At 45.6% G+C, this 144,179-nt stretch overlaps 5 protein-coding genes across 11 annotated transcripts; all 5 read left to right on the forward strand.

Moving 5' to 3' along the window:
• The first annotated feature begins 18,564 nt into the window (after positions 1-18,564).
• STARD6 (StAR related lipid transfer domain containing 6) lies at positions 18,565-45,905 on the forward strand. Of its 7 annotated transcripts, none has more exons than XM_040421025.1 (8): positions 18,565-18,692; positions 31,508-31,580; positions 32,709-32,799; positions 33,894-33,943; positions 34,626-34,752; positions 35,082-35,199; positions 42,926-43,019; positions 45,566-45,905. In XM_040421025.1, the coding sequence occupies exons 3-8, from the start codon at positions 32,710-32,712 to the stop codon at positions 45,714-45,716; spliced, it is 630 nt and encodes a 209-aa protein (XP_040276959.1). In that variant the 5' UTR covers positions 18,565-18,692; positions 31,508-31,580; position 32,709; the 3' UTR covers positions 45,717-45,905. The 7 variants fall into 7 exon arrangements, with proteins under 7 accessions (XP_040276959.1, XP_040276960.1, XP_040276956.1 ...); XM_040421022.1 differs by having other exon boundaries at positions 18,566-18,692; positions 31,508-31,581; positions 32,704-32,799; XM_040421021.1 differs by having other exon boundaries at positions 18,566-18,692; positions 31,543-31,581; positions 32,704-32,799.
• A 3,940-nt stretch (positions 45,906-49,845) lies between these two features.
• Positions 49,846-52,468, forward strand: LOC120990702. Its single transcript, XM_040419607.1, has 3 exons — positions 49,846-49,974; positions 51,302-51,417; positions 51,817-52,468. The coding sequence occupies exons 1-3, from the start codon at positions 49,846-49,848 to the stop codon at positions 52,466-52,468; spliced, it is 897 nt and encodes a 298-aa protein (XP_040275541.1).
• Positions 52,469-70,175: 17,707 nt separating this feature from the next.
• Positions 70,176-94,770, forward strand: C2H18orf54 (chromosome 2 C18orf54 homolog). The gene is made up of 8 exons (XM_040421027.1): positions 70,176-70,317; positions 71,005-71,281; positions 72,476-73,156; positions 73,262-73,403; positions 74,852-74,963; positions 90,959-91,090; positions 92,378-92,451; positions 94,281-94,770. Exons 2-8 carry the CDS (start codon positions 71,014-71,016, stop codon positions 94,369-94,371), a joined length of 1,500 nt encoding a protein of 499 aa, XP_040276961.1. The 5' UTR covers positions 70,176-70,317; positions 71,005-71,013; the 3' UTR covers positions 94,372-94,770.
• Positions 75,611-78,881, forward strand: LOC120992212 (lamina-associated polypeptide 2, isoforms alpha/zeta-like). The gene is made up of 2 exons (XM_040421028.1): positions 75,611-75,744; positions 75,822-78,881. The coding sequence occupies exons 1-2, from the start codon at positions 75,688-75,690 to the stop codon at positions 77,103-77,105; spliced, it is 1,341 nt and encodes a 446-aa protein (XP_040276962.1). The 5' UTR covers positions 75,611-75,687; the 3' UTR covers positions 77,106-78,881.
• A 30,922-nt stretch (positions 94,771-125,692) lies between the features above and the next one.
• On the forward strand, positions 125,693-140,432 carry LOC120991308. Its single transcript, XM_040420145.1, has 9 exons — positions 125,693-125,966; positions 127,247-127,492; positions 128,804-129,010; positions 129,094-129,327; positions 130,129-130,282; positions 134,096-134,205; positions 135,823-135,936; positions 138,615-138,761; positions 138,847-140,432. The coding sequence occupies exons 1-9, from the start codon at positions 125,874-125,876 to the stop codon at positions 138,979-138,981; spliced, it is 1,440 nt and encodes a 479-aa protein (XP_040276079.1). The 5' UTR covers positions 125,693-125,873; the 3' UTR covers positions 138,982-140,432.
• The last annotated feature ends 3,747 nt before the right edge of the window (positions 140,433-144,179 follow it).

The following is a 144,179-nucleotide window of genomic DNA, read 5'->3' on the forward strand; positions in this document are numbered from 1 at the left end:
TGCCAAACTCTCTGCAAAATACTCCTGCATAGCTACTCTTTCGGGTTGAGAAAGATTATATAACTGAGATTTTGGCAATTTTGCTCCGGGGATAAGATTGACCGGACAATCATACTCTCGGTGAGGGGGCAACTCCTGAGCTCCACCCTCCGAGAATACGTCCGAAAAATCGGAAAGAAACTGAGGCAACACCTTAGTGGACACCCCCGAAATAGAGACACTAAGGGTACTTTCACACTAGCGTTTTTCTTTTCCGGCGCTGAGTTCCGTCCTAGGGGCTCAAATCCGGAAAAGAACTGATCAGTTTTATCCTAATGCATTCTGAATGGAGAGTAATCCGTTCAGGATGCATCAGGATGTCTTCAGTTCAGTCTTTTTGACTGATCAGGCTTTTCAGAAAAACGTAGCATGTTGCATTTTTACCTCCGGCCAAAAATCCTGAACACTTTGACTGAACGACGGATCCGGCCTTTTTCCCATTGACTTGCATTAACGCCGGATCTGGCGCTGTGTGTTCAGTCGAACCGGATCCGGCTTTTGCATGTTAAACCCGAAAAATGTGAAAAAAAAGTTAAAGTCCATAAATGGCGGATCCGTTTTTTCCAATGCACTTTTTCATTGTGATCAAAATCCTGATCAGGATTCAAATGTAATCCGTTTTCACACGTTTTTCCGGATCCGGCGGGCAGTTCCGGTGTCGGAATTGAACGCCGGATTCAAACAACGCTAGTGTGAAAGTAGCCTAAGACATACAAAATTCACTCCAATTACTTATTTGTTTTGTTTGCCAGTCAATGGTAGGGTTATGTTTTATCAGCCATGGTAAACCCAGAACCATCGGAGCAGGCAAACCTTTCATAACAAAACAAGAAATATACTCAACATGAGAATCACCCACCCTTAACCACTTCAGCCCCCAGTGCTTAAACACCCTGAAAGACCAGGCCACTTTTTACACTTCTGACCTACACTACTTTCACCATTTATTGCTCGGTCATGCAACTTACCACCCAAATGAATTTTACCTCCTTTTCTTCTCACTAATAGAGCTTTCATTTGGTGGTATTTCTTTGCTGCTGACATTTTTACTTTTTTTGTTATTAATCGAAATTTAACGATTTTTTTTGCAAAAAATGACATTTTTCACTTTCAGTTGTCAAATTTTGCAAAAAAAACTACATCCATATATAAATTTTGCTCTAAATTTATTGTTCTACATGTCTTTGATAAAAAAAAAATGTTTGGGTAAAAAAAAAATGGTTTGGGGTAAAAGTTATAGCGTTTACAAACTATGGTACAAAAATGTGAATTTCCGCTTTTTGAAGCAGCTCTGACTTTCTGAGCACCTGTCATGTTTCCTGAGGTTCTACAATGCCCAGACAGTACAAACACCCCACAAATGACCCCATTTCGGAAAGTACACACCCTAAAGTATTCGCTGATGGGCATAGTGAGTTCATAGAACTTTTTATTTTTTGTCACAAGTTAGCGGAAAATTATGATTTTTTTTTTTTTTTTTTTTTCTTACAAAGTCTCATATTCCACTAACTTGTGACAAAAAATAAAAAGTTCTATGAACTCACTATGCCCATCAGCGAATACCTTGGGGTCTCTTCTTTCCAAAATGGGGTCACTTGTGGGGTAGTTATACTGCCCTGGCATTCTAGGGGCCCAAATGTGTGGGTAAGGAGTTTGAAATCAAATTCTGTAAAAAATGACCTGTGAAATCCGAAAGGTGCTCTTTGGAATATGGGCCCCTTTGCCCACCTAGGCTGCAAAAAAGTGTCACACATCTGGTATCTCCGTACTCAGGAGAAGGTGGGGAATGTGTTTTGGGGTGTCTTTTTACATATACCCATGCTGGGTGAGAGAAATATCTTGGTCAAATGCCAACTTTGTATAAAAAAATGGGAAAAGTTGTCTTTTGCCAAGATATTTCTCTCACCCAACAGGGGTATATGTAAAATGACACCCCAAAACACATTCCCCACCTTCTCCTGAGTACGGAGATACCAGATGTGTGACACTTTTTTGCAGCCTAGGTGGGCAAAGGGGCCCATATTCCAAAGAGCACCTTTCGGATTTCACAGGTCATTTTTTACAGAATTTGATTTCAAACTCCTTACCACACATTTGGGCCCCTAGAATGCCAGGGCAGTATAACTACCCCACAAGTGACCCCATTTTGGAAAGAAGAGACCCCAAGGTATTCGCTGATGGGCATAGTGAGTTCATGGAAGTTTTTATTTTTTGTCACAAGTTAGTGGAATATGAGACTTTGTATGAAAAAAAAAAAAAAAAATCAGCATTTTCCACTAACTTGTGACAAAAAATAAAAAATTCTAGGAACTCGCCATGCCCCTCACGGAATACCTTGGGGTGTCTTCTTTCCAAAATGGGGTCACTTGTGGGGTAGTTATACTGCCCTGGCATTTTCCAGGGGCCCTAATGTGTGGTAAGTAGGTAAATGACCTGTGAAATCCTAAAGGTGCTCTTTGGAATATGGGCCCCTTTGCCCACCTAGGCTGCAAAAAAGTGTCACACATGTGGTATCGCCGTATTCAGGAGAAGTTGGGGAATGTGTTTTGGGGTGTCATTTTACATATACCCTTGCTGGGTGAGAGAAATATCTTGGCAAAAGACAACTTTTCCCATTTTTTTATACAAAGTTGGCATTTGACCAAGATATTTATCTCACCCAGCATGGGTATATGTAAAATGACACCCCAAAACACATTCCCCAACTTCTCCTGAGTACGGCGATACCAGATGTGTGACACTTTTTTGCAGCCTAGATGCGCAAAGGTGCCCAAATTCCTTTTAGGAGGGCATTTTTAGATATTTGGATACCAGACTTCTTCTCACGCTTTGGGGCCCCTAGAATGCCAGGGCAGTATAAATACCCCACATGTGACCCCATTTTGGAAAGAAGACACCCCAAGGTATTCAATGAGGGGCATGGCGAGTTCATAGAAATTTTTTTTTTTTGGCACAAGTTAGCGGAAATTGATATTTTTAATTTTTTTCTCACAAAGTCTCCCGTTCCGCTAACTTGGGACAAAAATTTCAATCTTTCATGGACTCAATATGCCCCTCACGGAATACCTGGGGGTGTCTTCTTTCCGAAATGGGGTCACATGTGGGGTATTTATACTGCCCTGGCATTCTAGGGGCCCTAAAGCGTGAGAAGAAGTCTGGAATATAAATGTCTAAAAATTTTTACGCATTTGGTTTCCGTGAGGGGTATGGTGAGTTCATGTGAGATTTTATTTTTTGACACAAGTTAGTGGAATATGAGACTTTGTAAGAAAAAAAAAAAATAATTCCGCTAACTTGGGCCAAAAAAATGTCTGAATGGAGCCTTACAGGGGGGTGATCAATGACAGGGGGGTGATCAATGACAGGGGGGTGATCAATGACAGGGGGGGTGATCAATGACAGGGGGTTGATCAATGACAGGGGGGGTGATCAATGACAGGGGGGTGATCAGGGAGTCTATATGGGGTGATCACCACAGTCATTGATCACGCCCCTGTAAGGCTTCATTCAGACGTCCGGATGCGTTTTGCGGATCCGATCCATCTATCAGTGGATCCGTAAAAATCATGCGGACGTCTGAATGGAGCTTTACAGGGGGGTAATCAATGACAGGGGGGTAATCAATGACAGGGGGGTGATCAGGGAGTCTATATGGGGTGATCACCACAGTCATTGATCACGCCCCTGTAAGGCTTCATTCAGACGTCCGGATGCGTTTTGCGGATCCGATCCATCTATCAGTGCATCCGTAAAAATCATGCGGACATCTGAATGGAGCTTTACAGGGGGGTAATCAATGACAGGGGGGTGATCAGGGAGTCTATATGGGGTGATCACCACAGTCATTGATCATGCCCCTGTAAGGCTTCATTCAGACGTCCGGATGCGTTTTGCGGATCGGATCCATCTATCAGTGCATCCGTAAAAATCATGCGGACATCTGAATGGAGCTTTACAGGGGGGTGATCAGGGAGTCTATATGGGGTGATCACCACAGTCATTGATCATGCCCCTGTAAGGCTTCATTCAGACGTCCGGATGCGTTTTGCGGATCGGATCCATCTATCAGTGCATCCGTAAAAATCATGCGGACATCTGAATGGAGCTTTACAGGGGGGTGATCAGGGAGTCTATATGGGGTGATCACCACAGTCATTGATCATGCCCCTGTAAGGCTTCATTCAGACGTCCGGATGCGTTTTGCGGATCGGATCCATCTATCAGTGCATCCGTAAAAATCATGCGGACATCTGAATGGAGCTTTACAGGGGGGTGATCAGGGAGTCTATATGGGGTGATCACCACAGTCATTGATCATGCCCCTGTAAGGCTTCATTCAGACGTCCGGATGCGTTTTGCGGATCCGATCCATCTATCAGTGGATCCGTAAAAATCATGCGGACGTCTGAATGGAGCTTTACAGGGGGTTGATCAATGACAGGGGTGTAATCAATGACAGGGGGGTAATCAATGACAGGGGGGTGATCAGGGAGTCTATATGGGGTGATTACCACAGTCATTGATCACGCCCCTGTAAGGCTTCATTCAGACGTCCGGATGCATTTTGCGGATCCGATCCATCTATCAGTGGATCCGTAAAAATCATGCGGACGTCTGAATGGAGCTTTACAGGGGGGTGATCAATGACAGGGGGGTGATCAGGGAGTCTATATGGGGTGATCAGGGGTGATCAGGGGCTAATAAGGGGTTAATAAGTGACGGGGGGGGGGGGTGTAGTGTAGTGTAGTGGTGCTTGGTGGGACTTTACTGAGCTACCTGTGTCCTCTGGTGGTCGATCCAAACAAATGGGACCACCAGAGGACCAGGTAGCAGGTATATTAGACGCTGTTATCAAAACAGCGTCTAATATACCTGTTAGGGGTTAAAAAAAACACATCTCCAGCCTGCCAGCGAACGATCGCCGCTGGCAGGCTGGAGATCAACTCTCTTACCTTCCGTTCCTGTGAGCGCGCGCGCCTGTGTGCGCGCGTTCACAGGAAATCTCGCCCATCGCGAGATGACGCATATATGCGTGACTCTGCGCAGGGCTGCCACCTCCGGAACGCGATCCTGCGTTAGGCGGTCCGGAGGTGGTTAAATGAATATCCTGAACCATATGAGTTAGATGTCTTTGCGAGAGGGGGGCAGAATCTATAGCAAATATCTCTTTGCTTAATGCGCTAGTTTTAAAACAATGACTCTGAAGAAATTGAAAATCAATAAGATTAACCCCTGCGCCACTGTAAACAAATACCTTTAACTCAAAATTTTCAGAGTCATGGCAGGGAGGAGGAGGAATCGGGTACTGCAGGTAGGATACGAATATGCCTGCTCTGACTCTCCATTCACACTACCAAGAATAAGGGAGTTTTTTTTTCCTTTGAAGGAATCCCCTATTTGTTTTTCATTACCACTTCGAGGTTTAATAAAAGGGCACACATTAACGAAATGACCTTCTTTACCACAGAAGTAACACAGTATATTCAGCTTCCTAAAATTCCTATTACCAGAGCAAGAAGTAACCTGACCCAAATTTTATTGGCTCTCTCCAGTCCCTGATTCAAGTGTCATAGTACCCCGAGGGACTGATTCCCACCAGACAGCACCCCCTGCCCGAGGAGAACCTGGCACCTTTCCCTAAGACGTCTATCAATCCGTACGGCCAAAGACATGGCCGCCTCCAAAGAAACAGGATTTTCATGAAATGCAAGGGCATCTTTTAATCTCTCAGATAGCCCCTGACAAAACTAACTACGGAGTGCAGGATCATTCCACTCCGAGTCAGTCGCCCATCTTCTAAATTCAGCACAATACGACTCTGCAGTACGTTCTCCCTGGCACAAGCTGCGCAACCTAGATTCAACCTTATAGACCCGGTCTGGGTCATCATAAATCAGGACCAGGGCTCTGAAAAATTCATCCACCGACTGGAGGGAGTGTGAACTGGTCGGCAGAGAAAAAGCCTAAGACTGAGCATCACCTTTTAGCAGAGAAATAATAATCCCTACTCTTTGGTTTTCGTCTCCAGATGAAATCGGACGCAGACGAAAATTCAATTTACAGGACTCCCTGAACCGAACAAAGTTATCACTTCCCCCGGAAAACCTATCAGGAAGAGCGACCTTCGGTTCCAGGCAGACCTGGTTTACCACAAGGGCGCCAGACGCCAAAGTACTCTGACACCGTGCAACCGAATTGCGGAGGTCAGCTACCTCCAAAGACAATCTCTGCATGCGATCAACCAAAGCATAGCTTACATTATGCAAACAGCAAGGAAAAAAATGACGGTATGGCAATAATGTCACGGTAGGTAAGATAAGGGAAAAAAACAAAACACAGCAAAGCAAACAAAATAACTGACTAGGCCCCAAAGGCTAGGGAACAAAGGGGTCACCTCCTAGCAATCCCTAAAACACTTTCCCTAAGCTGCTATGCCCATGTGCATATCTCGGTGGTAGACATGCACATGCCCACATACCTAAGACTAAAACACACTGAACCAAACCCTCAGCTGTAGGGAAGAGGGAAAGAGACACCCAGGTCCTTTAACAACCGAAGGAGCTTGCGTCTCCCTAGAGGTCTAGTTAAAACAGACACAGAGGGAAAAAGGGAAAAGGACTTATCTAAAGATGAGCTGGAGCAGACGATCCACCAAACTTCAGAGCTCACACAAGGCAGAACTATAACCCGCAAAGGCCATATGGAGAGAGAGGAATAAATTGCCTCACCAATTACACCTGGTAGGAGGTGGGATTCTGCTCAAATCCACAACAAAAAAACTGTCAGATCGAGTCACGTGCAGCAATTCTGACAGACAAAATATCAAGTGATTATGTGGCTAAAGGTATATTAGACGGTCATTGGATATCAATTTTACTGCAGGCCAGTGGAGTACAGGCCCCAAACATTATGCATTCACCGTACAGAAAACATCAAGTTATTATGTGGATGGAGGTATATTAGACAGTGAATGGATATCAATTTTACTGCAGGCCGGTGGACTACAGGCCCCAAAAATTATGCATTCACCATACAGAAAAGATCAAGTGATTATGTGGCTGGAGGTATGTTAGACGGTCAATGGATATCAATTTTACTGCAGGCCAGTGGACTACAGGCCCCAAAAATGATTCATTCACCGGACAGAAAACATCAAGTGATTATGTGGCTGGAGGTATATTAGACGGTCATTGGATATCCATTTTACAGCAGGCCAGTGGAGTACAGGGCCCAAACATTAGGAATTTACCGGACAGAAAACATCAAGTGATTATGTGGCTGGAGGTATATTAGACGGTCATTGGATATCAATTTTACTGTAAGCCAGTGGACTTCAGGCCCCAAAAATTATGCATTCACCAGACAGAAAACATCAAGTGATTATGCGGCTAGAGGTATATTAGACGGTCAATGAATATAAATTTTACTGCAGGCCAGTGGACTACAGGCACCAAACATTAGGCATTCACCGGACAGAAAACATCAAGTGATTATGTGGCTGGAGGTATAGAAACATAGAATGTGTCGGCAGAAAAGAACCATTTGGCCCATCTAGTCTGCCCAATATACTGAATACTATGAATAGCCCCTGGCCCTATCTTATATGAAGGATGGCCTTATGCCTATCCCATGCATGATTAAACTCTTTAACTGTATTTGCAGCTACCACTTCTGCAGGAAGGCTATTCCATGCATCCACTTCTCTCTCAGTAATAATAGATGGTCATTGATATCAACTTTACTGCAGGCCAGTGGAGTACAGGCCCCAAACATTAGGCATTCATCGGACAGAAAACATCAAGTGATTATGTGGCTGGAGGTATATTTTGATGGTCATTGGATATAAATTTTACTGCAGGGCAGTGAACTACAGGCCACAAAAATTATTCATTCACCGGACAGAAAACATCAAGTGATTATGTGGCTGGAGGTATATTAGACGGTCATTGGATATCAATTTTACTGTTGTCCAGTGGAGTACAGGCCCCAAATATTAGGCATTCACCGGGCAAAAAACATCAGGTGATTATGTGGCTGGAGGTATATTAGATGGTCAGTGGATATCAATTTTTACTGCAGGCCAGTGGACTACAGGCCCCAAAAATTATTAATTCACCGGACAGAAAACATCAAGTGATTATGTGGCTAGAGGTATATTTGACGGTCATTGGATATCAATTTTACTGCAGGCCAGTGGAGTACAGGCCCAAAACATTAGGCTTCACGGGACAGAAAACATCAAGTGATTATGTGGCTGGAGGTATATTAGACGGTCATTGGATATCAATTTTACTGCAGGCCAATGGACTACAGGCGCCAAAAATCATTCATTCACCGGACAGAAAACATCAAATGATTGTGTAGCTGAGGTACATTAGGCGGTCACCGTATAACAATTTTACTGTTCGCCAGTTAGATTACAGGCCCCAAAAATTATGCATTCAACGTACATAAAAGATCAAGTGATTGATTATGTGGCTGGAAGTATATTAGACGGTCATTGGATATCAATTTTACTGCAGGCCAGTACAAATACATGTCAAATACATATGTTTAAAAGAACTAAAAATATAAAATTGGATTAAAAACATGGCTAACGAAATCCCTCCTCTTGAAGTTTGGTCAAGACTCAGTGTAGGTGAAATAAATTCTGCTTTATTGAGCAACTGCACAAACTTATATACAGAAAGTGATCAGTTGAAACTGTAATCCCATCACATCCCCCTTCCCCTCCCCAGACATTCTGTCAGCACCACACCACAGGGGTCCACCTGCTAAAATAGCTCCAGACAGTCCTAGCAGGAGCCTGGCCAAAATCTCATTGTCCTGAGCTCTTTCAGAGTACAATGGGAGGTAACGAAGGGGGGGGGGGGGGGGGGGTGCTGACAGTCTTTTTATAACAAGTTACACAGTATAATATAATTACACATATCCAACACCAATACACATTTAACTCAAACTGATGACCATGTCGTCACATAGCTCTTTAAGTTAAGAGATGGCAGACCGGGTCCACTTGGGGATCTGCATGTTTTTTTAAATCAGATTATTTTTATTGAACACTTTTTCAACAAATAAAGAAGACAAACAGTCTCTCTCCCCCCCCCCCCCCCCCCCCCCCCCCCCCCCCCGCCCCCTCCCCATCCCAGGTCCCGAATGTCCCGAATCAAAGGAGAAGACATCCAAAAGTCTCTGGTAAGAAAAGTCACAACGTTGAGAATATAGGCAAATCCATCCGGCTCTTTTCCAGGCATAAATTCAGCACTAAACCAGAATGTACACACCCATCATCCATATTGTACATATAGCTGCATTGTTAGAAATATGCTACTAGAGTACATTATCACAATAGCCCATATGTTTGCAAGATCAAAGCGGAGTAATCACCCACCCGTTCACTGATCAACCTATTTTTTAAATCACAATATTATAATGTTGCGCCCATCTGCCCCATACCTTTTCAAACTTTTTGAGGTTATTTCTCTTCTGATACACAAATCTTTCTAGTTGCAGTAATATGAACCCTACTCACTAGTTCCCTAACTTTAGGAGGGTCTTGATCCACCCAGTGGTACGCAATCACCTTCCGTGCTTGATACAGTATGCGAGTAATGGCCAATTTTTGTTCAGCAGGTAATGATGGAATTTCAACACATCCCAGTACACATAACCTGGCGGTACCCTCAATCTGCGTCTCAAACACTGTTCGTAGTATAGCTACCACTCCCTCCCAATACCTCCTGCCTAGGGCAGTTCAACATGAGATGGATCAGCGTAGCATTGGGTGCACCACATTTGGAACATAGGTCTTCTAATCGGTATCCCATTTTTCTCAGAAGAGCTGGAGTTCTATAAACTCTATGCAACAACAATAGCTGTGACATTCTATGCACTTCACTCACCGCTACATCAGTGAACCCTCTTAACACTGTGTGCCACTGTTCTTCCGATAAGTCATTTATATCTGTCCGCCACTTGTCATACAATCGGAGAGGCTGCTTTTTAATTTGTGATTCCATAAGACTGTTATAGTGTAGCGATATGACACCGCTAGTGGAACCTTTTGAGCTTGCCAGATCTATGATCAGATGACTGGAGGCCAACTTAATCTCATTCACCCTTCCTTGGGAATTGATAGCATGTCGAAGCTGCAAGTACAAGTAAAATTGGGAATGTGGGAGTTGAAACTCTCGTTGTAAGTGAGCATACTCTTTCATAGTATCTCCATCATAGAGTTGGTGTATGTGTGTAAGCCCATAGCGTCCCCAGGTCTGAACATTAGATACTTTATGCAATTCTGCATACATGTGATTGGGCCAAATCAGGGTAAATTAAGTGTAGCCCTGTATCCCTGCCACCTTCCTCACTTTCTATCATACCCTATGAATTGTTCGAAGTATCGGAAGTTCGTCCCCTTTTGTATCCAGTGACCCATCCTCTAGTGCTGTTATCAAGTTTTTACCCCCTACCAGGATTCGCCTGATCCGTCCTGCCTTATCAAGGTCATCTTCCATCCCCCAAAGCCTCAGATGTTGAAGTTGGGCAGCCAGATAATAAATCCACGGATCTGGAACCCCAAGTCCACCATCAGTTTTTGGTCGGCAAAGCGTAGCCAACTTTATACATGGAACCCCTTTCTTCCAGATTAGATCTCTAAATATGGCATTAACCGTGACAAAAAAACCGAGCAGGAATCCATATAAGTGCATTGTGCAGCAGGTATAGGAGCTGCGGCATTAAGATAATTTTTAGCAGATTAACCCTTCCAATAACTGAAAGCGGCAGTTTTGTCCAACTCTGTACCTTCTGTCGAAACCTCTGCAACAGTGGGGTTAAATTCAGTTTTTCATAGTCCCTGTCATTAGTTGTGACATGAACCCCTAAGTATTTAAAAGACGTGACTAACTGTAAACCCTCTGTCGAGAGATGACTATTCCCACTGTCACCAGAGAGCAACATCAATACAGACTTGGACCAGTTAATGGACAATCCCGACAGGTTACTAAACCCATTTATAATATTCATGGCTGTCGGAAGAGAGGAGCTCCACTCATCCAGAAATAACAGCATGTCATCGGTGTAAAGAGACACTTTTTCGGTAAGCCCATCATAGCTAAATCCCTTGACTGCCTGTGCTTCTCTGAGTGCCGTCGCCAGAGGCTCAATTGCTACTGCAAAGAGCAGGGGAGATAGGGGGCACCCCTGTCTAGTTCCTCTATGCAAATGATAAGACCGCGAGAGAGCTCCATTCACCCTAACTTTGGCTGTGGGGGAAGTATATAAAAGTTGGATCCACTGAATAAAGGTTGTCCTGAAGCCCATTTTCTTGAGCACAGCCCACAGGTACCGCCACTCCACGCTATCGAACGCTTTGGCCGCATCAAGAGATGCGACCGCTGCATTCAACGCGTGAGACCGACCGACCTGTATATTCAGGAAGAGTCGCCTAATGTTGACCGCAGTCGACCTATTAGGCATGAATCCTGCCTGATCTGTGTGCACAAGCGTCGTTATCACTGCATTGAGTCTATTAGCTAGCACTTTCGCTAGTAGCTTCACATCTACTGGAAGTAGGGAAATAGGGCGATAGGAGTCTGCCATCAAAGGATCTTTATCCTGTTTGGGAATAACGACTATGATCGCCTCATTCATACTTAGTGGCAGTCCACACTGTAATTGCGCCACCTTGAACACTTCTAATAACTGGGGGAGTGAGATATGGGCAAATGTCTTATATACTTCGACCGGCAATCCATCACTCCCAGGGGCCTTATTATTAGCCATGTCACCCAGAGCCGTCTCTAATTCTGTTATCGTTATAGGACCATCTAAAATCGTCGCCTGCTCATCACTCAGTTTGGAAAGCTGAATCCCATTTAGGAAGCCTGCAATCTCCAAATCTCCCGCTGTTATTTTGGACTCATAAAGGGACGAGTAAAATACGTACATAACATCTAAAATTTTATCTGGAGTCGTACATACAATCCCTTCGGCATCGCGTAGAGCAGCGACATATGCCGAGGGTTGTTGTGCTTTAGAGAGCAACGCTAACAATCTACCTGTCTTCTCACCCTCCTCATAATATGATTGTTTTTGAAAAAAACGCTTGTTCTTCGCTCTAAGAAGTAGTTTATCATTTAAGTTACGCTGTGCTTCCTGCCATTGACCTCTATGTAATTCAGTGGGCTGAGTAACATATTGAACTTCTGCCTCTATGCTCGGAGCTCTAACGTCCTAACCATTGCACAGGATTAATTTTGTTTTTTATTAACCTCAGCAATAAGAACGCCACGCAAAAAGGCTTTCATGGCGTCCCATGCTATTAGTGGAGAGGCGCCTAGAAGATTAAACACCAAAAACTCCTTTAGCATATCTCCAATATTCGGGATTGTGGGTAAGACCGAGAGCCAGAATGGATTGAATTTCCATAATAAACCCCCGACCAGCCACCGAGGACCGAAAGCGAGCAGATACCACTGCAGGAGAATGATCCGAGAGTTGTCTGGTTAGATACCTGATATCGCAGATACGACAACCCATCGCCTCATTCCCCAGGGCCAGGTCTATTCTAGACAATGTTTGATATGTGCTGGAGCAGCAAGAATATTGGCGTACTTGGGGATTACGCAGTCTCCAAAAATCCATTAAGGACGCTTCTGACATAAGTCTCCCAAACTGTGTAAGCAGCCCCTCCGATTGCGACGTGGAAGCGGACATCCTATCCAATCCTGGACATATTATGTTATTGAAATCTCCCATTATTAGTGCAGGGGTATCTGGGTATTCTGACAGAAAAGCTATCAGCTTTCTGACTACGAGCGGAGAATACGGCGGTGGTATGTACAGTACAGACCAAAAGTTTGGACACACCTTCTCATTCAAAGAGTTTTCTTTATTTTCATGACTATGAAGGCATCAAAACTATGAAGCTCATCAAGAGAATGCCAAGAGTGTGCAAAGCAGTAATCAAAGCAAAAGGTGGCTACTTTGAAGAACCTAGAATATGACATATTTTCAGTTGTTTCACACTTGTTTGTTATGTATATAATTCCACATGTGTTAATTCATAGTTTTGATGCCTTCATAGTCATGAAAATAAAGAAAACTCTTTGAATGAGAAGGTGTGTCCAAACTTTTGGTCTGTACTGTATATCCCACATATAATACATAAGACATTGAAGAGTTTGCCGTATAAAAAGATATAGCAACCATTCGCCTCAATCCTCTTAGCTATACAACTAAAATCTAACAGCCTGTGGATCAGGATACATACACCTCTTGCATAAGAGGAATAAGTGGCGTGATAACAGTGACTCGCCCATCTAGGGGTAAGTAAATGGGATTGTTCCGCAAGGAGGTATGTCTCCTGTAGACAACAAACCGAGGGGTGATACTCTTTTATACTCTACATTATGGCCTTCCTTTTAGCAGCATCCTTAACCCCCCCTAACATTCCAACTCAGAAAATTCACCGGACTAGCCATACCTAAGTCTATGAAACCACACTTTGAACGGATACCTCATCTTACAGTGTATAGGCACAAGTACCCATATGAACACTTTTTCGGACCTGGGACTATAGTTCCCCAACTCTCCCCCCCCCCTTCCCTAACCTAAATAGCCTCCTCCCCATATCCCAATCAACCTGACTCAAGAGCCACCTGGTGTCGCTCTTCCTGACAGATCCCACCAATACACCTTAGTATTAAGGTCTGTGGGTGTTTGAAATATCTATCAGCAGAGCGGACTCCCTAAAACAGCAATGTCTATCTGGGCGGAATAGAACACTTCCGTATCGCTCCCAAACACAAATGTTAACTGTTAAACAGTGGAAATATAAGCACGAACCATATCCTGCACTAATCTCGGTCATGAGTAATATAGACATTAATAGCTACATGTAATAACTTTATGCAGTACCCAGGTATATCAACTCATGTGAGAAGTACAAAGCGGGTACAGACCAAATATATACGGCCATATCCGTCCATGTACTGCCACATAGCCGATATTCACCACTCAGGTTACAAATTTTCATTTTATAATGTAGACCTCTCAGTCCTCCTGGTTCCTTTCCGCACGGATTTGCCCTTCATGTCGATCCAGCCATTTTGATGCCTCTTTCGGGTCCTCGAAGAAGCTTGTAGATCCAAGAGCTGCTATTCTAAGCTTTGAAGGGTATAGCATAGAATATGACGCTCCAAGTTCCCTCAGACGCCGCTTTACATCCAGGAATTTAGCTCGTCACTTATGGACTTCCATGGAGTAATCAGGGAAAAAGGATATTCTATGGCCATGAATAGAAAGATCGGGCAAATCTCTTGCCTTGCGCAAAATAATATCTCGATCCCTGTAATAAAGTACTTTCATGAGTACCGGCCTCGGCAGCGCTCCTGGTGGCAAAGGCCTGGTAGGGATCCTATGCGCTCGTTCAATGGTGAATAAAGGGGTCAGAGTGCCTTCTCCAAACTGTTCTTTGAGCCAGTTTTCAAAAAACTCAGTAGGATTAGAGCCTTCCACTTTCTCAGGCACTCCAACTAGTCTCACATTGTTTCTTCTCAGTCGATTTTCGAGATCGTCCTGTTTGGCAGAAATTGCGTCAAGCCTGCGTGAGTGATCTGTAGAGTCTCTCTTGAGAGGGTGTACTGCATCCTCTATATCCCCCACACGATCCTCCAGAGAGGTAGTACGGTCTGCAAGCTTCCTTAAATCATGCCTGACAATAGAAATGTCTTCTTTAATGGCTCCCACCTGCATCGTTAGGACATTTAGTGTCTTGCCCCATTTGGAGATAGCCTGAAGAACATCTTTGATAGTCAGTTCCTCAGAGTCAGAATCTAGGGCCTCTCGGTCTCTGGCCGCTTCACGTTCTTGAATGGCGGCAAATCTATTAGGGTGCCGCTTCAGGCCCATCACCTCCCCGGGCCCTTCCCCATCTGAGTCCCTTCCTACACCAGTCAGGGATGACTCACTGTTATCGGAGGAACGCCGCGTTCTGGGGAGCTCCGAATTGTGGGCAAACTGATTCCTGCTGCCTCCTGCTGCAGCTCGTTTCCGCAGTCCCAGCGCTTCGGTGTGGAGGCCCCGGCGCCATCTTGGATGATCTTGCCGGCTCCTTTTCCCTCTCTCCTTTTGGACATGACGACAGGTCACTGGTGTCTGCAGGTGGGGGAATGATCTCCTGACCGTCAGGTAGTGATCAGGCCGAGATGTCGTTATGTCCAGGTTGAATTTAACTGATAATTAGCCGAGGCAGTGCAGGAGCTCACGGAGAACACATCCGCTCACATGCCTGGCAAGCCACGCCACCCGGGGATCTGCATGTTAGTCAACCTTCCAGTTCTGTTTGGCGAGATAGTTCATCAGCATTCGCATTGTGTTTCCCAGGCCGGCATTAGATTGTGAAAGTGAATGGCTGTAGGGACAGGCTCCACTGCAACAGCCGTCTATGTGCCCTGGACACCCGATTCAACCAAACAAGGGGGATCTCCAAAATCCTAGGTCCGTAGTCGCTAGGAAGGAGACTGGCCCTCAGGCTTCTCCAGCAGCCCCAATGACGGTTCAGTCCGTCACATTTCTCCCCTCCCAACAGTAGAGGGGGTGGAGCGTAGCTATATTGTTGTCTTATTGTAACCTGATCCAGGGGTTTACAAAAAAAACATTGAGCCCCATAACAAATGAATTGGCCCACAGGTATAGTCCTGTATATTACACTGCCCCCAGATATAGTCCTGTATATTACACTGCACCCCATGTATAGTCCTGTATATTACACTGCCCGCCATGTATAGTCCTGTATATTACACTGCACCCCATGTACAGTCCTGTATATTACACTGCACCCCATGTACAGTCCTGTATATTACACTGCCCCCCATGGACAGTCTTGTATATTACACTGCACCCCATGTACAGTCCTGTATATTACACTGCACCCCATGTACAGTCCTGTATTTTACCATACACCCCATGTATAGTCCTGTATATTACACTGCACCACATATATAGTCCTGTATATTACACTGCACCCCACGTACAGTCCTGTAAATTACACTGCACCCCATGTATAGTCCTGTATATTACACTGCACCCCATGTATAGTCTTGTATTTTACACTGCACCCCATGTATAGTCCGGTATATTACTTAGCCCCCCATGTATAGTCCTGTATATTACACTGCACCCCATGTACAGTCCTGTAAATTACACTGCACCCCATGTATAGTCCTGTATATTACACTGCCCCCCATGTACAGTCCTGTATATTACACTGCACCCCATGTACAGTCTTGTATTTTACACTGCACCCCATATATAGTCCTGTATATTACACTGCACCCTATGTATAGTCCTGAATATTACACTGCACCCCATGTATAGTCCGGTATATTACTTAGCCCCCCATGTATAGTCCTGTATATTATACTGCACCCCATATATAGTCCTGTATATTACACTGCACCCCATGTATAGTCCTGTATATTGTACTGCACCCCATGTATAGTCCTGTATATTACACTGCACCCCATGTACAGTCCTGTATATTACACTGCTCCCCATGTATAGTCCTGAATATTACACTGCACCCCATGTATAGTCCAGTATATTACACTGCACCCCATGTATAGTCCTGTATATTACACTGCACCCCATGTATAGTCCTGTATATTACACTGCACCCCATGTATGGTCCTGTATATTACACTGCACCCCATGTATAGTCCGGTATATTACACTGCACCCCATGTATAGTCCGGTATATTACACTGCACCCCATGTATAGTCCTGAATATTACACTGCACCCCATGTATAGTCCTGTATATTACACTGCACCCCATGTATAGTCCTGTATATTACACTGCACCCATGTATAGTCCTGTATATTACACTGCACCCCATGAACAGTCCTGTATATTACACTGCACCCCATGTATAGTCCTGTATATTACACTGCACCCAATGTATAGTCCTGTATATTACACTGCACCCCATGTATAGTCCGGTATATTACACTGCACCCCATGTATCGTCCTGTATATTACACTGCACCCCATGTATCGTCCTGTATATTACACTGCACCCCATGAACAGTCCTGTATATTACATTGCACCCCATGAACAGTCCTGTATATTACACTGCACCCATGTATAGTCCTGTATATTACACTGCACCCCATGTATAGTCCTGTATATTACACTGCACCCCATGTATAGTCCTGTATATTACACTGCACCCCATGTATAGTCTTGTATATTACACTGCACCCAATGTATAGTCTTGTATATTACACTGCACCCCATGTATAGTCCTGTATATTACACTGCACCCCATGTATAGTCCTGTATATTACACTGCACCCCATGTATAGTCCTGTATATTACACTGCACCCCATGTATAGTCCTGTATATTACACTGCACCCCATGTATAGTCCTGTATATTACACTGCACCCCATGTATAGTTCTGTATATTACACTGCACCCCATGTATACTCCTGTATATTACACTGCACCCCATGTATAGTCCTGTATATTACACTGCACCCCATGTATAGTCCTGTATATTACACTGCACCCCATGTATAGTCCTGTATATTACACTGCACCCCATGTATAGTCCTGTATATTACACTGCACCCCATGTATAGTTCTGTATATTACACTGCACCCCATGTATACTCCTGTATATTACACTGCACCCCATGTATAGTCCTGTATATTACACTGCACCCCATGTATAGTCCTGTATATTACACTGCACCCCATGTATAGTCCTGTATATTGCACTGCTCCCCATGTACAGTCCTGTATATTACACAATAATCCACTGTAAATTATTAAATATATTTAAAAAGTTGTTTTATTGTGAACATGTTACATTATAGATAAATATCTGCAATCTCTCCAATCATCTTACACAATGTATTGCTCCCATCCTCTCACACACAATATATCACTCCCATCATCTCACATACAAGGTATTTTTTCCCACCATGTTTCCACAATATTCTAATTTTCTGACATACTGACGTTTGCATTAGCTGTAAGCCATAATCATCAACATTAAAAGAGATAAACACTTGAAATAGATCACTCTGTGTGTAACGAATCTATATATGACTTTCATTTTTTGGAATTAAAGTACTGAAATAAATTAACTTTTTGATGATATTCTAATTTATCGAGATGCACATGTATACATAGTCTTTGCTGAAAACCCCTTTAAGGCGTCTTATAAAGCGAAAAATACGAATTTATCATCCAGTTTTAGCAGCTTGCACAGCAGTAACTATAGTTAGTGGACCCCTGGTATTGGGAACTGGTATTACTGGTTTTATGTGGATATAACCTATCTGCTTGTTACATGATTCCCGTTGTAATATACTGTGCAGCTAATTATTTCCAGTTCAGTGTAAGCTCTCAGAGGAGCATTTATGCCCTTAAGCAACATGGCTGTGCCCGGCTTCATCCGTACGAGTCACATGACACGAGGGGCCGGCAGATGTGGCTTCTCTCCAGCACTTCCTTGGACACGTTTCTAGCAGAGTGTGATTATGTCACAAGCAGCCAAGATCCAGATCAAAGTACAGAGGCGGAGGAGGTGAGGTCTGTGCTGCTGCCACAGCTTCTTCTGCAGCTTCCTGGCACTGGGGTAAGACCTGGACAATCCTTGATGCCAAGGAATTCCAGCCTGGCAACATTGTAACCATTGTGTGTAACCCTGTAATAATCTTGACCATGTTTCACCCATCAACATTGTAGTGAATCCATTGATACAATATAGATTCAGGTAGAAGGGGCTCCCATCCAAAGGTTCTTAAAGGGGCAGTCCAAGATTCAGAAAATTCCTTCCAGTGCTGCAAGAACAACAATGGAGCCTTGCAGCGCTGGGGTCCTAGGTATAGATCCAGATCCAACCCAGGACTACATCTGCAAGGAGTTTGTATGTTCTCCAGGGTTTGAGTGGGATTCCTCCCAAGGACATTTTAATAGGGAACTTAGATTGTGAGCTCCGCTGGAGATAGTGGGTGATGATAAAGTCTTCAGAATATGTCAGTTTTATATAAATGAGTAAAATAATAGTAATAATTTTCCTAATATAACGTTAAGATCGCCATGGGTCTTGTGTATTTTCTGCGCCATTGCTACATTGTGCGGATACAGACGGAATGTTCTGCGGCAGCGACTGAAAAGGCAGTCGTGATGTTAGATCGGGGATAAATAACAGCAAATGTCAGCATAGCACCAAAGGCAAAATGTAACGGCAATACAGCAAAATTCTTTAATCTGCCATCTAATGATCCAGAGAGTCTCATAATCTGGTAGCTGCTGCCGCATCTGCATTTTGTATTGTACAAGGCCAAGACCAGAAGACGGAGCAGAATGAATTACAAAACGTCTATGATTTTATTTAAATTATTATTAATAATTATATGAATGAAACGTGCTACAGCTTTCTCATAGACTTTATGTTACAGTTCCTCACTATTTTCAAGAGAAGTGCTTGCTGTCAGTGAATGAGAACTCATTCAGATGCAGTAATCCTGTCCATAGCCAGTCCTGTTCTCAGGTGAGAAGTGGATACAGTTGTATCCAGTGCAGACAATGCTCTGTGAGCTAAACAGCCCGGACTCCAGACTGATACATTGTAACAAACTAGTACAGTTGTATCCAGTCTAGACAATGCTCTGTGAGCTAAACAGCCTGAACTCCAGACTGATACATTGTAACAAACTAGTACAGTTGTATCCAGTCTAGACAATGCTCTGTGAGCTAAACAGCCCGGACTCCAGACTGATACATTGTAACAAACTAGCAGAGAGGTTTGTGTAGATGCCAATGTGTTTAGCTCACAGAGCATTGTCTAGACCAGGGATCAGCAACCTTCAGCACTCCAGCTGCTGTGAAACTACAACTCCCAGCATGCTAAATTAGGCCTTAGGAACTGCCTGCCGGATCACCTGCAAACTGATGGAATTTGTCAGACGGATCAGGATCCTGATCCGTATGACAAATGCATTGAAATGCCGGATCCGTCTCTCCGGTGTCATCCGGAAAAACGGATGCAACATGATTTTTTTTCCCCATTTTTTGCGGTCTGAGCATGCACACTACAGACCGCAATGCCGGATCCGTTTTACCGAAACACTCGGGCCGTATACGGCATTAAAGCATTTCAATGGGAAAAAAGTGTTCCGGAATTTTGGATGGAGATAAAATCGTAGCATGCTGCGGTATTATCTCCGTCCTGAAAAGGCAAATAGACTGAACTGAAGACATCCTGATGGGATTACTCTCAATTCAGAATGCATGGGGATAAAACTGATCAGTTCTTTTCCGGTATTGAGCCCCTAGGACAGAACTCAATGCCGGAAAAGAATAACGCTAGTGTGAAAGTAGCCTTACACACGACCGTGTGTCCCCCGTGGCCGCATTCCGGCCCACATATGGCGGGTCCGCAATACACGGGACACCGGCCGTGTGCATTCCGCATCACGGATGCAGACCCATTCACTTGAATGGGTCCGCAAATCCGGACATGCGGACCAGAACCAACAGAAGCACGGGCACCATGCAGTCCACAGCACGGGCACGGACAGCACACGTTCGTGTGCAAGAGGCCTTACTCGACTGTTATTATAACTGCCACAGAAGTGAAAGGAGGATTCTGGGAGTTGTAGCTTCACCTGATCCCTGGATTCCTTGGACACGTTTCTAGCAGAGTGTGATTATGTCACAAGCAGCCAAGATCCAGATCAAAGTACAGAGGCGGAGGAGGCGAGGTCTGTGCTGCTGCTACAGCTTCTTCTGCAGCTTCCTGGCACTGGGGTAAGACCTGGACAATCCTTGATGCCAAGGAATTCCAGCCTGGCAACATTGTAACCATTGTGTGTAACCTTGTAGTAATCTTGACCTTGTTTCACCCATCAACAAACTAGTACAGTTGTATCCAGTGCAGACAATGCTCTGTGAGCTAAACAGCCCGGACTCCAGACTGATACATTGTAACAAACTAGCACAGTTGCATCCAGTGCAGACAATGCTCTGTGAGCTAAACAGCCCAGACTCCAGACTGATACATTGTAACAAACTAGTACAGTTGTATCCAGTCTAGACAATGCTCTGTGAGCTAAACAGCCCGGACTCCAGACTGATACATTGTAACAAACTAGCACAGTTGCATCCAGTGCAGACAATGCTCTGTGAGCTAAACAGCCCAGACTCCAGACTGATACATTGTAACAAACTAGTACAGTTGTATCCAGTCTAGACAATGCTCTGTGAGCTAAACAGCCCAGACTCCAGACTGATACATTGTAACAAACTAGTACAGTTGTATCCAGTCTAGACAATGCTCTGTGAGCTAAACAGCCCAGACTCCAGACTGATACATTGTAACAAACGAGTACAGTTGTATCCGGTCTAGACAATGCTCTGTGAGCTAAACAGCCCAGACTCCAGACTGATACATTGTAACAAACGAGTACAGTGGTATCCAGTCTACACAATGCTCTGTGAGCTAAACAGCCCGGACCCCAGACTGATACATTGTAACAAACTAGCACAGTTGTATCCAGTCTAGACAATGCTCTGTGAGCTAAACAGCCTGGACTCCAGACTGATACATTGTAACAAACTAGCACAGTTGTATCCAGTCTAGACAATGCTCTGTGAGCTAAACAGCCCGGGCTCCAGACTGATACATTGTAACAAACTAGCAGAGAGATTTGTGTAGATGCCAATGTGTTTAGCTCACAGAGCATTGTCTAGACCAGGGATCAGCAACCTTCAGCACTCCAGCTGCTGTGAAACTACAACTCCCAGCATGCTAAATTAGGCCTTAGGAACTGCCTGCCGGATCACCTGCAAACTGATGGAATTTGTCAGACGGATCAGGATCCTGATCCGTATGACAAATGCATTGAAATGCCGGATCCGTCTCTCCGGTGTCATCCGGAAAAACGGATGCAACATTTATTTTTTTTCCCATTTTTTGCGGTCTGAGCATGCAGACTACAGACCGCAATGTCAGATCCGTTTTACCGAAACACTCGGGCCGTATACGGCATTAATGCATTTCAATGGGAAAAAATGTCGGCTCCACCATTCCGGCAAGTGTTCCGGAATTTTGGATGGAGATAAAACCGTAGCATGCTGCGGTATTATCTCCGTCCTGAAAAGGCAAATAGACTGAACTGAAGACATCCTGATGGGATTATTCTCAATTCAGAATGCATGGGGATAAAACTGATCAGTTCTTTTCCGGTATTGAGCCCCTAGGACAGAACTCAATGCCGGAAAAGAATAACGCTAGTGTGAAAGTACCCTTACAACCGTGTGTCCCCCGTGGCCGCATTCCGGCCCACATATGGCGGGTCCGCAATACACGGGACACCGGCCATGTGCATTCTGCATCACGGATGCAGACCCATTCACTTGAATGGGTCCGCAAATCCGGACATGCAGAACAGAACCAACAGAAGCACGGGCACCATGCAGTCCACAGCACGGGCACGGACAGCACACGTTCGTGTGCAAGAGGCCTTACTCGACTGTTATTGTAACTGCCACAGAAGTGAAAGGAGGATTCTGGGAATTGTAGCTTCACCTGATCCCTGGCCTAGACAACATTCTGTGAGCTAAATACATCAGCAGCTGCACAGATCTCTCTGCTAGCTTGTTACAATGTATCAGTCTGGAGTCCGGGCTGTTTAGCTCACAGAGCATTGTGTAGACCGGCTACAACTGTGCTAGTTTGTTACAATGTATCAGTCTGGAGTCCGGGCTGTTTAGTTCACAGTGTCGGGATTCAAAACCGTGACCAGCCACATCCCAGGCGGTAGCCCTGCTTAGGGCTCTTTCACACTTGCGTTGTCCGGATCCGTCGTGTACTCCATTTGCCGGAGGTGCCCGCCGGATCCGGAAAAACGCAAGTGAACTGAAAGCATTTGAAGACGGATCCGTCTTCAAAATGCGTTCAGTGTTACTATGACAGCCAGGACGCTATTAAAGTTGCCATAGTAGTAGTGGGGAGCGGGGGAGCAGTATACTTACAGTCCGTGCGGCTCCCGGGGCGCTCCAGAATGACGTCAGAGCGCCCCATGCGCATGGATGATGTGTCCATGTGATCACGTCATCCATGCGCGTGGGGCGCCCTGACGTCACTCTGGAGCGCCCTGGGAGCCGCACGGACGGTAAGTATACTGCTCCCCCGCTCCCCACTACACTTTACCATGGCAAACAGGACTTTAGTGTCCTGGGAGCCATGGTAACCATTCAGAAAAAGCTAAACGTCGGATCCGGCAATGCGCCGAAACGACGTTTAGCTTAAGGCCGGATCCGGATTAATGCCTTTCAATGGGCATTAATTCCGGATCCGGCCTTGCGGCAAGTGTTCAGGATTTTTGGCCGGAGCAAAAAGCGCAGCATGCTACGGTATTTTCTCCGGCCAAAAAACGTTCCGGTCCGGAACTGAAGACATCCTGATGCATCCTGAACGGATTTCTCTCCATTCAGAATGCATTAGGATAAAACTGATCAGGATTCTTCCGGCATAGAGCCCCGACGACGGAACTCTATGCCGGAAGAAAAGAACGCAAGTGTGAAAGAGCCCTTACTAGGCTACCATCCTCTCTGGACATTCCTCCCTGAAACCTATTATGTAACCTCAGTCTTGCCAAGCCTTGCTCATCACCCTTGATTCCCCACACCTGGTACTTCCCTATATAAGTCCAGCCCCTTGCACTCTAGCTTGCTGATTATTGAGCTCCTGAGCCTTGATCAAGCTGCTCCTCATCTGCTGCTCTTGCTACTACTGGAAGTCCACTGCTGACCAGGAATTGCCTACCGACTACTCTTCTGCTTTGTCCCTACCTACTGAACTGCTACCACCGTTGCCATCCGGATTGTCTGACCACGCTTACTACCGCCTGCCCTGACCCACCGCCTGCCTACCGACTACGCCTCTGCCAGACTTCCTGCACCTACTACCTGCCTGCGGTCCTTGCCACCGGGATCCACTCCTACCTCCAGCCAGCGGTCCTCTGACTCAGGTAAGCCTGTAGGACTGTTACAGAATAATCAGCCACACTATGGAGTCCGCAATGGCCACTCTGCGTAAGCAGGTCTCCGAACTTCAAGAATTTGGTACTGCATATCAGGAGAAATTTGCCCAGCTCCAAGGCGTAGTCCAAAGCCAACAGAGGGAGATTATTGAACTACAGAGGCAACTCCTGGACGTCCGCGGCGCGCCCGCAGACACCCGCATGCCACTCCCATCAAGATTCAGCGGCGACCGACGCCAGTATCGGGGGTTTCTAAACCAATACAGCATCTATTTTCAGATGTACCCGGCCCCCTTCACCACCGAGAAAAAGAAGGTGCTATTCTTGGTCAATCTCCTGACGGATGAAAACCTCTGCCTGTACTGTGGGGAGCCGGGTCATTTTGCCATCAAATGTCCTCATAAGATCCGAAAGACTATTGCCGTCATGGAGCTAAAGGAGCAACCACAGACTCCAACCCCGCCAGCAGCCCCTGAAAATAACAACACGGCGGCTCATGGATCCCACTTCATCGTCCCCATCCTCATCGACATTGAGGGGTGACAACTCCCCTGTTCAGCGATGTTAGACTCCGGGGCGGGAGGCAACTTCATGGACCTAACCTTCGCCCGCGAAAAGAACATTCCATTGACAATCAAGGCAGCGCCTGTTGACCTGGAAACCGTCGACGGATCCTTACTCTCCTCGGGGCCAGCCACTCACGAGACCACCGAACTACAACTCCTCATAGAACCAGATCACCGTGAAAAGATCCACTTCTCGCTTATCGCCTCCCCGAAGTTCCCAGTGATCTTGGGCATCCCATGGTTGGCCACCCACAACCCCTCGGTGGACTGGGAAACCCGCTGCATACGATTCCCGTCCGAGTTCTGCTCGCTAAATTGCTCCCACAAACCCGTCCTTCCACCCGAAGACACCACCATCTCAAAACTATCCGTCAAGGATCTGCTACCCCCTCAATACCGCGAGTGACAGGATGTCTGCGACAAGAAAAACGCAGACAAGCTGCCACCACACCGACCCTACGACTGCCCTATAGAACTGTTGCCCGGGGCCGAAATACCCTTTGGCAGTATCTACCCCCTCTCAGAGCCTGAACTCAAGGCTCTGAAAGAGTACCTGGACGAGGACCTGAGGAAGGGGTTCATCCGGCCCTCCACCTCCCCCGCGGGAGCCCTCTTTTTCTTCGTAGAGAAAAAATACTCCTCCCTGCGTCCCTGCATAGACAACAGAAAGCTTAACGACATAACCGTAAAAAAACGGTACCCGCTCCCACTGATTTCAGAACTCCTTGAGAGACTCCAGGCAGCGAAGATCTTCACTAAACTTGACCTTCGAGGGGCCTACAACCTCGTCCGAATCCGCCCTGGGGACGAATGGAAGACCGCCTTCCGGACACGTTATGGTCATTTCGAGTACCTGGTCATGCCTTTCGGACTCTGCAATGCTCCCGCCACCTTCGAGCACTTCATTAACGATGTCCTCAGGGACATGCTGGATCTGTTTGTAGTCGTTTACCTGGACGACATCTTGATCTTCTCTGAAGACCTCGAGCAGCACCGTGAACACGTCCGCAGGGTACTGCAGAGACTCCGACAGAACTCTCTCTATATCAAGCTAGCGAAATGCGAGTTTGAGCGAACCACCACTCAGTTCCTCGGATACATCATCTCCCCAGAGGGCCTAAGTATGGACCCGGGGAAGGTCCAAGCTGTGATGAACTGGCCCGTTCCGAAAAACGAGAAGGAGATACAAAGATTCATTGGCTTCGCCAACTTCTATCGGAAGTTTATCCGGAACTTCTCAAAGGTCATAGCACCAATCACCCAACTCACCAAGAAGGCAGTCCCCTTCTCCTGGACACCCGAGGCCCAGGAGGCCTTCACCAAGTTGAAACTCCTCTTCACTTCTGCCCCAATCCTAATCCACCCGAACCCCGAGCTCCTATTTACAGTCGAAGTGGATGCATCAGACTCAGCGGTGGGGGCATTTTTGTCACAACGGACAGGGGAGAGGATGCTATTACACCGTGCGCATATTTCTCCCGCCAGATGCCCCCCTCCGAGAAGAACGATGACATCGGGAACAAAGAACTACTGGCGATCAAGGATGCCTTCTCCGAGTGGAGACACATGCTGGAGGGAGCCACCAACCCCATAATCGTACTAACTGACCACAAGAACCTCAAGTTCATCCGCAGCGCTAAGACTCTCAGCCAGACAGGCCAGATGGAGCCTATTCTTTTCCCGCTTCAACTTTCTCATTACCTATCGCCCCGGATCAAAAAACAGAAAGGCTGACGCCCTCTTCAGAATGTTTTCCGAGCCCTCACAGAGTAACAAGGGCCAAAATAACATCTTACCCGAGAGAAGGGTCGTAGGGGCCACCTACTCTAAAGAACTCCTGGGCACAATCAAAGAAGGATACGAAAATGACCCCTTCCTCGCCCACCCCACAGGGAATATCAGCCTTACGTTTAAGAACGGTCATTGGTTTCATCAGGACCTACAACTATATGTACCAGAAACAGCACAGCTCAAAGTGCTCAAACTTAACCATGACTCCAAGCTGGCCGGCCATTTTGGCACAAGAAAGACCCAGGAGCTTCTCTCCCGCTCCTTCTGGTGGCCAACATACAAGGAGGACATCAATAGGTACATCTCCTCGTGCACGGTCTGTGCCCGCAATAAGACTCCTCGTTCCTCTCCCGTGGGTCTGTTACAACCCCTCCCTATTCCCTCCCGCCCCTGGGGCTGGATCTCCATGGACTTTGTGGTAGACCTTCTTCCTTCAAAAGGGATGAACACCATCCTGGTCGTGGTCGATCGTCTCACCAAGATGGCCCATTTCATCCCCTACAAAGGCATACCCACAGCCAAACAGACGGCCGATCTTATTCTCAGAGAGGTCTTCAGGTTGCATGGGATCCCGGACGACGTGGTCTCCGACCGAGGCGTACAATTTGCCTCAAAGTTCTGGAAAAACTTCTGCCTGGCGCTCGGGGTTAAAGTGAACCTGTCCTCCGCTTTCCACCCTCAGTCAAACGGGCAGACTGAAAGAACTAATCAGACCCTAGAGCAGTACCTACGCTGTTTCAGCTCCCACCTGCAGGATGACTGGCTTGACCATCTCCCTACGGCCGAGTTCGCCTACAACAATGCTGAGCACAGCTCAACCAAGCACAGCCCCTTCTTTGCTAACATAGGCTTGCACCCGGTGTTCATTCCCCACCTGCCCGTCGCCTCCACCCTCCCAGCAGTGGCCGAACGCCTAACAACCCTACAGGAGGCACAAAAGAACATTATAGACAACTTCCAGCTCGCCCAGAGGTGCTTTAAACAGGGAGCAGACAGACGTCGCAAACCCACCCGGGCTTCCATGTGGGAGACAAGGTGTGGCTGTCCACCAGGAACCTCAGATTGAAGGTCGCCTCCAAAAAGTTGGCCCAAAGATACATGGGTCTGTTCCGGATCACCGCGGTCATGTTCCGGCTCGACCTTCCGGACTCCATTAGGGTGCACCCTGTCTTCCATTGCTCACTCCTCAAGCCATACGTGGAGAACACCTTCACAGGCCGCCACTCGCCCCCTCCACCACCCGTGAGGGTACAGGGTGAAGAAGAATACGCTGTCGCAAAGATCCTCGACTCTAGGATCCACCGGGGAAGACTACAATACCTAATTGGGTGGGAGGGTTACCCTCCCGAGGATAACTCCTGGGAGCCAGAAGAAAATGTCCACGCCCCCAGACTGGTAAAAGAGTTCCACCAACGGCACCCCGGTAAGCCTGCCCCTGCGGTGCCCGGAGATCACCTTGGAAGGGGGGGAGTACTGTCGGGATTCAAACCCGTGACCAGCTACATCCCAGGCGGTAGCCCTGCTTAATAGGCTACCGTCCTCTCTGGACATTCCTCCCTGAAACCTATTATGTAACCTCAGTCTTTCCAAGCCTTGCTCATCACCCTTGATTCCCCACACCTGGTACTTCCCTATATAAGTCCAGCCCCTTGCACTCTAGCTTGCTGATTATTGAGCTCCTGAGCCTTGATCAAGCTTCTCCTCATCTGCTGCTCTTGCTACTACTGGAAGTCCACTGCTGACCAGGAATTGCCTACCGACTACTCTTCTGCTTTGTCCCTACCTACTGAACTGCTACCACCGTTGCCATCTGGATTGTCTGACCACGCTTACTGCCGCCTGCCCTGACCCACCGCCTGCCTACCGACTACTCTTCTGCTTTGTCCCTACCTACTGAACTGCTACCACCGTTGCCATCCGGATTGTCTGACCACGCTTACTGTCGTCTGCCCTGACCTACCGACTACGCCTCTGCCAGACTTCCTGCACCTACTACCTGCCTGCGGTCCTTGCCACTGGGCTCCACTCCTACCTCCAGCCAGCGGTCCTCTGACTCAGGTGAGCCTGTAGGACTGTTACACACAGAGCATTGTCTACACTGGATACAACTGTGCTAGTTTGTTACAATGTATCAGTCTGGAGTCCTGGTTGTTTAGCTCACAGAGCATTGTCTAGACTGGATACAACTGTACTAGTTTGTTACAATGTATCAGTCTGGAGTCTGGGCTGTTTATCTCACAGAGCATTGTCTACACTGGAAACAACTGTACTAGTTTGTTACAATGTATCAGTCTGTGGTCCGGGCTGTTTAGCTCACAGAGCATTGTCTAGACTGGATACAACTGTACTAGTTTGTTACAATGTATCAGTCTGGGGTCCGGGCTGTTTAGCTCACAGAGCATTGTCTAGACTGGATACAATTGTATCCACTTCTCACCTGAGAACAGGACTAGCTATGGACAGGATTACTGTCTCTGAATGGAAACAAGAATGTTTTCAGTCACTGGCGGCAACAAAAATAGATCAGGTCACAGCAGCAGATTGCGTAGTAAGATAGTATTGTGGAATTTCTTCCTGGAGGCGTCAACACATAGGCCTCTTTCAGACGAGCGCGTCTTGTGCGGAAACCACGCTGTCAGCGGGTGTTACCGCGATTCTCAGTTCTGGGCACTGCTTGTTCCGCAGGAGTGCACAGCATTATAATGATTCATAATGTAGTCTGTATAATTCAGCAGATATAGGTCATGCAGAGACACATAGCATTATGAATCATGTGGAGCGTGATTTCGATACAGGCCTCCCTCGTCTGAAAGAGGCCTTACAAGCGAGTTTAACATACACTTAAGGGCTCATGCACATGACTGCGGTCCGCAAAAAAACAGATCCGCAAAAAAATGGATGACGTCCGTGTGCATTCCATATTTTGCGGAACAGAACAGCTGGCCCCTAATAGAACTGTACTATCCTTGTCTGTTATGCGGACAATAATAGGACATCTTTCATTTTTTTGCAGAACGGAAATATGAACATATGGAAATGGAATGCAGACGGAGTAACTTCAGTTTTTTTTGCGGACCCATTGAAATTAATGGTTCAGCATACGGTCTGCAAAAAAACGGAACGGACACAGAAAGAAAATACGTTCGTATGCATGAGCCCTAAGCGTGTATTCACATCACTCAAACTCTCTTCTTCTGATGGATCAGAAGAACGGAAAGCTAAACGGTCATGTGAACTCAGCCTAAGCTGGCCATACACATTAGATACCTATCAGTCAAACCCGCCGATTTTAATAGGACTGGCCTAAGGGTGGCTGCTCATGATGCAGATTTAGGGCTCGTTCACACAAACGTTTTTTTTTTTTTTGCATTCCGTATACGGGCCATATACGGAACCATTCATTTCAATGGTTCCGCAAAAAAACGGAACACATATGGAATGTACCCCGTATGTCTTCCATATCCGTTCTGTTTTTGCAGGACCATCTATTGAAAATTTTATGCCCAGACCAATTTTTTCTATGTAATTACTGTATACTGTATATGCCATACGGAAAAACTAAACGGAACAACGGATCCGTGAAAAACGGACCGCCAAACACTGAAAAAGCCATACGTTCATATGAAAGAGTCCTTATCTGCAGAAAATCCACATGAAATCCATGCCAAAAACACACATAATTCTGCACTATTTATGACGTTTTTGATGCAGTTTTTGTTCTTTTTTTTTTTTGCGTTTTTGGTGCGGATTTGATGCGGATTTACCATAGATCTCACCCTGCCATTGAAAACTGAAGTCTGCACAAAAAAATGCAACAACTGACTAGCAGGTTTCAAAATTTGCACGGCCGGTCAATTTCTGCACCTAAGAAAAAAAGCTAAGCGTACAGGAGATTTGTCTAATGTCATATACTTTGCTGGTACTTTATTATGCTGCAGTTTTTCCACAGGAAAATCCCTGCGGAAAAAAAATATATAATCTGCATCATGTGAAGGTAGCCTTAAGGCGCATTTACACGCGTTGACCAAGCAGGCAATTATCGGGAAGAGATTGTTCCATCCTGACAACTGCCTGCTCATCAGCAGAGGTGAGAGCTACATTTCCATGCAGCGATCACCTTCACTGTTTGGGGCCATCGCTCATCCTCATACTGATTTTTTTCCATTTTCAGGCAGCAGGTCGCTGTTCACACAGCACGATCTTCCGCCCAGAGATTAAGGCCCCTTGCAGACGAGAGTTCCTCCCGCAGCGAGTCCGCAACGCAGCTCCCGGCCTGACCTCCCAGCACATGGCATTATATTGATTTATGATGCTATGTAACCCTTACAGTTCTGGAATGTATTGCATAACACTGGCAGCATTATATATCAATATAATGCTATGTTTCCTTTAGGGAGGTCAAGCCGGGTGCTGCGATGCGGACTCGCTGCGGGAGGAACGCTCGTCTGCAAGGTGCCTAAGACTTATTGTATGCATCAGCGATGAATGAGCATTTTGCTGGCACTTTTACACAGGCAGAATATTGAGAATGAACATTCATGCTAACGTTCGTTTCCGATAATTGGCCTGACAATTGTGTAGTGTAAATCTGCCTTTAGGCTATGACTACACAGAGACATGTGTCGCTGAAAAGTCGCGCAACATTTTTTGTAATGATAGTCAATAGAGTCATATTGCGACATGCTGCGACTGCAATTGCGACAGATGCAAAAAATCCATCCGAGTTGGATTTTTGTTCGACTGTTGCGTCGCAGTGCGACCCCATTGACTATTTACATTACAACACTCGTACCAGTACTGCCTTCTCTTCAGCAGTGTAGCTACGGTTACAATATTGTCCGTAGAAATGTGCCAGTGAGAGCAGAGTGCCATCATACGTGCCAAGCACAGCAGTACCCCTATGAGAAAACATGCATCTCCTGCGTGGTCACAGATGTCAGGGATTCTGACCTGCTCTAATGACGCCATATCAAACTTTGTATGCCGCCGGATGTAATACAATGTGCAGATGACATTGCCTTAGCCGTTCTTTTCTATATTTGTAGCTCTTCACACTGCAGTGATAATATTCTGGCAGCAGGGGGAGGCGCTGAGCAGGAGAAGACCAAGAAGTCTCAGGTAAGTGAAGCTTTCATTTCTGTACAATCCTGGACTGTCCTGTGACTATTCAGCGGAGACACACATATACAGTACAGAGCAAAAGTTTGGACACACCTTCTCATTCAAAGAGTTTTCTTTATTTTCATGACTATGAAATTGTAGATTCACACTGAAGGCATCAAAACTATGAATTAACACATGTGGAATTATATACATAACAAACAAGTGTGAAACAACTGAAAATATGTCATATTCTAGGTTCTTCAAAGTAGCCACCTTTTGCTTTAATTACTGCTTTGCACACTCTTGGCATTCTCTTGATGAGCTTCAAGAGGTAGTCCCCTGAAATGGTTTTCACTTCACAGGTGTGCCCTGTCATGTTTAATAAGTGGGATTTCTTGCCTTATAAATGGGGTTGGGACCATCAGTTGCGTTGAGGAGAAGTCAGGTGGATTCACAGCTAATAGTCCTACTGAATAGACTGTTAGCTGCTTTTTTCTTGCCATAATACAAATTCTAAGTAAAGAAAAACGAGTGGCCATCATTACCTTAAGAAATGAAGGTCAGTCAGTCAGCCGAAAAATTGGGAAAACTTTGAAAGTAAGGGCTATTTGACCATGAAGGAGAGTGATGGGGTGCTGCGCCAGATGACCTGGCCTCCACAGTCACCGGACCTGAACCCAATCGAGATGGTTTGGGGTGAGCTGGACCGCAGAGTGAAGGCAAAAGGGCCAACAAGTGCTAAGCATCTCTGGGAACTCCTTCAATACTGTTGGAAGACCATTTCAGGGGACTACCTCTTGAAGCTCATCAAGAGAATGCCAAGAGTGTGCAAAGCAGTAATCAAAGCAAAAGGTGGCTAATTTGAAGAACCTAGAATATGACATATTTTCAGTTGTTTCACACTTGTTTATGTATATAATTCCACGTGTTTATTCATAGTTTTGATGCCTTCATAGTCATGGAAATAAAGAAAACTCTTTGAATGAGAAGGTGTGTCCAAACTTTTGGTCTGTACTGTATATGAAATACATAAGAAAAAATCACGTCAAGCTCAGAATCATCATTTGAAGCGGGCAGCGTCATCCCAGGAGCAGGGATAAGGAAGAACCTGTAATTCTATGGTTATATTATTGGTTTCCTTAGGATGGACTATAAGAAGATAGCCGATGATGTCTCCCAGACGATTCGATCGTACAGCCAGGATACGTCTGGATGGAAAGTTGCCAAATCTACAGTAAGTATCTAGATTCTCTGGCCATGGATACTGGACATTTTCTATTCATCCCCTTTATTTTCCTTCTATTTTACTTTCCATCTTTTAATCCCCCCTTTATTTTTCTTGTGCATTTTCTTCCTTTATCTTCCTTCACTTTCCTTATCCTACCCTTCAAACCCTCTTTCCATTACTTTACCATTATGTTTTCCCTTTTCCCATTTGTCATTCGTTCATCTTCCCCTTCACAACCTTTCTTTCCCATCCCTTGTTATCCTTTTGTAATTTCCTTCACTTCCCTCTCCTTATCCTGTTGTTCTTTCCTTTCCTTGTCATTTTCTTTCCCATCCTTCTGTTTGTCACTTTCCTTTCCAGTCTGTATGTCATTTCCCTTTCCTTCCCTTCTGTCATTTCCCTTTCCTTATCTTTTGTAATTTCCCTTTACTTCCATTTCCAGTCCTGATTTTATTTCCCTTTCCTTCTCTTTCTTATCCATTTGTCATCTTCCTTTTATTTCCTTCCGTTCCAATTTGTATTTCATCCTCTTTTCTCATTCTTCTTTCATTTCCATCATCTTCCTTTTACCATTGTTAGGTCATTTCCCTTTCCCGTCATTTTGACATTTTCTTTTCCTTCCTTTCTTTTTTCCCAACCTTCCATTGATTTTTCTTCTCTGGTCTAATCCTTTTGTCATTTCCCTATATTCCTCTTCACTTTTTCCATACTTTTAATTTCTATTACCCTCTCTTTCCTTATCTTTTTGTTGTTGTTTTTTCTCTTCTCTTCCATTATCATTTTGTCCTCCACCTTCCCAACCTTCTGTCACTTCCCCTTTCTTCCTCCCCAATCCTTGTATAATTTCCTTTTCCTAATCTTTCCCATTTTTCAGAGCTTTATGTTCTTCTTCCATTTTTCCAGGCTTGTCATTTCTATTTCCTTCTCGTTTCTACTGTATTTCTTTCTCATCTTTCTGTAATTTCCTTCTTTTTGTCCTTCCACCTTCCTCCTCTTCCCCTTCTCATTCTTTTTTCTTTTCTTTTTCTTCCTTTTCCACACCCATCTTATCTTACCCTTTATTTACCTTTAATAACAGATAAATCCTTTGTCCCTTTCAGAAAAATATCACTATTTCATGGAAACCATCCAACGAATATCCAGGAAATATGTAAGAAGCAAAGTGAAAAAATATAGAAAAACCAGCAGAGAAATGGTGTCCTACATAGCGCATCCCTGACATCCCCATAGCACAGGCATGCTCAACCTGCGGCCCTTCAGTTGTTGCAAAACTACAACTCCCATCATTCCCGGACAGCCTAGAGCTATCAGCCTACAGAAGGCATGGTGGGAGTTGTAGTTTTACAACAGCTGGAGGGCTGCAGGTTGAGCATCCCTGCCATAGCGCATCCCTGACATCCCCATAGCTCATCCCCATGCTTAACCTCCCACAAAATCCATCTGATATCAACTTGCTAAAAATTCTGTTCAGCCAGAGTTGTTGTACATCTACCTAGCTAGGCAGTATTTTTTTTAAAGGGTTTTCAGGGGCGGGAAGGAAAAAACAAAATATTTGAAAAGCAGAGCTGCAGTACCACTGAACACCACCAGGTGGTATAGAAACACACTGTCTGACAATGTTAGACCTCAAAGACTATATACCAAGTCATCTAATTACCCTGGCCAAGACAAAGTGGCTTGTGGGCGTTCCCTTGCCCAGCACAATGGGGCAAATGCACTGCCAGCCCCCTCCCAGCTATGCCCCCGATACACAGTGATGTGATATAATATGGATGATATATGGATTTTTAAATCTTTTTGTATATAATGATCCTGTTTTTCTAAAAATGCAGATATCGTGGAGAAGGAATAATTGAAGGCGTCCCCGAAAAAGTTATTCCTTTTATGTATCTTGCTAAATACAGATCGAAGTGGGACTCCGCCCTGAAATCCTATTCCATTCTTGAAGAGGTTGACGAGGTAATACACGATGTGCTGATATCTTGGTATGACTGTGTCAGGATAGCCCTGGGGGCTTTTATAGGGCCTGGACTGTTAGGCCCGACACCCTCATTGATGCCACAATCGCTATTGATCTTGGCATCACAAAGGTTAAACATATTCTGTGAAAATGATGCAATTGTGGTTGCCTGCAGCCACCACTAGAGGGAGCTCAGGAGCCTAGTGCATACTGGTTATACATTGAACTCAATGATAACACAGTATGCAGTAAGCTCCTCAGCTCCCTCTAGTGGGGGTGTTAAGAAATTCACTTAAGAGCGCTACTAATGCGGTGTTTTCTCCTGAAGGACACTTTCATCTGTCACTGTATCACACACAGTCATGGGATGGGGCTCATCTCACCGAGAGAATTTGTGGACTTGATTCATATCAGGCGGTATGATGGTGGAGTAGTCACCACTAATTGTAAGTATCAGTTCTAGTCTATGCTTAGTACTTCCTCTTTGGGTTTCTGTTGTCACACATAGGACTCATCATCTAATAGGTTATTACAGGTTTTAGATTTGCAATATGCAAATATGACACCAATTTTCCTACAAGATCCGCAGCAGAAGTCTGAGGCTCATGCCCTGCATTTCTCGGAGTGCCTCGGATCTGCACAATCCACATTCATACGCACGGGATGCAGATTGCTATGAGAATTGAAGCTGATTTTAGGTGCAGAATCTGTGTCGAATTCGTATCCAATTTCATATGAACAAACCCTGACATACTGTACTTTGTGTATCAATTACTCACCATTTTCAAGATCTCTGATTACTGTCAATGAATGGGAATGCTCCAGATAGGTTTTTAAAGGGGTTATCCAATACAAAAAAAAAGCCCCCCCCCCCCCATATTCCGGTCCCCCCATGTTGAATATACTTACCCGGGTCCCCGCTCTCTGCGCCACTCCTGGTCCCCGCACTGCTGCTGCTTCTCCACGTGCACGGATGAAAACATCCGTTGTCGGCAGGGGATAAGCCAATGGCAGACGATGACAGGGACAAGCCTCACAGGTGACGCTAGGGAGGCTCATCCCCGTCTGCCATTGGCTCCCCCACCCAACACCGGATGTTTTCATCCGTGCACTGGGAGAAGCAGGAGCGGCACAGGGAGCAGGGAGCCAGGTAAGTATATTCATTGTGAGGGGCCCGGCATATGGGTGGGCTTTTTTAAGTATTGGATACCCCCTTTAACATTATAGTCAATGGGCAACTATGCAAGTGGAGGCGATGAGATTATAAGAGGTTGTCCCACTAAAAATATTCTACATTCATCAAAACAGCCCCTGGATCTGAATACTTTTGTAATTGCATGTAATAAAAAATTTTGCATAGCCGCTGAGCTATTCAATAAAATGTACGTGTACAGCGCCACCTGCTGTTTGTTTTACTCATTTCTCTGAGCAACGGGCTGAGGTAGTTCAACTGCCTCCAGCCATATCCCGTTAGAAGCTGTGAGACTTAGGCCCCATTTACACGACTGTATTCTTGCTCAGCATCCGATGCACATTTTTTGTGTCTCGCACACGGACCAATTCATTTCAATAGGGCCCCAAAAGAGGCGAACAGCACACCGTGTGCTGTCAACATCCGTATGACCATTCCGCGGCCCCGCAAAAAAATAGAACACACCTTATTCTTGTCTGTTTGGCACACAAGAATAGACACTTACATTGAATCCACACAAAAAACGGATGCAACACAAACGTAATCCTAATTTTTTTTGCAGATCTGAGTTTTGCAGACCGCAAAAGACATGCGGTCGTGTGAATGCACCCTTAGAGGAAGGGAGCTGCAGCAGGAAAAACGTGCCCCTTGAGCTGTGATAGGGAGAAAAATGCAGTAGAAGGGACACACCCTGAGCTGTGATAGGGAGAAAGCTGCAACATAAAGGACACTTCCCCTGAGCTGCCAGCTTGAAATAAATCTAGCAGAATAATTGGAGCAATGACTGTGGAGATCTCTGGATCCATGTGAGGTACAGGGCTGGTTCTAGATTTGTTAGAAAAAGGTTGTTCATGCATTATATGATGTCTGATTTTCATTTTTTACATTAACCACCTCAGCCCCCAGTGCTTAAACACCCTGAAAGACCAGGCCACTTTTTACACTTCTGACCTACACTACTTTCACCGTTTATTGCTCGGTCATGCAACTTACCACCCAAATGAATTTTACCTCCTTTTCTTCTCACTAATAGAGCTTTCATTTGGTGGTATTTCATTGCTGCTGACATTTTTACTTTTTTTGTTATTAATCGAAATTTAACGATTTTTTTGCAAAAAAATGACATTTTTCACTTTCAGTTGTAAAATTTTGCAAAAAAAACGACATCCATATAGAAATTTTGCTCTAAATTTATAGTTCTACATGTCTTTGATAAAAAAAAAATGTTTGGGTAAAAAAAAAATGGTTTGGGTAAAAGTTATAGCGTTTACAAACTATGGTACAAAAATGTGAATTTCCGCTTTTTGAAGCAGCTCTGACTTTCTGAGCACCTGTCATGTTTCCTGAGGTTCTACAATGCCCAGACAGTACAAACACCCCACAAATGACCCCATTTCTGAAAGTACACACCCTAAGGTATTCGCTGATGGGCATAGTGAGTTCATAGAACTTTTTATTTTTTGTCACAAGTTAGCGGAAAATGATGATTTTTTTTTTTTTTTTTTTTTTCCTTACAAAGTCTCATATTCCACTAACTTGTGACAAAAAATAAAAACTTCTATGAACTCACTATGCCCATCAGCGAATACCTTGGGGTCTCTTCTTTCCAAAATGGGGTCACTTGTGGGGTAGTTATACTGCCCTGGCATTCTAGGGGCCCAAATGTGTGGTAAGGAGTTTGAAATCAAATTCTGTAAAAAATGACCTGTGAAATCCGAAAGGTGCTCTTTGGAATATGGGCCCCTTTGCCCACCTAGGCTGCAAAAAAGTGTCACACATCTGGTATCTCCGTACTCAGGAGAAGGTGGGGAATGTGTTTTGGGGTGTCATTTTATATATACCCATGCTGGGTGAGAGAAATATCTTGGCAAAAGACAACTTTTCCCATTTTTTTATACAAAGTTGTCATTTGACCAAGATATTTATCTCACCCAGCATGGGTATATGTAAAAAGACACCCCAAAACACATTCCTCAACTTCTCCTGAGTACGGGGATACCAGATGTGTGACACTTTTTTGCAGCCTAGGTGGGCAAAGGGGCCCATATTCCAAAGAGCACCTTTCGGATTTCACTCCTCATTTTTTCCTGAATTTGATTTCAAACTCCTTACCACACATTTGGGCCCCTAGAATACCAGGGCAGTATAACTACCCCACAAGTGACCCCATTTTGGAAAGAAGACACCCCAAGGTATTCCGTGAGGGGCATGGCGAGTTCCTAGAATTTTTTATTTTTTGTCACAAGTTAGTGGAAAATGATGATTTTTTTTTTTTTTTTTTTTTTTTCATACAAAGTCTCATATTCCACAAACTTGTGACAAAAAATAAAAACTTCCATGAACTCACTATGCCCATCAGCGAATACCTTGGGGTCTCTTCTTTCCAAAATGGGGTCACTTGTGTGGTAGTTATACTGCCCTGGCATTCTAGGGGCCCAAATGTGTGGTAAGTAGGTAAATGACCTGTGAAATCCGAAAGGTGCTCTTTGGAATGTGGGCCCCTTTGCCCACCTAGGCTGCAAAAAAGTGTCACACATCTGGTATCTCTGTATTCAGGAGAAGTTGAGGAATGTGTTTTGGGGTGTCTTTTTACATATACCCATGCTGGGTGAGATAAATATCTTGGTCAAATGCCAACTTTGTATAAAAAAATGGGAAAAGTTGTCTTTTGCCAAGATATTTCTCTCACCCAGCATGGGTATATGTAAAATGACACCCCAAAACACATTCCCCAACTTCTCCCGATTACGGAGATACCAGATGTGTGACACTTTTTTGCAGCCGAGGTGGGCAAAGGGGCCCATATTCAAAAGAGCACCTTTCGGATTTCACAGGTCATTTTTTACAGAATTTGATTTCAAACTCCTTACCACACATTTGGGCCCCTAGAATGCCAGGGCAGTATAACTACCCCACAAGTGACCCCATTTTGGAAAGAAGAGACCCCAAGGTATTCGCTGATGGGCAATGTGAGTTCATGGAAGTTTTTATTTTTTGTCACAAGTTAGTGGAATATGAGACTTTGTATGAAAAAAAAAAAAAAAAAAAAAATAAGCATTTTCCACTAACTTGTGACAAAAAATAAAAAATTCTAGGAACTCGCCATGCCCCTCACAGAATACCTTGGGGTGTCTTCTTTCCAAAATGGGGTCACTTGTGGGGTAGTTATACTGCCCTGGCATTTTCCAGGGGCCCTAATGTGTGGTAAGTAGGTAAATGACCTGTGAAATCCTAAAGGTGCTCTTTGGAATATGGGCCCCTTTGCCCACCTAGGCTGCAAAAAAGTGTCACACATGTGGTATCGCCGTATTCAGGAGAAGTTGGGGAATGTGTTTTGGGGTGTCATTTTACATATACCCATGCTGGGTGAGAGAAATATCTTGGCAAAAGACAACTTTTCCCATTTTTTTATACAAAGTTGGCATTTGACCAAGATATTTCTCTCACCCAGCATGGGTATATGTAAAATGACACCCCAAAACACATTCCCCAACTTCTCCTGAGTACGGCGATACCAGATGTGTGACACTTTTTTGCAGCCTAGATGCGCAAAGGTGCCCAAATTCCTTTTAGGAGGGCATTTTTAGACATTTGGATACCAGACTTCTTCTCACGCTTTGGGGCCCCTAGAATGCCAGGGCAGTATAAATACCCCACATGTGACCCCATTTTGGAAAGAAGACACCCCAAGGTATTCAATGAGGGGCATGGCGAGTTCATAGAAATTTTTTTTTTTTGGCACAAGTTAGCGGAAATTGATATTTTTAATTTTTTTCTCACAAAGTCTCCCGTTCCGCTAACTTGGGACAAAAATTTCAATCTTTCATGGACTCAATATGCCCCTCACGGAATACCTGGGGGTGTCTTCTTTCCGAAATGGGGTCACATGTGGGGTATTTATACTGCCCTGGCATTCTAGGGGCCCTAAAGCGTGAGAAGAAGTCTGGAATATAAATGTCTAAAAAATTTTACGCATTTGGATTCCGTGAGGGGTATGGTGAGTTCATGTGAGATTTTATTTTTTGACACAAGTTAGTGGAATATGAGACTTTGTAAGAAAAAAAAAAAAAAATTCTGCTAACTTGGGCCAAAAAAATATCTGAATGGAGCCTTACAGAGGGGTGCTAAATGACAGGGGGGTGATCAATGACAGGGGGGTGATCAATGACAGGGGGGTGATCAATGACAGGGGGGTGATCAATGACAGGGGGGTGATCAGGGAGTCTATATGGGGTGATAACCACAGTCATTGATCACGCCCGTGTAAGGCTTCATTCAGACGTCCGGATGCGTTTTGCGGATCCGATCCATCTATCAGTGCATCCGTAAAAATCATGCGGACATCTGAATGGAGCTTTACAGGGGGGTAATCAATGACAGGGGGGTGATCAATGACAGGGGGGTGATCAGGGAGTCTATATGGGGTGATCACCACAGTCATTGATCATGCCCCTGTAAGGCTTCATTCAGACGTCCGGATGCGTTTTGCGGATCGGATCCATCTATCAGTGCATCCGTAAAAATCATGCGGACATCTGAATGGAGCTTTACAGGGGGGTAATCAATGACAGGGGGGTGATCAATGACAGGGGGGTGATCAGGGAGTCTATATGGGGTGATCACCACAGTCATTGATCATGCCCCTGTAAGGCTTCATTCAGACGTCCGGATGCGTTTTGCGGATCGGATCCATCTATCAGTGCATCCGTAAAAATCATGCGGACATCTGAATGGAGCTTTACAGGGGGGTAATCAATGACAGGGGGGTGATCACCACAGTCATTGATCATGCCCCTGTAAGGCTTCATTCAGACGACCGGATGCGTTTTGCGGATCCGATCCATGTATCAGTGCATCCGTAAAAATCATGCGGACATCTGAATGGAGCTTTACAGGGGGGTGATCAGGGAGTCTATATGGGGTGATCACCACAGTCATTGATCATGCCCCTGTAAGGCTTCATTCAGACGTCCGGATGCGTTTTGCGGATCCGATCCATCTATCAGTGCATCCGTAAAAATCATGCGGACATCTGAATGGAGCTTTACAGGGGGGTAATCAATGACAGGGGGGTAATCAATGACAGGGGGGGGATCAGGGAGTCTATATGGGGTGATCACCACAGTCATTGATCATGCCCCTGTAAGGCTTCATTCAGACGTCCGGATGCGTTTTGCGGATCCGATCCATCTATCAGTGCATCCGTAAAAATCATGCGGACATCTGAATGGAGCTTTACAGGGGGGTAATCAATGACAGGGGGGTGATCACCACAGTCATTGATCATGCCCCTGTAAGGCTTCATTCAGACGACCGGATGCGTTTTGCGGATCCGATCCATGTATCAGTGCATCCGTAAAAATCATGCGGACATCTGAATGGAGCTTTACAGGGGGGTAATCAATGACAGGGGGGTAATCAATGACAGGGGGGTGATCAGGGAGTCTATATGGGGTGATCACCACAGTCATTGATCATGCCCCTGTAAGGCTTCATTCAGACGTCCGGATGCGTTTTGCGGATCCGATCCATCTATCAGTGGATCCGTAAAAATCATGCGGACGTCTGAATGGAGCTTTACAGGGGGTTGATCAATGACAGGGGGGTAATCAATGACAGGGGGGTGATCAGGGAGTCTATATGGGGTGATCAGGGGTGATTAGGGGTGATCAGGGGCTAATAAGGGGTTAATAAGTGATGGGGGGGGGGTGTAGTGTAGTGTAGTGGTGCTTGGTGCTACTTTACTGAGCTACCTGTGTCCTCTGGTGGTCGATCCAAACAAAGGGGACCACCAGAGGACCAGGTAGCAGGTATATTAGACGCTGTTATCAAAACAGCGTCTAATATACCTGTTAGGGGTTAAAAAAAACACATCTCCAGCCTGCCAGCGAACGATCGCCGCTGGCAGGCTGGAGATCAACTCTCTTACCTTCCGTTCCTGTGAGCGCGCGCGCCTGTGTGCGCGCGTTCACAGGAAATCTCGCGTCTCGCGAGATGACGCGTATATGCGTGACTGTGCGCAGCGCTGCCACCTCCGGAACGCGATCCTGCGTTAGGCGGTCCGGAGGTGGTTAAAGGGGTTTTCCAATGACTAATATAGAAAATTAAAATCATATAGTACATAGCAATCTCTTTCTAATAAAGCTAGAACCAGCCCTGTAACTCTCATGGATCCAGAGATCTCCACATTCATTGCTCTGCTAGATTTATATAAAGCTGACAGCTCAAGGGGAGTGTCCTTTCTGCTGCAGCTCAGGAGGCGTGTCCATGCTCTCCCTATCACAGCTTAGGAGGCAGTTGAAGGATGAAACTGAGCATGTGCGGCCATCTCTGTGAGCAGGACAAAGAAATAAGAGACAAACAGCAGGTGGCGCTATACAGATCCATTTTACTGAATAGCTCAGTGGCTATGCTACATTTTTTATTACATGCAATTACAAAAGTATTCAGATCCAGGTGCTGGTTTGAAAACAGAAGAGTATTTTTCATAGGACAACCCCTTTAATAATTGGATAATTCTTTAAGGGTCCCATGATTAAGGGAGATCTTGGAGATATACTGTCCATACTGGAAGTAGAAAACACACTGAAGAAAGACTGTACATGTGACAGGAGATCCCACTCCAGTCTGGGGTCTGCAGATTCGGACTGTAACCCTGCCACATGCAAATGATTTACTTCTTGTCAGGCCTTGTCATTTTCTTTAGTTTTTTCATTGGAAACAAATTTTATTAGAAATTATAAAAAAAAAACAAAGACCTGAAATACACGGCGAAGATAAGGGGAGAGGAGAGGAGGGAGATGCAGCTGCAGTTACCTTCAGTGAAACAGCATGAAAGGGAGAGAGTGGAGGAGACAACCGATTGGCTGACAGTAGTGTTTACAGGAGTATCTTAACACCCGGCATGGACAGAGATCGGGTTTGCCTTAGATATGGCTGTGCTCGTTATTAACCTCCGTGTATAATTGTATTGTTTGCAGCCATCAGTGTGGAGTACGACAAGTGCCCTGTAAGCAGCTCCCCTGTTCGTGGCTTCAATAACCCATGCGGATACGTCTGTTCACCTTTACCTGAGTGAGTGTATTAGTAAAATGAATGATTTCCTCTAACTTTTTATAAAAATTATAGCTATATTATATCCCCACTATTTGTAGAGTGGGTACCATGGACACTTATCCTCTGCCCTATCAATGTACTTAACATCTTGGTGTTATCGGCTGCTTCCTTGAAAAAACAGCGCCGCTCCTGTCCGCAGGTTGTATGTGGTATTGCAGCTCAGCCCCATTCACTTCAAGGAAGCTACCCATTGACAGATGTGGCACTGTTTCTTGAAGAAACTCCAGAATACGTAACCTCTTAGTGACCACCAGTACGCCTTTCTACTGCGGTCACTAATGGGCCTTAGGCCCCTTTCACACGGGCGAGAATTCCGTGCGGGTGCAATGCGTGAGCTGAACGCATTGCACCCGCACTGAATCCCGACCCATTCTTCAATGGGGCTGTTCAGATGAGCGGTGATTTTCACGCATCACTTGTGCGTTGCGTGAAAATCGCAGCATGTTCTATATTCTGCGTTTTTCCCGCAACTCAGGGCCCATAGAAATGAATGGGTTTGCAGGAAAATCGCAAGCATCCGCAAGCAAGTGCGGATGCAATGCGATTTTCACGCATGGTTGCTAGGAGATGATGTTAGTTAATTGATAAAAGTCAATTTACTGTATTATTTTGCATTATAACATGGTTATAAGGGAAAATAATAGCATTCCTAATACAGAATGCTTACTGAAATGTTGCTTTAGGGGTTAAAAAAAAAAAAAAAATAACTCACCTCATCCACTTGATGGCGCATCTTCTTTCTTCTTCTTCTTTCAGGACTTGCAAAAGGACCTTTCATGACGTATTCAAAGGTCCTTTGGCAGGTCCTGAAAGAAGATGATGATGATGTCGGCTGCGAGAGGTGAGTTAATTTTTTATTTTTTAACCCCTAAGCCACATTTTAGTAAGCATTCTGTATTAAGAATACTATTGTTTTCCCTTATAACCATGTCGCGTGACACATGTTGCAGTGTAATTGTGCCCTATGTTGTCGTCGTGTAGCCCTAGCCTAAGCCCTGCACGGGTCACCTGTGCAGCGGGGTCCCAGCTCTCACATGAGAGCCTCTCTCTTGCTCTAACAGCCCAGACTGGCAGGTGTGCCAATCCAGACTGTTTAACTCCTCACATTCTGCGGCCAATGTCGCCCAAGCCCCCCCTTCCCCCCGCATGTAAGTGGTGACAGAGGGAGCGGGCTCCCTCTGTCTCCCATCGGCACCCCGCAAATGTGAAGGGAGGTTGCCAATATGTGTGGAGGCCAGCTAGGGCCTGGTACAGGCCCCAAGCCTGTCTTGAGTGTTTTCCTGCATTAGAAAGTACAACCTGTTCCGCAAAACATAAGCCCTCATACAGCTATGTGACCGGAAATATAAAAAAGTTATGGCTCAAGGAGAATAGGGAAGAAAAATGAAAACGCAAAAATAAAAAAACCTCCGGTATCCTAAGGGTTAAAAACTCCACCTTGTCCCGCAAAAAACAAACCCTCATACAGCTACACAGACAGAAAAATAAAAAAAGTTATAGCTCTTGGAAGGAGACGATAAAAAAGGAAGAAAAACGCTTGGTCAGTAAGGCCCAAAACAGGCTGGTCACTAAGGGGTTAAAGAGAAGCTCCTCATGAGAGCCATAGGTATACTTGGGGTAGAGGTGGGCCCTAATACCTGGAACCCCCCTTTCTAAGCCATCTATAAGAAACAACTTAAAGCGAACCTTTCACCTGGATTTCACTTAATAAACTATTACCAGCGACTGAGCCGGGTGTCAGTTACAGTGCTTAGAGGCAGGGTTAGGGCAGGGGAGTTACAGCCCGGAGTGAGGGAAGGGCTACCCCCTTGACTTCTAGCGTGACTGCAGGAGCTGGAGACGAGGACTTTATAAGTCGTTTTTTTCATGAATATACATCGCAGGAAAGCGGCACAAGAATGCATTGAAACAGAATGAGGATAATCTATAAGGTACTGGTAGTAGTTTATTAAGTGAAATCCAGGTGAAAGGTTCGCTTTAAGTTCTTAAAATTCTTTCTGTTTCCACCAGGGGGCGCTCACTGCACATGGATTGATTACAAAATGGGAGCAGAATAAATTCCTTTTCAGTGAGCTCCCCCTAGTGGTTGCTGCAGGCAGACAGAATTTCAACATCTGTTTGAGGAGAAGTTGGGGATTTGGAGCTCTGATCCTTATAGTGATTGTTTAGATTAAATAAAGTTATATTATAGGTACTTTTTTTTTACTTTAACCACCTCCATTAACCCTTACAATCGCAAACCACTAGGAATATAAGTTGTTAACCCCATTTACCAATCATCAAACATTCTCCATGGTGTACGCTAACTGCATGGAAACTCCCCATGAAATTCCTTTTCCCCCCCAGGAGCCGTATATGTAACTGTATACAAATTGGGCCCCCTAGTGGGGGACTTAGGCAGCTAAGATTTAACTACTGTATGTGTGTTGGGGGAGCAATGCTTGCTTTTTTTAAGGTTCTAATGATTAGAATTATGATTTTTATTTTATTTAATCATTATTCAGGAACCCGGCACATTCCAGGCTGGTTGTGCTTATTCAGCCGAATCTGGGAGGTTTACTGCCGCGCTCCGTGGTGGAATCGGCTTTACCCAGTAATGTCGTCGGCCTCATCAATGACGCTCGAGAAGGAATAAAAACACTTTTACAAGGATGACGAGAATTAATAAAAAATTGCTTCTATTATTTAATACCGAATAATACTGTTTACCTTGATTCCTGAAATACTTTGGGGCGATGATTAGTTCAGCATGAAATTAAAAAAGGAAATTAATAAAAAGCCCCTTTCGTGTGCATTAATAATGTGAAAACCCTTTAAAAAAAATCTTATTTCTTATTCTGGAAAGTGGATTGGTCGTCGTGGGCCAGTTGAATGGCCCCCAAGGTCTCCCGATCTGACCCCCTTGGACTTTTATCTTTCGGGTCATCTTAAGGCAATTGTCTATGCTGTGAAGATACGAGATGTGCAGCACCTGAAACTACGGATACTGGAAGCCTGTGCTAGCATTTCTCCTGTGGTGTTGCTATCAGTGTGTGAAGAGTGGGAGAAGAGGGTTGCATTGACAATCCAACACAATGGGCAGCACATTGAACACATTTTATAAGTGGTCAGAAACTTGTAAACAACTCATGAAAGAATAAAGTTACGTTAAAACCAAGCACACCATTGTTTTTCTTGTGAAATTCCCAATAAGTTTGTGTCACATGACCCTCTTCCTATTGAAAAAACAAAAGTTGGATTCAAAATGGCCGCCATGGTCACCACGCATCTTGAAAAGTCCCCCCCCCCTCACATATACTAATGTGCCACAAACAGGAAGTTAATATCACCAACCATTCCCATTTTATTAAGGTGTATCCATATAAATGGCCCACCCTGTATATTGTACGCTAGGGTGATTTTTTTTATATATATATAATTTCGGTTGCTTACTTTGAAAATCTTGACAGACCTCTTTAACCCTTTCAGTACCGAGCGTATATACGTTCCGTATATCATCCGTTTTTTTTTTTTTTTTGCGGATGCATTGTAAAATTACCTATCATTGTCCACAAAGTAGAAAAAAAATAGGGCATGCACTATTTTTTTTGCCGGGCAATGGAACGGACATAAAAAGCTAAATTTTAGTGGCTCACCAGTCCTCCTGATAGATAGGTGCGCACCCCCTGTGCTAAAATGGACCTAAAGATATATGTCATAAAGTGGATGAGTGCCCCTCATCCACTTTATTACAATGGAACGGACATACTGATGCAGACAACACACAGTGTGCTGTTCGCGTTTTTTCGGACCCATTGAAATGAATGGGTCCGCATCTATCCGCCCAAAAAAATGAACAGACACGGAAACAAACGACGTTCGTGTGCATGTAGCCTAAATCCCAGGCTGATTTTTGCAAATCTGACATGCGTCACTTTATGTGCTAATAACTTTGGAACACATTTACTTATCCAAGCCGTTCTGAGATTGTTTTCTCGTGACACATTGTACTTCATGATAGTCATAAATTTGAATCAGTATATGACACCTTTTATGAAAAAAATCCCAAATTTACCCCAAATTTTGAAAAATTCACAATTTTCTAAATTTGAATTTCTCTACTTTTAAAACAGATAGTAATACCTCATAAAATAGTTATCAATCAACATTCCCCATGTGTCTGCTTTATGTTGGCATCATTCTGTAAATGGCATTTTATTTTTTAGGACGTTAGAAGGCTTCAAATTTTAGAAGCAATTTTTCTAATTTTTACCAAAATTTCCAAAACCATTTTTTTTAATCACCAATTTAGTTATAAAGTGATTTTGAGGGGCTTATGTAATTGAAACCCCCTATTATTGACCCTATTTTAAAAACTACACCCCTCAAATTATTCAAAACTGATGTTACAAACTTTGTTAACCCTTGATGTGTTCCACAAGAATGAAATGAAAATGAGGTTAAATTTCAACATTTCACTTTTTTGGTAGATTTTTTTATGTTAATCAATATTTACTTGCAACACAGCAAGGGTTAACAGCAAAATAAACCTCAATATGCATTACATCGATTCTGTAGTTTACAGAAATACCCCATATGTGCCAGTAGTCATAAGGAAAGCAGCGCAGAGTTTGCTAGAATGGTTTTTAGGCGCCATTTTGTATTTGAAGACACCCTGAGGTACCACTACAGTGTAGACCCCTCCAGGAGTATTTCAAGGTGTGTAGTAAGCACTTTGACCTATCAGGCGTTTCACAGAATTAGGAAATACTTGGCTGAGAAAATGAAAAATTAAAATTTTTTCCAGAAAAAGTTGCTTTACACCAAAATTTTTCACTTTTCACAAGGGCTAACAGTACAAAATGCACCCAACATTTTCTTACCCATTTCCCCCTGAATACGGCAACACCCCAATTTTTCACTTTTATAAGGGGTTAAAGGAGAAAATGCACCCCAGTATGTGTTCCCCATTTACTCCTCATTCAGGAAACATCCCATAGGTGCTTGTAGCCTGCTATATGGGCGCATAGCAGGGCTCTAGAAGCAAAGTGCAAATATGGATTTGGCAGGCCTGAATAAATAGACATTGATTTTAGGTGCCATGTCGCATGTTAAAAAATTCCTGAGGAAATCATTTTGGAAAGAGCACCCCCGTGCGAACATTTTAAGTGGTGGAAAGGGTACTTTTCAGCAAACAGGAGGCAGAAACACTTGTTAAAGGATTTTAAAGCACACATTTGTGAAAATAAAAAATTACTAGCAGACCCCAGTTTTTCACTTTCACAAGGGGTTAAAGGAGAAAATTCACCCCATTTGTTCCCCATTTTCTCCCCATTCAGGAAACACCCCATATGTGCTTGTAGCCTGCCGTATGGGGGCATAGCAGGGCTGTAGAGGCAAACTGCAAAATATGGATTTGGCAGGCCTGAATAAATAGACATGGCTTTTACGTGACATGTCGCATGTTAAAAAAAATTCCTGAGGTCCCCAGAAATTAAAAACCCCAAGAAGTGACCCCATTTTGGAAAGAGCATCCCCGTACGAACATTTTAAGTGGTGGAAAGGGTACTTTTCAGCAAACAGGCGACTCACAGAAGGCAGAAACACTTGTTAAAGGATTTCAAAGCATCCTGTATCCTTTGCCCATTTTTCCTCACCGTTAAACTTTATTATTTTACCCAACCCCTTCCTTATTATCCTATACACTTGAGAGATAGTGACCCTAATTGTCGTACATTGATAGCAAAAATCTATAGACTTCCGGTTCCGGCGCACGCATGGGCGGCAGGGAGTGAGAACAGCTCCGTGCCCCACCGCCCGATAAACCATCTAAACCGCCGCACCAGCCTGCTGATAAACTGTGTCGGAGCGCTGATTACAGCTCCGACGACATCATGGACAAATTTGTGCAGAAAAGCGGCGGCTGCACACCTGACTCGCCGGGACCGCACCAGAGACCCGCGCATCCGCGGGGTAAGATGGCGGCAGCGGCAGATAAGGCAGACAAGTCACAGAGGGTCACCAGGTCTGCTTCCCAACCCCCCCCCCCCCCCCCCCCTACACACACACCTCTACAGGGCGATTCAGACCAGGAACAGCAGGAGGGGGACGACAGGGAGCCCTTACCTAGCCCTGCAATAGATTTGCCTGCGGTCTGCAAAGAAATGGCGATGGCGGTAGCTCAGCTGTTAGCACCAGATATCAAATCCACCTTGGAGGCGACGGTCGCCACCACGCTCCAACAATTACAAAATGAAGTCTCCAGCCACACCGTACAAATAGCAGAAATGGAGCAGCGGATCCTTATGATAGAGGCGGAGCTGGAGAAAACGAAGTCCCAAAGCAGGGAAGCGCTTTACAATAATTAAGCCCTCAAGGAGAAACTAGACGACCTGGAGAATCGCTCCAGGAGAAACAACTTGCGAATAGTGGGGCTGCCAGAATCCATTCCGCCAAGCCAACTTGGCGCTGGGCCTACAGGGCGTGTTCACGGTGGAGAGGGCACACAGATTGGGCCCCCAACAGACACCAAGCCAAGAGAAGGGCAATTCAACCCCCGCGCTGAGGCCTAGAAACTCGATAGCGCGATACCTGAATTACGCGGCGAAAGAGGAGATCCTCAGTAAATACCGGCGCTCCCCTCACCAGCTTATGGTACGGGGTCACAAACTCCTGCTCTTTGGGGACTATTCGGCAGAGGTGGCTAGGCGCAGGCAGGCATTTTTGGATATTTGCTCCACCCTAGCCAAAATAAAGGTCAAGTTCTTGCTTCAGTATCCCGCTCTCCTCAGAGTGTTCCGAGAGGATGGTACCGTCCAGACTTTCCAGACCACGAAAGAGGCACAAGAGGGACTGCGGGTCAAGGAGGACTCTGGTGACGCTCGCTCCAGCACACCCGGGAGATTCCAAGGAACAAGTCGAGGGAGAAAAGAGGGTAGACCACCACACAGGGGATCTCAGCGAGCAACGAGAGAGTCCGGCAGCCAGGGGCCTATTTTCTCTCAGAGCCAGGATCCATCCTGGGGATGACGAGGCGGTTCTTTGGCCCCTTTTTTCTTCGGGACACGTGAGCGAATGATTATTCTGAACGTTTCCTGAGTCTCCTTAGCGAGAGACGCTGGGCTGGTGTTCTATTGGGGGACAGTTGGAGGGGTGGAAATGGCCAAGGCGAGTAGAGAATTTTATGCAAAAGGCGAAGTGGGCACATATCCGAGATTAATATGTTGTATAGCATGCCAGATAGTTGCAACGGCTATGCATATGTTTTGAAAAAAGTGAAGTTAAAAGGTTATGTTATAACGTTGCTTAAGAGGAAAATGGGTGGGGTTCTTATGAGAGGGGGGAGGGAGGGGGGCGGGTGCTTCTGACCATTCCGAATACCTTAGGTTCACTCGGTCAACTAAGGCTAGATTGGGTAGGGAGCCCTGATACAGGGCAGCTATTGTCTCCACGGGACGCGTCTCAGTCAGATCAACAACACGGTCCCACACCATGCGGATAGTGACATGGAATGTAAAGGGACTGAGATCCCCATTAAAGAGGATCCCTATTCTCCGCCACCTCCAAAAATTGGACATAGATGTGTCCTTGCTACAAGAGATGCATCTCGAGGAGACAGCTCTTTGGAGATTGAAAAAAATGTGGGTGGGTCAAGTGGTTGGCTCCTCCTCGTTAGGGAATAAGGCGGGGGGTTCTTGTCCATTTTCACAAACGTCTACGGACCACTATCACCTCCGTTGACACATTGGTAGAAGGGAGGATGCTAAGGGTGAAATTGCAGTTGCAGGGGGGTACCCTAACAATATTCAATGTGTATGCCCCAAATTCCTGTCAAACCGAGTTCTATAACAAACTGGGATCCAGTATTTTGCAAGAGGGCCAGGGTCCCTTAATAGTGGCAGGGGACTTTAACAGAGTTCATATAGTAGAGGAAGATAGGCGACAGAGTACCACACGAGGGGCCCCGAGGAAGGGAGAGTCTTCCACTCTCCTACCACTACTGCGAGACACAGGGTTGGTGGATGCCTGGAGACACCATCATCCGATGGAGAGGGAATACACACATTATTCACATTCACAAATGTCCTGGTCACGAATAGACTACATATTGATCTCCTTAAACATGCTTTTAAAAGTCCAGAGGGTGGCAGTACTGGACTTGGCCCGGTGCTGCTGCGTCTAATTGACGAGATACTACGTGGACCGGACTATGTATGGAGACTCCCCCAACACCTCTTATTAGACGAAGACTTCCCCGACAGACTCAGGGGGTGGTGGTGGGAATTCCTACAGGACAACAGCGAACATATATGTTTAAGGAGCCATATATGTTTAAGGAGCAGCTTATGTTCCTGCGTGCCATAATGGATTTGCGTCCGTAAGTAATATTTTCATAATCTACGAATGATGTTATAGTAATGTGAATAATATGATGTAACGTATATATCAGCTAACTATATTTGAGCCTTCAATGCAATTTTGATGTGGGCTTGGTGTCTAAGAAATATTAGTAATAATATCCCATCTGTCATGTGTATGCGCCTATATATTTTTTGTGCAGATTGTATCCAAAAGTGCTAAATGTATTTTTCATATAATGGTGTGGATTCTTTCAAATTGTGTCAAGTATAGCTGGCCTTAGTTGCCAATAGCAACCAGTATCATTCTTCTATTTTGTTATTTTTGGATTTTGGATAAATTAACAGGGGAATGTCCGAGAAACACATGACACCCATTTGATAACTGTTCACTAATGTTTTTCCACCTTTTTTAATAGAACGGAGGACAACCTTGAGGAGGACGTGGAGGAGCCTTTGGAGCAGCACTCCAGTGCCTGTGAGGCAGAAGGGCCATCCTCGCCACCTCCTACTGATGTTGAAGAAGGGAGAGCATCCAGTGCGTCCCAAGCGACTGCTCCCCCTCCTATGGAAGTTGAGGCAGCATTGGCAGGCCACACACGCCGAAAGAGACCAGCCCAGCCTGTGCACACCTCAGTAAACCTGCAGGTGCTTGAGTACCTCAATCATGCACGCCATGAGGACACTTTTGACCTCTACGCAAGGAGTCTGGCCACCCACTTTCGGAATCTGCCTCCAGAACGATACTTTCATATCCAATCGGTAATCAGTATTGCTCTGGAGGCAGCCACTCCTCCTAATGTTCCTTCGGATCTTTTTAGGGCCTGTGAGTACTGGCGGATATATGGCAACACCAGTGGGCCTGTGCCAAGGCCACCTCTGCAAATGTACCCACAGCCATCCCAATACCCTCCTCAAGGGCAACACTATGGCCCCCCACCTCAGCATTATGGGCCTACATACAGTGGAGAGGCCGCTTACCGGGCAAACGGGCCCCTCATCTTCACAGAGTATGCCAGCGCCACAGCCAGGTCCCTCCTCACATGCCACTTACCATGGCCCACAGTATGAGGCAGGCGCATCCTCGCCCACATGTTTTGTTCAGTTATCATTTTTTATAGTGTATTTTATTTAGTTATGTTGGCCAGGACAGGAGGTCCTATCAGCAAAAAATATAAAGGTGAAACTGATAATCTTTATTAAACACGTTTATTTTGGTTATTTACTTGTCTGCTTTTTCTTAATGAACACTTTATTATTTAACGTTATTGTTTACAGACTCATTCCACATCTCCCTCGGGATACTTTTTATTATCATACATTACACACACAATGTACACTATGGATGTATTGGAATGTGTTTTACAGTATTCAAATAACTATACCCTTTATTTCAAGTACACAAGGCCAAATACGTTCTTTATTCAACATCTTCAGAATACATGTCCGTCATTAAAATATCATGTACTACAATGTACACACTTTTATTTAAACATTACATTAATAATATATAGTAAAGTAGCCACAATACTCCTACTAGACAAAAAAAAAACATAGTCTCCTGGGACATCGCAGAGAATATCAGATAGCAGTGAGCAGGGATGGGCAAAGTGCGGCTCTCCAGCTGTTGCAGAACTCCAACTCCCAGCCTGCCAAGACTGCCTACAGCTATCAGCCTACAGCAGGGAATGGTTGGAGTTGTATTTTAGCCACAGCTGTAGAGCCACACTTTTTCCAACACTGGACTAGAGACATGTGAGTGCATCTGACAGGTGTTTCAGTGTTTATTTTCTGGTGGTTGTGGGGCGGATCACACCTCTACACAGATGGTGCTTGGGGTCGGTGAAGAGGGCTACTTTCCTTTCGCCTCTCAGGGTGTACTTAGCTCAGCATATTTACCAATGATGGTTGTTTGGGTATCCTGTGCGCCCCGCTCATCTCAAGCTAAGTTCTCCTGATTTTCCTAGTTGTGTGTTTTGCCTCGGTCTCAGGGAGACGATGGGCCCTTCACGGTGAAAGGTAAGGGATATTTCATCCCCTGCTCTCTATATTTGGCCTTGGGACAGTATGAGCAGGGAATACTGTAGGTTCCAGCGTATGAGTTTGCACACCATGAGGACTTGCTCATACTGTCACCTGTCATGGCGAGGCTCCCGCCTGGATTGGAGGTCACCTTTCACTCTTCACTAGATTTGAGGCATAGTGTGTGTACTTGGTCATGTTTGTTAATTTGTTGTTCCCCTTAACCACAATTACCGTTATTGATGATTTCGCAAATATAACACATCACATTGCTCGGTTCCTATTAATGAGGTATTAGTCCATATTTCACAGACATTTATAATAAACATATTGTGTAGAAATATCAATAGAATATCAGCTATTGGTATATTTCGCACATTCTGATAAATCTCCCCCGGATGTCTGCCAAATATGTAAGCTCGCAACCCACGTCAAGGGTCCTCATTGTCTTGCGAGTCCCTAACTACAAAAATATGAACAAACTAACTAAAAAAAATATCCATCCAGGATGTATCCACTCTATATAGTCATCTTGAGTGAAATTCGAAATAAATTTAGGTATCACTGCGGGAATATTGCCGGGAAGTAAAAGGAAAAGAACCAGCTGGAGAAGAAAAATAATCTGCAAATAATTCCCTCACCCTCAGTCCTGCTGAACCAGCTCTTCCGAGTTGAGAGGGCTCTCCATGGTCTGGTGCTGTAAAGGCTTGGGTATCTTCGTCCTGAGTAGCCTCATATACAGGGCCGTCTTTAATATTGATTGGACCCTGGGCAAAAATTTACTTGGGCCCCCTGGATCCCGCTTTCCCACACCTTAGAAGGCAATCACGCTCTCCACCACAACACACACACACATAAAAAATCCACACACCTGGTAGAGTACAGTGAATGACTGTAAATACTTCCAGTTCTGAAGACTCCAGCGGCTCAGGATCAGTGCTCTGGAAGTGGGCACCGCTCTGCAGGAAGGAGACCGGGGCTCGGCTTACCCTAGTGTTCCAGTGCACCCCAGCACCCCACAGTATGCAGTATAGCACCCTATAGTATACAGCAACCCACAGTATGCAGTATAGTACCCTATAGTATACAGCACCCCACAGTATGCAGTATAGTACCCTATAGTATACAGCAACCCACAGTATGCAGTATAGTACCCTATAGTATACAGCAACCCACAGTATGCAGTATAGCACCCTATAGTATACAGCACCACACAGTATGCAGTTTAGCACCCCACACTATACAGTACCCCACAGTATAATAGTAGAGCAGTATAGCAGCCCACAGTATACAGCACCCCACAGTATACAACTCACAGTATACAGCACCCCAAACAATACACGATACAGCCCCCCACACTATACAGTACAGCAGTATAGCACTCCACACTATACCGCACCCTCAGTATACATTATACAGACCCCCACAGTATACAGTACAGCAGTATAGCCCCCCCACACTATACAGGCCCCCCCACACTATACAGCCCCCCACAGTATACAGGCCCCCACCCCCACAGTATACAGCCCCCCCCCCCCCCCGTAGTATACAGGCCCCCACACAGTATACAGGCCCCCACACAGTATACAGGCCCCCCACACAGTATACAGGCCCCCACACAGTATACAGGCCCCCACACAGTATACAATCCCACACAGTATACAGTCCCACACAGTATACAGCCCCCCACAGTATACAGCCCACCACACAGTATACAGCCCACACACAGTATACAGCCCACCACACAGTATACAGCCCACCACACAGTATACAGCCCCCCACACAGTATACAGCCCACCACGCAGTATACAGCCCCCCACACAGTATACAGCCCACCACACAATATACAGCCCCCCACACAGTATACAGCCCCCCACACAGTATACAGTCCCACCACACAGTATACAGCCCACCACACAGTATACAGGCCTCCACACAGTATACAGGCCCCCACACAGTATACAGCACCCCACTATACAGTAGTTTACAGTATATTAACATAACAGCCCCTGTCACCTTTTTCTAATGTAATCTTCACACAAAAAAAGCTCCACAGTTAACTTCTGCAACACTCCACAGGACCTGTGATGACCTCATAGCCATGTGACCAGTAATTGCTAGGTTACTGGTCACATGGTGATGATGTCATTAAGGTCCTAAATCACAACTTTAACACAGTACGATCATGATGCCTGGAATCCTGGTAGAGCTGACAGCCTGACACCCGGGGCAGTGGCTAGCAGGGCTCAAGAGGCAGCTGCCTTGGGCCCCCCAGGAGCAACTGGGCCCGGGGCAGCTGCCCCTTTTGCCCCTTGGTAAAGACGGCCCTGCTCATATATACAAATGTAATTATGGAGGACTACACACGCTTTGATGACTGTGTTTACATTTTCCGGGGCCATCTGGATGGCAGAAAGAAAGATACGCCATTCGCTGGCTAAGATCCCGAAGGCACACTCCACATATCTTCGGCCACGGCTTAGGCGATAATTGAAGGTTTTCCTTTTTGCGTCCAATCCTCGACTGGGAAAGGGACGCATGAGGTTTGGAGGGAGTGCAAATCCCTCATCACCAACTACGACAAAGCGTGCAGGTGGTCCAGAGGATCCAGGAAGAGGAGCTGGCTGGGGAATGTCCAGTTGGTTGGTCTGAAGCCACCGACTCATTCTGGAAGCCCGGAAGATGTGAGCATCTACCGAACTTCCATAGGCCCCGATATCTACAATTATAAACCTGTAGTTTGTGTCAACCAAGGCCAACAAAACTGCTTTTATAATTATAGAATCGGGACCCTGAGTTCGGTGGCTTCTTCACCCGTATGTGCTTTCCATCAAGGGCACCAATACAGTTGGGAAATTGTGCCCTCTCCAGGAAGCCCTGGGCAATATTTAGCCACTGCTGTCTTGTTGGTTGTGGCAGCTCGCAGCCGCAACCAAACAGTGGCACAGGTTCCCCTTACTATGCCAGCTATGGTTGAGGTCCCCATGCGAAACTCGAAGTGGAGTGACGAAAAAGAATTCCCTGTGGCCAAAAATCTGTAGGGAAACAGAAAAAATTACATTTAAGTATGAAAACACTGTAACCATACTCTCTTTTAGGGCTCAGGCACACAAACTTGTGCTGGCTGTTATGTGCATTGGGGACCGCTATTTGCGGCCCTAAATGCATGGCAGCATCCGTGCGCATGGCGCAGACAGATCCAGACCCATTCAACTTGAAGGGGTATGTGATCTGTGTACGCCCCCAAAAAGTGGTGCTTGCACTCGTTTTTGCCGGGGCTGAGGCACGTACTGAAAACATCATCTATAAATCCACAATAATTTACTTTTATGTCTTTATAACTACACACTATTTTACCTACCGGAGAGTTATTATGAGCCGTTCCTCTGCAGAAACACAATGACACATGTTGGTGTCCATGAAGGTCAACCCAGGCCTCAACTCCGCCAAAAGCAGATCAAAGGTGGAAATGGACATTCGGCAGTAAACAAAAATTTTTGCAGGGTGCGCACGAAGGTCGGAATACAGGCTGGCAAACTGACCTTTACTAGCCCTCTGCGCCATAATCGGATGAACCCACATTCTCTTCCTCTGCGGTTCCTCCTCAATACTTTCTCTCCGCTCCCCTAAGCAACGGGATACCAGCCAGTGCAAAAGCACATGGTCAGTATACGATAAGTAGAAAGCAGACATCCTGCTAAGGAACAAAATCAAACACACAACACAACAGCTTCTATCCACAAAAAATTGAGCTTTCCCAAAAAGAAGAGCATGCTGGGGGTATTTATATGTCTGGATAATGAACATGTGACTCAAAAGGATTGTTGCGTATTTTTTCACGCGCGGAAAAAACGCAGGCAATCCGCATGTCACCCGCGCGGAAAAAACGCAAACCCTGAATGCAATCGCAGTGAAAACTGACTTGTTTTAGTGTCAAAATCGCACCATTTTCCCTGAACGCATCCGGCCCCAATCCGCAACGCCCGTGTGAAAGAGGCCTTAGGCTGGGTTCACACGAGCGTGTCCGGATTAGTTCCGGATGCGTCCCGGTGTGTTGCGGCAAACCCGCGCGAGTAGGAATGCAATTGCAGTCAGTTTTGACTGCGATTGCGTTCCGTTGTTCAGTTTTTATCGTGCGTGTGCAATGTGTTTTGCACGCGCGTGATAAAAAACCGACTGTGGTACCCAGACCCGAACTTCTTCACAGAAGTTCAGGTTTGGGTTCGGTGTTGTGTAGATGTTATTATTTTCCCTTATAACATGGTTATAAGGGAAAATAATAGCATTCTGAAAACAGAATGCATAGTAGGTGATCAGTTGAGGGTTAAAAAAAATAAAAAAAATTAACTCACCTTCTCCGTTTGTTCGCGTAAGTCCCGGTCTCTTCTTTACTTCTCAAAAGATGAACTATGGGCTAAAGGACCTTTGATGACGTAAGATCACATGCTCCAATCACATGGTGATGGACCATGTGATTGGAGCATGTGATCTTACGTCATCAAAGGTCCTTTAGCCCATAGTTCATCTTTTTAAAGAACTAAAGACCGGGAGAACTACGCGAACAAGAGGACAAGGTGAGTTAATTTTTTTTATTTTTTAACCCTCAATTGACCTTCTACTAAGCATTCTGTATTCAGAATGCTATTATTTTCCCTTATAACCATGTTATAAGGGAAAATAATACAGTGTATAGACAGTCACCTAGCAACCGTGCGTGAAAATCGCACCGCATCCGCACTTGCTTGCAGATGCTTGCGATTTTCACGCAACCCCATTCACTTCTATGGGGCCTGCGTTGCGTGAAAAACGCAGAATATAGAGCATGCTGCGATTTTCACGCAACGCATAAGTGATGCGTGAAAATCATCGCTCATCTGAACAGCCCCATTGAAATGAATGGGTCCAGATTCAGTGCGGGTGCAATGCGTTCACCTACCGCATTGCACCCGCGCGGAAATCTCGCCCATGTGAACGCAGCCTTAAACTACTAGCGAAACTCCTGGCCACCAGGTTAGCCTCAGTGTTGCCGGCGATAATTAGGGATCATCAGGTTGGTTTCATGAAAGGCAGGTCCGCGGTAACTAACATAAGGAGGGTTTTAGCAGTTCAGGACAGTCTGAGGGGAAAATCAGGAGTGGGGACTCCGGCTCTTTTGGCAGTGGATGCCGAAAAAGCTTTCGATAACGTGAGTTGGCAATGGCTAGGGAAGGTTTTAGACTCTATAGGCCTAACGGGAGAATTCCGGAACTGCGTACGTGCCCTTGTACTCCCAACCCCAAGCGAAGGTTAGCATGCCTGGTTTTCTCTCCAGTACAATGCGCCTAGAGAAGGGGACACCGCAGGGATGCCCCTTATCCCCCCTACTATTCAATTTAGCAATGGAGCCATTGGTGCGGTACCTTAAAGAGACAAATTTATTCGAGGGAATAAGAATAGGCAGAGAGGAGGTGAAACTTGCATGCTTCGCAGACGACTTATTGTTGTTCATAGACTCCCCAAACACCCAGCTTCAGGGGATACTAGAGTCCCTGGCATACTATGGCTCAGTCACGGGATACAAAATAAACGTTTCCAAAAGCCAACTTCTTTTCTTCACCCGCACTCCATCTGACACAGCATACTACAATAATGTGGAGGTCAGAAATGACTACATGACGTAACTGGGTATAAAAGTGGGACGAGACCGGGGAAACTTTATTCCCTAAATTATCCTCCTTTGATACAAAAGATAGTACAAGACTTGATCAAGTGGAGAGATCTCCCACTGTCCCTGAGTGGTAGGGCGCATTTAATCAAAATGTCTTGTTTCTCACGATTATTGTACCCTCTGCAGACTATCCCCCTATTATTGAAACATGCGGACATTGTGAGGTTACAGTCGGCTTCCACGGCTTTTCTTTGGACAAATAAAAGACCCCGGATAGCATACAGCAAACTCACAATGCTGAAATGGGAGGGAGGACTCCAACTGCCAAATATTAGGCACTTCAATTTAGCGGCCCTTTTCCGCCATGTGAGGGATTGGATATGGGGATCCGCCCACTTCTGGGCAACACCGTTAGAGAGGGAACTGGCGCAGCCATGGCACCGGGGAGCGCTTCTTCACTCCAGGCTACGTGACGTCCCTCCCCAAATTAAACATAGTGTAATATTAAGAGACACGATGATGGCATGGAAAGCCACGAGGAATATATAGAGAGTCCCATTCTATTTGTCGCCACAAATGCCCTTATGGACACTTCCGGCATTCCCCCAAGGTAGAGAGAATAAAATGTTTAAAGTATGGAGAGAAAAGGGGATGCAGCGATTGAGCCACGTGTTAGACCCATCAGGTCAGGCCTTGACTCCGTGGGAGGACTTAAAAACCAAATACCAGCTGACGGACGCTCATTTCCTCTCGTACCATCGGGTAAAATCTTACTGCAACTCACAAGCAACCGAGCTGGGAGAGGCGGATAGGCTGCTGTGGTTGGAGGCGCTTCCCCATTCTTAACTAACTGTGATACATAAATTATACCATACTTTTCCCAATACTTGTATTCTGCAATTAATTGAAATTCTCTCAAATTGCTATTACACCACAAAGGTGAAAAATGTGAAGTGTTCAAGATTCCTAGTATTCTTTTAATTTTTTTCCCAGGCCAAGTCAACCATTAGACATATTGGGCACTTTTTCCCTTTATTTTTAATATATCCTGTCTCTAATATGCTAAATATATTATACTTTGGGCCATTAAAGCCCCTTTCTAGATATTCTTTTATATTATTTCCCCTGGATTTTAGCCACTGGACTTGAGAGACCAAATAATATCCGTGGAAAAAGGGAACCGATAGCCCTCCATCCTCTTCCGCTAACCAAAGATATTTTTGTTTTAGTTTTACCCTTTTTCTTCCCCAGATTAAGTCATTCAGCAGTTGTTCCAGATGGTTAAAGAAACAATCCTCTATTCAAACTGGACAGGCTGCCAAAATATACAAAATCTGGGGAAGTAACACCAGAATGGGGGAATATATATAAAAATATAAAAAGGACAACGATTTCTAGTAACTTTAGGATAATTTACTTTAATATTATACATGGAATATACACTCACCTAAAGAATTATTAGGAACACCATACTAATGCGGTGTTGGACCCCCTTTTGCCTTCAGAACTGCCTTAGTTCTACGTGGCATTGATTCAACAAGGTGCTAATAGCATTCTTTAGAAATGTTGGCCCATATTGATAGGATAGCATCTTGCAGTTGATGGAGATTTGAGGGATGCACATCCAGGGCACGAAGCTCCCGTTCCACCACATCCCAAAGATGCTCTATTGGGTTAAGATCTGGTGACTGTGGGGGCCATTTTAGTACAGTGAACTCATTGTCATGTTCAAGAAACCAATTTGAAATGATTCGAGCTTTGTGACATGGTGCATTATACTGCTGGAAGTAGCCATCAAAGGATGGATACATGTTCTCATTCTGTTTACGCCAAATTCGGACTCTACCATTTGAATGTCTCAACAGAAATCGAGACTCATCAGACCAGGCAACATTTTTCCAGTCTTCAACAGTCCAATTTTGGTGAGCTTGTGCAAATTGTAGCCTCTTTTTCCTATTTGTAGTGGAGATGAGTGGTACCCGGTGGGGTCTTCTGCTGTTGTAGCCCATCCGCCTCAAGGTTGTGCGTGTTGTGGCTTCACAAATGCTTTGCTGCATACCTCGGTTGTAACGAGTGGTTATTTCAGTCAACGTTGCTCTTCTATCAGCTTGAATCAGTCGGCCCATTCTCCTCTGACCTCTAGCATCCACAAGGCATTTTTGCCCACAGGACTGCCGCATACTGGATGTTTTTCCCTTTTCACACTATTCTTTGTAAACCCTAGAAATGGTTGTGCGTGAAAATCCCAGTAACTGAGCAGATTGTGAAATACTCAGATCGGCCCGTCTGGCACCAACAACCATGCCACGCTCAAAATTGCTTAAATCGCCTTTCTTTCCCATTCTGACATTCAGTTTGGAGTTCAGGAGATTGTCTTGACCAGGACCACACCCCTAAATGCATTGAAGCAACTGCCATGTGATTGGTTGACCAGATAATTGCATTAATGAGAAATAAAGCAGGTGTTCCTAATAATTCTTTAGGTGAGTGTATATGACTCCATTACTGCTAAGTAAGATCTACAAAGAACGAAAATCAAATTGTTGGAAATGTAGAGAAGAGGCTGCCGATTATATGCATCTGATATGGAGCTGTTTAAAACTGCAATCCTTTTGGAGAGAGGTTTTTGGTCTCCTAAGTGCAGAGTCCCTAGTATCTCTCCCACTGAAACCGGAAGTGGCTGTCCTGGGCAGTATCCAATTATCAATTAGGGGAAAAAGAAAAAAAAAAGATCTGGATAACAGGTCTTATGGCGGCAAGAGTTATTATCGCAAGAGAGTGGGGCTCCAAAAGAGCACACAATATTATCGAGTGGAAAAATTTATTGGCCAGGATCGAGAGGTTTGAGGAATATGCAATAAGTAGTACAATCAGTCGCTGATGGGCGGTGACGTCGCCCGGCCGGGGGTAGGGCGGTGGGGAGAGAGAGAGAGATTAAAAATAATGTATACCCCTTAGGGGGGATCGATTATCGTGCCCACCGAGACAGCCATCACAGGGCGGGGAGACTGAGGGGGGTGGTTGATTTAAGGTGGGGGATAAATTAATTTGAATAGACAATGAGAGGTCTGAGTATAAGCAATGTGGAGCTCAGAGGGGAGTTTGGTAATCCCCCAAAATAGAACAGATTGCTTACTACTTTTGTACTGTTTCTGTTTACAGTGATCTATAATTTATTATGATGACTGTTTTTTTAGAGTGTATATTGATGTACTCAGATTTTGTATTATCAAATTGCATTTTAATTTTGTATTATGAAAGGAATTTAAAAAAATATAAAAATTAAAATAAAAAAAAGGATTTCAAAGCACACATTTGTGAAAATAAAAAATTTCTAGCAGACCCCAATTTTTCACTTTCACAAGGGGTTAAAGGAGAAAATGCACCCCAGTATGTGTTCCCCATTCTGGAAACACCCCATATGTGCTTGTAGCCTGCCGTATGGGCGCATAGCAGGGATCTAGAGGCCAAGTGCAAAATATGGATTTTGCAGGCTTGAATAAATAGACATGGATATGAGGTGCCATGTCGCATGTTAAAAAATTCCTGAGGTCCCCAAAAATTTAAAACTCCAAAAAGTGACCCCATTTTGGAAAGAGCACCCCCATGCGAACATTTTAAGTGGTGGAAAGGGTACTTTTCAGCAAAAAGGTGTCTCACAGAAGGCAGAAACACTTGTTAAAGGATTTCAAAGCACACATTTGTGAAAATGAAAAATTACTAGCAGACCCCAATTTTTCACTTTCACAAGGGGTTAAAGGAGAAAATGCACCCCAGTATGTGTTCCCCATTTTCTCCCCATTCAGAAAACACCCCATATGTGCTTGTAGCCTGCCGTATGGGCACATAGCAGGGCTTTAGAAGCAAAGTACAAAATATGGATTTGGCAGGCCTGAATAAAAAGACATGATTTTAGGGGCCATGTCGCATGTTAAAAAATTCCTGAGGTCCCCAGAAATTAAAAACTCCAAGAAGTGACCCCATTTTGGAAAGAGCACGCTCATGCAAACATTTTAAGTGGTGGAAAGGGTACTTTTCAGCAAACAGGTGTCTCACAGAAGGCAGAAACACTTGTTAAAGGATTTCAAAGCACACATTTGTGAAAATAATATTTTTTTAGCAGACCCCAATTTTTCACTTTCACAAGGGGTTAAAGGAGAAAATACACCCCAGTATGTGTTCCCCATTTACTCCCCATTCTGAAAACACCCCATATGTGCTTGTAGCCTGCCGTATGGGCACATAGCAGGGCTTTAGAAGCAAAGTACAAAATATGGATTTGGCAGGCCTGAATAAATAGACATGGATTTTAGGTGACATGTCGCATGTTAAAAAATTCCTGAGGTCCCCAGAAATTAAAAACTCCAAGAAGTGACCCCATTTTGGAAAGAGCACGCCCATGCGAACACTTTAAGTGGTGGAAAGGGTACTTTTAAGCAAACAGGTGTCTTACAGAAGGCAGAAACACTTGTTAAAGAACTTTACGTTGAAGTGGTCAAGGATGGGCCTAATTTTGAACAGACGGTCAAATGCGGGGTCATTCTGGGGTGGGCACTGTGCATTATCGTTGCAATGCAAAAATGTCAATATTGCTTGGAATCGATTAAGGGCCATGGCATTACTGTAAATTGGAGTGTGGTACAAGACTTCCGCACTCCAATACTGATTAATCTTTGGTTTCTTTGCTAAGCCCATATGCAGAAAGAGCCTCCAAAAGGTCATTATCTCTGCTGCATTTACTGGGGTCCAACCTTGGGGTCTAGCGTATGGTATTGTGGGGTTCTGGGCATGGACGTAGGAAGCGGGGGGGGACGGATCCCCCCCAGGAAATACAGCGCGGGACACAGGCCGGAAGAGGCCTGCATCGCATCGCTGCCAAAGAGGTAAGTATAAGTGTTAATTTTTTTAAATATATATACAATACTTTTACTGGAACATGATTGGGGGGGCCAGGCCCTGTTATTACTGGCACATAATGGGGGGGGGGGGGGGGCTCTGTTATTACTGCCACATAATGGGGGGGGCCCTATTATTACTGGCACATAATGGGGGGGGGGCTGTTATTACTGGCACATAATGGGGGGGGCCTGTTATTACTGGCACATAATGGGGGGGCTGTTATTACTGGCACATGATTGGGGGGGCCCTGTTATTACTGGCACATGATTGGGGGGGATGTTATTACTGGCACATAATGAGGGGGGGGCCTGTTATTACTGGCACATGATTGGGGGGCTGTTATTACTGGCACATGATTGGGGGGGGCTGTTATTACTGGCACATGATTGGGGGGGCTTTTATTACTGGCACATGATTGGGGGGCCTGTTATTACTGGCACATGATTGGGGGGCTGTTATTACTGGCACATGATTGGGGGGGCTGTTATTACTGGCACATGATTGGGGGGCTGTTATTACTGGCACATGATTGGGGGGCTGTTATTACTGGCACATGATTGGGGGGCTGTTATTACTGGCACATGATTGGGGGGCTGTTATTACTGGCACATGATTGGGGGGCTGTTATTACTGGCACATGATTGGGCGGGCTGTTATTACTGGCACATGATTGGGGGGGCTGTTATTACTGGCTGATGAGAGGCGCTGGGGGGGCTGATGAGAGGCACTGGGGGCTGCTGAAGAGGCACTGGGGGCTGCTGGAGAGGCACTGGGGCTGCTATGAGGCATGGGGCTCTTATCTGAGGTCTGATTGGGGGTCATTCATATTGGGGTCGGGGCTGAGGTGTGTTCTGAGGTCTTATTAACATTGGGGATCTTACTGGGGCTGTTAGCCGAGGTCCGATTAACATTGGGGGTCTGATTGGTGGTCTGACCTGAGGTGTAATGAAAAATATTTTTTTTCTTATTGTGCCCACTTCCAGCCCGGAGCCCAGCTGCCCAGAGCACTGATCCGGAGCAGCTTGGGGAAAAAGGCCTCACAGTCTCCCACACTCCTTCTGCCTGGCCAAAGCCAGCCAGCACCCCTGGGTCTTCAGAACTGTAAGTAAATTATATATGCCAGAGAAAGTACCCGCCCCGGGTGCCAAATACCCTAGGCACGCCACTGCCCCCAGGTTAGGAATCTAAATCTTTTGTTATCATTCAGTATTATCATTCTTCTTTAAATTTTGTCTTTTCTGGAACCTTAGCTTTATGCTTAAAAGTCAGTTTGAGTGAAGAAAGTCAGAATGGATATCCGCAAGTTTTTTACAAAGCCTAGTAAAGCAAATACATCCTCATCAAGCTCAGAAGCATGTCGACAAAAAGATATCACTGAATCACCAGTCAGGCATCATTTTGTTGAGCCAGAAAAGGAATATGCTGAGACAGTGTCTTCAGAAGCAGTTGGCCTCATGAGTGACTCAAGTAGTGCTGGTTCCAAAGCTTTCCATGGCTGCACTATAGTTTTACTCTTGAAGGGGTACTAGGTTTCTACTGTGCTAAAGCAGCCGTCCTGAATCTGACTCAACTCGAAAAGAACACTGAGCCAGCATGTGTGTGTGTAGGCTTTAGAAATTGGAAAAAAGCTATTGAAAAGTTTAAAAAACATCTGAGTTGTTCTGCTCATACATATTCTATAAAGCAACTATTGCATCATAAAGGTTCGCAACCCATTAATGCTCAGCTTTCACTACAAATTCAACAGCAACAGAATGATGCATGGCTGTGTCTCATCGAGATAGTACAGTCAATAGCCCTGTTGGCAAAACAAGGTCTCCCTCTTCGTGGCCATGAAGACAATGATGGCAATTTTAAACAGTTTCTGCTTGCACGAGCAGATGATGTGTCTTATCTAAAAAATTGGATATCACACAAAGCAGAATACATGAGTCCCGACATTCGAAATGAGATTTTGAAGTTATTGTCTCACACCGTATTACGCCTTATTCGGAAACAGATTGGGAATAATGCCTTTGCAATTATTGTTGATGGCACACAAGATATATCTGGTCAAGAACAAGAAAGTTTCTGTATCCGCTATGTTAATGAAGACTTGTACCCACATGAGGACTTCATAGGCTTATAGCAAGTTGATGAAACAAGAGGATCTGCAATCGCGCAGATTGTCAAGGATGCTTTATGCCGTAATGGGCTTTGTATGTCAATGTTGCGTGGGCAAACATATGATGGAGCTTCAAATATGGCTGGTAAATATCATGGTGCCCAGGCATTAATCAAGCAGGAACATCTACTTGCCATTTATGTCCATTGCGGTGCACATTGCACAAATTTAGTTATGCTGGCCGCAGCACATCAATGTCCAATAATGGAAGATGCACTTATGTGTGTGCAAGATCTTGGCAAACTCTTTGGGCAATCTATGAAATGCAGAACCACACTTTCAGAAATTGTGCATCATGAAGCTGAAGGGCCTCTTAGTCTTGCATATTAAACCATTGTGCCCAACACGCTGGACTGTTAGAGTGAAGCCTGTGAAAAAAATTCTGGATAATTACCAGCTGATTTTGGAAACACTGGGGTGGGCACTCTATGCAAATACCAGAAGTAGTGGAGATAGAAATCCACGTGCACGTGGCCTACTACAACAATTTAGGCTAAGGGAAAACTCTACTAGGTCTTCAAATCTCTCTTAGCGTCATGGAGATCTTAGAATGCCTGAATGTAGCCTTGCAAGGCAGAGAACAAACCATATCAGGACTTTTAGCAAGTGTACAACGGACCCATGATGCTATACAAAAGTTACGATGTGACACGTCCTTTGAAAGAGTTCTTGCTACCACTATTAATTTAGTGGACAAAATACCAGCTAAAAGAGGTTACTGTACCAAGGCAACCAAATATTCCTAAACGTCTTCAACATGGGCCAACTGAACAATTTCATGCAAAGACTGTGAAGGAATACTATTGTCCTCAGTATTTCCAAATAATGGATATTATATCGACACAGTTAATGCAGCGCTTTGACCAAGAGGGCTTATTACTTGTATATGAAAAACTGGAACATTATCTGTTGGACAGGACAAGCTAGTGAAGTTCTTCCCCAGTATCCAGAGATTGAACATCATCTTCTCTCTGCCCAGATAACCACCTTATCAAGTGTTTACGAGTACACTTCAGTCTCTGAGGTTGTAGATATTTTGCGACAGATGCCTGCCGGAGAAAGATGCTTTTTCTCTCAAGTAGAAAAAATGGTCAGAATCCTATTAACTATTCCTGCTTCTTCCTGTGAAGCTGAGAGAAGTTTTAGTGCACTGCGTGGATTAAAAACCTGGTTGAGGTCCACAATGACCCAGAAACGTTTGAACCATGTTGCTATATTCAACATCCATAGAGACATAATGGATGAAGTAGACATCGAAGCCACAAAGCCATAGTAAAGGAATTTACAATGTGTTGTGATCGCCGCCAAAAAGTTTTTGGATTTTAAAAACTTGTGTTCTTTAGATTTGGTTTAAAGAGGACCTTTCCCTAGATGAAAAAATCTAAACTAACTATACAGACATGTAGAGCGGCGCCCGGGGATCTCCCTGCACTTACTGTTATACCTGGGCTCCGCTCCGTTCTCCGGTTATAGCCTCCGGTATCTTCATAGTTAGGCTCCACTCAGGGGAACCTGCCGGCGTCTCCTTCTCCCATGCTGTAGCACTGGCCAATCGCAGTGCTCAGCTCATAGCCTGAGAGAGAAAAAAAAACCTCTCAGGCTATGAGCTGAGCGCTGCGATTGGCCAGTGCTACAGCATGGGAGAAGGAGACGCCGGCAGGTTCCCCTGGGTGGAGCCTAACATGTGAAGATACCGGAGCCTATACCGGGCGAACGGAGCGGCGCCCGGGGATAACAGTAAGTGCAGGGAGATCCCAGCCAATAGCAGCGCTGGCAGGGGACGCCAAACACTGGTGTCCCCTGCCTGACCAGTTCAGCACCAGTCACCCCTGTACAAACCGTGTTGCACCCCCCTCCATGGATGAAAAATCATCCGGAGCTGCGATTGGCAGGTCTGCAGAAATCGGCCAACCGCAGCGATCCATGTTGCAGGGGGGCAGAAAAACCTCCCTCTGCCCCTTGGGAAGATGGCTACCTGCCGTCCTGAGCAGCCATCATCACCCAGTCACCGAGCGATTTCGCTCAAGGACCGGGTGAACACAGCGCTGGTATTTTAAACCCGGTTCCCAGCACCGTACAGCTACGGCGCTGGTACCCTACGGGTTAAATCAGTTGGGAGATGCACTGCTAGCATTCAGTAGATACCCTGCACCCAACCATAATGTCTCCCAGTGAGGTTCATTTATTGTCCATGTAAAATATAGGTTACAGAATATATGATATAGAAGTTGACATGGCTCCTTCGCTCAATGTACAGCGCCACCCCTGTCTACAGGTTGTGTGCGGTATTGCAGATCAGCTGCATTAAAATAAGTGGGGATGAGTTGCCGTACTAATCACACATGGGGTGACTAAGCAGTGGTGTTACAAGAGGCGACTGGCTTGCTGGTTTTACCGGGTGACACGCGAAAAGTATGACAGAATCCGACCTGCCCAAAGATGCAGGGACCTGAACGGGGACCACTATCAGCATCTTTTGTAACTTGAGGGGAATTAAAAATAACTATCCATCTTGTCATACTATCGCTGGAGGCGGTTACGTTTTCGTGGGCCACCCCCGTACTAAAAAGAGCTCGGAAAACATGAAAAAGGGGTATTCCCATCTCAGACAATGGGGGCATATCGCTAGGATAGGCGCGGGGCCTACGTTTGGGACCCGCCCCTACACTGAGAAAGGAGCGGTGAAGGTGGTGGCCGGAAGACCCCGGATTTTCCAGGGTCCAGCCACCGCCATAGAAGTTACAGCCACTGCTCCCATTCATTTCTATGGGACCGACAGAAATAGCTGTTTCGGCGGCCCCACCGAAATGAATGGAGGGTGGCTGCGCCTGCGCCCTCCACAACCTTCAGGGATCCATTCTCGATGTAGGTGTAGGGTCAGAATATGGCAATGTAAAAAAAAATATATAATTCTTCTCACTAATACGCAAAACTATACATTTGTGGTATCGCAGGCTTCGTACTGACCTGGAGAATGAAGAGCTCAAGTCAGTTTTACTGCATAGTGAACGCCATAAAAAAAAAAAACTATGGCAGCATTGTGGGTTTTTTTTATTTCCAATTCCACCCCATTTGGAATTTTTTTCCTGCTTCACTATGTAAATGGAAAAAAATAAAAAAGATCTTGTCTGTCGTCATTACATGAGAACAGGTTCTGCATCTCCTTACATCAGGGAAGCCGGCCTAGGGGGGAGGAGTGCTTTTTTTATTTTACTTAAAGGGGTTATCCCATGGTTAATGTAAAAAAATGAAAATCAACATCATAGAGTACATGACAATCTCTTTCTAACAAAGCTAGAACCAGCCCTGTACCTCACATGGATCCAGAGATCTCCCCATGCATTGCTACAATTGGTCTGCCAGGCCTGGGTATAAAATGGAGGTTTTTAAGTCGATTTGTTTGTCTTGATGAAGGGCCAAGATGTTGTAGCCCGAAACGCGTCACAGCAAAGTGTCCTATTTGATGTCGAATAAAGCATTTTTTATTCAGAGGAGCTGGATTCCATTGTTTTTTCATATTTTGCCACCGCTGTATCAGCTCTGCAGACAGAACCACACATGATGGGATTAGATACAGCAGCTCTGCAGGCAGTATCACATCATAGGATTAGATACAGCAGCTCTGCAGACAGTATCACACATGATGGGATTAGATACAGCAGCTCTGCAGACAGAACCACACATGATGGGATTAGATACAGCAGCTCTGCAGGCAGTATCACACAATGGGATTAGATACACAGCTCTGCAGACAGTATCACACGATGGGATTAGATACACAGCTCTGCAGACAGTATCACACATGATGGGATTAGATACAGCAGCTCAGCAGACAGTATCGCACATGATGGGATTAGATACAGCAGCTCAGCAGACAGTATCGCACATGATAGGATGAGATACAATGGCAGATGGCCTAATTTACACACAGGAGGACTGCAAATGATATGCACTCGGCACTTGATTGTCTTATATCCCTCCGCCACTCACACCGGCCCAGCCTGCGGATGACTATCGCGTTGCTAGGCTGCGCAGTGACTGCCCAGTAGCGAGGCGTAAGGCGGGGGTGCTGGAGGCGCCTCTGCTGTATGGTTTACGACGAGAGGCGGAGGATGGAGCCCCCGGTGCTGCCCCGGCAGAGAACAGTAACGAGGCGGCTGAGACACTGAATGCTGTTTATTACTTCAGGTAACGAGGCTCCGCCGGGTCTAACTGACAGGAACTGAATTAACTTTTCAGAAGCTTTATTCTGCTCTCCTCTGATAGGATGGCTTGTCTTAGCGGGCGTGTCTAATTGGCTGACGAACATTCTGTTATCCACAGTCGGCTCTGATTGGCTGCCCGTTCGCGTATTTGCTGATTGGCTGAATGTTTGTTAGTACGTTTTTATTGGCTGGCGGTGCTATTTCCTGCTCTGTGATTGGTCAGCCGCTCGCAGCTGAGATTTTCGCCCTGTGACGGAATGTAGCGCTAGTTTACATTACGCGGTTTCCATTACTGTCATTTAGTCGTTATTCTGTCCAATTGTTCTCAGATCCTATCATGAGAAAATCCATGTGTGTGTGTCATGTTTTCTACTGCAACCTGGTGGTTTTCCTTCCTACACCCAGGAAGGAGTGGGGAAAATCCGCTGTGTGAACATGCCCTTTAATTGACATGCTGCAGAGTCCGATTTTTCCTACGTATTTCCGTAAAACACTGCGGATTTGCTGCATACAAATCTATAGAGGAAACTGCAGCGCTTCGGTCCCGTTTGGGGGACGTGTCCTCATGCAGTTAATCTGAGGACTCCCCCAGGCACTATTGGCCCCAGCCGCCCCATGGGTACTGTAGGCGTTTGCTCCCAGTTTTGTGACATATTACATTATTTTGCAGCCACATTGTATGAAGACTCTGACGTGTGATGGAGAAATGGCCACATCCAGCTCCCCGGATTCCTCAGTCTCCATTTCCTCGCTCCTGGCCAGCTGCAGCCTCAGGAGCAGCAATCATAGTGATGGCGTCCGACCCGCGGCCACTATACAGTACAAGGACAGGCTGTATGACTCTGCGTCCAAAGCCCTGGAGGATTATATTATGGACTATGAGGCGGCCAGCACCGGACAAATCACCGTCCGCCCGTCCACCACACTTACATCTCCGACCAAAAGAGGTAAGTCACCTAATGAGGGCAGAGGATACACTGGAGGTCAGGGGAGGTAAGTCATGTAATGAGGGAAGAGGGTACCACGGAGGTCAGAGGAGGTAAGTCGTGTAATGAGAGCAGAGGATACATCGGAGGTCAGAGGAGGTAAGTCATGTAATGAGGGAAGAGGGTACCACGGAGGTCAGAGGAGGTAAGTTATGTAATGAGAGCAGAGGATACATCGGAGGTCAGAGGAGGTAAGTCATGTAATGGGGGCAGAGAATACACCGGAGGTCAGAGGAGGTAAATCATGTAATGGGGGCAGAGGATACACCGGAGGTCAGAGGAGGTAAGTCATGTAATTGGGGCAGAGGATACACTGGAGCTCAGAGTAGGTAAGTCATGTAATGAGAGCAGAGGATACATCGGAGGTCAGAGGAGGTAAGTCATGTAATGGGGGCAGAGAATACACCGGAGGTCAGAGGAGGTAAATCATGTAATGGGGGCAGAGGATACACCGGAGGTAAGTCATGTAATGGGGGCAGAGGAAACCACGGAGGTCAGAGGAGGTAAGTCATGTAATTGGGGCAGAGGATACACTGGAGCTCAGAGTAGGTAAGTCATGTAATGAGAGCAGAGGATACACCGGAGGTCAGAGGAGGTAAGTCATGTAATGGGGGCAGAGAATACACCGGAGGTCAGAGGAGGTAAATCATGTAATGGGGGCAGAGGATACACCGGAGGTAAGTCATGTAATGGGGGCAGAGGAAACCACGGAGGTCAGAGGAGGTAAGTCATGTAATGGGGGCAGAGGATACACCAGAGGTCAGAGGAGGTAAGTCATGTAATGGGGGCAGAGAATACACTGGAGGTCAGAGGAGGTAAGCCATGTAATGAGGCTGCGGGTACACTGGAGGTTAGAGGAGGTAAGTCATGTAATGAGAGCAGAGGGTACACCGGAGGTCAGAGGAGGAAAGTCATTTAATGAGGCTGCGGGTACACTGGAGGTTAGAGGAGGTAAGTCATGTAATGAGGGTACACTGGAGGTCAGAGAAGGTAAGTTGTGTAATGAGGCTGCGGGTACACTGGAGGTTAGAGGAGGTAAGTCATGTAATGAGGGTACACTGGAGGCCATACCAGAACACATGATTTGCATAGTAAGAAAATCTTTAATTGCAGCATGAATGGCGCAATAAATTAACTTTTTTTTTTTTTTTGCAGCGCGTCCCACGGTCCGGCGCACACGGCCCCTGACCCGGAGCAGATACGTTGCCCGTGATCCCGATCTGCTCAGCCTGACCACAGACGACCTCCTGGGCTTCCCTCCTGATGGGTCTCTACCCTTCTCTCAAGCTTCAGAGCGGAAACGTAGGAAAAACCTGAAAACACAATATGGATTTTCTCCCCAAGTGACTTTACCCTTAACCCCTTCATCACTCAGAGGGACAGCCTTGTCCACCCTTGACCTCCGAGACCATAGACTCCGCTCCCAGGACCTTCAGAGGCTGAAAGAGATAACTCAACGGGATCATTCGTGGCGAGAAACGGAGAGGGAAAACGATTCGGGGCTTTACAACAACGTGACGTCCGTACTCTATAAGAGTTACCCACGCTGGTTGACCAGTCAGAAGTCTGAACTGGGGGTGTCTGGCATCACCAGTATTCCTGAAGTCGGATATCCAGTCTGGTTGAGGGACCACAGACTTCTGGATGACGTAGATAACCACTTGACTGGCGCTCTTCATAGAGATGGTCCAGGCTCTTCATTGGACCATTTACAAATCCCGCGTTATGACCTGCGAGGCTACAAAGCGGTTAATTCCAGCAGCTTCAGGGACAGTATGAAGCCTCCAGCCCGCTCTGATTTGGATATCGTGCAGCATTTACATACGCCTAGGAAAAGTAAGCATCACCCCCACTGCTCTTCCTGGCAGCGGATATTATCTCCTTCCTGGCAGGTTTTCTTAGGCAAACTTCATTGTATCGTGTTTTATTCTCTCATTATAGATCGTCCTGTGCAGAAGTCAGAACAAACAGGTGACGTCACCCGCCAAGACCTGTCACAGGAGCCCCCCTGTTATAACCAAAGCCCCCGAACTGAGGACGTCCTGGAGGTCGAGCGCTCGTGGGAAAAAGTCCCCTATTCATAGTAAGATATTGGGGCGGTTGCTGCGTCTCTGCTGTTGTGTTGCACCCTCGTGCCCCCGCCGCTAGTCCCTGGCATTGCTAGCATAAGGCACTGTGTGCACGTTGCCCAGGTTTATTACCAGGCAAACTTCCCATTTAACTGTACCCGTGTTCTCCCTCGCTGCTGGTGCCGCATGATGGTTCTGGGTCACCACCGCCGCTGTGTCAACATCCTTGGTGATGCTTGCAGATTTTTTTTTTAAGTACCATGGCAGCACTCAAATTACTCCAGCCACACACGTACCATAGCTGTCAGGTGAATGCTTGTCTGGTAGCTATCTCCTAAACCAGGCATCCTCAAACTGCGGCCCTACAGCTGTTGCAAAACTACAACTCCCAGCATGCCTGAACAGCCTACAGGTATCAGCCTACAGCAGGGCATTGTGGGAGTTGTAGTTTTACAACAGCTGGAGGGCTGCAGTTTGAGGATGCCTGTCCTAAACCTTCCCATAAAACGTGCACACTTGGCAGAGCATGCATGTTTATCTACTAGGTCATAGAGAGACAAGCTACTACCAGGCTCTTTTGGCCACCCCTAGTGTGGATGTGACTCACTTCCCCCCCCCCCCTGCCGGCTGATGTCGAGGGCGATAACCGGCAGATTGGATTTGATTGCTCAATCCTTTGAAGTCTGGCTGTAGCTTTCTCCCTCTTCTTAGTCATTGCACATGCATGCTCAGCCGGGCCGAGCAATAGTATTCAGCTATCTCTCATGTGTGGCCAGCTCAACTCTCAAACTTGCTGAAATCTGATGTGCTTAAAGAGGTTGTTCATCCCCCGGGGACCTTTTCTACATACTGTACCGGACCCGCGGTGGTCATCATAACTTGCCTGATCCCTGCCGCTGGGTTCTGATTCCATCACTGGTCCGCCTGCTCTGCAGAACCCGGGTTCCCCACGTCAACATCTGGTTTGACGTTAGGTCATGTGACTGCTGCAGCCAGTGACTGGCCATTGCAGCGATGTATCACCCCCATGCATCAAGTCACTAGGCCAGTGCATGCATGGGTCACTGCTGCAGCCAGTCATTGGCCGGATGTTGACGAGGGGGACTGCAGAGCAGGCAGGCAGGGTCTCTGATGGAAGCAGAACCTAGCAGCAGGGTTCAGTAAGTATTATTACCACCGCGGGTCCAGCAGTGCCGTGAGGTTTGTAGAATAGGGCCCCAGGAGTGAACAGGCCTTTTAATGGTGAGTTTACACGTCTGGGTCGAAACGTGATTTTTGCAGGAATTTGAACAGATCACTGCGCAAATTGCACTTTGACCACGAGGAGTTGACTGACGCAATGGCCATTTACATATCAGATTAACAGCTGTAGGGGCCCCTACAAAGCACATCCACCTCTGCAGCAATGTATGGGGATATTCAGAACTGAGCAATTGATTAATTATTGAATTCTTATTTTCAGCAAATCCCCTGTCCATGTCCTGTGTGAAGACGAGGAAAGTAAAGGGCTCAAGTCTTTTAAATCAAACCTTGTGGAAGATTTCCTTAAAGATTGTGTCCAGCAGGAGAAGGCGGTAAGTGACATGTTGGAGAGATTTTTCTCTAAGCAAAAAAATAAAATAAAAATATATCCTTTATGAAGGTCGCTGTATATTTGTAATGTATTTCTTTTAGCTTTTATTGCTCCTATGTTTTATTCTGGGCTCTGATCACATGACCATGTTCTTGCAGCTCTGCCTCCTTTCCCCAGTCGTCTCCATGACACCAAGTCCCAAGTCCTGAGATTGACTTCCTTCTGATTGGACAGGAAAAACACAGAGAGGTTAAAACCCCCACCCCCTCCTCACATCACCAGTGTTTTTCCTGTCCCATCAGGATAGGAAGCAGGAGAGGTGCACGGAGCTCGTTTGGGCTCACCTGGAGTTTTTTTTTTTTTTTTTCATCTGGGCCGAGGTCGGATCTGCAGTGCAGCTCTCCCTCCTCCGTTTGGTTAGGCCTGGGCTCGGGCACATAGGTAGTGCCCCTGCGAAGATTCCCTCTGCGGCGGTCCCGGAGGGCTTGATGCAGAGGGAAGGAGGAACACGGCGGATCGGCACTGTGATGTGTCCCTTCCGGCCGGCAGGCGGATGACGTCAGACGCCGGGGGCGGAGCTAAGCGCGCTGACGTCATCAACATGCGCCACAGGTCCTGCAGCATGAGAAGCACATGGAGGAACGCTCAGGACCTGTGTAACGGCGCCCTGCATAGCGCGGCTCACATATTTTGGTGAAGCATCTCTGAAGCGGTCGGGAGTCAAGATGAGCACCCCCCTCACGCCGGGCTCTGGAACCGAGCCTGCATCAAACCCTGGGACAGTGAGTAACCTGTTCTCAGGTACATGCCTTGTATGGTGGGTTCAGTCTGCTCATCCTTTCCTCCCTTACCATTTCAGGGAGAAAAGGATTCGGCTTCTGCAGCCAAAAAAACTAGAAAATGTGGTATTTGCTGCAAAAGATTGTCTAACACTGGATCCAAGCCCCTGTGTAAAGAATGTACTGCCAGTGTCATCAAGTCTGAGTCTTCTAGTCTAATTGAAGACATTAGAAAAGTGGTAAAAGAAGAGGTTCAGCTAGCCTTAACTACCAGAGAACCTACTCCTCCCAAAGTTCCCCCCACTCAGGACGCCCGTAGTGTTAAATCACTTATCCTGGATTCCGACTCTGAGGGGCTGGCGGTCTCAGACTCCGAATCTGTCCAAAAACACCCGGCATCTTCAGATGAAGAGGGCGAATATAAGCGCTTCCTGTTCAATCCTGAAGATATTGATGAACTTATCAGGGCCATCAGGGCCACCATTCAGATGGAGATGCCTAAAACCCCTAGGTCTACCCAGCAAGAAATTTTTGGGGGTCTAGGTGAAAGGAAGAAGGCCGTTTTTCCAGTCCCTGATAGTGTCCAAAAATTAATTAGGTCTGAATGGGAAAAACCGGATAAAGGATCCTTTATCCCAAGAGGAATTAAGAGGCGCTACCCCTTTAGCCAAGAGGACTGTACGGATTGGGAGACCATTCCCAAAGTAGACGCGCCAGTGGCCAAGGTAGCAAAACATACGGCCCTACCGTTTGAAGACTCAGCACAATTGAAAGATCCTCTAGACAGGAAAGCGGAGAGTCTCTTGCGAAAGACCTGGGAGACTACGGCGGCCCTTCTCAAACCGGGCGTTGCCTCCACATGTGTGGCCAGAACACTGAACCTTTGGCTAGACCAGCTAGAGATACATCTGGTCAATAAGACACCACGGGATCAAATTCTAGAGAGCTTGCCTCTATTAAAGATGGCAACCTCCTTTCTAGCAGACGCAGCTGCTGAATCAGTTAAACTGTCCGCCCGTACAGCTGTTCTCTCAAATACAGCGAGAAGGGCACTATGGCTTAAAGCGTGGTCAGGAGATATCACATCTAAAAATAAATTAATCGCACTCCCCTTCCACGGTCAGTACGTTTTCGGAGAAGATCTAGATAAAATCCTAGACAACGCGACAAATAAAAAAAGAGGGTTTCCAGAGGAAAGATATAAACAAAAAAGGCAGCCCTTTCGTGACCGATTTTTTCAACCCGAAAATAAAAAAGATAAAGGGAAGACTGGGAGGTGGAGCTATGCGAAGGGAGGCAGGGGGAGAAGCTTCCTCTTCAACCCAAATCGGGCCGAAGCCTCCTCATCCAACAACAAACAATGACGCCATACCAGTGGGGGGAAGACTCGGCTCCTTTCTAAGATCTTGGGAGCATGTAACAAACAGCCGGTGGATCTTAAGTATTATACAAGAGGGTTATCTGATAGATCTTCTCTCTTCCCCTCCACAGAAATATGTGATCACTACCCTTCCCCCATCTCAAACTGCGACCTTAAAAAACGACATAAAAAACCTATTAACCTTGGACGCCATAGAGCCCGTCCCGAAAAATCAGACAGGACTGGGATTCTATTCCCGCCTCTTCATTATAAAGAAACCAAACGGGAAATCCAGGGTAATTATAAATCTGAAACATCTAAACAAATACGTAAGATATCAAAAATTCAAAATGGAGACCCTGAAGTCAGCAGTGAAACTCTTAAAAAAGGATGCAGTGATGGCCACAATAGATTTAAGCGACGCCTATTATCACGTCCCAATTCACAGGTCATCAAGGGAATTCCTAAGGTTCGCAATAGAATTGGAGGGAAACATTCAGCATTTCCAGTTCAGGTGTCTCCCCTTCGGGATCTCTTCTGCCCCAAGGGTTTTTACCAAAATAATGGCGGAAGCCTTGACAACCTTGAGAGAAAAGGCAATTTGTGTGATCCCCTATCTGGACGACCTACTGGTAGTGGCGGACAACATAGAGACCATGGGAATCCATCTCGGGTTAGTCCTGGATCATCTACAGAGCCTAGGTTGGCTCATCAATTGGAAAAAATCGGATTTAATCCCATCCAAACGGAAAGTTTTTCTGGGCATTACTCTAGACACAGTCTCCCAAAGATCCTTTCTACCACCTCAAAAGATAGTAAAACTTCAGACAGCTTTGAGGAAGTTCAAGAAGGAGAAATTCTGTTCAATAAGACAGGCCATGAAGGTACTAGGGAGTCTGTCCGCTTGCATTCCAGCAGTTGCCTGGGCACAGTTCCATCTAAGACCACTCCAGAAATTCATCTTAGACAAATGGAACAGATCGCAATTAACCCTAGAGAGGAAAATATTCTTAGATGCAGAGACCAAAAAATCACTAACTTGGTGGCTCAGCAATTCGAACCTAGAAAACGGGATTTTCTGGGCACAAGATCTCCCTCTAGTCATCACAACAGATGCCAGCCTCCACGGGTGGGGAGCGGTCGTCCAGGGGAACTCCTACCAGGGAACATGGGGGAATTACGTGAGCCAGCAATCCTCAAATTTCAAGGAGCTGAGGGCAGTGTGGGAAGCACTGAAACACACAAGTCAGCTGGCAAAGGGTCGTCACGTCCTAGTCTACTCGGACAACGCTACAGCCGTGGCCTTTATCCAACACCAGGGAGGCACAAGGCATCGCCCGCTACAGAACCTGGCAAACAAAATCTTTTCCTGGGCAGAAGGCAACATTCAATCTCTTTCAGCGGTTCATTTGAAGGGAGTTTTAAACATTCAGGCCGATTACCTAAGCCGGCACAGACTAGACCCAGGGGAATGGATGTTAGCTCCAGAAGCCTTCCATTTAATCACGAAGAAATGGGGCAGGCCGACGATAGACCTGTTTGCATCCAGGAGAAATCATCAGCTAAACCAGTTCTTCTCCCTCAACCCCAGGGATCATCCTCGGGCAGTAGACGCCCTCAACCAGAGTTGGACAACAAACTTAGTCTACGCCTTCCCCCCATTTCCGCTTATCCCCAGAGTGTTACAGAAGTTCCTAAAAGAAAAGTGTACACTAATCCTGATAACCCCCTTCTGGCCCAAGAGAAGTTGGTTCTCCCTCTTGAAAGCCCTCAGCGTGGAAGCTCCTCTCCTTTTACCTCAAAGGCCGGACCTTCTAAGTCAGGGACCTATTTCTCACCCAGACCTGAAAATACTAAAGTTAACAGCCTGGATTCTGAAGAATCCAACTTATTAAACTTTGGTCTATCAAAAAAAGTAGTGAACACCTTACTCCTTAGCAGGAAACAGAGTACCAACGACAAGTACCAAAAAATATGGAAGAAATTTGCTGATTGGTCTGGGACCTCCTTCAACCAGTTTAGAGCCAACATCTCACTAATCCTGGATTTTCTTCAAGAAGGGCTAGATTTAGGTCTATCCCCCAATACCCTTAGGGTCCAGGTATCGGCTTTAGGAGCACTATATAATACCAAGCTAACGGAACATCCCTGGATATCCAGATTCCTTAAGGCGGCAGATAGGATCAGACCTACAATTAGAAACATGGTGCCACCATGGAACCTTAATACAGTACTAGGGGGTCTAACCTCCGATCCATTCGAACCTCTGGACTCTATCCACATCAGATGGCTTACCATTAAAACGATTTTTCTGGTGGCAATAACCTCAGCCAGAAGGGTCTGTGAGCTGCAGGCCTTGTCCATCCAAGAACCATTCCTTGCAATATTTGAGGACAAATTAATTTTCAAATTAGATCCGACTTTCCTCCCCAAGGTAGTCTCGACCTTCCATAGGTCTCAGGACATTGTTCTCCCCTCGTTCTGTGACGATCCGAAAAACGATCAAGAAATCACTTACCACACATTAGATGTCCGGAGAGCGGTCTTAAAGTACCTGGAAGCTACCAGCCTTTGGAGAAAAGACAAAAATCTGTTTGTCCAATTTTCAGGTCCTAACAAAGGGAAGAAAGCGGCAAAAAGTTCCATCTCCAGATGGATTAAGATGGCAATCTCCGAAGCATATAAAGCTCAGGGAAAAGACGTCCCTGCTTCCCTAAAAGCACATTCTACGAGAGGCATGGCTGCCTCCTGGGCGGAAAAAGCCTCAGCCTCCTTACAACAGATTTGCAGGGCAGCAACATGGAAAAGAGTTCATACTTTCACTAAGCACTACAGACTAGATGTAGCTGCTAATGACGACCTAAGATTTGGACGTAAGGTCCTGTCGGCAGTTGTCCCCCCCTAATTGTATCTTTGATATTGTCTCAGGACTTGGTGTCATGGAGACGACTGGGGAAAAGAGTATTACACTCACCGGTAATCCGGTTTCCTGGAAGTCTCCATGACACCACATATATCCCACCCTTTTTTTCTGCTATTAGCTATTATCCTTTCATCCTGGGGTTCTTCGTTAAAATACACTGGTGATGTGAGGAGGGGGTGGGGGTTTTAACCTCTCTGTGTTTTTCCTGTCCAATCAGAAGGAAGTCAATCTCAGGACTTGGGACTTGGTGTCATGGAGACTTCCAGGAAACCGGATTACCGGTGAGTGTAATACTCTTTTCCTGTGATGTCATGTCCATGGGCGGGGCAGTGATTGGAGAGCGTCTATGGAACTAGCTGGGTGGGAGAAGCTATAAGCTAGCTGGGTGGAGTTAGGGGCGGGGCTGGAGCTGTGGCAGAGGAAGGAGTAGTGCATCATGGGTTTGGTTGGATACAGGAACAGGAAGTGCTACATACAGGATGGAAACAAACAGAGGGATTGGTTTACATGGTGAAAACAGGTCACGTGAGACTTAGGCTGCATTCACACGTCCGTGGTGTGTTGCGGACCCATTTTGCGGACGTGTGAATGGAGCCTTAAAGGGGTTGTCCACTTTATCCTCAGGATAGATCATCAATATCAGACAGGCGGAGGGGGGGGGTTCGACTCCCAATACCCCCGCTAATCAGCTGTATGAAGAGAAGGCCATTCTCAGTGTGAGCACTGCATTCTCTTCATTATATACTTGCTCACCATCGCTACCGCAGCGGTAATTACAGCTCAGCCGTCTCATTCACATCTATGGGACGGCTCCTTCCTATGCACTTGAATAGGAAGGTGTAATTACACTGCGAGCAGGTAAACAATGAAGGGAAGGCAGCTCTTGCTTGGAGCGTAGCCTTCTCTTCAACCAGCTGGTCGGTGAGGGTGCTGGGCATCGGACCCCCATCGATCTGATATTGATGACCTATCCTGAGGATAAGTCATCAATATGAATAAAGCGGACAACCCCTTTAACCATCTTCGTTGTGCTGCAGCAGACAGGACAGTGGGGGGAGGCTACTGCTGCAGACTACACTATTGCATTACAATATTTGTTTTGCCCTTATATCTATGGGAAGTCTGCTATGTGCAAATGTCTCCTCCATAGTCAGTGACCCATTTCCCCCTCTTATGAGAGTAATCTCAGTGAGGGTTTCCTGACATGTAGGAGCATCCTGCTGCATTAAGAGCTTCGTACTGGAGCAAATGTCAGCTCTCCTCCACAGTGTCCAATAGTCCCCCTGATTGTCACATTGAATAAAAATATCAGATACTATATAGGACCAGAAATAATGCCACTCGTGGACTGCGTGTGGTATTGACGCTCCAATCCCTTGTTTAGGACCTTTTTATGAAATAGGACAGTACGGGCTGTATTACACCAACACATTATCTGACAGATTTTCTGACCAATCATTGTTTAGATGGCTATTTACACACACAGATCCTTTGTTCTACACACCAAGTAGTGGTCTGATTGGACAGATATTAGTCAGATAATCTGTTGGTGTATTACAGCCCTTAGAAACTAGAAGAATGGTCTCCCTGGAGAACCTGGTTCATTCTTGCATTATACAGACGGCCCCTTTATCTTAGTGGTCACTGTGTAATACTTCATTTCTCCTCTGGTGGCGCCGCAGGGGAATAAAACATGTGTTTGCTTGTTACAGCTGATCGCTCAGGGTCTGGTTATTTTCTCAGGACCCCACTTATTAAAAAAGGGTTTTCCAAAGCCGACATAACTTTAAAGGGAACCTGTCATCAACTTAATGCTGCCCATACTAACAGCAGTATAAGGCCTATTGCACACGACCGTATGGCTTTTTCAGTGTTTTGCGATCCGTTTTTCACGGATCCGTTGTTCCGTTTTTTGTTTCCGTTTCTGTTCTGTTTTTCCGTTCCGTTTTTCCGTATGGCATATACAGTATACAGTAATTACATAGATAAAATTGGGCTTGGCATAACATTTTCAATAGATGGTTCAGCAAAAAACGGAACGGAAACGGAAGACATACGGATGCATTTCCGTATGTGTTCCGTTTTTTTTGCGGACCCATTGACTTGAATGGAGCCACGGACTGTGATTTGCGGGCAATAATAGGACATGTTCTATGTTAAAACGGAACGGAAAAACGGAAATACGGAAACGGAATGCATACGGAGTACATTCCGTTTTTTTTGCGGAACCATTGAAATGAATGGTTCCGTATACGGACCGTATACGGAACGCAAAAAACGTCCAGTAAACGGGAAAAAAAAACGTCCATGTGCAATAGGCCTAAAGTAGAGACAGGTAACTTGATTTCAGCGGTCTGTCATTTATAAGTTAAAAGTAAGTGGTTGCCAAGAACCAACATCACAATCATTGCAGACTAGGAAAAGAGTCATGGCCACCTGAGAAGAGTCCTGGTTATTCATGAATTCCTGCTCTCCTGTCCACCTACTGATGGCTGACAGTCTTCTACCTAGTTTTCTCTCTAGGAGAGAACTGCCAATCGTCAGCAGATTTTTTTTTTTTTTTTTTTTTTTTTTGTGTGTCTCTTCTGTAAAGAATTGGAACCCAATCTTAAAGAAAACGCATGGAAGACGCATTAAATATACATATACGCTTTTGTACGATTCATTTGAGATAAACATATAAGTTTATATGTGAAATTAATTATACCTTTGATGGATGGAAAATATACATGTGATCCAGTAAAGGAATCCAGACCATGTTTTTTGGGATACAGGGCCTTACGGATAATTACCGCTCCCCCAATAGGAGAATTTCCCTATAAATAGTCACACTTATTAAAACACTGCTAACCACTGAGGAAGGAGTGTGACACTCCGAAACGCGTCTGGTTTGGTTCTAAAAGCAATGCGACAAATGCCGGACAATTAGAAGTTCAACTTTACAAATAGAAGTAACTCTAATGTGCCGGAAAGAAGTAAGACGCCGAGCGCTCCAATTTTCCAGGTCCGGAGTTCCGATCACGCAGGACACCGTGTGATAGACCACGTGAGACGCTGGCGTCTCTCACATCGCCTCGCATATCCGAACTAAGGGTCCATTCACACATCCATGTGTGTTTTGCGGATCCGCAAAACACGAACATCGGCAATGTGCGTTCCGCATTTTGCAGACCGCACATCGCCGGCACTAATAGAATAACTAATGGAATATGCCTATTCTTGTCCGCAATTGCGGACAAGAATATAGGACATGTTCTATTTTTTTTCAGGAACGGAAATGCGGACCCGGATTAGCGGGTCCGCATTTCCGGATCAGGGCCGCACCCATAGAAATGAATGGGTCCGCAATTCCTTGCGGAACGAAATTGCGGATGTGTGAATGGAGCCTTAGAGGGATAGTACACCCAGGCACCGCTCCACATACTGAAGCAGAGACAGGCACCCCAACCTAAAGGAGGGGTAATGTAAATTAAGCCGCTGGCTTACAACACTTTACTTGGTGACTTTTAATTTATTACTTTTTAAATACATTTTTAAAGGAAATATTAAGTGGCCACTTCTATTATTTTAAGTCTGACTATGAACATGATCTATTGACCAATTACTGTTGTTGTCATGGTCCAACTACGCATTACAACCATATGAAAAACTTTTTTTGCTTCCAAAATGTCTATACAAAAACATTCATGTTACAATCCCATAACCAGCCACAAGCGCATTTTCTTTGAGAGATATTGGCGGTATATGCGATTTTATATGACCATATCACAAGCATTCACCTAATTAACGGGATCCCTCATTTCTATGTAGGGGCTATATGTTACACGTTATTAACTATGTGTTACTAATTAATAGTATATGACCAATATTGTGATTATATGATCACAAACAATTAACGGGATCCCCAATTTCCACCTCATCACCACGACGGCTACAAGGAGATTGACCCCTGACCTCTGTAGGGGCAGGAACAGAGAGAGGGTTTAAATCCCCCCCTCCCACCACCAACACCAGTGTTTCCTGTCCCTACAGAGGACAGGGGCAGAGAGAGTCTCCCTGCGGGGAGATGAAGATGGTAATAATTTCCTGGCACCTACCGGTGTTCCCCCTGCCCTCCTGCGGTCGGTGTACTAATGCTGGGCAGGGGTGAGGAGGGAGGCCTCGCTCCATTATTAGATGTGAGCCTGCTCCCGGCTGCGATCTCCCGCCGACGCCGAGTCTGGGGCGTTCGCCGGGTGCGCACCAAAGCGCTTCTGGGGCGGCCGACGTCACTTCCGGTGGACGGAGGGAAGTGACGTCATCCAGGAAGCGTCTCCAGATTCAAATTTTCGGCGCCAGCAAGCGCTGAACGCCCGATCTGTGCGGTGTACCTGGAGCTGTGTTGGTCATGTCGGCTGAACCCCGCTCCCCTGGAGACCCTCCTGTGCTGCCTACAGTAAGTCCCCTGTGGGGAAGCGCTCGTTGCTCTGCTACTTGTTTTGAAAACACTGTACCAGGTTGCATACTCCTTCTCCTCCACTTCTCAGGCTTGGGGCTTTTTTCTCTCCTCGACTTTTACCTATGGCTGATAGGGATTATTTCCCCCAGGTTCCTAAGGAGGTCCAGAAAAGGATCAAGAAACAGGCCAAATGCGTGTCCTGCCTCAAACGGCTTCCGGACGAGTATCGCAAAAAGCTCTGCAAGGACTGTATCTCTAGCGTCATTGCAGAAGAACAGCCTTCCTTCCTTGAGGAACTGAGGTCCATGATTCGTAATGAAGTAAAGACCTCCTTATCCCAAATTTCCCCCCCTCCCCGGGATTCGCCTCCACCGAAAAGGCGAAGGGAACCATCTCCCTCCTTATCTGACCCGGAGGTAACAGGGGAAGATGCGTCTACATCTAGAGCCTGGGAAGACGAGGAGCTTCTCTCTGATACCGATATGGCTGAGTCAGAGAGGAAGTTTTGCTTTTCGCTAGAGGAGATGCCAGACCTTCTAAGGGCTGTCCGGGCTACGATGGGTATAGAAGACACCCCAAAAGCCCACTCAATACAAGATGAGATGTTTGGGAGACTCCGGGTTAAGAAAACCTGTGTATTTCCAATCAATGAAAATATCCGAGATATGGTTTTGGACGAATGGTCCAACCCCGAAAAACGGTTGGGGGTTTCCAAATCCTTCAAGAACCGTTTATTATTTGATTCAAATGAGGTGAAGATCTTCAATGAGACTCCCAAAGGGGACATTCAGGTCGCCAAGGTCAATAAAAAGACTGCCTTGCCCTTTGAAGATACCTCGCAATTACGTGATCCTATGGATAGGAAGGCAGATAGTCTCCTGAAAAAATCATGGGAGGCGGCCATGATTAATCTGAAAAAAAACATCGCGGCCACCTCGGTAGCCAGGTCCATGAGGATATGGCTAGACGAGTTAGGAAATCATATTAGGGATAATACCCCTAGGGAAGAGCTACTCAGGTCCCTTCCCTTATTGAAATCAGCCACAGCTTTTATGGCAGACGCCTCGGCCGAATCTGTTAGATTCGCCGCAAAGGATGCGGGGCTTTCCAACGCTGCCCGCCGCGCCTTGTGGATGAAAAGCTGGTCGGGTGACAACACTTCAAAGATGAAGCTGTGTGCTATCCCGTTTTCGGGGGAATATGTATTTGGCCCGGTCTTGGACCGTATCCTGGAAAAGGCCGCAGATAAGAAGAAGGGCTTTCCTGAGGAAAAATCTTTTAAAAGGAAATATCCCTTTCGGGCCCCCTCTAGCCAGAATAAACCCTTTAGGGATAAGGGAAAGTCAGGGCGTTGGAGCTATTACAAAGGGGGCAGGGGTAGAGGTAATCCCTCTTCTTCCCAAAATAAATCCGATAAACAATGACGCCAGCGTAGGGGGGAGATTGAGGAGATTTCTGACTCCGTGGGAGTCCATCTCCCCGAATCCTTGGGTCCGGGACATCGTAAAATCCGGCTATCGGATCGAACTTTCCTCATTTCCCCCAAACCGCTTCGTCATTACGAACCCAGGCTCCCCCAACACTCGTCTAAAAATTCTACAAGGAGTTCAGAGCCTTCTGGCTATGGACGTGATAGTACGGGTCCCCCCTTCTCAACTGGGGCAGGGCTTCTATTCAAGCCTTTTCCTAGTGGAGAAGAAAGAGGGGTCTTTCCGTACAATTATAAACTTGAAAGCCCTAAACAAGTTTATAACTTATCGAAAGTTCAGGATGGAATCCCTAAAATCCCTGATCCCCTTAATAGGGAAGAACGCCCTAATGTGCTCAGTAGATCTTCAGGATGCCTACTATCATGTCTCCAATTCATCCAGAATCCCAGAGGCTCCTAAGATTTGCTATTCAGGATCACAAGGGGATAACCAACCACTTCCAGTTTACGGCCCTCCCCTTTGGGATATCGTCTGCGCCCAGAATCTTTACGAAGCTGGTGGTCGAGATGGTAGCCTTCCTGAGACACAAAGGACTAGTGATCGTTCCATACCTGGACGACTTCCTCCTAGTCGGGAACTCAGAGGACGATCTAAAATCGGACTTACTAACCTTCCTATCTCTCATCCAAGATCTGGGATGGTTGGTGAACCAGAAAAAGTCACATCTGGTACCGTCCAGCACTATCCAGTTTCTGGGGGTCATCCTGGACTCCCGGGCTCAGCGTACCTTCCTTCCACCAGACAAAATCAAAGGCCTCCAACTGAAGATCCATCGGTTTCAGAGCAGAAGGTCTTGTCCCATAAGAGAGGCTATGAGCCTCCTGGGCCTTCTTTCATCCTGCATCCCATCCGTTCCCTGGAGCCAGTCTCACTTTCGATCACTTCAGCTATGGATCCTCAGATCTTGGGACAGGCGACAGTCCTCACTGAACCACAAGGTTCTGATTCCCACCGCGGTGAAGGTCTCCCTAAACTGGTGGAGACACTTAGCCAACCTGTCCTTGGGAGTCGCCTGGGAGAAGACCCCCTACATCCAAGTTCTCACGGACGCGAGCGAGAAAGGATGGGGTGCGAAAGTGGGAGATCACTTCTTTCAAGGCTCCTGGGTTTCGGTAACCCGCTCCCAATCTTCCAATTTCAGGGAGCTAGAAGCGGTCCGGAAAGCCCTGAAGGCGGCAGAAGCCCTCCTTGTGGGTCACCACATAAAAATACTCTCCGACAATACGACGACAGTGGCGTACCTTTCTCATCTGGGAGGCACAAGGTCAGAGAAACTGATGTCAATCTCAAGAAAAATCTTCGACTGGGCAGAGTCCCGCGTGAAGTCCATCTCCGCAATCCATCTAAAAGGGATCCTAAACGTGGAGGCAGACTATCTCAGTCGTCAGTGGATAGACCATACCGAGTGGTCCCTGAATCAGGACGTGTTCCAGACTCTCGTAGAGAAGTGGGGTGTCCCACAGGTGGACCTGTTTGCGTCCAAGAAAAACGCAAAAGTACCAACATTCTGCTCCTTGAACCCTCGGGACAACCCTTGGGCTCTGGACGCGCTGACGATTCCCTGGGACTGGGATCTCGGCTACGCATTCCCACCCTTGCCTCTGCTTCCCAGGGTAATTCAAAAGCTCAACTCAGAAAACTCGACTTTGATCCTAATAGCCCCCTATTGGCCGAAAAGGAGCTGGTTCACTTTACTAAAGAACCTATCGATAGAAGATCCATGGCCTCTTCCCTCCAGGAGGGACCTTCTTCATCAGGGGCCGATACTGCACCCAAATTCGAGTTTTCTCAAGCTATCGGCCTGGATCCTGAAGTCCAGAGGTTGAGATCTCAAGGACTTTCCGATCAAGTGATTTCAACCCTTAAAGCAAGTAGGAAGAAAGTCACCTTTTCGATATACCTAAAAATTTGGAAGCGTTTTTGTTCTTGGAGCGGCAATCCTGCCCCAAATCTGGAGCCACCCAACTTCCAGAGGATCTTAGATTTCCTCCAGCAGGGACTTGAATTGGGTCTCAGGCCTTCCACCCTGAAGGTACAGGTCTCGGCCCTAGCCTGTTTTTTTTATCTAGACCTAGCCAATCATCGCTGGATCAAAAGGTTTATGAGAGCCGCTTCCCGACTTCGTCCCTCCCTGAAAACTAGGATCCCCAATTGGGACCTCAATACGGTACTCACAGGCCTGACCCTCGCCCCGTTTGAGCCCTTGGATAGCTGTTCTATCAAACATCTCTCTCTAAAAACAGCCTTTTTAGTGGCCATCACGTCCGCAAGAAGGTTAGGCGAGATTCAGGCCCTATCCATTCAGGAGCCCTACCTCCGCATCACCGATGACCGAATTATCCTAAGATTAGATCCAGGTTTTCTACCTAAGGTAGTATCAGATTTCCACCGGAACCAGGAGATAATCCTTCCTTCCTTCTGCAGTAATCCCTCTAATGATAGAGAGGCTAGCTTCCATTCCCTGGACGTGAGACGTTCAGTACTACGTTATCTTGAGGTATCTAAAGGTTTCCGTAGATCTAACAACCTATTCATCCTCTTCTCCGGTAAGAATAAGGGCCTAAAAGCCTCCAGGTCCTCCTTAGCTCGATGGATCAGGGATTCCATTTCCTTTTCTTATGAGTCTCAGGGTCTTCCTTGCCCCACAAATTTGAGAGCCCACTCTACTCGAGCTATGTCCTCTTCCCAAGCAGAGCGAGCAGGAGCTTCCCTGGAGGATATCTGTAAAGCTGCCACTTGGTCCCACAGGTGGACCTGTTTGCGTCCAAGAAAAACGCAAAAGTACCAACATTCTGCTCCTTGAACCCTCGGGACAACCCTTGGGCTCTGGACGCGCTGACGATTCCCTGGGACTGGGATCTCGGCTACGCATTCCCACCCTTGCCTCTGCTTCCCAGGGTAATTCAAAAGCTCAACTCAGAAAACTCGACTTTGATCCTAATAGCCCCCTATTGGCCGAAAAGGAGCTGGTTCACTTTACTAAAGAACCTATCGATAGAAGATCCATGGCCTCTTCCCTCCAGGAGGGACCTTCTTCATCAGGGGCCGATACTGCACCCAAATTCGAGTTTTCTCAAGCTATCGGCCTGGATCCTGAAGTCCAGAGGTTGAGATCTCAAGGACTTTCCGATCAAGTGATTTCAACCCTTAAAGCAAGTAGGAAGAAAGTCACCTTTTCGATATACCTAAAAATTTGGAAGCGTTTTTGTTCTTGGAGCGGCAATCCTGCCCCAAATCTGGAGCCACCCAACTTCCAGAGGATCTTAGATTTCCTCCAGCAGGGACTTGAATTGGGTCTCAGGCCTTCCACCCTGAAGGTACAGGTCTCGGCCCTAGCCTGTTTTTTTTATCTAGACCTAGCCAATCATCGCTGGATCAAAAGGTTTATGAGAGCCGCTTCCCGACTTCGTCCCTCCCTGAAAACTAGGATCCCCAATTGGGACCTCAATACGGTACTCACAGGCCTGACCCTCGCCCCGTTTGAGCCCTTGGATAGCTGTTCTATCAAACATCTCTCTCTAAAAACAGCCTTTTTAGTGGCCATCACGTCCGCAAGAAGGTTAGGCGAGATTCAGGCCCTATCCATTCAGGAGCCCTACCTCCGCATCACCGATGACCGAATTATCCTAAGATTAGATCCAGGTTTTCTACCTAAGGTAGTATCAGATTTCCACCGGAACCAGGAGATAATCCTTCCTTCCTTCTGCAGTAATCCCTCTAATGATAGAGAGGCTAGCTTCCATTCCCTGGACGTGAGACGTTCAGTACTACGTTATCTTGAGGTATCTAAAGGTTTCCGTAGATCTAACAACCTATTCATCCTCTTCTCCGGTAAGAATAAGGGCCTAAAAGCCTCCAGGTCCTCCTTAGCTCGATGGATCAGGGATTCCATTTCCTTTTCTTATGAGTCTCAGGGTCTTCCTTGCCCCACAAATTTGAGAGCCCACTCTACTCGAGCTATGTCCTCTTCCCAAGCAGAGCGAGCAGGAGCTTCCCTGGAGGATATCTGTAAAGCTGCCACTTGGTCTAACATTCACACCTTCACTAAACATTATAGGTTAGACCTATCCAGTTCAGACCTGTCTTTTGGACGTAAGGTCCTTCAGGCGGTCGTCCCCCCCTAGGCGATAATTTTGTATATCTCCTTGTAGCCGTCGTGGTGATGAGGTGGAAAGCCGGAATTAGACTTACCGGTAATTCAGTTTCCACGAGATCACCACGACGGCACGTATTTTCCCTACCCCTTACTTATTTTCTATGAGGTTATGAAGTAATACCCTCTTGATTTACTATGTTTGTTCTCACCACCTTTTTTGTTTGATTGTCTCTGTAATTTTGGACACACTGGTGTTGGTGGTGGGAGGGGGGGATTTAAACCCTCTCTCTGTTCCTGCCCCTACAGAGGTCAGGGGTCAATCTCCTTGTAGCCGTCGTGGTGATCTCGTGGAAACTGAATTACCGGTAAGTCTAATTCCGGCTTTTTATGCAATTTTTATACAGGTGTTATTTGTATGCAAGTGTTATATGTTATTAACTATGTGTCACTAAATTATGTGTTATCAATTTTAAATTTCACGTCATTTAATAAATCTGTTAGCATTTTTTATACTAAAGCTTTGTAATCCATACTCTATCCAGATATTTTGAGTGCCTTTTCAAACGCTTGTTTCTACTTCAAATTTTCCTTATTGGCATTGGGTGTTGCCGTTGAAAGTGAGCACCTGATTCAAGTATTGCAGATTATGAATAACCATGACTCTTCTCAGGTAGATGTGACTCTTTTCCAGGCCTGGGCTGCGATGACTATGATGCTGGTTCTCAGCAACCACTTACTTTTAGCTCATGAGTGACACACCGCTGACATCAGCATTTCTGTCACTATTTTATGCTGCCCTCAGTGATGTCGGCATAAAGCTGATGACAGGTTCCCTTTAAAGCTTTGACTGGGAAGACTGACTCCTTTAACCTCTACTGAAGACAGTGTGCATTTTGCTTTCAATTTCCAGGCAAATGCGTTTTCCGGAGGGAATCACCACGGTCCAGTAGAGGCTCTGAAACACATGCTCTTCAATATGCAGGCGTTCCAGCAAAACTTCAAGCAGGAAACCAGCACCGAGCATCTAAAGGAGTTCCAGAAAGTGAGTGGCAGCTGATTTGGGGACGGGTTTCCTCTCCTAATGACCCCAGGAAATGATGAGGTGCTTATTAACCCCTAATGGCCAGGCTTGAAAAGGCCTTAATGATTGTACAAAAAAATTGGGGGTGTTTTTAATGCGACACCGAGGGCTTTTTTTATCTTTTTGTTTTAGCTTTTTGTGACACCAAATTAAATTATTAAAATAAGTTCCTTATTTTGTGTAGGTCTTTTTGATATATATTATGTATAGTTTTGTGTGAACAGAGCGACTATTGCAACTGTTTTACTTGGCATGGGCATTTTAGCTTTTTTTTTTCTTGTATTTTATTATTATTTATTATTTTTTTTTACTTTTTTAAAGTGTTAGTTTAGCACATAATATGTCCCCCAAGAGGCCATTGAATGACTTCTTCAAGGTGCTTTTTTTTTATTTATTGTTTAACACTCCTCCCTGTGGGGACATTCTACACAGGCAGAGCTGATTAGGGTATGCTAAGACCCTGCAGCTCTGCTATTCCCCAAAACACCAGCATAGCCGCTACCTCTATTCACTACATGGCACTCATTGAGCACTGTGCACCAAGCAGAAGCACAGACCTCTGGGTCCCCGGTAATCCTACATGTGCAGCGCTCCGGATTAAACCCAACACCAAGTGCCATACATGTACTGCACTTGGTCGTAAGGGGGTTAAAGGGGTATTCTCAGCTAGGAAATGTATGGCTTGTCGATAGGATATGCCATAAATGTGTGATAACTAAAATCCATTCCCATCTCCAAAATGGGGGCCCCAAAGTGAATGTAGAGCAAGCCATTAACTGCTATAAGACTTCCAAAATAGCCAGGCACTGGCTTGATTATTTTCGGAAGTCCCATAAATAGAGGGGTGGCCGTGGTTGCCTGGCTTGCTCTCCAATTTTTGCTATGGGACTTTAAAAAAAAAAAAAAAAACCTGAACCGGTGCTCAGCTACTTTTGGAAGTCCCATAGTGGTGGAGGAAGGGGTAGAGTGTATGCGCAGTTTGCGCTCCATTCACTTCAAAGATGAGACCTGCAGCTATCGGGCATTATTGGCATATCCCATTGATATTCCATAAATGTCTCAGATAGTCAGATAGTGGTGGTCTTATCACTAATTGGAATGAGGAAAGGGATGTTATCTTTTCTAATCGACCAAAGCAGGTTTTATGGCCCCAAGTCATTAAGTCAACCAGGATATGAACTGATTAAATTGCAGCAATTCAGTTATTTATTGATTCAGATTGTTAAACTCACATTTTTATCTCGCTAGATTTCAACAGAAGCAGAGACTGAAATCCAGAAGGCAGATCAAGAGATTTTTCCAGTCAATAAATCTTTACAAAAGTAAGTTCTGGTCACTTAGCCTTCTACTTTGTGACAGCGAGAAAGTACATTCCAGATAGACACAAAAGTGGAAAACTTTCCTCAAATTCAAAGGGGTTCTCTAGGATTTTTCAGATGACCTATCCTCACGAATGGGCATCAATATGACATTGGTGAGGGTCCGACACCCGGCACCACCACTGACCATCTCTATGAAGTGGCCGCAGCACTTACTGGAGCTCTGGTGAGCGCCACAGCGTTCTCGTAGCTTACCAAGCACAGCGCCAACCATTTGATAGTGGCTGTTCTCAGTAGACTTGAATTGGGACTGAGCTGCACCTAGGCGCCATGTGACCGATGAACGTGATGTCACATCTTCTAGCAAGAGGCCTAAGCGCTCACTGAGCACCTCAGTCTCTTCAAACAGCTGATCGGTGGGGATGCCAGGAGTCTGACCCCCCTCTGATCTGATATTGATGACTCATCCTAAGGATAGACCATCAATACAAAAATCCTGGAGAACCCCTTTAGGATCTTACGTTTTTCTGTTTTTTACTCCCTGCTTTGCAGGAGCCATCATTATTTTTATTTTTTCCCATTTACATAGACTTATGAAAGCTTGTTATTTTTGCACTTTCTAAGATCACTATTTAATATTGCGTACAATGTAGTGGGAAGCTGGAAAAAAAATATTCCATATGGGGTGGAATTGGAAAAAGAAACGCAGTTCTGCCACAGTTTTATGGGTTTGGTTTTTACAGTGTTCCCTATGCTGTAAAACTGACCTGTTCCCTTCGTTCTGTGGGTCAGTACGATTACAGTGATACCACATTTATATAGTTTTTATATATTAGGGTACTTTCACACTAGCGTTTTTCTTTTCCGGCATAGAGTTCCGTCCTAGGGGCTCTATACCAGAAAAGATCTGATGAGTTTTATCCCCATGCATTCTGAATGGAGAGTAATCCGTTCAGGATGCATCAGGGTGTCTTCAGTTAAGTCTTTTTGACTGATCAGGCAAAAGATAAAACCGTAGCATGCTACGGTTTTATCTCCGGCCAAAAAAACTGAAGACTTGCCAGATCCGGCATTTTTTTTCCATAGGAATGTATTAGTGCCGAATCCGGCATTCAAAATGCGCAGACCGAAAAAAGGTGAAATAAATAAATACCGGATCCGTTTTGCTGGATGACACCGGAAAGACTGATCTGGCATTTTAATACATTTTTCAGACTGATCAGGATCCTGATCAGTCTTACAAATGCCATCAGTTGGCATACGTTTTGCTCGATCCGCCAGGCAGTTCCAGCGACGGAACTGCTTGCCGGATCACTACAGTTTCCTACTAACTCCCAAAACATCCCAACGATTAATTGACTTCCTATGAAATTGACTGTTTGTTTGTGTGGAAACTAGATTGGGAGCCCCATTAGTAACAGGGATTGATGTGAGTGATGAGCATCTCTGTACTGCGCTGGGAATTTGGCGCTATAAAACAACAGACTACATAGCTATAATACTGTCATTGTAGTGTTGGTTTTCATCAGTTTCGCCTCTTATCAACTACTTATGATGTATCCTAATATTATAACGTAACTTTCTGACAATAGGGATCCATCTTCTGGGACCGAGGGGCCACAACCCTGGTAATGCAGAGCAGCCTCACTCTGATAGCAGATAGCTCCCGGTGCTGGTCAGAAATAAGTCAGATCCCTAGGGGTTCCAGTAATCGCACTCCTCCTGATCAGCAAGTTATGGCGTATCGTAAACTTTAGGGGAAAGTCAGATATTTCAGTTTTTTGCCTGAAAATTCACTTTAGATTCAGCTGTTTTTCTGTATTTCCCTCCAGAGCTCTGCACCATTTGTCCCGGCTCAAGGAGCTGGTAGGTGACTGTAACCTGAAGAAACAGGAAGACCACAGGACCGATGTCCTAACGTAGCTGTGGGCCCGATGAATGCTACTTTACTACTAGTATTATTGGATCTTTCATTTTTATAAATGCGTTTTATACTAAGTTTGCAGAAATACATGTTCCTCCTCTGTCTTGAGCTGCAACTGCTTGGATCATTGGAATAGGTCATCATTATCTGATCAGTGGAGGTCCCACTCCTCGGAGGCTGACCGTTCTCTGCCGTATTTCTGTGTACATAAACCCCTTCATCTTCCCGTCCCCAGTGTTCTTAAAGGGGTTGGCCCATCTCATACATTGGCAGCATATCACTAGGATATGCAACTAATGTCAGATAAGTGTGTTCCACCTCTAGGACCCGCACTTGTCTCTAGAACGGAGCCCGCAAAGTGAAGGAGAGCTTGTGGTCCATGCACGGCTGCCCTCCATTCATTTCTATGGGAGTGCCGAAAATAGCAGAGCACCTTGTTCAGCACTCCCATAGAAATGAATGGAGGGCAGCCAAGCATGCACAGTTCACTCTCCTTCACTTTGCGGGTTCCATTCTAGAGATGGGACCCGCACCTATCAGACATTGGTGTCATATCCTAGCGATATGCCACCAACATGTGAGATGGGCCAACCCCTTTAAATCTTGGACAGACCTGCATTGATTCCAGCACTACTTGTCACCTTCTTTGGAGTCACACATCTGCACCTCGGCAGTTTTGCCCATTTTGGAGCTACTGCTGTGGACAGACTTTGCATTCTGTTATGAGCCTAGCACACAAGGTCCTAACGGTGATCAGCATCATAGCCTTGCATACACCCTGGCATCCAACTGTGGGCCGGACCTGACTGTATGGCCTAGTCACAGCTGCATTTCCTATGCTTGCAGCACCGTTAGTGATGAAATAGGTCAGTTTGGTGAGGACGTGCAACATTGAGCATACACCATCTCAGCCTCCCTGCCTGGAGTATGGTATGACTGGGAGAGTCGTGTCCTACTCAACATGGCTGTCTGCTCAGAGAAAGGTGAGGATTAGCAGATTCTAGACACCACTGAACCTGCTTATCTTCAGGGGATTGAAGAATCAGATATGTTCAAATCCAACATGAAAAATTATTTTTTTCCTCTGACATTTATCTAAAGGCGGGGGCTAACCACTTATATACGATGAACTGTACCAGAGATTTGCCCTCAAAATCAAGCATAACATTAAAGCCAGCTGCCAAAACAGCTCTGATCCGTTAAGGAATGGACACCACCAGATCTCTAAAGGTGTCCAACAGTAACTATAGGATCGGACCAGACAGATTAACCTTCACTCCCCTCGTAGATTAATGAGGCTTACGCGTCCATGACTCAGTCACCGGTAGTCCTTCCTTAGACCTCGTTTGATATCTACTAAACACAACATACTGGGCACCCCTCACCAGGCACTCTGTTTGCAGATGCTGAGATCCTTCCGCTTACTGTGTTGTTCACTTGCAGCCAGATTGAAGTCTAGCAACGATAACATAGTAAATAAGGCCACTTTCATGTTACAATAATTTGCATCCATGACCAAACTGCAGCCAGCACTAGGTAGTGGGTGGGGGGGAGAGCATTACAGACATAGCTTTTAACATAAGCAGTAGTGTGAATATGAAGTTTTATTCTGTTCAGTGTAAGTGGCCAGGAGTAGAAGCTTCACTGTGAAGTGCTCTGTCTACATTAAAGAAGACCTTTCACCAGAATCAAGTATGTAAACTGACTATACAGACGTGTAGAGCGGCGCCCAGGGATCTCCCTGCACTTACTATTATCCCTGGGCGCCGCTCCGTTCTCCGTTCATAACCTCCGGTATGGTCATAGTTAGGCTCCACCCAGGGGAACCTGCCGGCGTCAGGCTATGAGCTGAGCGCTGCGATTGGCCAGTGCTACAGCATAGGAGAAGGAGACCGCGGCAGGTTCCCCTGGGTGGAGCCTAACTATGACCATACCGGAGGTTATGAACGGAGAACGGAGCGGCGCCCAGGTATAATAGTAAGTGCAGGGAGATCCCTGGGCGCCGCTCTACACGTCTGTATAGTCAGTTTACATACTTGATTCTGATGAAAGGTCCTCTTTAAGGCTACTTTCACACTTGTGGTAGCCTTTTCCGGCAGACTGTTCCGGCGGGGGAAGAACCTGCCGGTTCCGTGCTACCGCAAGTCCACCGTGCTGCCGGAGGTCCACTCCGGCCCCATTCACTATAATGCCGAGAGGCGGCCGGAATAAAACTACTGCACTCTGTGGTTTTTGTCTGGAGCGGACCTCCGGCGGCACAGTGGACTTGCGGTAGCACGGATCCGGTAGGCTTTCTCCCCCCGTCGGAAAAGGCTACCGCAAGTGTGAAAGTAGCTTAAGCTGTCTCGTACCCCTCTGCTCGGAGTGACATCTATAGCATCCAACCAGTAGACCAGTATAGCTGTCACTCAGAGGGATTGTAAAAGAAGTGAAGCTCCGCCTGATGGACATTTGCAGAAGCAGAATCTGGCAGAACAATAGTTTATATTCACACTACTTCTGATAATAAAAGCTCCAGAAAAGTTTATCCTGCTCTCCACAGCCTTCGCCTAGGGGTGGGAGTATGGTCAGAACTACTGACAGACTTCCTTTAAGCCAAAATCATGAGTAGATCACAGGAACAAGAGAGACCTGCAGTACACGGCTGATTACAATAGGGAAGCTGTGGCCAGGCAGCGTTTTACTCTGCAGCAAGGAAGGACCCCCATACATAAAGTCCATATGCTATAATCTTGCAGCTGATCAAATATTGAGCACTGGTGTGTATTTACACTCCTCAATATTGAAATTAAAACAGCGAGAAGGGCAAGCCGTAAGGTTATGCTGATTGGGGAGGTAGCAGGTGTCGCTAAGATCTGCAGATGATGACATTTTCAAACACCTAGCTCCAATCTGTGGCATGTGGGAGGGGTATAAATGCCAGATGAAAGCAAAAAATTTTAACCACATGAAACCTCAAAAATTGTCATGTGTAATGATTGTACGATGGCTCCTGTTCATTGATGTGTCGGTTATCAACACTTGTCACACACTAAGGCCTCATGCACACGACCGTGGTGTGTTTTGCTGATCCGCAAAACACGGATGGCGTCCGTGCACGTTACGCAATTTGCGGAACGGCGCGGACAGCCTTTAATATAAATGCCTATTCTTGTCCGCAAAGCGCGGACAAGAATAGGACATGTTTATATTTTTTTAGCGGGGCCACGGAACAACGGATGCGGACAACACACGGAGTGCTGTTTGCATCTTTTGCGGCCCCATTAAAGTGAATGGGTCCGCATCCGAGCCGCCAAAACTCGGATGCGGACCAAAACAACGGCCGTGTGCATGTAGCCTAAGAGGGACAGAATCCATGAGCTGAGAGGCCTTGGTTTATCACTCCGGCAGATCGCTCCATTAGGCTGAGAGTCAGCACTGCTCAACGTTGTGTGTCCCGGTGGGTGGGAGAACGACGAACTGGAATGACAGAAAGAGGTGCACAGAGTCCGATCAGAAGAATGGCGCGTAGTGATCCATTCTGTACTGCAAGTGAACTTGGCTGTCACATCCCAAGCCTAGGGCGGCTAACAGTGTCTACACAAACCATCAGAAGATGTCTGCACGACACTGGGCTACAAGCCAGACGTCCAGCAACAGGTGTTACACTAACCTAACGCCACACCTCTCAGAGGCTATCATAGTACACAGCAAGACAGCAATGGAGGTCTATCCTCTTCAGCGATGTGTCCCACTTTGGTCTTGGACGAAATGATAGCCGGAGATTGGTTCATGCCATGAAGGGAACATCACACTGGTCCTGCTCCCATGATTATGGTGTGGGGTGGCATAATGTATGGTAGCTGCCCCCGCTAGTCTTCATTTCAGGTACACTAACTTCATTTCAAGCATTACATTTATTTGGTAATGTTACAGCAATTTCTCCAGGAGCTGTTTTTGAACAGGACAACACCAGACCGCATATTGCTCGTGCTACTGTGAGCAGCCTGCGCGGCCTAGACGTGCTACAATGGCCTGCAGCATCTCCGGACTTGTCTTCCATCGAGCACTTCTGGGACGTGACTGGTCGGGAATTGGAAAGGGAGCTGCCAGCAGTGCATCTTGATGATTCACGTGCCCAAGTGCATTCAGTGTGGCAGAACATTCCCCAGACAACCATTAATAAACTCATTGAGAGCATGCCAAGGCGTCTAAGTGCCTGTATTTCTGCACGTAACACTCATACTCAATAAATCAAGATGTTTTGAATATTTTATTTTTTTATCACTTGTATATCATTAACAATGGCTATCGATTCTGTGATTTCCATAATTCCTTTTCCTTCTTGGTGTTGCAATTTCAGTTTTGAAAATTATTTTCCCCATCTTCCGTGGTAAAACACTCCATAAATACCTGCCGCAGGTTAGTCTTATCTGTGGTTCAGGAGATAAGAGGTGCCAATACTACATTGATAGATGTAAAACATTTGTCTCCATCTGTTGACATATGTGCATTGTTCCCCTGCAGAGTCATTGCCCTCAACACGAATAAACCAAGATATACCCCGGAAGGTTTTTACAATACAGTCGATAATAAGACTAGCGCTATGGGGGAAATAAATACATTTACATAGATAAGGTTTGCTATCGGAAGGTACTAGTTCTGGAGGAGACCCTGCTGATGTAGGGAGTCTTGCAGGCAATGCAAAAGGAAATGAGCTATCCTGAAGGTTTGCTATGAACATGTAGAAGCCCCTACACTTCAACCAATTTCTGCAGTTTAGTTTTATGTGTCTTTTTGGCTGATCCTCAACCAATATGGCCACCTGTTCTGCTCCGGCTGAGACTGCCACGTCTTTCAGACTCCTGAATGGGGAAGTCTACTTAGGGTGGCAGAGATATGTGAATGCTGGGTGTATTCATGCATAATTATGCAGTGGTCCATGCCAGTTCCATTCATGGTACCTCAATGGGTTGTGTGAAAGGGCAGGACCTTGCATTGCATGACACTGCAGTTAAATACATATTGACAGGGATAGTCACCAACAACAAGGGGCCCATGTGCAAAAGCAATACAGTAACCCCTTTTTTTTTTATGTCTGTGGGGTACTAGCTATAGATAAAAATCACAGAAAAATAAAGATGAAAAACATCCTGCACGATATGATAAGTAGATATGCGGATGTGCACGGCTACATTTATGGAAAAAAAATCACAGAAAATAATGCACAAATACAATAGATGCAAACATAACATATGGACTAAGCCCTCACTCTGATGTGATGAAATCCGAGACTCTCAGCCAATATATTTTGATCAAAACACATCTGTGCCCGCCTACCAGCACCAAGGTGGTCTCAGCCAACCTTGATTAGGTGGTACATATAGGTGCGCTTGCTCTTCCTCTCATTGGTTGCTGACTGCACACAGAGGTAACTAGGAGCAGCACACTATATGTGCAGAGTCTGCTCTCCTGAAATAGATGCCCAAAGGCATAGGTAGGTTTAGAGTAGGACCTGCCTAAATGAGACCACCTTGACGCGGGTAGGCGGGCACAGATGTGTTTTGATCTAAATATATTGGCTCAGATTTTATCATATCAGAGTGAGGGCTTAGTCCATATATAATTTTGCATCTATTGCGTTAGTGCATTATTTTCTGTACTAGCTGTAGATAGCCTCATTTATGACTGTCTAGAAAAAGTTTTGCCTGCCTGCCTGCCTGCCGCCACCATCGGGGAGAAGATTTACAAAGCTCCCATTAAAGGGATTTGCCGGGCTCAATTATTTGACCTATCCTCAAGATAGGTCATCAATAACAGATCTTTGGGGGTCTGACACACCGCACCCTGGCCGGTACCAGCTAGAAATAAGGACTTTGTATTGTTTGAAAGCTGACATTCCAAGTAGAGTTGAGCAGACACCTGGATGTACGGGTTCGGCCAAACTTGAAAAAAAAGTTTGGGTTCGGGACCCGAACTTGACCCCGAACCCCATCGAAGTCAATGGGGACCTGAACTTTCTCTAAAATAGTCCTGGGAAGGGCTAGAGGGCTGCAAAAGGCATCAAACTGTGCTTAAGAGCATGGCAACTGTTCTGCAAACAAATGTGGATAGGGAAATGACTTAAAATAACCTAAAAAATAGAAAAATTAAAAATAACAATCTTGATCTAGGAGTAGGAGGTTGAGGAGGCGGTGGATGTGGCGGTGTAGGTTGACGTGGCGGTGTAGGTGGAAGCGGCGGTGAAGGAGGAATAGGTAGCCAACACTGATTTGTGTTATTTTTTATTTTTAAATTGGAGTATCCCCCAAAATATTGGGACATATAACAAAATAAAACAAAGAATAAGTGCACTTGAGTACAAGAATGGATGGTTGAGGCTGGTATAAATGCCTATTCTGCACAAGGTACGGACAAGTCTTGTGGGATCCATGCCTGGTTCATTTTAATAAACGTAAGGCTACTTTCACACTAGCGTTCGGGTGTCCGCTCGTGCGCACCGTTTGAAGGGGCTCACGAGCGGCCCCGAACACATCCGTCTGGCCCCAATGCATTCTCAGTGGAGGCGGATCCGCTGAGAATGCATCCGCCTGCCAGCGCTCAGCCTCCGCTCCGCTCAGTGAGCGGACACCTGAACGCTGCTTGCAGCGTTCGGGTGTCCGCCTGGCCGTGCGGAGGCGAGCGGATCCGTCCACACTTACAATGTAAGTCAATGGGGACGGATCCGCTTGAAGATGACACAATGTGGCTCAATCTTCAAGCGGATCCGTTCCCCATTGACTTACAATGTAAAGTCTGAACGGATCCGCTCAGACAACTTTCACACTTAGAAAATTTTCTAAGTTTTAATGCAGACGCATCCGTTCTGAACGGATGCGAACGTTTGCATTATAGGAGCGGATCCGTCTGATGAAACATCAGACGGATCCGCTCCGAACGCTAGTGTGAAAGTAGCCTAAGCTTGTCCACATTGGCTGCGGCCTGTGATAATGCTCTCTGCCGTGCTAAACACACATTCACACTATACACTGGCTGCAGGGCAGGTCAGCACCTCCAAGGCTGACAAAGCTTTTCCACATTTTGGCCATGCTAACCCTGCCTTCTCAGGTGCTGGCGGTGCCCCAGCTGCGTTGGCGACCTCTTCCTCCTCCTCTGCCTTCGCCTTGTGCTTCCACTGTGCCCCCGCTGTCAGGTGGGAATGCTATCATCAGCGTGCGCTTGTAGCCGCGCATCTTCCGATCAGTAACAGATGTTTTCACTAAATTTAGTTCCCTGTCAGCAATGCAGAGCAGGGGTTCATTCACGGCAAAAGGGGGTTCATGTCACCCAGCAATACATCAGAGGATTTTGAGAGATTTAGGCCCCTGTCACCCAGGCACAGCAGGGGTTCATTCACGGCAAAAGGGGGTTCATGTCACCCCGCAATAGAACAGAGGATTTTGAGAGATTTAGGCCCCTGTCACCCAGGCACAGCAGGGGTTCATTCACGGCAAAAGGGGGTTCATGTCACCCAGCAATACAACAGAGGATTTTTTTGAGATTTAGGCCCATGTCACCCAGGCACAGCAGGGGTTTGTATACGCCAAAAATGGTAAAATGTCACCCGACAATTGAAAATAAAAAAAATTTCAATTTAGGGAACTAAATTTGGCACTTTTTTGCATTAAAATGGCTCTAAAATAGTCCTTGAAAAGACTAGAGGGATGTAAAAGGCAGTACAATGTGCTTAAGAGCATGGCAACTGCTCTGCAAACAAATGTGGATAGGGAAATAACAAAATAAAATAAAATAACTAAAAATTACTAATTATTAACCTGCAACTCAGAGAAGGAGGTGGATATGGAGTCGGAGGTTGAGGAGGCGGTGAATGTGGTGTTGTCGGTGGAGGCAGCAATGGAGGAGGAACAGGTAGCCAACAATGTTTTATTTTTATTTTTTATTGGGGTAGGTAGCCCCCAAAATATTGGGACAAATAAAAAAAAAAAGAAAACAAAGAATCATTGCACTTGACTTGAGTACAAGAATGTATATTTGATGGTGGTATAAATGTCTATTCTGCACAAGGTACAGACAAGTCTTGTGGGATCCATGCCTGGTTCATTTTAATGAACGTGATCTTGTCCACGTTGGCTGTGGACAGGCGGCTGCGTCTGTCTGTAATGACGCCTCCTGCCGTGCTAAATACACGTTCAGAGAGTACACTGGCTGCAGGGCAGGCCAGCACCTCCAAGGCATACAGGACAAGCTCAGGCCATGTGCCCAATTTGGAGACCCAGAAGTTGAAGGGGGCAGACCCGTCATTCAGTACATGTAGGTGTGTGCATACATACTGCTCCACCATGTTGGCAAAATGCTGCCTCCTGCTAAGACGTTCCATATCAGCTGGTGGTGCTGGTTTTTGTGGCGTGCTGACAAAGCTTTTCCACGTTTCGGCCATGCTAACCCTGCCTTCTGTGGTGCTGGCGGTGCCCCAGCTGAAGTGGCGACCTCTTCCTCGTCCTCTGCCTTCGCCTTGTGCTTCCACTGTGCCCCCACTGTCAGGTGGGAATGCCACCAGCAGCACGTCTACCAGCGTGCACTTGTACTCGCGCATCTTACAATCACGCTCCAGTGATGGAATTAAGGACGGTACGTTGTCCTTGTAACGGGGATCCAGCAGCGTGGCCACCCAGTAATCAGCACAAGTTAGAATGTGGGGAACTCGGCGGTCGTTGCGGAGACACTGCAGCATGTTATCGCTCATGTGTGCCAGGCTGCCCAGAGGCAACGAAAAGCTGTCCTCTGTGGGAGGTGTATCATCTGTGTCCTCTGTATCCCCCCATCCACGCACCAGTGATGGCCATGAGCTGGTCTGCGTGCCACCCTGTTGTGAACATGGTTCCTCCTCCTGCATCTCCTCCTCATCCTCCACCTCCTCATCCTCCAGAACTGTGCCCTGGCTGGACAATTGTGTACCTTGGGTTTGTGGGTGCAGGAACCCACCCTCGGAGCCACTTGGGAATGACTGGCCGGAAACCCTACGAAATGATCCCTCTTCCTCCTCCTGTGCCACATCCTCTTCCATCATCGCCAGGAGTGTTTTTTTAAGGAGGCATAGAAGTGGGATAGTAACGCTGAGAACGGCGTTATCGGCACTGGCCATGTTGGTGGAGTACTCGAAACAGCGCAACAAGGAACACAGGTCTCGCATGGAGGCCCAGTCATTGGTGGTGAAGTGGTGCTGTTCCGCCGAGCGACTCACCCGTGCGTGCTGCAGCTGATAATCCACTATCGCCTGCTGCACAGTCTGGCCAGCATGTGCAAGTGCAGCACGCCAGACCTGCAGGGTATTGCGAAGTGAGGTCACGGTTATGGGCAATCGAGGGTTACTCACTGTTCATAGGAGAACCCTGGGCAGGCATGCGGTAGTGAAGGAGAGGCTGACACAAAGTTCCTCTGGGGCACACTCTGTATGTAGAGACCAGGCCTGATGGTGGATGAGGTGCCCTGGATGTTGCAGGTGTTTTGAGTGCCTGGGGCAAGGTCCCTTTAAGGATCGTGACGCCAGTGCCTGTAACGGTGGCACACCGGTTTCCAGTAGCAATAAGTGAGGTACACAGGTGGTATAGTGAACCAAACGTTGCTTTACTTTAAACAGTCCAACTTTGTACATCAAGATGGTAATGCAGTCCCTTATATCATATGCTTCACAAGCAGGCTTATTTCAAATACTGGCAGGTATAATCTTGCAAGATACTTGGAGGGTAAACGATCAATGCTTCACAGCCCTGGCTGCGCTATCTCACAGCTATTCTGGCTGGCTGTATCCCAAGGCCCGGATGCCTAATTGCTGGCTTTAATCCTTGGTAAATAATCTTCCTCCCGTATTGACCCTTGCTCCTACTTTTGTAGTACCTCTGCCCATAAGTTTACTTATCTTAATTGGATGCAATGGCACTGCTGGGTTTGAGGGTAACTGCAGGTTTCTCCCAGGAGGCAAGTTCTTCTTCTGGGGTGACTCTTCTGAGCTAATCTTAGACTCAGGAACTTCAGGCTGACTAGGTTACACTTCTAGCCACCTGGACTGAACTAACTCTTCCCTGTCTGGGCCTACCTATTTATACTCAGGGCTCTCTAGCTCCCTCTAACGTCTAGGAGGCTGAACTACACCCTAACAGGCCTGACACCCAAATAACACAGGGAAATGCACATTAAACATCACATTAATGCAATAGACATGTTAACCCTTGTGTAGTGCCCACCTTTACCTAGGGGGACACTACACAAGGTGGAGTTCCACCTTGTGGGCACATCGCATATGAGGTGGTGAGCTGGAAGGCCGAAGTTACGTAGCAACGCTGACAGGCGAGCAGCAGCAGGGTGAGAATGCCGAAAGCGCACACAGACGGCCCGCACTTTATGCAGCAGCTCTGACATATCGGGGTAATTTTTAAGGAATCTCTGCACCACCAAATTCAGCACATGCGCCAGGCAAGGGATGTGCTTCAAACCGGCTAGTCCCAGAGCTGCTACGAGATTTCGCCAATTATCGCAAACCACCAGGCCGGGCTTGATGCTGACTGACACCAACCACTCATCGGTCTGTTGTTCCATGCCCCTCCACAGCTCCTGCGCGGTGTGGGGTTTGTCCCCCAAACAAAACTGCCTGCTGTCATTTACCCCTGGCTGTGGTGAAGTTGGTGGTGAAGGTCTGTCGCTGACCGGATGAGGAGTTGGTAGAGGATGAGGAAGCGGAGAAGGAGGAGGAAGCAACAGGAGGCAAACTGAAGCGCCCTGCAATCCTCGGTGGTGGAAGGACATGCGCCAAACTGCTATCCGCCTCAGGCCCAGCCGCCACTGCATTTACCCAGTGTGCTGTTATGGAGATATAATGGCCCTGACCATGCTTACTGGTCCACGTATCCGTAGTCAGGTGCACCTTGCCACAGATGGCGTTGCGCAGTGCACACCTGATTTTGTCCCCTACTTGGTTGTGCAGGGAAGGGATGGCTCGCCTTGAAAAGTAGTGGCGGCTGGGCACGACGTACTGTGGGACAGCCACCACCATAAGGCCTTTAAAACTATCTGTCTCCACCAGACGGAATGACAGCATTTCAAAGGCAAGTCATTTAGAAATGCTGGCATTCAGGGCTAGGGATCGCGGGTGGGTAGGGGGGTACTTCCTCTTCCTCTCCAGCGTTCGGGATATGGAGAGCTGAACGCTTCCGTGTGACATTGTGGAGATGCTTGGTAACCCAGGTGTTGGTGTTGCTGGGAGATCCTCTGTTTGTGGGGTGGCAGGTGGCACTGTCACTCCAGAGGGGGATGAAGAGGCCGCGACTGCAGGAGGAGCCAGAGACCTTACTTGGTTCTTGAGGTGTCTACTGCACTGCAGCTCGTGCTTTGCACTTAAATGCCTGGTCATGCAGGTTGTGCTCAGGTTGAGAACGTTTATGCCTCGCTTCAGGCTCTGATTGCACAGCGTGCAAACCACTCGGGTCTTGTCGTCAGCACATTGTCTGAAGAACTGCCACGCCAGTCTGTTATTAATGATGTGTTTGATCCGGTAATCTGATGCTCCATACATGACAAAAACTATGTTTTAATCGACATCAGCGCTATCTTGCCGGTCAGTCTGAAGTCAAGGGGGCAGCGGCCTCCTTGCTTCAAGTCAAGATAAGCTCGCCCCCTAACCGTCCCCTCTTCTGGGTGATTGACATCCTGCAGTGCGGCCTGGGATCGCGTTAGTCTCACGCATGCGCGCTGCGCTCCTTGTTACTGCGCGATCCCGACTCCTGCAGTCAGCTGGGTTTCATCAGCACACTGCGCATGCGCTAGACTATCGCCACTATTCTGATGTAGGGTGGCCAAACGTCCGGTTTTAGGCCAGACAGTCCGGTTTTCTGTCTGAGCGTGAGCTGCAGCAACTGACTGAGGCTTCTCTCACCCCCAGTCAGTCACGAGAGCCGCAGACATGGCTCCCTGTGGCTGACTAAGGGGGAGAGAAGCTCCCCGGGCTGCCCCCAGCTCACCTTCCCCTCAGAAAGTTCTTCCCTCTTCTTCCATTCGTTTTTTTACAGCCTGTGATGGGGGCGTGGCTTCACTGAGCAGGGGGGGTGGTTTATCTGTTTGGGGGCGTGGTCGGTGAGGTCCGGCTTTCTGGGGTGAAGACAGTGGCCACCCTATTCTTAGGCCTAGTTCACACTAATGTTTTTTTTGCGAGTGTACGGGCCGTTTTTTGGTGTTCCGTATACAGTCCGTATACGGAACCATTCATTTCAATGGTTCCGCAAAAAAAACGGAATGTGTTCCGTATGCATTTTGTTTCTGTTTTTCCGTTCCGTTGAAAGATAGAACATGTCCTATATTTGGCCGCAAATCACGTTCCGTGGCTCAGTTAAAGTCAATGGGTCCGCAAAAAAAACGGAACACATACAGAAATGCATCCGTATGTCTTCCATATCTGTTCCGTTTTTGCTGAACCATCTATTGAAAATGTTCTGCCCAGCCCAATTTTTTCTATGTAATTACTGTATACTGTATATGCCATACGGAAAAACGGAAACACAACGGAACTCAAAAACGGAACAACGTATCCGTGAAAAACGGACCCAAAAAAACTATAAAAGCCATACGTTCGTGTGAACTAGGCCTTATGTAAATGACCTATTCTGAGGATAGTTCTTCAAGATTTAAGCCCTGGAAAACCCCATGCATGTATAGATTCTTCCGGCAGTGTTATCAGGGTTGGGCGAGATTACTCCCATCTGTATCTGCACTCAGATCTCTCACTGACATGTGGCTGCGATTGTTTCAGAGACGTAAACAGAGTCAAGGTTAAAGATCTTCATGCAAATGTGAAGTCATGAGCTGGTACTGAAACTGGCAGGGAATTTATACTGTACGCCCACTGAGTGTCTAGAAAATGTATTACATCTGTGTGCCACGCTAGTGGTAATAATAGTGATAAACCACCTTAAATGGCATCATTAAGGGACAGTAACCACCATGTCGACGTCTAGACTATGTTTGTTGCCACCATACACATCAGAGTACTCTTTCTTGGCCAACCCCACCAATTTTGCCAGAAATTACCAACAATCTAATGAGTATGGGGAGTTTTTAATTTCCCCCCCACAGATGATGTCAGGGTAGAGAGGGATCAGTTTACAATACCTGACCTGCAGGACCCCAGACTTGGGAGTATAAAGTTTTGTATTTTTATGTATTTATATTGTTATGTATTTTGTATATTTTGGGCCGTTCGCACCAGTTAAAGGGGTTATCCGAGACTAACAAATGTTCCCCCATATGCCGGGCCCCTCACACTGAATCTACTTACCTGGCTCCCCGCACCGCTCCTCGTCCCCACACCGCCGCAGCTGCTTCTCCCCATGCGCAGATGAAAACATCTGGTGTCGGGGGAGCAGCCAATGGCAGGTGGTGATGGGGACAAGCCTCCCTAGCATCGCGGGTGATGCTAGGGAGGCTCATCCCCGTCAACATCTGCCATTGGCTGCTCTCCCCCAACACCGGATGTTTTCATTCCCGTGCGGGGAGTAGTGGCGGTACTGGACCGGGAGCGACGCGGGGAGCCAGGTAAGTAGATTCAGTGTGAGGGGCCCGGCATATGGGGGAGCATTTGTTAGTCTCGGATAACCCCTTTAAGGAGTGGATGGCGATGATTGGTAAGGAACAGTGCTAACCACCCTGTTCCTCCCCCTTGGTAGGAGGGGTCCGGCTTCCTGCTAGGAGGTGGAGTTCCTGAACAGCCTTAGAGAGGAGAGGAAGCACACTGCAGAGCTCCTGCTCCTGAGATTCTCTAGAGGGAACCATTACAAATGAGTCCTCAAGTACATCCTTGAGAAGTCAGACACCAGAGTGATCATCCAAGACCAGTATTAAAGACACTGCTGTAAGGTTAGGAACTACGGCTAAGACACCCATCACCCAGAATACTACTAGGCTAGTACAATACCAGGGCTAAATAGCAGCCATCCAACCTTCCTCAAAATTCCTTACTGGTGCCAGAAGATTGCACTTGGAAATTGCTACACTTTGCACTTATCAAAAAAAGACTGTTCTACGTTTTCTACTGGCCTCCTTCTTCAACGCTACATTTCCACTGCACCGATCCTAAGGAAGTACACTGTGACACAACACCTCATCAGGACCACTACCACTCCTATCCTCTGCATTGGTTCCTCCGGGGCTCGCCATAGATCCTTTTGTTTTGCTGACAGATAAGCCACCACCACTTTCTCCTCTCTCCCCATTGAAAACACATACAAGTTCAGCCAAGCTGAGTGTGTAGGTACATGGAAGAGTCAGGAGACCTACTGGAGGTGTGTGGGAACCTGCAAACCTAAAACCTGCAATGGGGCACAGTCTTACCCAGAGGTGATGTAAACAGCACTCTGCTCAGGAATGCAACGTAATTGGCCTGGAAGGCTCTCACCATCTTTTCTCTGGTCTCAGTCTGCTCTGTCTGCACCACGCTCTGCTCTGCACGCCAACAACCAAATGTTCTCGTGATGGCACTTTCCATTCCACTTCAGCCCCCAGAACCAGCTCTCTTCCTTTTGTGTCCTGTACTAAGGCAAGTTTTTTACCTTGCTCATACATATCACTCAATGATCACACCACTTTCATCCATGGTTCCAAATTAAAGAGTATCTATCATCTCAGACTTTGGTGGCATATCACTAGGATATCCCACCAATGTCAGATAGGTGTGGATTCTACCTCTGAGACCTGCACCTATCTCCAGCATGAGCTGTTGAAAGTGAAGGAGAGCACACCATGCATTCATTTCTATGGGAACTCAGAAAATAGCCAAGCGAGCGCACACAGCTATTTTCGGAAGACCCATTGAAATGAATAGAGAGTGCACCGCGCAGCCACTGCTCCATTCACCTTATGGGGCTGCTGGAAATGGGCGAGCCAGCCCTCGGCTATTTTCGGAACGTCCACAGAAATTTAATTATTTCTATTTCGGTCAAATATTCACTACCATCTGCATCATTCCTCTTTTTTTTCCAGCTCAGTTCCTTCCCGTCTGGCCTCCCATGACTGTCCTTACCCACAGTCACCATGTATCACTTTTGATTCATTCCACTTACTCCCCCCATCCTCAGTCCTCACTTCCACTAATTGCATTCTCTTCTTTTTTTCTTTTTTTTTTTTTTTACATATTTCCGTTATTTGTTTTCTTGTAAACTTCAAAATTTATGTGAATATTTACCACTCATGAAACTATTTAAAATCCTTTATAACTTCCTGAACATCAATCATCTAAACTGTGTCTAATTTTATTGCATTTTCTGTTTCGGGTCCATTCGGAGGTCACCGGGCCCTTACACTTCCGGGTTCGTGCCTATAAATGGTGTTTTTACTGCCATGTTGGTTCATGTGTCTGATGTCTGATGAAAAATGCGGGCCCCCTTCCATACATGTTACCAGAGTTTCATTTTTTTCTATGTATTTTACATAATAAATAATTGCTATTTATTTTCTAAACAGCGCCCCCGCTGTACCCTGTTTATTCTTCTTTTTTTTTGTGTACCTGAGTTTTCAAAAAAATGTTTGCATAATGGCTGTGCTTCTTTGTAGAATCATAACTGTGAAGGAACAGTTATATTGGGCTTCCCTAAAGTCTGTTTCAGCCATATTATTTCCTGTTTCAGCTGCAAAGCTAGATGCAATTCACTCAGAAGCAGGGGTATTTTCCTTCTGCCAGTACTGTATGCAGTACCTCACTTCCCTTACTTCCCTCTATGTTTGTTTTCCGCTCCGGAGCTCACAGAACAGATAAGGAGGGAAAAATCACTCTTATAGACACACAGGAGGCTCCTGTAATGTTCAGAAGCAGTGTAGAAGCAGTTCTTTTATCAGGCTCAAGATCTCAGCTACAACTAGGTGGAAGTAAGACCCCTAGTGACCATGACTTTTTGTTTCAGGTGGATACAAGGAAATATTATAAATGAAGAGATCTATAAATTTGCTAGTTACTGTCACGGATGGTGTTGCAGAAAGCTGGAACTTATAAATAAACATCTGACTGGCTTGATCACAAACTAAGGAGCATATGGGTGAGCCCTATAAAACCCCTAGAGCTCTCCCTGACTGCTATGCCCATGCAAAGGTCTTTATGGTAGACGATTGCATGCCCACGTACCTTATACAGTGTGACACCTGAAAACCCTATAATAGTTAGGGGACACGACCACCGGTTCCCTGCACTTAATACGGACGGAGTCAGGGTCACCTAGAATCAAGCCAGCAAGGAAACACAAATAAAGGAAAAGGACCTATCTGAGGAATCAGCAGTAGCAGCCTCCAGCAGTGAACAACTCATCCAGGAAGAAGTATAAACCGCAAAGTGAGGCAGTATGGGAGGGAATATAAAGGGATACAATTAGTGTAAATAGGTGACAGCTGGCAGAAGGAAAGGAGATGACAAAGTGAAACCAAAACAAAGAACGTCATGCAAGAGGTAGAGAAGAACGTCTAACAGACCTTCTCACAGGACTGGCGGTGACAGTTACACCATTCTCTATTAAGTGAAATACAATTGTGTGAAAGTGCAGTGACTCTTAAACTCTGTCCATAGGCTGAAGAGACACAGGGGCAGATTTATCACGAAGGGTATATTTAAAGTCAGTTTTGCAGGAGCATTCATTCCCATCATACGTGTCAATTTGTGTCACATACTTACCTGTCCGGACTCCAGCGGCGAGATCTCCAACTTCAGCGTGACTGCACCGGGAGAGGTGCTGCTAAGCCACGCCCCTAGGTGACGCAACAGAATCCCTTGCAACAGGATGCAATGCTCTGTTTTGTCTCCACAGTGGGCGTGTGCTGTGGAGAGTCCGCCAGAAGTGACTATAAGAAGAATTCACTATAATGGGGAGCGGGTCAAAATCTGCAGTGTGCCGCGGTATCTGTCCAGCTGCCTCTCTGCATATTTTCCGTGCTACAGCCAGATCTCCGGCCGGTCCCATTATAGTAAATGGGGCCAGGCGTACTTCTGCCAGCACATGTGTGAAAACGGTAGTATGGATATGGCAGGCTGTTTCCCTGCCGGAACAGCCTGCCAGAAAAGCTTACCACCAGTGTGGAACTGGACTTAGAGTTATCCCGCTCTTCATCAGCGCAGGGCGCACTATTAACGGTACAGGCAGTGCACTGAATGTAGGCAGGCTATTATAGCTAAGTACATGGAAGATAGTCTCAGAGTGCTGACTGGCAAGCTTGCGCCTAAGTTTATTGGACCATATAAAATGTTGTCTGTAATTAATCCAGTATCATTTCCTCTTCAGCTGCCTGCATCTTTCAGAATTCATGAAGTCCTTGCTTAAAAGATATGTTTTTCCTGCTCCCCCTAAACCGCCTGCTCCAATGGTTTTTCTGGATGAGAGAGAATTCTTGGTTCAAGGTACCTACAGTACTTAAAGGAATTGTGTCACCAAACATGTCATCTGCCCGTTAAAACCAGATAGCAGCACACTCCTTTTTTTAAATCTGATTTTATTTCCTGATTGCAGATTTTTTTATTCTATTTCCTGAACATGATTATGGGGGCGGCCATCTTGCCTGAACTCTTCTTAACAGCATTTACGCAACATTAAAAAATATTGCTTAACGGCAGCCCCATGGGCCATAGACACAAAGGTCGGAGGGGGGACCTCAATGACTTCTATGGGAGAGTCTTCTAGACATGCTCTGTGACCCGTGTAGAGGCCATAGTACATGAAAAGAAGGTGGATCCTGTCTTATCTATACACAGAGGTGATATCAATACAGGCAACATTAGTATGACACATAAGCAGGTAACTGCAGTAAAGTGATCTGTACAGAACAAGAAGTGGCCCCTATTATTAGACAGTGGCGAGAGCGAAAACTGCATTATTTTATGGTTTTTGTTTAAATATAGATAGTGACATGGAAGATTAGAAATTACATTGTCAAAAATTCATAAAAAATATGTTAATCATGAAAATGTAAATTTAAACAATATTGATTTAAACAATAGGTCATTTTCTGATGACACATGGTCCTGAGAAGGGAACATGGGTGTCGGCTCAGGACGTCCATGCTCCTCGCCTTATTAGGAGGTTCCATGCAAAATTTCCATCGATGCCTGCTCCCCAGGTCCGGTGTCCCCTTGTAGGGGGGGGGGGGGGGCAATGTCACAAACTTACCTGTCCAGGCTCCAGCGGCGAGATCTCCAGCTTCACCGCGACTGTGCTGGGAGAGTCGTGCTGCAAAGCTACACCCCCTTGGGACGCGACAGAATCCCTTGCAACAGGATGCAATGCTCTGATCCTGAGACTTGGTGCTCTATGTAAACCCCTTCCTGGCCATACACCTTTGCCAGTGATAGTTTAAGACTGCCTAGCTGTGCTTCTGGTTCTTTGTGCATGTGGATTGCTGATATTGTTATTGACCTCGGCTTGCCTTTGACCCACTCATGTTTTGGTACTGTGCTTCCCGTCTGGTCCTGACTTTGGCTTGGATTTATGACTACCCTCTGTCTTGCGATTTTGTACAGTTTTGTCCTTCTGGTTCTGCTGACCCTTTCAAGTACAACACCATCTCTTTGTTGTTCTGTCTCTGTGTGTGTCTGTCTTGCACTGTAGCAGAGTAGTGTCACGATGGTGTCAAGAGCCACGCCTGACTCCGTTATACCCGGGGTCAGGAAGTCGCAGCGGGTGGCTGCGCGCTCTATGTCTAAAGATAGCGCTGTTACTTAATGGTAGCTTTCTGGGTTTGCCTTGCAACCCTTTTTGTCTCACTCAGGGATCCGTAGCTTCTTCTCCTCAGCTGTTTCTTGTCCAGCACTCCCAACCTCCTTATATTCCCATCTCTCACTTCTCTGGTTGCCAGATATAGAGCTTCCTGCCTGGACTTCTATACTGACCCACTGGAGCTGTGTAGCTGTGTTCCCTGGTTGTTGTTCCAGAACGTTACCCTCCGGATCCCTGTTGGGCTTTGGTGGTCTGCTGTTGTCGCCCACCTGGGATTATATGTTTGTCTGTATTGTCTGTCCTCTCCTTGGTGATTTCCTCTTAGTGTCAGTGGTGCGGACTAGTGATCCCACCGCCCCGTTCACTACGTAGGGCTCATCTTAGGGAAAGCCAGGGTTTAGGCACGTGATCGGCGTACGGGTGAGGAACCCGTCTAGGGATGTCAGGGCAGTCAGGTGCCAGCCTCAAGGTGAGTCAGGGGTCACCATCTTGCCCTCTCCCTTGGACAGGGCCTTCCCATTTCCCTCCCTTTGCATGACGCCGGTCATTACAAGTAGAGAATGTTGACCAGTTGCGGACTTGCCATCTAGGGCTTGCACTGCAAGTTGGCAGAGAAAGAGGGCGGGGTTCCAGTTAGGGCTCACTGTCCGCTTAATTTTGTGCAATTAAGCTAAAAAAAGTCACAAGGTTTGATGAAGATTGGGGGTCTGATTTAAGGTATGATCTGAGGTGTGATGAAGCAGCTTGGGGGGGTCTGATGAGGATTAGGGGTCTGATTTGAGGTCTGATTTGAGGGTCTGATCAGAGGTCTGATGAAGATTGCAGGTTTGATCTGAGGTCTTATGAAGATTGGGTGTCTGATGAAGACTGGGGGTCTGATCTGAGGTCTGATTAAGATTTAGAGTCTGATCTGAGGCCTGATGATGTTTGTGGGGTCTGATCTGAGATCTAATGAAATTATTGTCCTCCGCTAAAATCCTGGTGTGTCTTATGGTGCATAAAATAAGACATAATCCCCGAACTCACTTTCAACTCCCTGCCATAAACCAGCAAGCGGTCCATGTTCTGTATTCTTTTGCACCCCCTTTCCGACTCCTAAACTCAGAGAAACAATACTGCAGAATCCTAGATCCTTCCTTAGAATATAGGGCATGGGCCATTTACTGCGGAGGAGTGAAAGTGAGTTCAGGGATAACAATTACATTCTTGGAATCTGGGTCTCTTCACTTATGCATGCATTATAGTAGTTCAGCGGGATTTTCATGCTGGCAGATTCCATTTAAAGATAAATACCAGTATAAATTAAAGGGTATGAATACTTTTGAAACTTTTTTGTGTTGCTACAAAGCATCTGAAATAAAAAGGGAAGCCACTTCATGAAACAGGAGAGTATGTTTAGCTAACGATATTAATGATGATACTATGGATAATAGTTAATATCCCCCTTTACCCTAGAGTGGCAAGTCGATTGATCTTTGTACCCAATTACAATATCGCTTGTCTTTGATGTCACCAGGATCAACATACAACCCTCACATATAAGATATCAGACACCCTTATTACTCCAACACAATGGAATTTAAAGCATCAACCATTTAGTTAGAACACACCACTCATGGTCTGACAGAATAGACAAGGTGTACATGTCTGAAGATGGGCAAGTCTTTGGAATGGGAGACGGTGCACGACACTTCTCCCCGAGGACAAAGGGATCAGCAATGATACTGTCAGGGGAGATTTGTACTTTGTGTCGTCCTATTCCGACATCCATCTTTTTTTTTTTACTGCCAGCTGTTTGGGGGATCATTTTTTTCTGGCGAGACCACAAAAACAACGGTGCCATCAATGGGATTTTTTGGGCGTTCACTGCATGTGATATATAAAATCTTTATTATGTTTGTAATTTATTTGATGTTTATATATATTGTTTTAATATATTGGACATTTTCAGAAATGGCAATGCCAATTATGTTTGTCTTGATTCCCCCTGCAGCGGTGAAGGATGCGACACTGCAGTCCTCTCATAGGTTTGTCGCATCCTCCAGCAGGCAATGACTAAAATCTATGGCAGCCTCCTGCCTACCGCCCTTGTCACTATCCCTTTTCTCGCCACTTTTCAGAAGGAGGGAGAAAAGTCCTATATTTCACTGCAAAAATGCCATGCAACAAAATCTGCAACATAAATGGCGTAAATCACAGAAAATTAGTAAATTGCTGAAAAAGGAAGGATAACAAACTCATTTGATAAATAGCCCTCGTAGTTTTGCATTGGAGCTGTATACAGAAAACGGTTGAATATTTTTTTTTTATCAACTTTATTTGCTACATTTTTAATTTTAGATGCATTAGAGGGATTAAAAATGGTTGCAGATGTGTTCATTCCCTAAAAAGCTCATCCAAAAGTGACCCTTTTACCATCAGATACTAAGAAGCCCATAGGACGCACGTCCCTCGTGAATCACTGGCTGTCAGTAGTGATGATCGAGCATGCTCGGCTGAACACCAGTTCGGCTCGAGCATCTCGATGCTTGGCACATGGCGGTATTCAGCCGAATACCACATGTGCCAGAGCGCAATGCTTGAGTCTCCACCCCGCACTTTTCTTGGCTGCTATGCAGCCAAGAAACGTGCGGGTAAATACTGCCCTCACTGTAATGCCGTAGCCATGTTGGTTACTGGCATTACAGTGATTGGCTGGCCGGAATGCGTCATCGAGTGCTATATAGCACCCGATGACGCATGTTCGGCTCATTCTTAGTCAGGGAGAGCTGTGCTGAGGAAGGGGCAGACAGTGTAGGGAGTTATTTAAGAATATTTTTGCCACCAAAACTTTTCAGAGACCCAAAAGTCCTTTTAAGGACTATTGTGTGTGGCAGCAGAAATATATGATTTTTAGCGCAATCTGCGCTAAATTGCTAAAACTTTACAGACCCAAAAGTCCTTCTAAGGACTATTGTGTGTGGCAGCAATATCTATTTTTAGCGCAACCTGCGCTAAATAGCGAACAATAGTTAGGCCGCTGCAGACAGCGACATTAGCTGCGCCACATCTCCAGTGTAAAGTGTGCGCATCCCAAAAATATCTGTGACATCCAGTGTACTTTTTCCATAGACGGTGTCCGCTGCGGACAGTGACATTAGCTGCGCTACATCTCCAGTGTAAAGTGTGCGCATCAAAAAAAAATCTGTGACATCCAGTGTAGTTTTTCCGTAGACGGTGTCCGCTGCGGACAGTGACATTAGCTGCGCCACATCTCCAGTGTAAAGTGTGCGCCTCCAAAAAATATCTGTGACATACAGTGTACTTTTTCCGTAGACGGGGTCCGCTGCGGACAGTGACATTAGCTGCGTCACATCTCCAGTGTAAAGTGTGCGCCTCCAAAAAATATCTGACATACAGTGTACTTTTTCAATAGACGGTGTCCGCTGCGGACAGTGACATTAGCTGCGCCACATCTCCAGTGTAAAGTGTGCGCCTCCAAAAAATATCTGTGACATCCAATGTACTTTTTCCGTAGACGGCGTCCGCTGCGGACAGTGACATAAGCTGCGCCCACATCTCCAGTGTAAAGTGTACGCATCCCAAAATAATCTGTGACATCCAGTGTACTTTTTCCATAGACGGTGTCCACTTCTGACAGTGACATTACCAGCGCCACATCTCCAGTGTAACGTGTGCGGTTAAAAAATTTATTTGTGACATATAGTGTACTTCTTTGCATAGACGCTGCGGACAGTGACATTACTGGTGGTACCTCTCCTGTAGACGTTTCCTCCCCCCAAATACCTGTGACATTCCCTGTAATTTTTTATTAGCCGCTGGTGACAGCATTGACATTATCAGCGGGATATCTCCTGTGTGATTTTTCCACATCCTAAATACCTTTTTAAATTTGTTTGCGCATACACTTCCAAATCCTACTCTACTGTACGTGTGACAGACTTTCAATAATATATAACATTTATTTTGAAGAAGGCGAGCAGTAAGGGACGGGGAAGTGGCCGTGATGCTGATGGGGCACACAGAGGCCGTGGCCCTGGGCGTGGTGAAACTGTGCCTGCAGCCAGAGCACAAGAAAAACAATCATCCACGATACTTAGCTTCATGTCCATGTTTGCAGGGCGGCGCAGGACAATGCTCTCGAAGTCAGACCAGTGCGACCAGGTGGTCGGTTGGATTGCAGCAGATAATGCTTCCAGTCGGTTAAACACCACCCTGTCTTCCACCAAGTTCAGTCTCAGTAGCCAAGAGTCTGCTCAACCCAATCCTCACCCTGATCCTCCTTCCTCCCACCATGGAGAGTCTGGGCAAACAAGTGATCCCACACTCGGATATTCCGAGGACCTCTTTTCCTTGCCATTCCTTGATTTGGCCCTCTCGCTGAAGCTGATATGCTTAGGGGACAAACAGCACACCGCCGCAGAGCTGTGGCAGGGGATAAGAGACCAGACTGAGCTGTGGCTCTCGCCACTCAACCTACAACCAGGCATGGTTGTGTCTGATAATGGCCGTAACTTGGTTGCGGCTTTGGAGCTCGGCAAGCTCACACACGTCCCAAGCCTAGCCCATGTCTTAAACTTAGTGGTTCAGCGGTTTCTCAAAACCAACCCCAATTTGTCTGAGCTACTGGTGAAGGTGCGCCGCGTGTCTGCACATTTCTGCAAGTCATCGACAGCTTCAGCCGGTCTGTCAACGCTGCAGCAGCGCTTGAAATTTCCATCTGACAACGCTGGCAGCAGAGTCCGTAGTTCCTTGGCCAACCGAGGAGGGGAGACGAGGGGAACACACAGCAGTTCCAACAGAGGCAGGGCAACACTCTCCAAACCCTGGGACAGTTTTATGACACCCCACCAGCACCGTCACCCTGATGCGCGGCCTAGTGTCACAAGGAGGGAAAAATTTTGGAAGATGGTGAAGGAGTACATAGCAGACCGTGTCAGCGTCCTCAGTGATCCCTCAGTGCCTTACAACTATTGGGTGTCCAAGCTGGACACGTGGCACGAACTGGCGCTCTACGCCTTGGAGGTGCTGCCCTGCCGCCAGCGTTTTGTCTGAGCGGGTATTTAGTGCTGCTGGTGGCATTATAACAGATAAGCGTATCCGCCTGTCTACTGAAAATGCTGACAGGTTTACTCTTATAAAAATGAACAAGACCTGGATTGACCATGACTTCTCGACTCCACCAGAGGAAAGCTGATGAACATAAAGGCACTTTAAATGTGTTGTTTATAATGTACTGAATACACAGTATTTCCATGCACCCCTTCCACCACAAACAAGGTTATATGGTTGAATCTTCCTTTTCTCATCCTCCTCTTCCATCATATCACAATGCTTATTCGTCGCATATAATACCCTCGCATATATGCCCTTCGCATATAATTTTTTAGAGGGTCAGCTCACCAGCAGGTCCACACCTACAATGTTTTACAGGGTCATCTCACCAGCAGGCCCTAGCATATAATTTTTTAGAGTGTCACCAGCAGGCCATCACCTACAATTCCAGTCTTACTATCCAAGAGTCTGGTTAACAAAATCCTCACCGCCGGGGGTCGCATAACTAGTTATCACGGAGGAGTCTCGTTCGTTATCGGAATTAACCAGACAAATCGCTCCACCAACTAAGAACGTCCATGCATCACCCCCACAGAATCGAGAAAGAGCTATCAATCTGTCAATCCTTCCCGTATCCGGGCCGGGTGAGGTTTCCCGTGTTGAGTCAAATTAAGCCGCAGGCTCCACTCCTTGTGGTGCCCTTCCGTCAATTCCTTTTAAGTTTCAGCTTTGCAACTATACTCCCCCCGGAACCCAAAGACTTTGGTTTCTAACCAACACTGACTATCTCCCACTAACTATCTGTATTATATATATATATGCTAACTAACTAACTAATGTGTGGCGGAACCCGCCTCGCCACTGGGCATTGGAGAGGCCTGACTACCCGCCTCCTACCTACTGACTATGGCCCCTGGTGAATTTGTACGTTGAATGCAATTTGGGCATATGGTATTTTGTATTGCTGTGTGTTGTGGACTGTATATATCTTGCCCTGGCTGTAATGTTTGTTAGGTTACAGCCACTGCTGTTCTGTGCCTCTTCTCCTCCCCCTTTTTCCTGTCCCATTGTTTCCCCGGCAGGGTGTTGTCGCAGGGACCCTGGGAGACCAGTTTAAACCAGCTGCTCTGTCCCTCCTCAATCTCCCATCAGCCCTTGCTATTGTCTGGCCCCACCCTTCCTTGTACCATAGTCCTAGGTACCCTATTGTATGTAAATTAGGCTGTTGGGGGGGTTTGAAGTAGGTGTGCTGTGTCTAAATAAAGTTCAGTTCCTGTTTTAACCCTCAAGGTGAAGTGTCGTCTCATTCTTGGGGGAGCATTTATTGCATGCTGTCCCAGTTTGACTGCTAGGAGTGTAAACCTATTCGTATGGTTTCCTATTCTACTGCCTACAGCATTCATATGCTTGAAGAGGATTTATATGCTTCTTCGGTTCAGTGATTGTGGTGTCTGCCAGAGTGCTTGGAAACCTCAGGAAACGTTAGGAGCATCCGTCAACGGAGGTACTCAGTCTAGGGGTGCCAGGTGATCCGTTACATAATGTAATTAAACAGGACAGCACAGAGCACAGCAATGACACTGCTGTCTCTCTCAGATCTGCAAAATACTGCATACAAGGGCTGCTGGGGAGATTCTTATACTGTATAGTAAGGGGTAGGCAATTTTCCTATTGGTTGCTAGGGATGTTGCTAAGCTCAGACAAAGACATTGCAGCCTTCTCATTAGCCTACAAGCAAGAAGGGAGGTTACTGATGAAAAAAAAAATCTAGAATATTAGAAATTACTAATATATAGCACTGTATTCTAAATATTCGCGAATTCTCGAAGTGCCGATATTCGCGATTAGTATTCGCTATTCGAATATTCGCGCCCAACACTAATTAACACTAGCTGTCAGTTCTTACCACATGATTCGTTTTCCTTTACAGCCTTTAGGTCCCTCGTCCATATTACATATTGGAGGAAATTGAGTAGCGTCTCAGCAGCAGACTGTGCATTCCCTTATTACAGTTCCTTGTCCTTGAACAATTTCCTGCAATAAACTTTCTTCATCCTTTCATCGATTAGACACCTTTGGACCATTTCTTCTGTCTGTACAGCAGCTATCTAAACTTCCTAGCTCATGCTTACCGTCACTGTTACCTGAAATACTAAGATAAAGCAATAGTCATCTGATAAGGGTATTCCAAGCTGTTTGTGAAATTTCTCTTCTTCCTCGTTTCATACCCTTGTACACACTCGGGATTATTTTTTTCTTTAAGGCCCATTCACACGACCGTATTTCAATGGGTCCGCAAAAGATGCGGGCCGCACACCGTGTGTGGCCCGCATCCGTACTTCTGTTCTGCGGACCCGCAAAAAAGATAGAGCATGTCTTATTCTTGTCCACAATTGTGGACAAGAATAGACACTTCTATCATAGGGCTGGCGCATAAAGAAGAACGTACGCGGCCGGCATCCGTATTTTGTCGATCGGCAATTTGCGGACTGCAAAACACATACGGTCATGTGAATAGCTTCAAAATTCAAAATATTTTTTATACTGTATTTTTCACTCCATAAGATGCACCTAGGAGTTAGAGGAAGAAAATAAGAAAAAATTATTTCATCAGACCGCAGCTCAAACCCCCAATCCTCATCAGACCACAGATCAGACGCCCAATCCTCATCAGACCTCAGATCAGACCTCCAATCTTCATCATTCCTTAAATCAGACCCCCAATCTTTATCAGACCTCAGGTCAGAATCCCATTCCTCATCAGACCCCAGATCAGACCTCAGATCAGACCCTGAATCCTCATTAGACCTCAGATCAGACTCCCATTCCTCATCAGACCTCAGATCAGACCTCTAATCTTCATCAAACCTCAGATCAGACCCCCAACCTTCATCAGACCTCAGGTCAGACCCCCATTCCTCATTAGACCTCAGATCAGACCTCCAATCTTCATCAGACCACAGATCAGACCTCCAATCTTCATCAGACATTAGATCAGACCCCAAATTCTCATTAGACCCCAGATCAGACCCCCATTCCTCATTCGACCTCAGATCAGACCCCATAGCAGACCGTGATTTCTCATTAGAATTCAGATAAGACCCCATCAGTCATAAAATAAATAAACTTACCACTCCAGCTCTAAACCGCGCCGCCACTCTGCAGTTCCAACAGCTGCTCTTGCACTCATCACTCCCTAGTCTTCTCTGGGCCAACGCTGCACTGTGACAGGTCATAGTGTGTGCGCTACGTCCTGACATTGTACGTGATTAGGACAGTGCAGAACGGCACCCTGGGGAGCCCACAAGACGTAATGCCATTTCCCCCCCACTTTTGGGAGAAAAAAGGGATCTATTTATCTGATACAGAGCTCCAAACCCCCTGCTTATACATAATACATATAAAACATAATATTCTGGTTCCCTACAGCTGCCACTGGATGGAGTTTAGGAGCTTACTGCATGCTATGTTAATAAAGCGGTTGTCTAGGATTTTTTCTTGTTTATAAATCCCATCCCCACTTGGCGAGACCAGTGAAGACAGCTATATTTACCGTCGCCCCACTGCTCGGTTCCACCTCCCAGGTTGTCTACACTGCACTTCCAACCCCCCACTTTCTGCATGGATGGGGTCATGCGTGCCACTGCAGCCAATGGCTGGCCTCAGCATTGGCATGTCCTTAAAGGGATTCTGTCATGAGATTTTAGCCCTATAAGCTAAACATATGCCCATGTCCGTACTAATAACATGAATCCTAAACTGGCCTTATTAAACCTGCTTGTGGCTCTATTAGCCCAAAAAACTGGTTTTTATAACCTGTCAATCACCTACCTAAGGTGCCCAAGGGGTTTTCCGTTAATACCGGGTGCCTGGCCACACCCATCGCCGTCTGGTGCCCAGCGCCGCTGGCGATTAAGACTAGGAAGGCGGCGCTGGGCACCAGACGGCGATGGGTGCGGCCAGGCACCCGGTATTAACGGAAAACCCCTTGGGCACCCCTAGGTAGGTGATTGACAGGTTATAAAAACCTGTTTTTTGGGCTAATAGAGCCACAAGCAGGTTTAATAAGGCCAGTTTTGGATTCATGTTATTAGTACGGACATGGGCATATGTTTAGCTTATAGGGCTAAAATCTCATGACAGAATCCCTTTAAGTGACATGTGACCCAGGAGTTACATGTCACCACTGAGACCAGTCATTGGCTGCTGTGGCACACCTGACCCCATCCATGAGTACGTTGTACTGATTAGTCTTTATTTATATAAAGCTGGAAACCCCCTTCAGGGTGCGTCCACAGGGGGTCTATACGCCCTGATTTTCTGCCAAAACTGTCGGTGTAAAATCTGCAACGGTATACAGTAGCTGCAAAGTGGATGATAACGAAATCTCATCCAGATGCTTAAAAAATCTGCATGGAATCCACCTGGAGATTGACATGTGGTTGGGATTTCATGCATTAGGTGAAATCTGCGGCAAAATCCACAACAAAATCTGGATGTAACTCATGCACGTATTACCACTAATGTATACATTTTCTGTGTAAAAGGCAGATAACAGTTAGTAGACTGCAATTATCAGCCATTAGGTGGGGCTGTTTACCTCACCCCATAAGGAGGACCAGTCAGAACAGTTTACAGACAGACAGGGTGTGTAGAAATGTTTGGAAAGGATGCCAGTGTTGAGAGGAGGTGCAAGCAGAAGCCCTCTGAAGACCAAGCGACTGCCTTAGGGCACACCCTGGCGGAGGGCGGAAAAATGACCTTTTTTAAAAAAAAAAAATATTTACTCTTGTGAGTTACGTACGCAGCGCCGCCGACCACCCGCCCCAGCCTGCATGCGCCGTGTGGCCCCGCCCCTCACTCACAGAGCGGCACCAGCACGGCAACACAGTCACGGGGTCAGGCCAGGGGGGTGTGACTGGCGAGTGGCGCAGCGGCGGCGGGCGGCAGCAGGGACTGGAGCTGACTGTGTCTGTGAGTCTGACTCACACACAGCCAGATTTCCTAGCAGCAGGACAGGTAGGTGATCACTGATGAGCGCACTAGCGCCAGAGTGCACGGCATAAATGTGTTTAAAAAAAATTATTACACAAACAACAATCATAAATGGGGGGGGGGGGTGACCGTGACATGATGCGAGGGGGGGCAATGTTTGTAGTCTGTGACATGGGGATGGGGCCAGGGCCGTCCGGGGGAGGTATGATGTGTCATGGAGGGGGAAATGTGACATAATAGGGGGTAATGATGTGATCATGATGTGACACGAAGGGGGTGATGTGACATGGTTTGGAGGGGGAGAAATGTGACATGGATGGAGGGGGAGAAATGTGACATTGAGGGAGTGAAATGTGACATGGAGGGGGAGAAATCTGACATGGGGGGAGAAATCTGACATGGGGGTGATGTGACAGAGGGGAATGGGATTATGTAAAAAGGAGGGGGAGAAATGTGACATGGAGGGGGATACATGTGACATGGAGGGCTGATGAATGGGGGCTGATGGCTGACATGGGGGCTAATGGATGACATGGGGGGCTAATGGCTGACATGGGGGCATGATGGCTGACATGGGGGGCTGATGGATGGGGGCTGATGTCTGACATGGGGGTCTGATCTGAGGTCTGATTAACATTGGGAGTCTGATTGCTGGTCTGACCTGAGGTGTAATGGAAAATATTTTTTTTCTTATTATCCTCCTATAAAACCTAGGTGCGTCTTAGAGGGTGAAAAATACGGTCCTCAAACCAGCGATTGTCTAAAGCAGAGAGAAGATACCAGGACCACACAGAGGAGAAGCCAGCTGCTTCAGACGGGACCAGGGCCAGGTGAGCTGCGAGGTGGAGGGGGACGTTGGCGCCAAAATAAAATGTAGCTTAGTTTGTGTTGGCAAAAATCCTTGCACCGACCCTGTGCCCACCATACTACATCCCACGGTGGAAACCTGAAGTAACTTTAACAATAACTACAACTTGTGAAAAAGGTGCAGAGCTTAGTCTGATATTGGGGTCCACCCTGAGGTTGCATGGTAAGAAAGAGTTGCACCCGTATTTCTGGATCTTATGAGTAAGTCAGCTAAAGAAGTGAGGTTTGAGGAAAATTGCTTTAAAGAGACATTGTGTTACTGCAGCCGTGTAACATGTGAGATTTGTGGACATTGCCCTTGTATAAGAACTGCCAGTCCATGCATGCAGAGAACTGTCAGTAATGCACCTGAACTTGATTCTTCAGTAAAGAACCTTTCTGCTGTTAACTTGGCCTCGGTATTTCCTGCACTGCTACACTGCACCAACATCTGCAGCTAACAGGACACCCTGCCTTGTGCCTCACAACTCATCACCAACAAGGGCTCCTCAAACAACCATCAGGCAGGAGAACCTCAGAACCAGGGTGTGTCCCGAGGGGAGTAAAGGTGCAGCCTTCCCATCACTGCGCGGTCCAGGGGAGCGTTATAGTGAGTAACAACTACAACCACCATTATTGGTACTATCACTTGTATCTTCTTCAGATAGATAGATAGATAGATAGATAGATAGATAGATAGATAGATAGATAGATAGATAGATAGATATGAGATAGATAGATAGATAGATAGATAGATAGACAGACAGATAGATAGATAGATAGATAGATAGATAGATAATAGATAGATAGATAGATAGATAGATAGGAGATAGACAGATATTAGATAGATAGATAGATAGATAGATAGATATGAGATAGATAGATAGATATGAGATAGATAGATATGAGATAGATAGATATGAGATAGATAGATAGATAGATAGATAGATAGATAGATAGATAGATAGATAGATAGATAGATAGATATGAGAGAGAGAGAGATAGATACAGGATGTAATGATGCAAATATAGGATCTCACTATCTAATCCTCTTTTGCATGATAAATAATTGCCCTGTATATACAGGTGAAACTCAAAAAATTAGAATATCATGCAAAGTCCATTTATTTCAGTAATGCAACTTAAAATTAGCATTTTGTGAAAAGGTTCAATATTCTAGGCTCAAAGTGTCACACTCTAGTCAGCTAATTATTCCATACCCCCTGAGCAAAGGGGACCTGAGATTGTGACTTTGGGGTTTTATAAGCTGTAAAACATAATCATCCAAATTATACCAAATAAATCTTTGATATATCTCGCTTTGCATGCAATAAGTCTATCTCATATGTTAGTTTCACCTGTTAAGCTGCATTACTGAAATAAATGAACTTTGCACGATATTCTAATTTTCCGAGTTTCACCTGTATATGTGTGCAGAACTTTCCACAGAAGTTTTGGCCACAATCTTTCTGTATATCACAGCCCTCTCACATGCAGAGGGGGAAGGGGGTGACTACCCTCATCATTGGGTAACGACAATGTTCTCCATGTGGCTATTCTGTGCACACAATTCTTCTGATATCTCAGGAAAAGTGATGAAAGTTGAATTTCTTAACTTTTCCTGTTGCAGTTGAGTGCCCTATCAGCATGAGTCACAGCCCATCTACTGAGGAACTGCCACACACCTCCCAGTCCTCCCAGTCTTTTGGAGAGACCTCCAGGGCTGCCATTGGCTGTTTCAGCCTGCAGCACTCCTTACACACAGTCACCACTTGTTTCCTTGTGAGACAACTATAAAAGGTGTGCAGCATCTCAGAGGATCCACACTGCACCCAGGAGCCCTGAGCACATCACCTACCAGACCCGCTGTCCCCTGACAACTCCGCTGGGCCAGCACCATGAACAACCCGGGGTTTGAGCTGCAAGAAGACGGACTGGAGAGATATCACTCCAACGTAAAAGTGCAAAAAATCTATTATGAATGTACACATGTAAGTATTTATCTATCTATCTATCTCATATCTATCTATTATCTATATACTATCTATCTATCTATCTATCTATCTTCTATCTATCATCTATCATCTATCTATCTATTATCTATATATTATCTATCTATCTATTATCTATCTATCTATTATCTATATATTATCTATCTATCTATTATCTATCTATTTATTATCTATCTATCTATCTATCTATCTATCTATCTATCTATTATCTATCTATCTATCTATCTATCTATCTATCTATCTCATATCTATCTATCATCTATCTATCTATTATCTATTATCTATCTATCTCATATCTATCTATCTATCTATCTATCTATCTATCTATCTATCTATCATCTATCTATCTATCTATCTATCTATCATCTATCTATCTATCTATCTATCTATCTATTATCTATCTATCTATCTATCTATTATCTATCTATCTATCTATCTATCTATCTATCTATTATCTATCTCTATATCTATCTATCTATTATCTATCTATCTATCTATCTATCTATATCATTATCTATTATCTATCTATCTATCTATCTATCTCATATCTATCTATCTATCTATATATTATCTATCTATCTATCTATCTATCTACCTCATATCTATCTATCTCATATCTATCTATCTATCTATCTATTATCTATCTATCTATCTATCTATCTCATATCTATCTATCTATCTATCTATCTATCTATTTATCTAGTCACATATATTTCAAATTTTACCAATTTAGCAGTGAATATAAGGGATTGAGTCGTCCTGCTGTTTTCATCGATAAATGTCTTCGAGTCGCTGCCCGGTTTTGTTATTGCTTGGCAGGAAGGACCTGACATGTCTGGTTTGTTTTCTTCACAAAATAACAATTCAGGAGCATCTCTTCTTATAATGCTGTTTGCGTTGCTCCTCTGTTATTCCTTCAAGAATTGCATGTATGAACTGACAACTGTGTGTTACCATCCTTCTTGTTAAAGCGGTGTGGCCCTACACAGTTAGATACTGTCAGCACTGATCACACTTGGTTGTCTATTTATTCGTACATACATTTCTAGTAGGAATAACAGAGGGACTGCACAATGCAGAATTATGAGAAAAGATTTTAGTACTTACTAAAACAGACATGTCAAGAGAACTGTCCGGTTGTCTTTAAGCCCTTCTCTTGAATGTCAAGACCCTCTTCGTTTAAAGCAATTTTGGGGGGCTCCAGTGCAATACGATGACGCCCGGCCATTATTGAGCACGGATCTGTGCTCTTCTTGCAGGATGAGAAGAAGCATTGCTCGCTGATGAAAATTTTCTTGGTCTGCTTCCTGGCTTGTCTGATAACCACCGCTGTCGGAGTGCTGATTCTGTGTCTGGTTTATCTGGGTCATTTTGGTCCGACGACATCTCAGCAGGTTCTGATTCCTTTTTTCCCGGCTAGTAAAGACCCTCCACAGAACACCAATAACACCAGTGCCACCAGAGAGCCCCGCTTCAGCTTCATGAGTCAGCTCGGGAAATCCAAGGTAAGGTCACAACTGGTGGGAAACAAGTCAAATCTCATTTTTGGGCAAAAATATCTAACAGGAAGCATGTAGTACTGCTGCTTGGAAGGATTGGGACCCACCAAAGGTTGGCTTCATCCACCTTCTGCTCAGGGGAAGCGAGGTCATGTTAGCAGACTACGTAGACAAGAGATCAGCCCTCATCTCCCAGGCTGGGGATAGAGAAGAGCAAATACTTTCTTGTCTCTGTGGTCCAGGAGCATCATGGGAGGGTCCATTATATTTTACAGTCCTCACCTACAGTATGCTCCAGATTTAACGAGAAGCGGCTTTATGTAATACAGTATTCATGTCTGACTGAGGACTTACAGATGAATCAGTGTCTTCAGACTTCTCTTGGAACCGACCTTCCTTCCCTTTCTATCTATCTATCTATCTATCTATCTATCTATCTATCCATATATCTATCTCAATGTATTTAGCAGCATTTCAGGTCTATCCAGGACCAGCCTTATGAAACATTATGATGTGACCCTACATTCCTCTGGACGTACGTTGGCCACACATAGACCTGAGTAATGTTATTTCACCCCCTTACAATAACACTTCTCTCATCTTACTCACATTTAGCATACACCAATGTTTTTTACTATTTCATCCGGACAGATTGAAAAAAAATCTACATGTGCTGTGCTTCAAGGAAATGTCCTACACATCAGCTTTTATAAACCTCTCAGGTTCTTGTGGCATTGATGGTCATTAAGGGTTATCCGGTCCAGAAGATCCATTTTCATAGTCTACACCCTATTAGGGAAATCTTGGTTAATATAGAAGATTTAGGATTCTTATGTTGGTCAGAGTGAAGAGTGGTTACATAGAGCGTCCCTCACTTTGGAGGACCCGTCCTGTCCTGTATTACGTAGACAAGCCATTGATATGAATGGACACTGTGTAATACTTTATTTCCCCTGTGATGGCGCTGCGGGGAAAATGAACACTTATTGCCAGGTTTCCACACAGATTACAGCTGATCACTGGTGGTCTAGCAGGAGGACGCTTTGTGAGTTGCTTGTATGAAACTCCATTCTTTATGCAACCTTCTCATCTGGTGAGGTGGATCCGCTAAGTCCTTAGCTGTAGAGCAGATCTTGAAGTAGCAAGAACAGGCGGTGCTGGAGTAGCAGGCAGTAGGATCTTTGTAACAGGGCTGGAGGTCCATGGAGCTGTAGGCTTGATGTAGTAGAGTTTGACTGAAGGCTGATATAGCAGAGTTGACCAGAGGGCCAATGAGTTGAACTGAGTGTGTAATAGTCAGTTTCTCTTGTCTTCCAGGTTTTTTCATTTGAAGGAGGAGCGATCCAGTGGGCCCGTTACCGAAACAACCACAAAGACTACTCCAACGAGAAGGAGATGCAGTTTGGTGCCAGCATCAATCAACATCAATCTAAAATGACGGTGGGGACGCTGCAGATCCTCGGTAAAGGGCTAAGGGCCCCACACTGGCATTTCAATGCCAACGAGCACGGCTTCCTGGTGCAGGTACCCGTCTCACAGTATTGCCAGTTCATTCTTATGTTAATTCGTTGCCTCAGACTAACGAACCGCACGATGGGTCATTGCAGGGCAAGGCATGGATCGGGGTCGTAGATGAGGGTGGCGATGATGTCACCACCTACAACGTCACCGCCGGCCAAGTCATCTTCTTTCCAAAGAACACGCTGCACTGGGTGAAGAACGTGGGCAATGAAGATTGCCTTTTCGTCCTCTTCTTTACTACCCACGATGAGCTCAGCACCCTGGACGTGGATGATGCCTTTTACAAGACCCCAGAAGATATAGCTGCCAGGTCCTTAAAGGTCAGTTGTATGCTCAAGTCGTCCTGGTCCGTAAAGTGGTGCTAGGAACTGTTACTCCATGCTTCATTGCTTGCTGTTCTATGCATGGATTGATGTAGGCACCATAGGTACATATGGAGGCACCAAATGGTGGCACATAGAGACACCCAATGGTGGCACATGGAATAATATGGATCGTATGTAATCTTTATGCCACCGTACACAGTATGTGCATCTGACAAGAGCAGATTCAGTCTAAAAAAATGCCCGATACCCAACCCTGTCCCTTGGAGATCGACACAAACTTTTGGTGGCACTTCCCCCCGTTCTCTTTCCATGATCCCTACTAAAAACTTCACCCTGGTCTAAAACAAAAAGGGGAAAAAACATCCCAAACCTCTGACATGAATATGTATGAGACAGATTCGTGTCCCCGCTAGACTTCGATGGGCAATGTAGCTAAGCTGGAGCCACTGACAATAATGTAGCAGAGCTAACAAAGGAGGGGTGTAGTTAGGAAATCCTGGACTATGAGAAGTACAAACGTACTGGGTGAAGGTTTACTGTATAACTCCATCTCTAGGGGGGGATACCCCTGCTAGTATGGTGGCAGCGGGCCCCCTCACCTACTGGGCCCCTGTGCAGCTTCACCTTTGGTGCATCCAGGCCAGGCATGATATAACTCATGTCTTCTGCATGTAACCATAAGGCAGAGGGCAATATATCCTTAGTGGTGACCTCTGTGTCACAGATACTACTGACTTAGAATCGATTTGCCCAAGTTAGTGATAATATCTGATTTGTTTTTTTCATCCGTTTTAGCCAGTAGGTGGCGTAAACTTTATAAGAACCTTTAAGGAACCGAAAGAAGATCAAGCAATAAACCTTCCCAAAAACTTGGTGGAACTGATCCAAAATGCCAGCTATGTTCAGTCCAACTACTCCAATGTCTGGAAGTACTTTTACGACTTGAAAGGTAAAGATTTCCTGCGTTAGATGTATGACATGCTCTCGGTGGGGAGGGGGTATGAATCTAGTATCTAGGGGGTATGAATCTTGTATCTAGAATGATAAAAGCTCAGAGATGGGACTATTTGGTCCATATTGCCTCAAGTTTTATGTACTTGGTGTCCTCTGCTGCTGTCATACTCTCCATTCACTTCAATGGGAGCTGCAGTAACCAGCTCCGTCCACTACACAATGGATGGGACTGTAGTTCTGAAACCACAGCTACTGCAGAAGAGCTAATTGGTGGGGGTTTCAGGGTGTCAGACCCCCGCCGATCAGATACTGATGGCCAACAAGTACCAGAAGTCCCTTTAAAGGCATTGTCTGCTTTCTTCATAAGTTTCAGAAATGCCACTGATACCACTAAATTGCTTTAGGGCTTACCTTAGCCCGCATGGAGAAGCCCCCCGTGCCCACGGGTACCAATGTTAACCAGCTGTGGCATCCATATCTTACCAATATACCAGCTGATTCATCTACTGCACAGGTGCCAACGTGCAGGTGCAGGATGTCAGCTGTTTCCTCTACTGCTAGGCGCCAACGCGCAGGTGGGGGACATCCAGACCTTACCAATATGCCAACTGTGTCCTCTACTGCACAGGCGTCAACGCGCAGGTGCGGGACTTCCAGACCTTATCAATATGCCAGCTGTGTCCTCTACTGCACAGGCACCGACAGCTGTGTCCTCTACTGCACAGGCGCCGATGGGCAGTGCAGATGCAGGACGACAGCTGTGTTCTCTACTGCACAGGCGCCGATGGGCAGTGCAGATGCAGGACGACAGCTGTGTTCTCTACTGCACAGGCGCCGATGGGCAGTGCAGATGCAGGACGACAGCTGTGTTCTCTAATGCACAGGCACCAACGCACAGACGCAGGACATCCATAAAGTTATAGACCCTGTCCTACACCGTCATGCCAACATATGGAAACACGTCTGTAATGTATAGGAAATTGAGAGCAGCAAACTGAATTTTTTTTCCCCAAAAACAGTGCCACACCTGTTTACTGTTTTTTTGCGGTATTTGCAGCTTAGTTACATTGACTTCACTGGAGCTGAGCTGCCATACCAGGCACAAACACAGACAGATGTGGCGCTGTTTATGGAAGAAGGCAGCCATGTTTGTCTACTTTTGTACAACCCTTTCCCCTGCTGAAGATTAATTGCGGTGATCATTGTTGGCCCCCCAGTCTGTGGTCATCTTGGATTTTTTTTTCCCTCTTTTCTGTTAAAAGTCTAAAAGAAGTAAGTGTTAGATTTTCCTGCAGCGCCACCACAGGAGAAACAAAGCATTACACAGTGTCCATTTACATGAATGTGTTGTCTGTGTAACATAGGACAGTTCTGGTCCTCCAGAGTGAGAGACGCTCTTTGTAGCTGTTCTTCACTCTGGTCCAGAGACGAGGACCCTGAGCAGAAGACCCCCGATAATAACCCTGAATTGCCCAATAGGATATATGGAAATGGGGTTTTCCAATACCCCTTCAATCAGTATTTTTGCCCTAAACCTGAGACGGGGCCGTACGAGGTTCTGCATGGTCTTTTTCCTGAGGTCGAGGCAACGTGTTGTAATATTTTCTTTCCGGAGTTGCTGGTGTATTTCTTGGAAAAAGTGAATGTCGTCCTTTTCTGAGATGAAAAGAAGCAGATGTCGGGTCATTTAATGTAAGATTTCAAGAAAAATGCTGACACGAGTTGTGTACGGGCGGGAGCGGTAGAGAAAATGTCCCACGATGCCCCAAATCCTCATTTTACCTTCTGCGGGACGTTCTTGATCATACAGCAGAATAAGCAGCTCGTGACTGCATATCCTCAGGATGAAGCAGAATCCACAGCACTCTTGATAAAGACACTCTGTCGAAACCTCACTATGTTTGTTGCCTAAATAAATCACAAGGATTTTCATTGAATGGACGAGTGCTGTGGATTCTGCTTCATCCGGTTCATTTGGGACTCTCAAGCCTGTGTCCCCATCCGTGGGCACCACCTATCCCAAGGATCATTAGCAAGTATCCTAAAGATTGAGATATATATAGAACATCCCCCCCATCGGGTTGGAGTGCTGCTTAATACTGACTGCATATCCTCAGGTCGTCCTCTTAGGTCAAGATGCTAAATAGACTATTTATCTGTCTCCGTAAAAGCTGGGTGACAACTCCTACAAGGGGCTATCACCCTGCTTTTGATTAGAGGGGTCTGAGCAATGGGACTCCTACCGATCACGACAATGGGTCCTGTGTCTAATCTACTATCTATCTATCTATCTATCTATCCATCCATCCATTATCTATCATCTATCTATCTATTGTGGGGACTGGCTCTGGTAGACAGGATTAGCGGATGCAGTATAGAGGCAACAACAAGTTCTTTGGATCAAACAGTTCAGTGTTTTATTCACACTTTAGGCAAGTGACAAACAAGCAGTCATATTCAAACAAAAAGTCACCTTGCGGTGTAAACCAACCTGTTTTTACGCCAAACAGGTAGTAAACCTTCATCCAGACACCAGGCTCCCAGATCCCAACACAGAGACCTGGCATCTGAGCCCAGCTGCCTATTTAAGGACAGCCAGGTGCTGCCAAAACCCAGACCGGCATTTACAATCCAGTCCGGTATTTGACCTCACCTGGCTGTAAATCAGCCCCACAGCACATGCTGGGAGGAAAATACCTGTTTTCCCAGACCAAACCTCTCACTGTGTCACACTATCTATCTATCTATCTATCTATCTATCTATCTATCTATCTATCTATCTCATATCTATCTATCTATCTATCTATCTATCTATCTATCTATTTATGTATCTTATATCTATCTCATATCTATCTATCTATCTATCTATCTGTCTATCTATCTGTCTATCTATCTATCTATCTATCTATCTATCTATCTATCATCTATCTATCTATCTATCTATCTATCTATCTATCTATCATCTATCTATCTATCTATCTATCTATCTATCTCATATCTATCTATCTATCTCATATCTATCTATCTATCTATCTATCTATCTCATATCTATCTGTCTAAGGGTACTTTCACACTAGCGTTATAAGAATCTGGCAGGCAGTTCTGTTGCCGGAATTGCCTGCCGGATCCTGAAATCCGTATGCAAACGAATATTTTGTTTTTCCGGATCTGGATTCGTTAGACTTATGCATTGAAATACCGGATCCGTCTTTCCAGTATCATCCGGAATAACGGATCCGGTATTTAATTCTTTCAAAGCTAGAAAGAACTGAGCATGCGCAGACCGGAAAACCGGATTCAGCGATGCAGAAATTTACGGAACACTTGGTACTGGATCTGGCATTAATACATTTCAATGGAAATTAATGCCTGATCCGGCAAGTGCGGTAGTGTTCCGTGATTTTGGCCGGAAAAAATACCGTACAAGGGACGGAACGGAAGACATCCTGATGCATACTGAACAGATTTCTTTCCATTCAGAATGCATTGGGACAAAACGGATGCGTTTTTCCGGTATTGAGACCTTTTAGCGGATTTCAATACCGGAAAAGAATAACGCTAGTGTGAAAGTACCCTTATATCTATTATCTATCTATCTATCTATCTATCTATCTATCTATCTATCTATCTATCTATCTATCTATCTATCTATCTATCTCATATCTATCTATCTAGTGTTACCTGTGGTGTTACATAGGACTGCAGGTAAGCCTATGGCATGATCTTATCTATACTAGAAGAAACCATTAGAAATGACGGAGCCGTTTCTTGCACATTAGCTCACGCCTATATGTACGGTATATTTTAGGGTCCAGAGAGTTTGTCTTCCCTGGAGGAATCATACAGTGGGCTCGCTACCGCAAAAACGGAGTCGGCCTCAATGAGACTGAGAAAATCTACAGTGAATCCGTCAATTCAGTAAGTTCTGCGGAGTGTAATCCGTTTTTATACAGGGCGATTAGTGGCTAGTGATGGTAGTCTTGGAAATATTCCTGGTGGTCTGGAGGTGGAGGGGTTATATTCAGATCCATTATATATGGTGGTCTAGGCCAGGGGGATTATGGATTAATTTCTATTATGGGTCTGTGGTTAACACCTACCTCTGCGTCAGGTAAATCCGGTAGAATAAGGAATTACCGTATTTGGCGTAGCCGGACAACTCTGGGACCTGCCGGATCCCTAATCATTATAATTGCATCTGTCGGTTTCCGGCATTAATGGCGACTCTCTGCCAGAGAAATACTGCTGCTGTTTTTTTTTTCTGCCAGACAGCCGTCATTCTCACTGAACACCTGATAGATCCGATTATAGCGATTATTTTGGTAATTCTGGTAGTCTGCTCCTCTGCCGGAACAGAATACCGAATTTCATGAAACGCAGATATCGACGTTAAATACGTTATCAATGGCGGTGGTCTAGATTTGGGCCGTGTACTTATATTATTTTATGTAATCTACCATAAATAGCTGCAGATACTTTTAGAAGTTGGCGTGTGCTTTTCTGAAACAGAGCGCCAAATCTCCTGCTTCTAGTCATAGAAACACCCTACTAAAGGGAGCCTGTCACCAGGAAATTCACTGATAAACTGGACATGATGCTTTGTAGGACAAGCGTCGCTGAATGTAATGATACCTTTCACTTACAGATCCATTGCTTCATTCTGAAAAAAAATAATACTTGTAATCCATATGCAAATGAGCACTTAAAGGGAACCTGTCATGTGGATATTTGATTATAATCTAACTAATTATATACAATCATTAACTACTAAAAAGTACCTTAGATGTATTCACTTACTGGTGTGACAGATGGTTACCTCATAATATACACACAAAGATGCCGCATGCTGCATGCCAATGAGCTGATTTGAGTCCGGCGTGATGTCAGTGAGTCCAGCGTATATTTAATTCAGAGCTATAGCCACTCCCCTGCCCACCTGCTGCTGATTCATATGGAAAATAACTGTCAATCAGCAGCAGGTGGGCGGGGAGAGTCAGGAGCTCATGAATATTCATGACTCATCATTATCAGCTGGAGCTTTTCAATACAAGATGTTGGCAGATTGACTGGGTGAATTAAAGAAAGTGACCCAGCATTGTGCTAAGAGAATCAGTCACTTATTTATGTTACCCTTAGTTAGGACACCATAAAACTGGTGACAGGTTCCCTTTAAGTGCACCGAGGGGGGGGGGGGGAGGGGCAAGCCACTCTGTGCACCCTTGCTCTTCCTGCTTCCTCTGCTAGCCCCTCTCTCTTCTTCTTGACCGATAGTGATCGTGCCTGGCCCTGTCAATTGAGACATAAGAAATTTACCATAGGCAGAGGAAGGGGAGGAGCAAGGGTGCACAGAGTAAGGGTTTGGACCCGCCCTCGATGCACTTAAAAGGGTTTTCCAGGATGTTTTTTTACTGACGACCTATCCTCTGGATAAGTCATCACGAGAAAAAGGGAGTTTTCCCGTGATGATACTTCTGATCTTCATGCCCTACTATCAGATTGGAGTATTTTTGACAACCATGTATTATTCTCCTCTAGCACGCTGACACCCTTACTCTGGGTACCCTCCGAATAAAGTCAAATGGTTTGAGACAGCCACATTTCCACTTCAATGCACATGAGATGGGGTATGTCATCAGCGGATGCGGTCAAGTAAGTGTCCATTCAAAAACATTCACTTACATATTAAGAAAAATCCACATAGAGCAATTCCCCTGTATACTATTGGAATTGCTCCCTTTTTTCAAGGAAGGCAGCACTGTGTTTGCCTAAATCATTTATACAGGGAGGCAATACTAGAAAAATAGGGAGACAATACTGTCTACTTCGTTTAAAGGGAGGCAGTACTATGTGTACCTACATCGTTTACAGAGAGAGATAGGGAGGCAGTACTATGTGTACCTACATCATTTACAGAGAGAGATAGGGAGGCAGTACTATGTGTACCTACATCGTTTACAGAGAGAGATAGGGAGGCAGTACTATCTGTATCTACATCATTTACAGAGAGAGATAGGGAGGCAGTACTATGTGTACCTACATCGTTTACAGAGAGAGATAGGGAGGCAGTACTATCTGTACTTACATCGTTTACAGAGAGATAGGGAGGCAGTACTATCTGTATCTACATCATTTACAGAGAGAGATAGGGAGGCAGTACTATCTGTATCTACATCATTTACAGAGAGAGATAGGGAGGCAGTACTATCTGTATCTACATCATTTACAGAGAGAGACGGGGAGGAAGTACTATCTGTACCTACATGATTTACAGGGAGAGACAGGGAGGCAGTGCTATCTGTACCTACATCATTTACATGGAGAGACAGGGAGGCAGTACTACCTGTACCTACATCATTTACAGGTAGTGAGTGGAAGGCAGTATTATCTGTACCTATATTATTTACAGGGTGTAAGAGGAAGACAGTACTACCCTTACCTACATTATTTACAGGGAGAGACAGGGAGGCAGTACTATCTGTACTGATGTAATTTACAGGGAGAGACAGGGAAGCAGTACTATTTGTGCCTGCATAAAGTGCTGGGAGACAGTACTATCTGTGCTTACATAATTTATAGGAAAATACAGGGAGGCTTTATTATCTGTGTATACATAAAGAGGGGTTTACCAGAACCAGTAAGAAACTGATCGCTGGGGGGCGTTCGAATGCTGGGACCATCACTGATCACGAGTACGAGGATTCCGTGTCCCCCATTGGTGCTTCTGTCGAGCATGTGCACCCTGGCTTATTTCAAAGTCTGTGGGACTGGCAGAGATATTAAGGGCTATGTACACCTTCGGGGGAATTTCTTTTTTTTTATGATTGCATTTTACTCATTTTGGCTAAAAATCATTTTTTCAGTGTTTATTAAAAATATTGAGCTGTTCTGTCACAAAGGCTTAACTGTTTCTTTAGCTGTGTGACTGGTACTTTCACTTTGTGCTGGTGATCTAATAAACCTTATCTCTAAACTACTAAATAGTCATAAGCACTTATTTAAGCCACATTCTTATCATTATAATAAGAATTGAGCTATAATGAATGTTTATAGGGTTTAAGAGATCAGTGTTAAGGATGGAACAGAGTGAAAATTCAGAGCCTGCTACAAGAGAATCTCTAGGCTGCACAGACTGGGGCTCAAAATTTTTAAGAAAAACAAATTGAAAAAATTATTTTTAGCTCAACATACAGTACAGACCAAAAGTTTGGACACACCTTCTCATTCAAAGAGTTTTTTTTATTTTCATGACTATGAAAATTGTAGATTCACACTGAAGGCATCAAAACTATGAATTAACACATGTGGAATTATATACATAACAAACAAGTGTGAAACAACTGAAAATATGTCATATTCTAGGTTCTTCAAAGTAGCCACCTTTTGCTTTGATTACTGCTTTGCACACTCTTGGCATTCTCTTGATGAGCTTCAAGAGGTAGTCCCCTGAAATGGTTTTCACTTCACAGGTGTGCCCTGTCAGGTTTAATAAGTGGGATTTCTTGCCTTATAAATGGGGTTGGGACCATCAGTTGCGTTGAGTAGAAGTCAGGTGGATACACAGCTGATAGTCCTACTGAATAGACTGTTAGAATTTGTATTATGGCAAGAAAAAAGCAGCTAAGTAAAGAAAAACGAGTGGCCATCATTACTTTAAGAAATGAAGGTCAGTCAGTCAGCCGAAAAAATGGGAAAACTTTGAAAGTAAGGGCTATTTGACCATGAAGGAGAGTGATGGGGTGCTGCGCCAGATGACCTGGCCTCCACAGTCACCGGACCTGAACCCAATCGAGATGGTTTGGGGTGAGCTGGACTGCAGAGTGAAGGCAAAAGGGCCAAGTGCTAAGCATCTCTGGGAACTCCTTCAAGACTGTTGGAAGACCATTTCAGGGGACTACCTCTTGAAGCTCATCAAGAGAATGCCAAGAGTGTGCAAAGCAGTAATCAAAGCACAAGGTGGCTACTTTGAAGAACCTAGAATATGACATATTTTTAGTTGTTTCACACTTGTTTGTTATGTATATAATTCCACATGTGTTAATTCATAGTTTTGATGCCTTCATAGTCATGAAAATAAAGATAACTCTTTGAATGAGAAGGTGTGTCCAAACTTTTGGTCTGTACTGTACATGAGTACAATACAAAAATAAACAGAAATGCCCCCAAAGCTGTTCATAGCCTTTAAGTGTTGATTCTGGGGGGGGGGGGGGGGGGAGCCTTCAATGCAAAGAAGGCAACACTGTTCCTGTACAGTTTAAAGTAATAAATGGAGATCCACCTTTTGGCATCTTCTGATCTGTTACTCTTTGTGCATATATTTTACTTCTCAGATTGGAATCGTTGGCGACAGACCCGTCCCGGACTTCACGGTTGGCATTGGTGATGTATTCTTCTTTCCAATTGGGACTCAGCATTACATCAAAAGCACGTGTGATGAGGATTTATTCATGATCCTGGCTTTCAGTACCGGAAATCAGGTGACACATTAGAAATATTTTTTCCCTGTGTGATTAAATTTTTTAAAAAATATAATGTTCTAACTGTCTTCATGTATTTCCGCAGCTGGAAACACTGGATATGGATGATTATTTCCACGCCACATCCGACCACATCCTCGCTCAGTTATTCCTAAAGAAGCAGGGAGAATTTAAGAAGATTCCGAAGTTTAAGGACGATCAAGCGGTTAATATGCCATAGACCTTGGTGTCCATTATCCAGGCTCTTACCAGCACCTTACTGGTTACATACTGGTGTAATCTCTTGACCCCTTCTACACCATTTTATGATAGATCGAAGGCTGGCATTACATTGCAAAACTTTTTCCCAATGGCTGGACTGTCCCATTGGGGTCTTCATAAACTGGTCGTATTGTCATATGTTGGTAAATGTTGCAAAGGATCTTGAAAAATTAGACCGTCGGTGATTGAATCGTACGGAAGTGATTGACCAGGGTACGCACTGATGGACAAAACATGATGGACCAAATGTAATTTTATGAGCAAAGGACTCTTTTGGGCCAATGGCGATGCTCCAGTTGGAGAGAAATGTGATCAATGGTTAAACAAGAATAATGGTGCCACATAGACTGGTGTAACTTGAAGCTCCTGCGCCCTAATGCAAAACGGAAGCTCCACCTACCATGTGACATTTATAATACGGGTGCCCTTTTAATGTAGGAGAGTGGCCCCCTTAGACACTAGGAGCCGGGTCTCGCTTCTACCTCTGAAACCCTTAAAGCTATGTCCTTATTTAGGCTGCCCCACTTGGGCAATGTTATAGAGTGTCCCTCTCCATGAACCACAGCAGAGGGTTTGTAAGTATCAGAAGCTTCTGCCATGGTGGTGCCAGCTTGCCATTCATCGGAGTGGTCACCATGTAATGCTCTGTTTGGCCTGCAGGGGTCACTGTGGTCACTATATGATTGCCAACATCTGATTAGCTGATCTCTAACCAAATGCATTTCAAAAATTGGTTGTCTTCATGACACAGCCCCTTTAAAGCTGTTGTCCCAAGATTTAAGGAAGCACTCCATTTTTATTCTTTCGGTCTTCCATTTGTAACATTGGCAAGGGACAAGGTCTCTCCGTGTAGTACTCTCTCCCTTATCGATGGTCCAAATGAGGGGCCAAAATAAAAACAAAATGGAGCACCTCTTTAAACTTACCCCCTATCCACTGGATGGAAGGATGCACACTGCCGCTCCAGCCAATCGCGAAGGGACCGCTGGAGATAGTGGAGTACAGCGCTAAGGATGAGCAGCATGTGCGGCTTTCTCCATTCATTGCTATGGGACTTCCAAAAATAGCCAAGCGCAAATCTTTTAAAACTTTTTTTTCTACACATTTATGGAGCGACATATCTATGACTGATTGTAAGCGACTATGGCTCTCCTGGTTATAACAAGAACCGGATGTGTTGCTCATAGCAGCCAATCAGAATTCAGCTTGAATTTGTTTAAACTAGGTCAAAGAATAAAATCAGTGTTCTAATTGGTTGCTACAGGAAAAATGTCTATTTTTTGCCTGCAGTAGTTGTGATACGTGAGGCCCACTTTATTCTATACTGTGACTTTATGTGCATATTATGTACAGTATGTTTTGCATACAAAATGTGATAAAATAATGTTAATAAAATTGATATGAGCCATCCAGAGCGGTTATTTTTAATATTTTGAATGCCTTTTTACTTATGTGGTAGTGATGGTGGTGATCCTAGTCTCCTAGGTGTGGGTACACTGGCTATGTTAACCTATAATCGTCAGTAATTGAGAAGGGACATCAGGGAGGGTGTTGTTTGAAGCCACCCATAAATATAGAGCCTAAACCAGACCCATTAAAAAGTTGGACCACACTGGACCTACTAAATACAGACCCCAGATCAGACCCACTAAATACATTCAGACCCCAGACCAGACCCTCTAAATAAATACAGACCCCAGACCCACTAAATAAATACAGACCTCAGACCAAATCCATACAGATCAGACCAGACCCACTAAATACATATGGGGTCATTTATCAAACTGGTGTAAAGTAGAACTGGCTTAGTCGCCCATAGCTACCAATCAGATTCCACCTTTCATTTTTGACAGCTCGTTTGGAAAATGAAAGGTGGAATCTGATTGGTTGCTATGGGCAACTAAGCCAGTTCTACATTACACCAGTATAATAAATGACCCCCATAGACCAGACCCACTAAATAAATACAGACTCCAGATCAGACCCACTAAATAAATACAGACTCCAGACCAGACCCATTAAATACATACAGACTCTAGACCAGTCCCACTAAATACAGACCCCAGACCAGACCCACTGTATACAGTCAGGTCCATAAATATTGGGACATCGACACAATTCTAACATGTTTGGCTCTATACACCACCACAATGGATTTGCAATGAAACGAACAAGATGTGATTTAACTGCAGACTGTCAGCTTTAATTTGAGGGGATTTACATCCAAATCAGGTGAAGGGTGTAGGAATTACAACAGTTGCATATGTGCCTCCCACTTGTTAAGGAACCAAAAGTAATGGGACAATTGGCTTCTCGGCTGTTCCATGGCCAGGTGTGTTATTCCCTCATTATCCTAATTACAATGAGCAGATAGAAGGTCCAGAGTTCATTTCAAGTGTGCTATTTGCATTTGGAATCTGTTGCTGTCAACTCTCAAGATGAGATCCAAAGAGCTGTCAATATCAGTGAAGAAAGCCATCATTAAGCTGAAAAAACAAAACAAACCCATAAGAGAGATAGCAAAAACATTAGGCGTGGCCAAAACAACTGTTTGAAACATTCTTTAAAAGAAGGAATGCACCGGTGAGCTCAGCAACACCAAAAGACCCGGAAGACCACGGAAAACAACTGGTGGATGACCGAAGAATTCTTTCCCTGGTGAAGAAAACACCCTTCACAACAGTTGGCCAGATCAAGAACACTCTCTAGGAGGTAGGTGTATGTGTGTCAAAGTCAACAATCAAGAGAAGACTTCACCAGAGTGAATACAGAGGGTTCACCACAAGATGTAAACCATTGGTGAGCCTCAAAAACAGGAAGGCCAGATTAGAGTTTGCCAAACGACATCTAAAATAGCCTTCACAGTTCTGGAACAACATCCTATGGACAGATGAGACCAATATCAACTTGTACAAGAGTGATGGGAAGAGAAGATTATGGAGAAGGAAAGGAACTTCTCAAGATCCTAAGCATACCACCTCATCAGTGAAGCATGGTGGTGGTAGTGTCATGGCATGGGCATGTATGGCTGCCAATGGAACTGGTTCTCTTATATTTATTGATGATGTGACTGCTGACAAAAGCAGCAGGATGAATTCTGAAGTGTTTCGGGCAATATTATCTGCTCATATTTAGCCAAATGCTTCAGAACTCTTCACAGTGCAGATGGACAATGACCCAAATCATACTGCAAAAGCAACCAAAAAGTTTTTTAAGGGAAAGAAGTGGAATGTTATGCAATGGCCAAGTCGATCACCTGACCTGAATCCGATTGAGCATGCATTTCACTGGCTGAAGACAAAACGGAGGGGAAAATGCCCCAAGAACAAGCAGGAACTGAAGACAGTTGCAGTAGAGGCCTGGCAGAGCATCACCGGGGATGAAACCCAGCGTCTGGTGATGTCTATGCGTTCCAGACTTCAGGCTGTGATTGACTGCAAAGGATTTGCAACCAAGTATTAAAAAGTGAAAGTTTGAATTATGATTATTATTCTGTCCCATTACTTTTGGTTCCTTAACAAGTGGGAGGCACATATGCAAACTGTTGTAATTCCTGCACCGTTCTCCTGATTTGGATGTAAATACCCTCAAATTAAAGCTGACAGTCTGCAGGTAAAGCACATATTCTTCGTTTCATTTCAAATCCATTGTGGTGGTGTATAGAGCCAAAAATGTTAGAATTGTGTCGATGTCCCAATATTTATGGACCTGACTGTAAATACAGAGCCCGAACCAGACCCACTAAATACAGACTCCAGACCAGACCCACTAAATAAATACAGACTCCAGATCAGACCCACTAAATACAGACTCCAGATCAGACCCACTAAATAAATACAGACTCCAGATCAGACCCACTAAATAAATACAGACTCCAGATCAGACCCATTAAATACATACAGACTCCAGACCAGACCCACCAAATTAATACAGAGCCCAAACCAGACTGAATAAATAAATAAAGGCTCCAGACTAAACCCACCAAATACAGGCCCATAACTAGAGCCACTAAATAGACAGACCCCCAGACCAGATCAGGCCCACTAAATACATACAGACTCCAGACCAGACCCATTAAAGGGGTTCTGCAGTTTGTTTTAACTGATGATCTATCCTCTGGATAGATCATCAGCATCTGATCGGCGGGGTTCCGACACCCGGGACCCCCGCCGATCAGCTGTTTGAGAAGGCAACCATGTATTATATGTCTCATAGACCTTCAAGGGGTTGTCCCATAAAAAATATTCTACATTTTTTAAACCAGCAGCTGGATCCGAATGCTTTTTGTTATTGCATGTAGTTAAACATTTAGCATAGCCGCTGAGTTATTCATTAAAATGTATCTGTACACCGACACCTGCTGTTTGCTTTTTTCAAATTTCTCTGTTCACCTCCTGAGATGGAAGCACATGCTCAGTTCCATCATTAAAATGCCACCAACTGCAGCAGAAAGGACACGCCTACTGAGAAAGGACTCTCCCCTTGAGCTGTCAGCTTGATAAAAATCTAGCAGAGCAATGAATGAGGAGATCTCTGGATCCATGTGAGGTACAGGACTGGTTCTAGCTTTGTTAGAGGTTGTCATGTACTGTATGATGTCTGATTTTTATATTTTACATTAATCAGGGAATACCCCTTTCAGCTGACACCTGGAGCGGGTGATTTTACCACAACAAATGCTGCCAATAATTAACCACCTCCGGACCGCCTAACGCAGGATCGCGTTCCGGAGGTGGCAGCCCTGCGCACAGTCACGCATATATGCGTCATCTCGCGAGACGCGAGATTTCCTGTGAACGCGCGCACACAGGCGCGCGCGCTCACAGGAACGGAAGGTAAGAGAGTGGATCTCCAGCCTGCCAGCGGCGATCGTTCGCTGGCAGGCTGGAGATGTGTTTTTTTTAACCCCTAACAGGTATATTAGACGCTGTTTTGATAACAGCGTCTAATATACCTGCTACCTGGTCCTCTGGTGGTCCCCTTTGTTTGGATCGACCACCAGAGGACACAGGTAGCTCAGTAAAGTCCCACCAAGCACCACTACACTACACTACACCCCCCCCCCCCCCCGTCACTTATTAACCCCTTATTAGCCCCTGATCACCCCTGATCACCCCCCTGTCATTGATTACCCCCCTGTCATTGATCAACCCCCTG

This window comes from Bufo bufo, chromosome 2 (genome assembly GCF_905171765.1).
Source record: "Bufo bufo chromosome 2, aBufBuf1.1, whole genome shotgun sequence".
In the NCBI taxonomy this organism is placed as follows: domain Eukaryota; kingdom Metazoa; phylum Chordata; class Amphibia; order Anura; family Bufonidae; genus Bufo; species Bufo bufo.

What these genes read in the sequence shown, in the direction of transcription:
- STARD6 (XM_040421025.1), top strand. Translation starts at nt 32,710, where the DNA reads ATGGACTATAAGAAGATAGCCGATGATGTCTCCCAGACGATTCGATCG. An exon ending in TGGAGTAGTCACCACTAATT is followed by an intron (nt 35,200 to 42,925) that starts GTAAGTATCAGT and finishes TATTGTTTGCAG; the next exon opens with CCATCAGTGTGGAGTACGAC. An exon ending in GTCTGTTCACCTTTACCTGA is followed by an intron (nt 43,020 to 45,565) that starts GTGAGTGTATTA and finishes ATCATTATTCAG; the next exon opens with GAACCCGGCACATTCCAGGC.
- LOC120990702 (XM_040419607.1), top strand. Translation starts at nt 49,846, where the DNA reads ATGGTACCGTCCAGACTTTCCAGACCACGAAAGAGGCACAAGAGGGAC. An exon ending in AAGTCGAGGGAGAAAAGAGG is followed by an intron (nt 49,975 to 51,301) that starts GTAGACCACCAC and finishes CTTCCCCGACAG; the next exon opens with ACTCAGGGGGTGGTGGTGGG. An exon ending in GCCATAATGGATTTGCGTCC is followed by an intron (nt 51,418 to 51,816) that starts GTAAGTAATATT and finishes CTTTTTTAATAG; the next exon opens with AACGGAGGACAACCTTGAGG.
- C2H18orf54 (XM_040421027.1), top strand. Translation starts at nt 71,014, where the DNA reads ATGAAGACTCTGACGTGTGATGGAGAAATGGCCACATCCAGCTCCCCG. An exon ending in TACATCTCCGACCAAAAGAG is followed by an intron (nt 71,282 to 72,475) that starts GTAAGTCACCTA and finishes TTTTTTTTGCAG; the next exon opens with CGCGTCCCACGGTCCGGCGC. An exon ending in TTTACATACGCCTAGGAAAA is followed by an intron (nt 73,157 to 73,261) that starts GTAAGCATCACC and finishes CTCTCATTATAG; the next exon opens with ATCGTCCTGTGCAGAAGTCA.
- LOC120992212 (XM_040421028.1), top strand. Translation starts at nt 75,688, where the DNA reads ATGAGCACCCCCCTCACGCCGGGCTCTGGAACCGAGCCTGCATCAAAC. An exon ending in CTGCATCAAACCCTGGGACA is followed by an intron (nt 75,745 to 75,821) that starts GTGAGTAACCTG and finishes TTACCATTTCAG; the next exon opens with GGAGAAAAGGATTCGGCTTC.
- LOC120991308 (XM_040420145.1), top strand. Translation starts at nt 125,874, where the DNA reads ATGAACAACCCGGGGTTTGAGCTGCAAGAAGACGGACTGGAGAGATAT. An exon ending in GTCAGCTCGGGAAATCCAAG is followed by an intron (nt 127,493 to 128,803) that starts GTAAGGTCACAA and finishes CTTGTCTTCCAG; the next exon opens with GTTTTTTCATTTGAAGGAGG. An exon ending in GTACTTTTACGACTTGAAAG is followed by an intron (nt 130,283 to 134,095) that starts GTAAAGATTTCC and finishes GGTATATTTTAG; the next exon opens with GGTCCAGAGAGTTTGTCTTC.